We start from the raw sequence: 144179 nt of genomic DNA on the forward strand, positions 1-144179 counted from the left end.
TTTGGTGTTCTAGTTCACAGTTTCTGACTTACAAAATGACCTTTTTGTGTGGTTCAGCTTAATGTTACTCATGCCTGCACAAAGATATTTTGTGGTTCACAGCAACACAGAACATTTGTTAAAGACACAGATTCTGGCACCAGACATATTATTATTTACTAGTTTTGAAAACTTAAGTAAGCTTTAAATGCTTAACTCATCGAACTTCATTTTCCTCATAGGAAAATGGAAATAATAATAGGTTCTGCTTCATGGAGTTGTCCTGAGGATTTAAAGAAATAATCCTTATAAAGCACTTGATGTATTCGCCAGCACAGTAAGTATTCAATCACTGTTAGCTGCTACGATTTTTATTGCTGGGAGGTGGTATCACTCCCATCTCTGTGTTTTCTTACTTGCCAAACAATAAAATAGACCTGCTCCAACTAGAGAAAAAGCTCCCACTGTTCCTTCCAGCCCCCACACTACCATCACATCAACAGGGAAAGTGGAACATGTAAGCCATCAACAAATGTTCTTCAAAGAAAGCCATTAGGAATTTTAGTGTTTGATAGAGAAGTACAAAATGCCAACAGGAGAAAGAAAGACAGAAAGACAGAAAATGTGATGGGTGCAGGAGGAGAGGCAGCAGGTTTCCATGCTGGCTTTGTTTCACTTTGGGGCAGGGTTTTAGCATTTAGAGCTTTGCCTATTTATTCTGAGTGAGAGCCAAGAGGCAAGTGCCCTTGTGAAGAGTCCGTGCTGAGTTTCATGTTTGTGCAGGAAAAGTTCAAAGGGCAGAATGCAACCACAAGGACTGATGGACAAAGAGATAGACGTGCATGGATTCCTAACAGGGCAGCTGATGGTGCTGACGCTCTGGTAAAGACACACAGTTGATTTAGCACAAGCTGCTGGTCTCCCAAGCCAGAAGTTGAAGAAATAAATCATTGGTGTTATTAACTGTCTTCTGGTGGAGGGTTGCACTGCTGCCCTGGCTGTGCCTACAAAGCTAAGATCCTCTGATACTGATTTCACACTGAACCACCCCTACAGAGAAGCTGTGGGCTAAGAAGCCCTCCCTTGTCATTGTCAGAGGTCACCATGATCATCTGGTTAATCATTCCAACAACCGGAGGGCTTCATTTACAAGGGAGAGAATGAGACAAAAGAGTCAGACATATAGGTGTTGTACTCAGTTAGCCAGTAGATCCAAAGGGTTTGATCCAGAAGTGCCAACACAGGTAAGGGGTGGGATCAAATGTCTCCTTTAGCATTTAATATTTGCGAGACATGAGTCCATACCTCCAGCCCTCAGTTTCCCCTCCTGAGAAATGGTGTGAAAATCTACTGCATGCAGTTGGTTGTTGTGAGGTTAAGAGGAGATCGTGCAGGTCGGGTGACTTTCCTCCTTTCTGTAGAAAGTCAGTCCAGGAAAGAGCCAGCAATTCTGGCCCTGACAGGCACATGCAGCCCCACCCTGCCTATAAAAGCAGGTCCCCCTCCTTCCCTCCCTCTCTCCCTCACCCCATTCTCTCTTCCTGGCTTTTCCCCAGAAGGCCCCAGGGCTCCCAGGAAAACTGCCAAACCACAGGATGCTGAGATTGGCTGTGAGGCACCCTTTCCTTTTGCCCCCTTCATCTTCTGTACGGCAGTCATGTTTGGGGCTCCCTCCTGGGAGGGTAAGACCCCATGGCTGCCCAGTTTGCTATGCCAGCATTTGTAGGGGATTCATCTGAAACCAGCATCAACAGTCTGTGTTTATTTGGGGCCTGCAGAGGAGCCAAGGGTTATGAACAGAGCTGCATTCCAGGGCTCTCCATGATTCCCATCAGGCTATGTCAATCAGATCCTTTACCTGGAAGGAAGCTAGGTTTTCTGTTTCCAATTCCCCCCAAAGAAGACCACACACTAGTTGTTGTCTGAAAATCCACTTTTCACCCCTTGAAAATGCAACCCAACCCTGTGCCTTATCAAAGATGAGAGTTATTAGAGAGATGATGAGAAATGCTGTGTCTATGATTGCAAGGGATGAAAAGACTATACTGTTTAATATTTCAGCTCTTTATTGAAATCTAATACATACAGGGGAAAGCGTACAAATTATAAATGCACAGTTAGGAGTGGACAGCAGGACAAAATTCACACTAGCACTGGGCTCCAACCTTGTTAGCTATACTGTGAAGCTTCCTACTGGACAAGAATTGAGAATATACATTAGTAATCTTGCAGTGTATTGTCACAACCAAAAGTGGACAAGAGCTGGCTTGCACTGGCTCAGAAGAGCCCATTCCACATCACTTCTCATTGCAACATTCAGTGCCTCACACTGGTCTTTGAAATCAGTGCTGATGGAAGTATTTACACCACAGAAAGCAGTAAATGCTACAAACCAGAAGAGATGTTATTTATCAACAAACCACTGCTTGCCACTCTCTCAAAATCTGTCAATAAAATTTAAGCAACTTCTTGACTAACTCCAGGTTACTTAACTCTTATTATTTTTCTTAGAAAAAATAATCTATTTCCCATCCTCCTGCCTTCATGGTACCCAGTCTTTGCTATCTTCCTCTGGAAACCCTCATGAATTTGACAACTGCTACATTTCAGCCTTTTCTCCTCTTTTCTGCTTTATGCTAAATGACTGCTGTTCTTCCTTCGAGGGTGTTTAAGAGGTTCCCCAGAGAGAGATACAGAAAGTTCATGGGTAAATACCAGCATGGCCTGGACAGTAAGTTAAGTTCCAAGGCCTCCAACAGCTTCCATGGCCCCTTGGGGGTGGACATTTCCTGATATCCCTCTGCTGGCTTCCCCAACCCTACACCTTTTTCAATTCATTTCATTTCCAACCTGACTCGTAAGGGAAACACAATGACTAAAACCACTCACCCTAGCCAGGAACCATAGTAACCATTTGCATGAGTTATTTTATGACAGGAGGTTCTATTAAGGAACACGGAACTAATAAACCACCTTTAACGGGAAGAGTTTTGGAAAGGTCAAAAGGAGACGCCATGTGTCCTACAACCTCCCAGAATCCTTCTCTCTGGCATCCATCTTGGCTAATCAATGTATAAACCACCAGGAAGCACCCAGATCCCCCAGAGTCAGAACGATTGGCCAGAGACAACCTGGAAACTAATCTCATCACCATAAAACCCAAGACTGCAAGCCACATGGCAGAGCAGTTCTCCTGGTTTCCCTTACCCTCCTGGGTGCCCCTTGCAAATGAAGTCTTCTGCTTTGTCAGCATGTGTCACCTCAGACAATTAATTTCTGAGTGTTAGACAAGAGCCCACTCTCGGGCCCTGGATAAGATTCCCCTTCCTGCAACATGATCATGGATCTGGACATTTGAAAACCTATGACCTCCAGGTGGCAAGGTAAGAAGGACCAAAGGCTCAGCTCCTTCTCGTCGCTGTCTCTCAGCCCCTCCTTTGCTAAAGGACAGTGTGGGTCAAATGACGCCCTAGCCCCTTCTGATTTGGTCTCTTTGTACACCGTGCTCCTTTCCACAGGCTGGCTGCACAGGGAAGTCCATTTGTTCTTTTAACCTGAATAAAAGCGGGTGGGACAAAATACTGAAGCAATCTTTAAAGACCCTCCACATGACCTCTGTCTGAACAAATAATTAATCTCCAGAAAAATCAGCTCACTGATGGGTCCAGGCTGTGCCTCACAGTTTGGGGCCAGGAACAGAGCCTGTGGATTTACGAGGTGACGTCAGTTTGCAGCCCGGCTAGCTAGCGGGGCCTGAGCTGTGTTTTACACACTCCTCGATTGTTTTAAAGGGGCCTGCTCTTGAAGGAGTCTGAATCGCTCCCCGAGCTAAGCTTTATTAAAATGGCAAAGATGGAAGGGAGTGCTTTTCCAGATAAGTCAGCTCATTTAGGCTCTGCTCTCTCCCCTCTCCCCACTGTCTATTGGAAAGCACTCCCAGCAGGGAGGAGGAAACGAAGAACAGAAATGTGCACTTGCAGGTACACGCTTAATGCCTTAAACTCTTGCATTGTGTTAACAGCTCTTCATGGGTTGGGCTTTACAGAAATAGATGGATTCTCAATCTGACCAATTTAAATAATCCCTGAGAGAGAACTAAGGGGAAGATTTATGTTCTCAGTAACTAAAAGACACACCAGCTTTAGCCTGGAGGCTGGGTATCTGCACTCAGAGTATCACAGTGCAATTCTTTAAGAGGATCCAAATAAAACTAGGTTTAAAGGATGAATGAGGAGAGGAGGGTGGTATGGGGTAAAGGGGGAGTAAAAAGGTGAAAAGCCAGAGTGAAAGGAGAGAGGAGAAGATGTCAATAAGAGGGGGAAAGGCAAAGGTTTTTGTTTAAGGCTAGCATGAGAGCAGAAGTGTACAAATAGAAAATAAATTTCTACTTCATTTATTAAATGTCTGCTGCTGCTGCTAAGTCACTTCAGTCGTGTCCGACTCTGTGTGACCCCATAGACGGCAGCCACCAGGCTCGCCCGTCCCTGGGATTCTCCAGACAAGAATACTGGAGTGGGTTGCCATTTCTTTCTCCAATGCATGAAAGTGAAAAGTGAAAGTGAAGTCACTCAGTCCTGTCCGACTCTTAGCGATCCCATGGACTGCAGCCTACCAGGCTCCTCCATCCATGGGATTTTCCAGGCAAAGTACTGAAGTGGGGTGCCATTGCCTAATGTCTATAAATACATATACATATGATATACAAATACACATACACAATCTTTATGTATATATATTAGATGTATGTTTGTCTATTTCCAAGACTAAAGAAATATAAAGACAGGTTTACTTATATTTAGAATTGCAGAAGCAGGGTACTCAAAGCTGGTGCTCTGGGACAACCCAAAGGGATGAGGTAGGGAGAGGGTGGGAAGGGGAGTTCAGAATTGGGGGGACACCTGTACATCCATGGCTGATTCATGTCGATGGTCGATGTATGGTGAAAATCACCACAATATTGTAAAATAATTAGCCTCCAATTAAAATAAATAAATTAATTAAAAAAGTATTCCAGAAACATGCATTAATTATGAAGATGAGGAACCTCAGAGACCTGAAATACCTAATTTATGAGAACAAAATTAAAAACTTATTGTTGCAATTTAGTAAGGTATTTGAGAGATGGTGATGATGGAGGAATAATTTCAAAGAAAATGAGAGGGCCTACTAGAGAAATGAGAGAAAGGACCCATTTTAGGAGCACACAGGCCTGTGTATGTGTATGTTGGGGAAATCTCTATGGGGGCAGCAGTCAATCAGAGAATGGTGAAAGACAAATGATCTGGAGCCTTATACCTTGATCCCAACCACTATCCTATATTTATAATGGGACTTTAAAAGGCTGGTCAACCTAGTCAAAATGTAATGGGAAAAATAAGTGACTAAACCTAAGGAGCTCAGTTAGGCTAAATTGAATTAAATTCAATCATTTCTGGTTCTAATGTCCATCACTTTCTACTGTTTCACATTCCTGGGGTAGTTGCTATGTAGTCAAACAGAGCACGGGGGGATGGAAAAGGGTCTCTAGGGCTAGAACCCCAAAGTTTGTGAAGATAACTTGGGCTCAGTTTTGTCCTCTCAGTGATTGCAGGATGGATGCCCCTGCAATCCAGGGCCTGGGGCAGCTGCTTTGGCACCCCTCTGTGCTCTCTTAGGGCCCCTCTGGAGCCTCTGTCAAGGTCAAAGAAGACAACCTTCCAAGACAGAGAAGGACCAGCCTCTGTGAAGCCCTTAAAAGCAGAGGTCACAAGTGCCTCATTTGATACCAGTTACTCTGCACAGTGTCCAGCTCACATTGGACTGCAGGAAGCCATTTGCACAATTAAACATGTCTCCACCACATGGAATACTAAGCAAGGCCTGCATTCTAGAGGGTCATACTCCAAATGAAATTGGATTTCTACCTAGGGAGAGAACTAAAGACATCATTAATGAATGAATTATATATATTTTATCATAACAATATCAAATATCAGCACTGTTCAGAGACATGGAGAAAGTAACTTCATATAGACAAGCAATACTTTGCCATAGTGAGATGTGGAGAATGCATGGTGGCAGGCTAGATATAGATCTGTTAGAATAAACTGAAGTTAAGGAGTCAGGATCAGCTAGACTTTGAGAGGAAAACATATCTAATAGAAAGAACCCTGATAGGTAAAATCAGATTTCACTTACTCAGCCCTAAGACCACATCAATGCAGACTTGAGGTGATTTCTTTCAAACAGATTTCATAGAGTGTCTGGTTAGTTCTTGGCTCAGGTTCTGGAGTTTTCTTTTAAACAACACTCCTTCTACCCAGGTGTGGGGTTATAAGGGAGAACACAGTGGATGCCTTCAAGGAACTAGAGTCTAATGAGAAGACAGACACACAATGACTGCCCCAAAAAGTAACTCAATCAAATCAATGAACTATGTGTACAAAGGGTATATGGTAGAAGAAGTAAGTAATTCTGCATACCAGCTTTAGCAAAGGCTTTACAGAAGAGATGGTGCTTAAATCAAGACTTGATGGAATTTCACTTATAGGTTAGGTAGGAAAAGTACTTTCTCCTCATAGAGAAAGCTATGTTTGCAAAGACACATATGGCCAAGAGAGCCTGATACCCTGGGGTAATTGCAAATGTCAAACCTGAAATTAAGAGGCAAATGACACCATGGAGGCAAAGGTAAGGCAAAAGCTTGATCACAAATGGCCTTCATCCAAAGAGTACATTTGTATCCTGTAGGGTAGGGACTAAGGAGTCATTGGGAACTCTTCATCAGGATGATGACATGATGGGACTTGCATGTCGTAACAAGAACTCATTTTTTGAACAATGTCTGCTCTGTGGCTGCAAACATGAAGTAGTTTTGGGAAGTTTTCTCCAGTCGGGGCTTTCTCCAGTCATGCTTTCTGGCCTTGTAATAATGTCTTAGACACAACTTTCTGGTGGCCAGGTATTGATCATCTTCAATAAGAAATGATCCATTTTAGAGCTATAATCTCATATTCCATTTAAGGTTTCTTCTCTTCCTCTCATGTGGTTAGAGAATATCAGAGTGTGTGTGCAAGCATTCAGTCGTGTCCAGCTCTTTGCAGCCCCATGGACCCTGCCAGGCTCCTCTGTCCATGGGATTTCCCAGGCAAGAATATTGGAGTGGGTTGCTATTTCCTTCTCCAGGGGACCTTCCTGACCCAAGGATTGAACCCAAGTCTCTTGCATCTTCTGCATTGGCAGGCAGGTTCTTTACCAGCTGAGCCACCAGGAAAGCCCAGAGAGGGGATGCCCATTCTTTTATTTCTTTTCTCATTCCCATCCTAGAAGTTGGTAAGAAAGAATAGTCTGTCAGGCCCACCCATCCATCTCCCTCCTCAAGGCTCTAGTCCATGCAAGATGTTGGAAATGAAAGAGAAAAGAAATAAGGGTATCTGGCTGATAGTAGATACCTTCCATTGCTTGGATAAATGTTTTCCTGACCTTTCTGGTGGAAGGGGACTCCTATCAATTGCTTGACTTGGAGAGATTGGTCTTCAGCTAATTTTTTTTTTTCAAAAACATTTCTTCCCCCTGCCCCCACAGAGTGACCACTTATTGCTGCTGGGTGCTCAGGGGCACTGGCCACCCATCCTGAATGGATAGCCATAAAGGCAGCCAAACAGCACACACCTAGGTCCATTCTGTGGTATCCAGTGGACCCAAAGAAACCCCAGAGCATCATGGCAGCATGAAAAGAGGGAGTTCAGAGTCTCTCCATTTCTATACAGTTCTCTTTTTCTCTGCTGGGATGTTGGTGACAATCGGAAAGGAACGCATGCAGGGAGTTCAATAAGCTTATCAAGTGGGCTACCCAGGAAAACCTCTAATGAGGGTCTGGGGTTCCAGTCTCTACTTCTTGGGGCATCCAGAATTTCTAAGAGATACTCTTTCAGTTGGTCCCTCGCTTGGCTTAGGTAAAAGGAATATATTGCAGTCCCCCCTCAGCCTATGGGTCATCAAAGTGATCATTCTTTCCTCTACTGTCTCCCTGTCTTCTACTTATATGGATCTGGGGTCAGGCAGAGGAAAGGGAGTGATACTGATGAGTGGGCTAGTTGTGAGGCCACAGGAAAAATTCTTGTTTTGTGGTATCTATTTTGTAGACAATGTGGCAAATAGATGGAAGCAGGTTATGAATTTGCGTCCATAGTCCAGTTGACTGATGATAGGAACAAGAACTGGAAGGAAGAAAAAAAGGTAGGAGGTAGACATGAGTGACTGTAATGATTGAGGAATCTAGGAGGATAAGGAAAAGAGGTGTATCTAAGATATCATGCTTTCATTTCAGTAACAGATTTCATTAGAGCATTATTCAGAGTTGAGAAATCTGACACTGGGAGTGATAGGGTCAGGGTAGAAGAAGATTTGAGGGAGTTAAGAGATGTGAGTGAAGTTTGGGATGTGTTACGGTGGAGCTGCATGAGATAAAATCCAGGCAAAAGGCATTGTTTGATTAAAAATAAGGAATGAAAATAAAAGTGATGTAAGAAGGGAGAATAGTTGAGTATGACAGAAGACACCCACATCTTCACTGAAAACACAGAGAGAGCAGACAATCGATCCTATAGCAGAAGGACTGCATGTCATGGGAAGGAAAGAATGTCTTGACCCTAGGGTGCCAGAGGAGAGTTTTTTGGCAGAAGTGGGGTAAAAGACATTAAAACCAGAACTATAGGTACTGCTGGATCATAAAGTATGTAGAAAAAGGGCAACATACAATTAAAAGCAACAAAATGATTTGTGCATGCATTCTATCAGCAAACGTGTCAGGAGAAGGGAAGCACTAGAATTAGGAAGCTGTTTCTATATGGCGCAATGTAAATAACAGCTAGTGAAGATTTTATAGTTATCCAGTAATGATACTAAAAGGCAAGGCTCTTCTAGGAGCTTTGCAAATACCTGAGTTGCACTGTAGGTTAGTCTAACTAAATATATCATTTTTCAGAACCATATTCTTCAAAACTGAACACTCTCACCTGTTTCCTTGACCTGTACTCTGTGAGGAGTCCATGTTTAACAAAACAAAGGCCTTAGCGAACGACTTATTATCTTGAGAGCTGTTTATGCCTAGATTTACCATTGCCCCAAATAATTCCTTAGGAAGGACTCTTTTTGGATTTAAAACTGTGTCAGGAAGGGATGCCATCATAGAATACATGGCAAAACTGTCCAGGGATTTGAGTTCACCTTCCACATTTGCAGAATATTGTCACCTACCCCAGTAGAACCAATACTCATGTCCTGTCTTTGTAACAAGCCAGTTGTTTCTAGTCTTGCTGCCAACATGGCAGTGAAGTAGTCATTTAATAATCCCACAGCATAGTACCTGGCACCCCTGTAGATGAAGCAAGCTACAGAGGTCTGGTCTTCAAATTTTGTCTAGTATTATTAGGTCAGATCTTTGCGGCTTACTTCACCCACAAGAGTAGAGAGAATCTCTCTCCTTCCCGCCAGCCTCTGCCAAACACGTGGTCTGAGTCCTTGAGCATTTCAGTGAAGGAACTTGGTGGAGGGGCTCAGATAATGTGTTTATTCTTTCCCAGACACCCTGCTCCCATCTCCAGTTCCAAATGCATTTATCTCCCCCGTAGAGTGCTTATTGACAGAAAACTTGAGTGCTCAGGATGGTGCCAACTGAAGAGAGGCCTCTCCAAACAGAGCAGTCACGCTTCCCCTTGATCTCCCCAGGCTGAATCCGCAGCAGCAGCCGCGTTTCTGTCTCAACCTCAAGGATTAGCTCAGAGACCCCCCCACCCCTCCCATCAGCAATTGCTTTCTTGCATCATTGATTTTTCAGGGAGAAAATGCTTGCGGTAGAAGCATGAAATAGCACTGCTTAGCCTCAAGAAGAGGTTTGCAAGCTCACTCAAGCCAAAAAGTAATTTTGTCGGGCTTCTAAGAGAGTCTCAGCTCCACCTACGTTTGCAAACACTCTCTTACTATGCACTCTGTGTTTTTTTAAGTCTCTCTAATTATGACTATTCTTTCGTTAGGTTAAGAAGAAGATGAGTTTCCAGGTGTGCAACAAAGAAAGTCAATCAAAAATGCTATTGAAGGGAGAGGTAGAGCTTAGCACATGCTTTTGAGCCCAATGTCTGATTTCATGTAAGACTGTAGCCTGGTTTTTCTTGTGTCATTTCTACTCTAACCAGGGACTACTTAAAGGATCTGGTCTGGTTAAAGTCTGTCATCAGACTAAATTAGGTACGGTCTCCCTTCTACAGGAACAGCAGGAACAAATGACTTCCAGCTTCATGTTCTTCTGAACTCTGTCATCAAGCAGAACCCTCATTCATGCAAAAAATATATCAAGAATCAGCAACTATTAGTAAGGCACTGTGCAGAAGTCACAGAGTTACACAGAACAATACCTACTTCAAGGAGTTAAAGTCTAGAAAATAAGCCAAGGTTTTAATGTAGCCCTTTGTTCATTGATGAGACAGAGATCCAGATTCCATTCCAGTCCTGTCTCTTACTCAGGTTATCTTGAGAAAGTCACTTAACCTCTTTGTACCTCAGTTGTCTCATCTGCAAAATGTGGCTAATAATTGTCTGTATCTCAAAGGGTTTTTGTGAATATTAAAGGGAGCAATGTAAGTAAAGCCTGGCACTTAGTATTGCTTTGAGCTATTATTATCATGAGAGGGCTTCCCAGGTGGCATTAGTAGTAAAGAATCTGCCTGCCAATGCAGGAGGCTTAGGAGACCTGTGTTCGATTGCTGGGTCAGGAAGATCCCCTGGAGAAGGAAACAGCATACCACTCTATTACTCTTGCATGAAGAATCCATGGACAGAGGAGCCTGGCAGGCTGTAGCTCATGGGGTCACAAAGAGTCAGACACGACTGAGCATATGAGCATACAGCCCATCATAAGAGAACTGAAATAGGTACAACATATAGGAAAATACTGTGAGGATGAGACCTTGTTTATTCGGGGAGAGGAAAGTATGAAGAGTGGGAATATATTCCCAGTAAACACTAAATAACAGGCGATGAAGCCCTAAACTCTAGTGAACTGCACTCTACTCATTTGAAGAGAGAAGACTCCATCAATTTTAAGAGATATTGTAGTCAGAGAATCAACAAGGTTTTGACATACACTAGATGGAGTGGACAGTTGACAAGGAGTCAAACACATTTCCAAGTACTGAGCTTTGGCAGGTTGAGGAATGATGGGATCATTAACATCAACTGGGGAGTCAGAAAAATAAATGTTTGTGGAAGAATGGGATAAACTTGGTTTGGGGTCATGCTGAGCTTGAGGTACCTGTGGAATATCTTGGTGGGGATACCTAACCTACATTTAGAAATTATGTTCAAGGGAAAATGTGAATTTCAGAGATGTGAATTTGAAGGTCATCAGAAAAAAAAGACATAGTTGAGAATTCACATTAAGATATCCAGGCAAAAGGTGAATATAGAATCTTGGACTAGGTGTACATTTAGGTTCCAGAACAGAAAGGATAGCTATTATTTCTCAAGGGAGAGGGATAAGAGTCCCTTCCTAGAAAGATGATGCATCAATAAGCCAATTAATGGTGGATTGGTTCAACTCACCATTATTCATTGATTCTTTTTCCCTCCACTATCAAACTCCAATAATGATACTGATGTCTGGAATACATTAAATATTCAGTGTACATGACTTAGTCTAGAAGCTTTTAGTCAGAGTTGTTCTTCTCACTGTTTAACCATACCCGCTTGTGCTGACTCTGGATCTCTGAAAAGTACCTTCAAATTTTTGAATTATTAGGGACTTCCCTGGTGGTCCAGTGGTTAAGACTCCACCTTCCAATGCAGGGGATGCGGTTCATTCCCTGGTCTGGGGAGCTAAGATACCACATGCCTCCCGAAAAAAAACCAAAACATAGAAAAGAAACAGAAACAATATTGTAACAAACTCAATAGACTGAATTATTGCCGCTCCTGCTGAGTTTTCCATCTTTCCCTTTCTTTTTGGTCAATCCAGCCAAATTATTGCTCCTTGTTTGGTTTTAACACTATTTATATTATCAACACTTTACTGTTACTCAAGCCTACTTCCTGCCTTGCTCTGGCTCAAGAAGCCCCAGTATTTCCTTATTGCCTGGTCACTGTGTGTAATCTCTTTACCTTGACCTTCAAAATCTCCCTCAATACTGCTTATCCTCAGCTACCTGTGATTGATTTATATTTCTGACAAATATAACCCCTAATGCTTCTTGAACTCCATCTGCACGTCCACACTTCAATACCAGTGCTGTATCCCAAACTGAAATGTTACCCGTACTTTGTGAAGCAGCTGGGTTTTACATCCACATCTTAAAATCTATTTCTATTCTCTCTAATAGATATAAACTCTTCTGGGATCCAGTAGAGTGCAGTGGCCAAAAGCTTGGATTTCAAAGACCAACCATATGTTTCAAATTCCAGCTACACCATTTGCTGACTGGGTGACCATGAACAACTCACTTTCACTCTATATCTGTTCCTGATCTGAGAAAGCAGAAATATTAATCAGATATTAAATGAAAATGTTACACATTTAACCTGGTGCATGGGATCCTGTAAACATGCAGTAAGTTTGAGCTATTCTAGTAGATACTATTGGTTGCCCACCCACATTCCCTACTATGGTATTCATCCCTACCATCTTGGGGCTGTTTATGTAAAACATTTGTGACCCTGCATAGTCACAAGAGCACACTTAGCTCCCATATAGGACAGACCAGAAGTGTTGAGTCTTAATCCTTCAGGAAGCACTCCTCAACCAATGTCAGTTGTAGTATTAGTGGATGAATACTCCTTATTTGGAATAACTCTGAAGAATTTAGGTATTCTATACATGGACAACGGAGAATGCAATGGCACCCCACTCCAGTACTCCTGCGTGGAAAATCCCATGGATGGAGGAGCCTGGAAGGCTGCAGTCCATGGCGTCGCTGAGGGTTGGACATGACTGAGCAACTTCACTTTCACTTTTCACTTTCATGCATTGGAGAAGGAAATGGCAACCCACTCCAGTGTTCTTGCCTGGAGAATCCCAGGGATGGGGGAGCCTGGTGGGCTGCCGTCTATGGGGTCACACAGAGTTGGACACGACTGAAGCGACTTAGCAGCAGCAGCATGCATGGACGATATAGAATCTCTGTTGTCTTTCAGAGTTCCCAAGGAGGCTCTAATACCGGTTGCCCTTAATGGTAACTGGTTTAATATGTGCCTTTTATTATTTTCTTTTCTTTCCCTGATTTACTGCTCACTCTTCTACATGTGTAGAAAATAAATTAGTTGTACTTGAAATCTTTTTTCAGGATCAGCTTCAGGAGGAACCTAAAACCATGACAGCTCTTACCATTAGAGATGACTTCTGAAACCACCAATATACTTTGTTTGCCAGAAACAAAGACGCAGAAAACAGACTGTGGTTGCCAAGGGGGCTCTGGGGAAGTTGGAAGGGAGGGATGGATTGGGAGTTTGGGATTAGCATATGCAAACTATTATATATAGTATGGATACACAAGATCCTCCTGTATAGCACAGGGAACTATATTCAACATCCTGATATAAACCATAATAGAAAAACATATGAAAAAGAGTATATATATCTGAATCACTTTGCTGTATAATAGAAATTAACACAACATTATAAATCAACTTACCTGGTGGCTCAGACGGTTAAGCATCTGTCTACAATGTGGGAGACCTGGGTTTGATCCCTGGGTCAGGAAGTTCTCTGGAGAAGGAAATGGCAATCCACTCCAGTACTACTGCCTGGAAAATCCCATGGACAGAGGAGCCTAGTAGGCTATCCATGGGGTCGCAAAGAGTCGAACACGACTGAGCGATCTTCACCATACATCTATAAAATAAATTTATATATACACATGTATATATAGGGTTTTCCTGGTGGCTCAGCAGTAAAAAATCCACCTGCAGAGCAGGAGATGCAAGAGATATGGGTTCCATTCCTGGGTCCAGGAGAAACTATGGAGGAGGGCATGGCAACCCGCTCCAGTATTCTTGCCTGGAGAATCCCCATGGACAGAGGAACATGATGGGCTACAGCCCGTAGTGTTGCATAGAATTGGATATGACTGAAGTGACTGAGCAGGCATGCACACACACACACACACACACATATATTTCATTAGTCTTCTCATAATCAGAGTCTACCCTCATTAGACTCGAAATCCAAAAGAAAATTAAGATTAGAATGTAAGTTACTCTAAAACATTATGTCCCTTCACATAGAAGTTATTCAGTCTGTATTTGGAGAATAAAGGATAAAGGGAAATTAAAAAGGTACTTAATGAATATAAAAATAAGGTGAGAATGATTTAGTGGTCACTAGGAATACTTGCCAACTTTTGCAGTCTGATACACCCTTTCTCCTAAGGATGGATTTACCTAAGTACAGCTGCAGATGTACTATTCAAGTACACACTCCAGATCCCGTGAGGTTTTTGTCATTACCTCATTATCTTTTCTCCTGTCAACTTACTTGTGTAACCTTTTGTATTTTCCAAATATGGAAAATATTTTGTAGGGATTACATTTTAGGCAGGCTGCTTCCTGAAGACCTAAAGTTTCTCACTTTAATCTTATTAGCACATTCCTCAGATCTCATTGTGGAGTGGGTGACTTTTGAGAGATTTTTCTATAAATGGCTAATCCAACCATGGGGTGTGGTTTCTTGTACCAGTCAGGGAAATCTTTCTCCCCAAAGTCCTGACCCCTTCCCGAACTTTACCTCCTAATCTTGGGGTCTGCCTTATGTGGACAGAATCAGTGATTTGTGTCCACAATTGTAGAATCAATGAACTGTGAACCAGAGCCCTCAGATTATCACCAGGTGATGGTGGATTACCTGCAGGTGGCCACATAAAATCTGTGATTACTATTTGAGATTAGCTACAGCCTTTGTGCTACCAACAGAACCTTTCAAAGTGACCCTTCCACGATAGTGTTCCTCAATGTGTGATCTGTGGACCATATGTTAGATGGGGTTCTGGCATTGCATGAAATGCAGATTCTTGTTCCAGCTTAGGTAGACAGAGTCAGAAACTTGTGAAGGTGCTACAATTTACACTTTCAGCAAATTCCCTGGATGATGAACCTGTCCTAGTTTTCCCTGGACTGTCCTGATTCTCTTATATTCAGTAGGTTTCAAAGAGTCACATATCAGAACTCTTTCTGTTTGGGGATGCTTGGTCACCCTGTAGGCACATCTTATAAACACTGAATTTTTAGAACTATCTTACAGACTCTAAGTCATGCCACACTAACAGATCCCATTTTTACTTGGTGGAAGTCTCTGAGCCCTTGAGGTGACTTTAATGCAGTGTGACATTGTAGTAGGGGAGGTCCCACAGATGTGGATTTCGCTGAGAGCCTTCTGTGAGGGCCTGTGTATGGGAAGACCTAGTGTGTTTGTTTTGTTACTTTACTTTTTATTTCTGATTAACCTCAAGTGCAGGAAGTGGAACTTGGTCTCAAGTCTCTGCTGCACCATTTTCTTCTGTGTCTGAAAGGCCCCACCCTGGATTTATGTAGTTATCCATTCTCATTGTTCCTCCACTCTCCATGTCTACAAACCTCATGATGTGATTGTTATATACCCTTGAGTTTGTTTACATCCTTACGAAACACATGGCCTTGTTTCTTCTGTATTTTAATGTATACACTTTGCACTCTGCTGCACATTTCATTCTATCTCTGACCTTCATTGTTGAGTATTGTATTTAATGCTGTGTGATTTTTTAATGTCTTGCTTCTTGCAATAGGCACCCCCTAAGGTAACTAAAACCTCTTGGTTTTCATGCCCTTGGACAATCACCTCAGGGCTTCCCAGGTAGCTCAGTGGTAAAGAATCCGCCTGCTAACAGGAGACACATGTTCGATCCCTGGGTTTGGAAGATCTCCTGGAGGTGGAAATGGCAGCCCACTCCAGTATTCTTGCCTGAAAAATCCCATGGTCAGAGGAGCCTGGTGGGCTACAGTCCATGGTGTCGCAAAGAGTCAGACATGACTGAACGACTGAGCAAGCACACACAATCACCTTACCTTGAGTGTGAGCTGGATCTCAAGATGCTAGTAAGAAATCAAGATGTTCAGTTCAGTAGTGTGAGGAACTGACTCCTGTCAACAGCCTTGTGAGTGAGTTTGGAAGCAAATCTTCCCCAAGTCTGTTTACACCTTAAGATGACTTACCATGGGTCTGGATAACACTTGATTGGCACCTTGTGAGCCAAAGAAATCATGAGCCAAAGGAATCAGCTAGAACATGCCAGCTCCTGGCCCACAGAGATAGTAAATGTTTGTTGCTTTAAGATGCTAAATTTGGGGTAATTTGTTACACGGCAATAGATCACTGATCCACTTCTAATAATTGCATGGTATCCATAGTATGCGTCTATCACATGTGCTTATCTGTTCCCTGAACATGAACACCTGACTGAATCTAACTCCCACTACTGCAGACACCACTACAGTGAATACCGTGAGTAAGATCCCCCTCTGGACTTGTATAAGCATTTCTCTGGGGTGCACACACACAATGGAACTGCGGGGGAAGACCCAGAGACTAGAGAAGCACTTGAAATAGCATTCTCAGTTTCTTCAATTCTTAAATTGTTCTCATTACTTTTAAAAAACTTTTATCCCTAAGTATTTTGTTCTAAAAGTAGATAGTCCTTGGAGGAAATAAAGAGACCCTCTAATGGGCATTTTAGATGTAAGATGGTAGGTCAAGAAATAGTCAGGAGTGGTCTTTGGAACAATGTGGAACGCTGATGTCTTGTCTTGAAAAGATTCTTGGGTACGTTGCTTCTTTTGTGACCCAGGCTGACTGATTCATGCTGAGCTTTAAACATTAGGGGCTAGGTGAGGAAGCGGGAGGGCTTGTTCAAAGCTAAGTGGACACATCTATAATCATTAAAACAATGTTTCTCTGTTTGGATTTCGTAAATGGGCTTAAGTTCTTGGAAATGTGTGCAGAGACCCCATGGCCATGAGAAAATCTATCATTTTATTTCTTACAGTAGGCTGAAATATATTTGGAAGTCATTGGACTGTGGCTGTCCTACATCAAAAGGCATTTCATAACAAAACACCATCATGCCCCATTTATAGAAATGGCGTGCTGTGCTTGGCTGCTGTGGGCAAATAAAATATGTTCTTGTAACATAAACAGCCTCACCTTCCCTCTAAAGCTAAAGGGCCATAAAAGATTTATTTAAATAGGCTTTTGAAATATAGAGACATATAAAACCATGTTAAGTTTATATATATGCATATATTACCTATATAATATATATATGCATGGATAGATAGGTAACACATATGCGAGATACTCTCATAAATGATCTTTAAAATCTGATAGATAGTATTCAAGGACAGGATATCAGAGTCCAAAGGGACAATATAAATTTCCAATTTATGAATCTCATTTTATAAAAGAAAAAATGGAGACCCAGAAGAAGTGACATGTCCAAGGACTGTGGCATGCCAGGGTCAGTGTGGAAAATAGAATCTGAACCTCCAACTCCTGGGCAGTGTCATCCCAGACACTCACAATTGGCATAGATTTAAACTGTTTGCAAATGAAAATGAGTTATGTTCTTATCTCTCTTGGGTTTATTATGGTGGAATTTCAAACAGATGAACAGTGCTCAAGATAATAGAACCTGTGATGATTTTAACACACATTCACAAATTCTTGATTTTTCTTCCTTCAAGAGTTGGTGCTTACAAAAATAAACTCAAAAATGGATTAAAAACCTAAATGTAAGACCAGAAACTATAAAACTCTTAGAGGAAAACAGAGGCAGAACACTCTCTGACATAAATCACAGCAAGATCCTCTATGATCCACCTCCCAGAGTAACGGAAATAAAACAAAAAATAAACAAATGGGACTTAATTAAATGTAAAAGCTTTTGCACAATTAAGGAAACTATAAGCAGGGTGAAAAAAGCAGGCTCAGAATGGGAGAAAATAATAGCAAATGAAACAACTGACGAAGAATTAATTTCCAAAATACACAAGCAGCTCATGCAGCTCAATACCAGAAAAATGAAGAACCCAATCAAAAAGTGGGCCAAAGAACTAAACAGACATTTCTCCAAAGAAAACCTACAGATGGCCAATAAACACATGAAAAGATGCTCAACATCACTCATTATCAGAGCAATGCAAATCAAAACCACAATGAGGTATCATCTCACACTGGTCAGAATGGCCACCATCAAATTCTACAAACAATAACTTCTGGAAAGGGTGTGGTGAAATGGGAACACTTTTACACTGTTGGTGGGAATCCAAACTGGTACAGCCACTATGGAGAACAGTGTGAAGATTCTTTAAAAAACTGAAACTAGAACTGCCACATGACCCAGCAATCCCATTGCTGGGCACACACTGAGGAAACCAGAATTGAAAGAGACATGGCAACCCACTCCAGGACTCTTGCCTTGAAAATCCCATGGACAGAGGAGCTTGGTGCAGGCTACTATCCATGGGGTCGCAAAGAGTCAGGCACAACTGAGCAACTTCACTTATATATCCCCAATGTTCATTGCAGCACTGTTTACAGTAGCTAGGACACGGAAGCAACCTAGATGTCCATCAGCAGATGAATGGATAAGGAAGTTGTGGTACGTATACACAATGGAATATTACTCAGCTCTAAAAAAGAATGAATTTGAGTCGGTTCTAATGAAGTGGATGAAACTGGACCTTATTATACAGAGTGAAGTAAGTCAGAGAGAGAAATGCTAGTACAGTATATTAATGCATATATATGGAAGGTCGAAAAATGGTAGCAACGATCCTATAACAAGGCAGCAGAAGAGACACAGATGTAAAGAACAGACTTTTGGACTATGTGGGAGAAGACGAGGGTGGGATGATTTGAGACAATAACATTGAAACATGTATATTACCATATGTAAAATAGATGACCAGTGCAAGTTCAATGCAGGAAGCAGGGCACTCAAAGCCGGTACTCTGGGACAACCCAGAGGGATGGGATAGGGAGGGAGGTGGGAGGGGGTTTCAGGTTGTGGGGACACATGTGCACTCGTGTATGATTCATGTCAATGAATGGCAAAAGCCACCACAATATTGTGAAGAAATTATCCTCCAATTAAAATAAATAATTTAATTATTAAAAAAAAAGAGTTGGTGCTTAAATCTCCTTCTATCAAGTGTGAACGGGACTTAGCAATTCACTGTAAAGTTAGAATATGGGGGAAATAGCAGCATGTGGCTTCTGAGACTGGGTTAATAAAAGGCATTACAGCTTCTTCCTTGGTCTCTCTTGGTCACTTTCTCAGGGGGACAGCAGCTGACCCTTCACTTCTAAGTGGTAAGGAATCGAGGCCTCCAGCCCCTAGTTTGGCAACTGCAGGCCCAGCTGACGTCTTGACTGAAACTTTATAAAGGACACCAAGACCGAACCACCCAGCCAAGCCACTCTCAAATTCCTGACACACAGAAATTCAGATAAAAATTGCTTGTTTTAAGCCACTAAATTTTGGAGTGATTTGTTAAGCAGCGATAGATAACCAGTAGAGAGCATGAACCTGCCTCCCTGAACTCACCATTGTGAAAGTAGCTACTCAAAGAACCTATATGAAGAAAACTGTAAGACACTGATGAAAGGAATCAAAGATGCCACAAACACATGGAGAGATACACCACGTTTCTGGATTGGGAGAATCAATATTGTGAAAACAACTATACTATCCAAAGCAATCTACAAATTCAACACAATCCCTATCAAACTACCAATGATATTTTTCATAGAACTAGAACAACAAATTTCACAATTTGTATGGAAACATGAAAGATCCTGAATAGCCAAAGTAATCTTGAGAAAGAAAAATGGAGCTGGAGGAATCAACCTTCCTGACTTCAAATATTACAAAGCTACAGTCATCCAGACAGCTTGCTACTGGCACAAAAACAGAAATATAGACCACTAGAACAAGATAGAAAGCCCAGAGATAAACTCACATATCTATGGGCACCCTGTCTTTGACAAAGGAGGCAAGAATATATAATGGAGAAAAGACAGACTCTTCGATAAGTGATACTGGGAAAACCGCACAGCTACAATGCAAAAGAATGAAATTAGAACACTTCCTGACACATACACAATGATAAACTCAAAATGGATTAAAGACTTAAAAGCATGGTCAGAAACTATAAAGCTCTTAGAGGAAAACATAGGCAGAACACTCTCTGACATACATCACAGCAAGATCCTCTATGACCCACCTCCTAGCGTAATGGAAATAAAAACAAAAGTAAACAAATGGGACCTAATTAAACTTAAAAGCTTTTGCACAGCAAAGGAAACAATAAACAAGATTAAATACAACCCTCAGAATGGGAGAAATAATTGCAAATGAAACAACTGACAGAGGCTTAATCTCCACATTATATAAGCAGCTCATAAGCTCAATATTAGGAAAACAAACAGCCCAATCAAAAAAAAAACAATAAAGAGGCTGAAGACCTAAACAGACATTTTTCCAAAGAAGACATACAAATGGCAAATAAACACACCAAAAGATGCTTAGCATCACATTAAATTTTTAGAGAAATGCAAATCAAAACTACAACGAGGTATCACCTCACGCTAGTCAGAATGGTATCATAAAAAAATCTACAAACAATGAATGCAGGAGAGGATATGGAAAAAAAAAGAAATTTCCTACACTGTTGGTGATACAGCCATTATGGAGAACAGTATGGAGATTCCTTTAAAATCTAGGAATAAATCTATCATATGACCCAGCAACCCTATAATTGGGCATATACCCTGAGAAAACCATAATAGAAAAGATACATGTACCCCAATGTTCATAGGAGCATATTTAATAGCCAGGACATGAAGGGAACCTAGATCCCCATCAACAGATGAATCAATAAAGAAGATGTGTTATGTATATATACAATGGGATATTACTCAGCCACAAAAAGGAACACATATGAGTCTGTTCTAGTGAAATGGATGAACCTAGAGCCTATTATACAGGGTGATGTAAGTCAGAAAGAGAAAAACAAATATAGTATATTAACACATGGATACATGGAATCTTTAAAAAACTGATATTGATGAACCTATTTGCAAGGAACGAATCGAGATGCAGATGTAGAGAATGGGCTTGAGGACACAGTCGGGGAGGGAGAGAGTGGGATGAATGAAGAAAGTAGCATCAACGTATATACACTATCGAGTATAGGATGGACAGCTAGGGAGAAGTTGCTCAGGGAGTAGTAGCACAGGGAGTCCAGTCTGGCCCTCTTGATGACCTGAAGGGATGGGATGGAGGGAGGAGAGGGAGTCTAGGGAGGGAGGGGATGTATGTATAATTATGGCTGATTTGCATTGTTGTTTGACAGAAACCAGCACAACACTGTAAAATTTCTTTTTAATATTTAAATTTAAAAAGTAGAAAAAAAAGATAAAGCTAGCCTTTTGAAGAACATTCTTTATATCAAGGCATTGACACTTGAGATTCAACAGCAAGAAGAATAGAAGAGGGAGTGCTTCCTGGCTTACCGTGGCTGCCTGTGTCTGGTTTGCAGCCTGATAACCTGGGTCAATCAGGCAGAGCACCCTACGTGAGACTGACACTTTGGAACACGTGTCCCTTCTCAACGCTTGACTCAGGAGCCTTTGGGGAAACATAGATTTGGACCACGTTGAATCAGCATGAGACCTGAGCGCTAGTTCTAGCTCTACCCAGATCTGAATGTGTCACATTGTCAAAGTCCTTTTCTCTTTGTAGGTCTCAAATATGACCCCTTTAAATAAGGGACCAATTATAAAGCTTCCTCCTTGCTCTTTTGTAAATGCTAGTCAATGCACTAGTAAGAGACCTCAACTAACAGCTGGTCCATGTGTCTGGATCTGAATGCAGCTTGACTAGCCTCCAAGCTTCATGTTCTTCCTCTGGGGTTGCTTTGTCTTCTAACTTCCTCCATAAAACAAGGAGCTGAAGACATTGGACATAAGCGCATGACTAATGGACTATTTCCTCTGCTTCACCGGTATTTGTAGTCTGGTCTCTCTCTGTCTCCTTCCCTGCCTTCCCTTGGCTCTGTGTACTGAGTCCTCTCTACATGGGCTCATCTGTGACATGAAATACAGGAAATACAGCCAAGCAAATGCAGTTCATTTAGACACTCAACTATGGGTGATGGAAAGATGATATTATTCAAGAAAACTGAACCCGGAGTCAAATGCCAGTCTGGTCTTGGCCACACTGGCTGTGTAATCGTGGACAAGGAGCCTCATATACCTCAACCTTGGCTCCTTCTTCTTTAAGAAAAAATAAGTAATAATAACAATAATTACAATAGCCAATGATTATTGACCACATTCTCAGCACTAGATTACATAAGTTGTATGCATTGTCTTTAATGTAGCCCAACGAGGGTTAACCTAACATACCATCTGTGTGTTCTAGATGAGGAAACTAAGGCTCGAAGGTAGTCAGTGGTAGAGCCTGGATTCAAACCCAAGCCCTTAACTACCAAAGTCATAGTAATTCCAAATCTGTCTCAGCTTGAACTGAAACAACCCAGGTACTAGGATTCAGAATACGTGACAGGTGGAAGACTGATAGGGGTGAACCTTCCAGGTATTTATTTATTCCAGGAACCATAGAATGAGATTCACGTTACAGAACATGTGTTTGTTTCCAGGACACGGCCTAGTGATTCTAGAGAAAAAAGGAAGATTCTGTTTCCTTGATACTAGTAACTGTGATTTTTTTTTTTTTTAGAACCAGTAAAAGAGGAAAGTAAAAACAAAAGGGCTGGGGGATAGTAGCATGCTGGGCATCTGCAGAATTGATGCCAGTATCTTCAGGAGTAACTTGTAAGGTTGCCCTGCTGTAGACATCAATGACCTTGACGTTAGGCCCTGGCAGGATCTGAATGTCTTCGGCAGACATCAGTGACAGAGTTTCAGGAGCAATGGAAGTCGTTACCCTACATGATCCAGGGTGGAGACAGATGAAAGCACCAGATATCACATAGTGGCCCAGAGGACTGGCTTGCAGAGCACCAATATCCTCTCCTCCGAGGCTACTGATGAGATACCAACATAGAAACCCAGGAAGAAATCTGAGATGGAGCTTAAACTTTTACAGAACACAAGTGTAGTTTCCTGGAGAAGTTCTATGTTTACTCTTGGGATCTTATTTTTATCCTCAGGCTTGGGTGGTCTGAAAAATGTAGATTACTGATTAAAGGAAAGGATGTTACTCTACAATGCTCTATATGGATCCTTCCTCTTTGCCTTATGATTCCCAAAATCACAGCATATTAAACGTGATCGACAAAAGCACCAGGGCTGGCAGATGACCATACAGGCCCACTGATAAATTTTGAGATTTCACCTTCAGGAATAATTGGTGTTGAACTATGGTTATTTCTAAGTTCGTGGGTCCCAGGGCTACTTGGAGAGAAAAGTGAGTAATTTTTCTAACTGGCTATGGTTCTCTCTAGAGATCTGATCTGGGGCAAAGAGGTTTTTTTGTCCCACTGACTGCTGGAAGGTACTTCACTAGGTGGATGGGGTTTGCTGCTATCTTACTGAGGTGAGTGCCTGTAGGAAAGAGGGGTGGGGGGACTGTGGTGAGGACCACCTGCCTCCTACCGGAAAAAGGGGCTGGCTTCCTTGGGAGGCTTGATTTCTGCTGGGAAAGGGCTGGGTGAACCATCTAACCCCACCTTTTGCTTAAAAATGAAGAGCTTCTCCACCCGAAAGGAAGGAGAGGAGAGGAAAGGGGGGAAAGGGCTATGGGGCGTATTTCTCCCCTTCCCGCTCAGCAGAAAGAAAAGCTGCCTTCAATTAAGACAGGGAAGGAGATTCAAAACATCTGTCAGGAAAAGGGCTTATACTGCAGGGCCCTGTGAGGGTAGAGCAAGATGAAGAAAGGCCAATGGGTGGACAGTCGAGGCTTCAGGACAACTTGTGTACCTGGCCTGACACCACCACTTTTCCCCCATCACTTCTGCCTCGACTCCTTGTCAGGCTTTGGCTGCCTCCTGCCCAGGCTAAAGGCAGCAGTAGAAGTGCCCCAACCTGGGCAGCACAGACCACAATTTTCTAGGGGTCCATAGGCAATTTGCACAATAGCACAGACCACCCACAGAGAGGGTACACACAGTTCGCAACCTCTAGCATTCAGGCAGCTAATCAGCTTGGTTTTGCCTATGGAGAGCCTCCTCTTTAATCTCAAACTTGCCAAGCTGCCTTTCTCCCCCTTCTTTAAAACACTCCCAGGCTCCCACTTCCTCTAAGAAGCCGTCTTGGATTATCTCTGCAGAAGCATCATATGGTTTACCTGCCTCTCCACCCACCCCCACCCCGACCACAGATAAAATGTCAGTACTGTGAAGTTACTTTTCTTTGGCTATTGCCTGCATCGACTTTGGATGGCCTGTCTTTCTCAGCCCAGGCAGAGCTGCTGGCTGAGAGACATTGGGGGTTGCATATAGGGCTGTGGTTAATTCCCTGAACGTCAACCTCCAATCCCTAAGACCCCGGGTTTTGAGTCACAAGGCACCAAAGCCTGAAGGCTCCTTAAAGATTACCAACTGAGTAGGATTTACTACATTCCCCAAGAGGTCACTACCCAGGCAGGTTCTAATCAGGGTTCCCCTGGGGCATGGGTAGTACTGGATCTGGAAATGAGGCCAGGCAAGGTCTTTCCATTTTCTCAGTTACTGACAGAGCAGAGCTGTGAGCTGAGCCGGAGCTGGGCATCACTAGGAATTGTGCAACAGTGGGCCCAGCATCTGTTTTCCATCAGGATCTTTCACTGAAACGTGGCAGTGTCTTCTGGTTTTTCAGTTTGCATTGAGCATCCAGACCCTAAAGAGTCCTTTGTCTCATGGAGAGTGCATTTTCCATCCTGCTTCAACACACAGAGTCATGTGCCATGTCCCCAAGGAGCAGCCATTAAAAGCACACGCCAAAGCATCATCTCCGCTCTATAAGCAACTATGGCTTCCAAGGGTTACTGCCATCATGGCAGTAATCAGTTGATTATAACTTTTAAACCTCAGCTGGTTTGTGTATAGGAACATAAATTACTGTCAAGTTATAGCACCAGGGGCTTTCAAAGCTAAGAGGGATTTTAAACATTGAGATCAATTTTTGTTTGCCTCGTGAAAAAACCTAAGGCCCAGAGAAGTTACATAGTTTGACCAAGGTCATGTACCCAGTTAGGACATCTAACTTCTAGAATCTCCTGTGCAGTGACCTCTGACCCTATGCTGTTTCCACAATATTTAGGGGCAGAGTAGGATACTAATAAACTGTAGGTATGAAAAATAAACTAATGTAATGTTCAAAATAAACACCAAATATAAAACGATAAGAATTACCAGGTTTGTTGAAATAAAAATAGGTTTTTCTGCTTAGATATTTCATTTGCAAAATTAGAAATGAACTTTTCTATTTTCTGTCTATATTTCCTACTTAGCTGGTACCTGTAGCACACATCCAGTTCCACCGATAGAGTAGATAACCCATAACGATACATGCCATGTATTTTGAAGATGAGCTATTTAAATAATGCAAGTCCCACACTCATCTTCCTTTTGGTTCTTCTGTGAGTCTCTGTGGAGGAGGCAAAATCTCAGGAGTTGTTAAGAGCTGGAAATGGGGCACAGGACCAGGATCCCGTAGCTAAGTCAGGATATGGCAATATTATGGTAATAACATCTCCTGGTCACTAGACACCTTTGCCAGGCCATGGGCTTCTTGGGGGTCTGGAGAAGCACAGAAGCCTGCTTGGTGTGACTACTTCTTCTGCCTTGTTCTTGCATTGTTAGCCAGGAACACAACCCAATGAATGAAGGAGCAAAGAGCCCGGGAGACCAGGCTGATGAACACTTGGGAAGGGGACTAATTTTAGGTCTGGGGACTGGATGGGAATAAAGTTTTCTGGTGGGGTTTTTGGATGAGAGCCACTGAAGAGTCAAGGCTGAAAGCTTGAGTATCCAAGAATATGTGAGAGGCAGACTTTGCAGGTCCCCAGGAGTGGGCCTAAATGGGGGAATCGGTGGTAGACACAGATGTGTGAAAGTCTCCTGTGCGAAGCAGATGAGGTCTTTTCTGTCCAGGAAACTGATGTGTCGACTCCCTCCAGTCTCTTCCATTTCCAAAGCAACCCCTCCACACGGATGCTCTTAGTGGGTAAAGGGGCCTCTAACATAATAAACCCCAAGAACTGAGGAAGACAGACAGACAATAAAAACAAGCACAGCTGGGACTTGCTTGCTGGTCCAGCCATTAGGACTCTGCTTCCACTGCAGGGGGCACAGGGGTTCGATCCCTAGTGTGGAACTAACATCCCACAGGCTGTTGGCCAAAAAAAAAAACCGTAAGTGACTGACCATACCTTTCAGAACCAGAGGTTACTGCTCACCCCTCCAGAGCTAAAACTATCTGTAAAAATTTGAGATTTGGCCCATCTTTTGGCATATTGAAGTTGTGCTTTTTTTCCAAATAATTTTAATTTGGAACTTTTCTTGCTTAAAATTTCCAGAGACAACAAGAGAAGTTCAAAGTAATATCCAGAGCCTTTTGAAAGTTAGTCTCATGGTCAAGGTATGAGATGAACATGGGATTCTTTCATTCTCTTACTAGGAAGTTGCCATGGAGAGTTTTAGGCTCTTTTCCCCCTAATTTCTAAAGCCCACAGGCATGCTCCAATATGGGGCCAACCTGTGCTTTAGTAGCTTTGAAAAGAGCTGACAATGAAGAGATGAGATGGGAGAAACAAAGAAAATTTCTTCTTGAGAAAATAAGCACTCCCCCCACCCCGCCACCTCACTTCTTTTAAAATTTATGTGATTAAAGCTAATCAGATTGGCTTTATTTCCAGGCCTGGAGAACCACATATTACCTGAAATCTGGACTCTGAGTAATGTCATTTGTGGAATGCTGAGCTGAGCCTGAGAAGTTAGAACCAAGGTCCACTTGGAGAAGGGGTATACAGCATGTGGGGGGAAAAGAGAGGAAAAAACAAGTGTTAAGACACTCTTCTTAGGGTGGTAAATATTTAGGCTAATTGCAGGTAGATTAAGTAGCTGGGAAATTTCTAGTCTAGTCACTTTCTGAGAAGCAGGGGATGAAACTCTGCAGTCATTGCATTGACCTGACCATTCTGCACAGACATCCAGGATTCAGAGAGCCTGCTTGAGCTCACCTCTCACTGACCTCCTGATCCAAGCCAGCTCCCCAGAGCCCAGCTCCCCAGAGCCACATCTGGGGCCCAGCTGAGCTCTGATGCTGGAAGGGTTTATTACATCCCTCCTCCCCTAGTTGCCAGAGGTGTCAGGGGATAGATGCTCACCAAGGCAATGGAGGGACCCTCCTGTTCTTGGGTCACCCACTGAGATGAGGAACATATGGAGAGTGAGATTGAGAGATCCTTGGGCCAGCGAGCTTTGCCAAAAGGGTCCTGCTTATCTATTTCTTTAGGATTTAAGGGGCCATTCTGACACCACTACCCAGTGACCCCACTGGAAGTAGGTCCAATGAGAGCAGTGACCTTTTTTGTCTTGTTCCACTGCCTAGCACAATCATGGCACAAGTGGGAATTCAACACGTATTTGCTAAATGAATATAATGGAGGAACAGTGCCCCGTGGGGCCCAATCTTCCCAGCAATGCTTTGGACTCTGGATCCATCAGCCTTCCTTCTTCTGCCTCCCACCTCCCTTAACTTAATCTAAGCCTCCTTCTTCATGGCACTTGGAAGGGCATGTCTAAGACTGAACGCATGGGACTGTGCTCATTCCCAGGTGAATGAGTATACTCAGGGTGACTTAAAAAACAAAATTGTCTTTTCTCATAGCTCTGGAGATGGGAAGTATAGGATAAAGATGCCAGCAGAGTTGAGTTCTGGTGAAAACTCTCTCCTTGACTTGTAGATGGCCACATTTTTCACTGTGTACTCACATGGCCTTTCTTCTGTGAACATGCAGAGATGGACTGACGGACAGACACACAGAGTTAATGACATGCTGCTGCTGCTGCTGCTAAGTCACTTCAGTCGTGTCTGACTCTGTGAGACCCCATAGATGGCAGCCCACCAGGTTCTCCAGTCCCTGGGATTCTCCAGGCAAGAACATTGGAGTGGGTTGCCATTTTCTTCTCCAATGCATGAAAGTGAAAAGTGAAAGTGAAGTCGCTCAGTCATGTCCAACTCTTTGCAACCCCATGGACTGCAGCCTACCAGCCTCCTCCATCCATGGGATTTTCCAGGCAAGAGTACTGGAGTGGGCTGCCATTGCCTTCTCCAGAGTTAATGACATACATACACACAAAAGGTAATTTGGTAGAAATTTGGTGTCTCTTGCTTTTCTTATAAGGACACTTGTCCTATAAGATCAGAGAGTCCCACCTAAAGACCTCATTTAACCTTAATTACCTACTTGAAAGACCTATATCAAATACAGTCATGTTGGGGATGAGAGCTTCAGCCAATTTAGAATGGATCTGGGAGGAAAACAATTTAGTTTATAACAGCAGACAAGAGAAGCGCTGTTCTGAGCCCCATACTTTGGAGGCACCACTCTAAGCCCTCCTCTGGTTCCACCTCTCCCCAGACTTTGATGAAGAATCTCCAAGATCATGGAATCATGCCCACCCAGAGCTGTTGCTCCACCTTCTAGACCAAGCTCTAGGGGCACAGGACCTCAGGATTCCCTTCCCAAAGGAATAGCATACCTCTAACTCAGTGGTTAGCCAAGGGGAAGCTACTTCTAGGAGCAGGAACAGAGCTTGAAACTGTGAACTTGGGTGTCTACTGGAAAGGTGCCTGAGCAGAAAACAGAAAGGTAGTAATTCAGTGACCAGGGACTAGGGCTGCAGGCCAGTTCACTACAAGCCACAGTGCTGTTGCAAGGTCCTCTGAAGAGTCTGAAAGTTCTATTTGAACTTGATTTTCCAATGTTAGTCAGAAAATGTCAGAAAACTCATTCAACAAAAGGAATATTTATGCATATAGAATAAAAATATTCATGCATGTCTAAAATAACAAACAAAAGAGGCTCATGAAGCTTTCTCAGTGCCTCTCAGAGCTCTAGCTTAAGGGTTGGGCAAGGTTTGGGGTGTTTTCTTTACCTACACCCAAATCCCTGTTTCCATTTGGCACTCTGGTAGCATCACTTCCTGGGGTCAGGAGTGTGAGGAAGCTTCAAAACAGGTGCGGCCCAGTCTTTGATTGTGTTGTTTGGATTTTGTTTTATTTTTTTGACATTGAGTTGCATGAGCTCTTTCTATATTTTGGATGTTCACTCCTCTTCCATCACACTATTCACAAATATTTTCTTCCATTCTATAGGGTGTCTTTTTGCATTGTTGATAGTTCCTTTGCTTTGCAAAAGTTTAGTCCCCATTTGTTTATTTTTGCTTTTATTTCTTATGCCTTCAGCAGCTGAGCAAAGAAAATATTGCTGCAATTTATATCAAAGAGTGTTCTGCCTATGTTTTCTTCAAGGAGTTTCATGGTTTCCAGTCTTACGTTTAAGTCTTTAATCCATTTTGGTTTTGTTTATATATATAGTTTTATGATATTAGAGAATGTTCTAATGTCATTATTTCCTTGTAGCTGTCCAATTTTCCCAGTACCACTTATTGAAGAGGCTGTATTTTCTCCATCGTATATTCTTGCCAATTCCCAAGAAGGGTAGTATGAAAGAATGTTCTAACCATCAGACAATTGCACTCATCTCCCATGCTAGTAAGGTCATACTTAAAAAAAAATCTTGCTTGCTAGGCTTCAGCATTATGCAAACCAATAACTTCCAGATGTCCAACCTGGGGTGAGAAAAGTAAGAAGAACCAGAAATCAAGTTGCCAACATTCACTGGATCATAGAGAAAGCAGGGGAGTTCCAGAAAAACTACCTCTGTTTCATTGACAACACTAAAGCCTTTAACTGTGTGGATCATAACAAACTGTGGAAAGCTCTTAAAGAGATGGGAATAGCAGACCATCCTACCTGTCTCCTAAGAAACCTGTGTACGGGTCAAGAAGCAACAATTAGAACCCCGTATGGAACAACTGATTGGTTGAAGCCTGAGAAAAGAGTACAACATGACTGTCTGCTGTTCCTTTTTGTTTAACCTATACACTGAGCACATCATGAGAAAGCTGGATTCAAGACAGGTGGGAGAAACATCAACAACTTCAGATATGCAGATGATACCACTCTAATGGAAGAAAGGGAAGAGGGACTAAAGAGCCTCTTGCTGAGGGTGAAAGAGGAGAGTGAAAGAGCCGGCTTAAAACTGAATATTAAAAAACTAAGATCATGGCATCCAGCCCCATTTCTTCATGGCAAATAGAAAGAGAAAAGGTGGAAGTAGTGACAGATTTCTTCTTTTGGGGCTTGAAAACCACTGCAGACTGTCACTGAAGCCATGAAATCAGAAGATGATTGCTTCTTGGCAGGAAAGCTATGACAAACCTAGACAGGGTGCTGAAAAGCAGAGACATTACTTTGCCACAAAGTTCCATATAGTCAAGGCTATGGTCTTCCCAGCGGTCATGTACGGTTGTGAGAGCTGGACTGTAAAGAAAGTAAAGTGCCAAAGAGTTGATGCCTTCTAACTGTGGTGCTGGAGAAGACTCCTGAAAGTCCCTTGGACAGCAAGGAGATAAAACCAGTCAATCTTAAGGGAAATCAACCCTGAATACTCGTCGGAAGGACTGATGCTAAAGCTGAAGCTCCAGTATTTTGGTCATCAAATGTGAACAGCCAACTTATTGAAAAAGTCCCTGATGCTGGGTAAGATTGATGACAGAAGGAGAAGAGGATGTCAGAGGATGAGATGTCTGGATGGCATCACCAATGCAATGGACATGAACTTCGGCAAACTTTAGGAGATGGTGAGTGACAGGGAGGCCTGGACTGCTGCAGTCCATGGGGTCGCAAAGAGTCGGACATCTGGGTGACTGAACAACAACAACAACAACATATTCTTGCCTCCTTTGTTGTAGAATAATTAGTTTTAAGTGTGTGGGTTTATTTCTGGGTTCTCTATTCTATTCTTTTGGTCTGTGTGTCTGTTTTGGGCCAATATCATGCTATTTTGATTTCTGAAGTCAGGAAGCATGACACTTTCAGTTTTATTCTTTTTTCTCAAGATTGTGTTAGCAATAGGAGTCTTTTGTGGTCCCATATAAATTTTAGGGTTTTGGAAGGCAACGTATCTGCATAAATTATTTGGAATTCTTTTGCACAGGAGATGTGTCACTTTCTCTCAACTTATTTATTTAGTCATTTATTTATAGCAGTATGAACCCACTGATATTTATATTATATGTTGTGTGATAATTTGTATTAGTCTGCTCAGGCTGCCATAATAAAATGCCATAAACTGCATAGCTTAAGCAACAGAAATTTATTTTTTCACAGCTCTGAAGGCTGGAAGTTCAAGATCAAACTTGGTTGATTTGGTTTCTGATGAGAGGTCACTTCTTGGCTCAGTTCAGTTCAGTTCAGTCACTCAGTCGTGTCCAACTCTTTGCAACACCATGAATTGCAGCATGCCAGGCCTCCCTGTCCATCACCAACTCCCAGAGTTCACTCAAACTCATGTGCATCGAGTCAGTGATGCCATCCACCCATCTCATCCTTTGTTGTCCCCTTCTCCTCCTGCCCCCAATCCCTCCCAGCATCAGAGTCTTTTCCAATGAGTCAACTATTCACATGAGGTGGCCAAAGTACTGGAGTTTCAGCTTTAGCATCATCCCTTCCAAAGAAATCCCAGGGCTGATCTCCTTCAGAATGGAATGGTTGGATCTCCTTGAAGTCCAAGGGACTCTCAAGAGTCTTCTCCAACATCACAGTTCAAAAGCATCAATTCTTCAGCGCTCAGCTTTCTTCACAGTCCAACTCTCACATCCATACATGACCACTGGAAAAACCATAGCCTTGACTAGATGGACCTTTGTTGGCAAAGTAATATCTCTGCTTTTGAATACGCTATCTAGGTTGGTCATAACTTTCCTTCCAAGGAGTAAGCGTCTTTTAATTTCATGGCTGCAATCACCATCTGCAGTGATTTTGGAGCCCCAAAAAAATAAAGTCTGACATTGTTTTGACTGTTTCCCCATCTATTTCCCATGAAGTGATGGGACCAGATGCCATGATCTTAGTTTTCTGAATGTTGAGTTTAAAGCCAACTTTTTCACTCTCCACTTTCACTTTCATCAAGAGGCTTTTTAGTTCCTCTTCACTTTCTGCCATAAGGGGGTGTCATCTGCATATCTGAGGTTATTGAGATTTCTCCTGGCAATCTTGATTCCAGCTTGTGCTTCCTCCAGCCCAGCGTTTCTCATGATGTACTCTGCATAGAAGTTAAATAAGCAGGGTGACAATATACAGCCTTGATGTACTCCTTTTCCTATTTGGAACCAGTCTGTTGTTCCATGTCCAGTTCTAACTGTTGCTTCCTGACTTGCATATAGGTTTCTCAAGAGGCAGGTCAGGTGGTCTGGTATTCCCATCTCTTTCAGAATTTTCCACAGTTTATTGGCTGCTACTGCTACTGCTAAATCACTTCAGTTGTGTCCAACTCTGTGCGACCCCACAGACGGCAGCCCACCAAGCTCCTCCATCCCTGGGATTCTCCAGGCAAGAACACTGGAGTGGGTTGCCATTTCCTTCTCCAATGCATGAAAGTGAAAAGTGAAAGTGAAGTCGCTCAGTCGTGTCTGACTCTTCGTGACCCCATGGACTGCAGCCTACCAGGCTCCTCCATCCATGGGATTTTCCAGGCAAGAGTACTGGAGTGGGCTAGTAGACATCTAATTTCTCACTGGGTCCTCATGACAGAGAGAGAGTGAACTATCTCATGTCTCTTCTTATAAGGTCACTAATCCTATTAGATCAGGGCCCTACTCTTATGACCTCATTAACCATAGTCACTCCCTAAAGACCCTATTTCCAAAGTTATATTAGGGGTTAGATCTCTACCACATGAGTTTGGAAGGGACACAATTCGGGCAGAGACATAATCTGATACTATCTTATTTTGTTAAACATATTGTTTCAGTTTTAGCCACTGAGAGCTCTTTCATTGGTTCCTGTGTCTCTCTGATATCATTCCATTACAGTGGATTTTTCTGAGCACTTCTTTACTTTGCATTTTACTTTTCTATTTAATAATCCATTTTATAAATCATCCCCATTAAAACATTTCTCATTTAATTTATAGCTGCAGAGAATGCTATTGAACAGTCATTTGGCTAAATAGTCACTTATTAAGAAACATATAGGTCATCTTCAGTCATTTGCTATTTCAAGTAATACAACAATGAGTAGCATGATATGTATGTTGGCATGCTGTCAGATAAATTCCTGAATGATAAATCGCTGGGTCAGAAGGATGCGTGCTTATACTTTTGATAGCTATTGCCAATTGCTCTTCAAGGAAGTGGTGCCAGTGTATATTTCTAAAAGTAGCAGATGGGAGTGCTCCAAAATCACTACCAACAGTGCCAATACCCATGAAATTAAAAGACACTTGCTCCTGGGAAGGAAAGCTATGACAAACCTAAACAGCTTATTAAAAAGCAGAGACATCACTTTGTTGACAAAAGTCCCTATAGTCAAAGCTATAATTTTACCTTATAGCCCATTTGGTAAAGAATCCACCTGCAGTGCAGGAGATCCCAGTTTGATTCCTGGGTTGAGAAAATCCACTGATTCACTCTGGTCACTCACTGCAACTTCAGGGAGGATGAAACTATTCTGTGTTCTGATGTACCTTAGCAAGTTCACTCCACCTGAAGCCTTCTGTGAATGCCTCTCAGTGAGCTCACATCCATTCGCCAACTGAGGGAGAAGGATGTCTACTTACCATCATAATCTCAGGACAGCAGGGCTGGATGGCATCACAGTCATCATTTGGTCAAGACTCTTTATTTTATAGGGACAGGAATGATGTGTGAAAGATCGTACAGTTGGTTGTGGCAAAGCCTTAGCCAGACATTTTTATCAGGAGCGCTCGGCACTATGCCTGCCTTCACTTGGAAGCCAGCATCTCCCTTCAGTAAAAGCCTCTGAATTTCACTGAAACAAGTGACCTACTGATCTAAAAGAGTTACACCCACCCAACAGGGATTGTTTTCCCTCCTTGAAAGAAATTATTAATCTTACAAGAGACCTGGAGTCAGAACCTTTCTGCTGTGTGACTTGGGAATGTCACAGAATACATGACGTTGGAGCGTCAATAAAAATCAAAGAGCTGCATTCTGCCTTTTCTACAGAGTAGGCAACAATGTCAAGTAAGTTAACACAAGTAGACTGAAAAATGTGACCAGTAATGGCAACGATAGCAATGTCTTTTATTTACAACTTCTATTTGTTTTTCTGAAACAATCACTTCTTAGCAGTGCTAGAAATCAAGCAGTGGACAACTTTGCTTTTTCTGGTTTTACTTCCCCATTCTTGGGTGACCATAAATCACAAATGACAACTTTCTTATCTCGCCTTTTCATACCTGCCTTCTGCCTACCTGCTTTCTCCCTACTGTTTCTCTCTTCAGCATCTTTTCCCTATTGTGACCTTGTGCTTCCCCTCCCTGGACTCAGTATCCTTATTTGTATAATGAAGGGACTGCACTGATGAGTTCCTTTCAGATCCTGAGATTCCATGATGCCCTTCCTATTTCTGTATTATTTCTCTCATGGCCAATAATGCAAGAATTGTAGTCATAATGAGTTGGGAGCCAGAAAATTTCCTCCTTGCAGAGGAGACCTCATAATCCACACTCTTTCTCACCTCCCAGCCCTATCCCCGAGTTGAGTCTGAACCTCTGCAAGATCCAGCAGGTAAAGCATTCATGCCTGGTCTGAGAGGAACCTCTAATCGTTGATAAAGACTGCCTGATGTCCTTTTCTTTGGGCCAATACCCATGCCTTACCAGCTTTTATGTAGAGTGTCATCCCACTATATTAACACAAGGTAGCTATCTATGGGGTCGCACAGAATCGGACACGACTGAAGCAACTTAGCAGCAGCAGCAGTAGCAGAACACTTTGACTCAGCACCCTTTCTTTTATCTATTTGCCCAAGCCTCCCAGGATTTCCATTCTTCCTCTTCCCTGTACAGCCAGATTGGCCTGAAGTAGCCCTGACTCCCTCCTTCCTTATTCAAGACATGGTTCCATCCAGATGGAATTCAAAAGAAGAATGATCAAATTCACACAGAGTTGTTAGTTACTTACTTATGATTTCCAGGGATGCTTGTGTATCTATCTAAAAATAGAATACTTCGATTAAAAGGATGAATGGACAAGCCGTTGCCCAAAGGTCAAACTCAACTCGCACCTATTTATGTATAGCCCTCAAGCAAAGCATGGTGTTTACATTTTTAAATGGTCAAAAAAGAGAATAATATGTGACAGAGACCATAAATGGCATGGGAAGCCTGAAATGTTTATTATCTGGCCCTTAATAGAAAAAAAATGTTCTGGCCTCTGAGTTAAAGCAGAGATCTCTCATGGAAGAAATTCAACCAAGAGACTAGATTAAATGCAAGAGCAGGGGTTTATCAGCTACTCAAGGGGCAATGCTAAACTCAGACGGACGAATGAACAGAGAGCAAAACCAGGAGGAAAAGTTGTGGCAGTTGGCAAGCTCATCAAGTGGCAGCCAGAGTGTCTCAGATTGAAGAATTGAAGACAAGTGTAGTGATGCGTGGGCACATGAGGGGCAGAGAAGGTGGGTCCTGGAACAGTTGCCAAACTCACTCTTTGGTATATCCCATTTCCTTTAGGAGCCCAAGAGCTAAAAATCCTGTGAGAAACAAAGGTAGAAGTAACTGGAATATGCAACAGTGAATAAAACCATGTCAAACTGACAAATCTGAGAACATGATTGCTAGTTCTCTCTTTACCTTGACATGATCTTCCCTGGTGACTCAGATGGTAAAGAATCTGCCTGCAATGCAGGAGAGCAGGGTTCGACCCCCGGATTGGGATGATTCCCTGGAGAAGGAAATAGCAATCCATTCCAGTATTCTTGCCTGGAAAATTTCATGGATGGAGGAGCCTGGCAGGCTACAGTCCACAGGATTGCAAAGAGTCAGACATGACTGAGCAACTAACACTACCTTGACACACTGGTAAAAAGATTAGAGAGTTTGATTGACATGTTCAAATAAACAGGTATTTTTCTATAAAATATTAAATACTAGTGAAATTGGTACCTGTTATAGCTTGGAATTACAGTAAAGAGATTAAAATTATAACATGAAAAGAGAAGCAATGGAAATATATGCACTACCATATGTAAAATATATAGCCAATGGGAATTTGCTGTATGACTCAGGGAACTCAAACCAGGGCTCTATAACAACCTAAAGGGATAGGAAGGGGTGGGAGGGAGGTTCAAGAAGAAGGAAATATATGTATATCTATGGCTGATTCATGTTGATGTATGGCAGAAACCAACACAATATTGGAAAGCAATTATCCTTCAGTTGAAAATAAATAAATTTTAAAAATTATAACATGAGTAAGAACCTTTTCCTGGAGAGGACTGTGAAGGTGAGAATGATTTTCTGGAGTAAATGGAGCTTCTCTTTCTAGAGAGCGCCTCATGGAAGACTGTTGTAGCCAGGAGTGAGGACTTTCTGGCACCTGTGACTCCAGTGTGGCATTTCTGCCCTCATGAAACCCCAACATGGAGTGCTGGCAAGCACGCATCTGCCAAGCAGCATTGCCTGGCATTTCCACTACGTGCTCACATGCATTTTTGTTTCTCAGGGAAGACTTATGGGTGGGGTGCTCTAGTCTGGGAGACAGTGGGTGGTGAAAGTTTCCAGGAGGACAGAGACAGCTCAATTGGCTCAGCTGGGTAGAGCATGGTGTTAATGAGGCCAGGTCATATCCTGGTCCCCCACCACACCCAGCCAGCAGTCTCCACTCTGGGGTCACATATTGCACTCTTCACCAGAAAAGGAGGTGCCAAGAAAGTAAGTGGGGATAACTCCCTGCAAAACCACAGCATCTGCTTTATCATCTCTCATTCATTTGAGGCATGACCATATAGTGGCACTGTATCAGTTAGCTTGGGCTGCATAACAAACCATCTCAAACGTTAATGGGTTACAATTGCAACAACATGGATGGACCTAGAGATTGTCATATTGAGTGAAGTAAGTCATTAAAAGAGAAAAATATATTATGGTGTCCCTTATATGTGAAATTTAGAAAGAAATTATACAAATTAACTTACTTACAAAACAGAGACTCATAGAATTATGGTTGCCAAGGGGACAGGAAGTTAGGGAGTTTGAGATGGACGTGTACACACTGCTATTTAAAATGGGTAACAAACAAGGACCTACTGTATAGCACGTGGAACTCTGCTCAATGTTATATAGCAGCCTGGATGGGAGAGGAGTTTGGGGGAGAATGGATACATGTGTATGTATGGCTGAGTCCCTTAGCTGTTCACCTGAAACTAACACAGCATTGTTAATTGCCTATATCCCAATAAAAAAATAAAGTTTTTTTTAAAGTTAAAAAAAAAAAAAAAAAAAAACTTCAATGGCTTAAATCAATAACTTTTTTTTTTAAACTCACAATTCTCTGGGTCAGCTGAGCTGTTCTTCTGGTCTAGGCCAGCCTACCAATCTTTCTTGGGCTTACTTGTGCATCTACCATCAGCTGGGGAGTCATATGGGGGCAAGATGATCTAGGATGGCCATGCTCTCATGGTCTGGCAGTTACTGAGCTTCCAGTCAGGGCAATGGGGTCCACGGGACCATGTGTCTCTCATCCTCCAGCAGACTAGCCCAAGTTGCTTCACATGGCTTCGACAGCAAAGGACAAATCCCCAGGCAACTCATTTTAATAGTAACCAAAATATTGACTTAGATTTATTCTAAAAAACACAAGTGGCAACAGTATTACTGCATTTTTAGTAAATGGTGGTTATTTTTAATGCATAAGGAAATATTTTAAGTACTCTCCATACATTATCTCATTTACTCCTCCAAGGTAGGCAGTAAAGGATCTTGTCCAAATTCACTCTGCTATGAAGTGGCAGAGCCAGTCAACGTTCAAGCTCAACATTTAAACCACCGTAACACAGTCACAGCTCAGACACTTGCAGAGTTGCATGTGTCTCCCAACAATGTCACCACTGTTCAAAACTCCCCTGGCATCCCTTTCCTCTGGTCAAATCCAGAGGGAAATCTCAACAACACTGAGACAGCTGGACAGAATAGGCATTGCTTCCCGTGGCTGAACAGAAATTGGATTTGGCTCAGATGTGCCAGATGACTAAGATGAGCGATCAGGCTGTATAATTTCAGATGACAATTGAAGAGTACAAGAAAGAAAAAAGATTCAGTTGTGTTAATGGTGGTGTGTACCACCTAATATTTTTAGAGTTGAAATTGGATTCTTTTTTAGCAGTGCCAATTCTGCTTAATCTTCCTAAGGCATTGAGAAAACTCCCTCCTCCTTCCATGTTTCTGCTTTCTCCTCTGTATAAGAGACTTAGACTATATCGTTTCTAAAATCTTTTCTGTCCTAGAAATCTGTGATTCTACTGTGTATATCATCCCTCAGAAGAGACCATTTTAACTACAAATAATAATAATGATGTAGATCTCTCACCTTCAAAATAAAGATATGTCTTTGCCACTACCCTTCAGAACTTGGAAGAGACTGAAAAGATGCTATTTAGTGATAACCAGATTTTTTTGGAAACAACGGTTTTGAAGGGAATATTGACATCACATTCATACCAGGAATTAAGGCTTGAATGCTGCAAGTCTTGTTCTCAACCCTCCATGCACTATAAATTTTATCATTTACCCATTGACTTTCCTGAGCCGGAAAGAGACTGGGTAAAAAGACTCTATGATATCCTTTTAATTCCCATGCAGATGTCGGAGGCTTCTTTTTCCTTTGGTCAAATCTGATTTGTATTTCTCCTCGGCTAATACCCCCAGAGCACTCCAGCCTGCTTTCTGCCTGAATGTTACATAAACAAAAGCATGTACTGGTGCAAGGGTGAGCAGAAGTGGGGAGTCAGCAGGGACTGAGACGTTGAGGACAGGATGCGCCATTCCACTTCCCAGACCTTGTTCTTGCCCTCCTGCAAAGCCTTAGGAAGGCCCCATGGGGGGAGTTTGAACTAATTCCCACTCAAGCCTGCTGGTTCCAGCTACTCAAACTTTTACTAAATAGCTCTGCGCAGCTGTATCTAGTTATGCGTCTGTTTATGTTACTGGCGTACACTTGTGTATGCTGAGTGTGTGTGCCTTGTCTCTTTGGGTACTCAGCTATCCAAGGCCCACAGCAAATCCACTTGGGATCATTGGAATCCCAAATGGAGAGAATCACAAAACAGCATGATGTTCAAATTCAGGAAGCATTTACAAAGGTGGTATTTCATAAAGCATTCTCTCTGTCATTCATAAATACGAGGGGAGTTAGAACTGAAGAACAGGGATGCAAAGACTTGTACATATCATCAGGGTCCAAAAGAATAAATTTTTCTCCTAGAGTGAAATTAGAATGTAGTCTTTTTGAAACAGGTATTTTTTTGTTTCTGTTTCCTCAATGATTAATTTCAAATTCAAATTTCAAACATCATCCCCAGCTTTACCCATTGATTTTTTTCATTCATTCATTCAGCAGACACTTATGAAGTCTCTCATGTGCACTGAACCACTCAAAGCTCTGTAGGAGATACAAAGGTGTGTTTTGCTCCCCGTGAGTGGAACAGTTCCAAGCCAATGGCCTTGGCTAGGTTCCTGAGGGCTTTTTCTGCTTGTCTTCAACTTTAGAGACCAGTCTAAACATGGGTGAAATCATGGTGTCCCTGTCTCAAGAAGAGGAGGGACCCTATTCCACACCCAACACATCATCCTAAGCGGTAAGCTTTTAACATAGTCTTATTAATCAGTGAGACAAATTCCTGTCTAGGTTTATATAACCAATTCTACAAAATTCAGATATTTCTCTTTTCATGAGTCAGTCACCAAATCCAGTTGAGGACCTACTGATGACTTTAAAAGGGCTTATTATCTAGGTACTTTCACCCCATTCTTCCTGCCATAGTTGCCAAATGGTGATTTTCTAATTTCATCCCTTCTACATTTGTTAGATGACTTTCTAACACAAGGATAACCTTTCCCTTCTGTTCATTCAGTATTCAGTGGTCTCATGTTTTATTCAAGAGGCTACAATCCTTGAGTATCATATTCTGATGTCCAAACTGTCCCAGAGTTTCCCAGTGGAAGCTCCTACAAGCTGACTTCTGTACCCTTTTGACATTTCTTCATCATTCTTTAAGCACCTTCTTATTTTATGAAGTAAAAAGATATGCTCGACTCATCTTCTACTTTCCTTCTAGTCATGGAATCACCATTTCATCAAAGACCCGTAATTTCTTTTAACTGTTTAGAAACTAATATCTAGAAGCCAAGTGTGCTCATTGTTTCCAAGGCTCATTGGTTTAGGACCTCCAAGAGAACAGAGCTAGGAAATAGACTTATGTACACACACACACACACACACCTACAACTGCACACATCTACAGCCACACATATCTCTAAACTTGGTGATCTCTCTCTCTTTCTCTATGAAATATATGCCATGAATTCAGATTCAAAGTTCCAATTTTAATCCAAAACCACTGAATTCGCTGTATCTTCTCTTCTTTACCATGTTTATGGCTCTCTTTTCTGCAAATAAGAACACTGATTCCCTTTATCTGTAATATATTTACTTATTTGTTCATCACTAGAATTCACACAGGGTTGTCTCAGAATTGCTAACCCATGCCTGTGATGAGCAAGTCTCATTCTAATAGCACAATAATTGTTTAAATTTTTTTTATTGTTTGGCCTGAGGACATAGAGTAAAAGAATGTTTGAGTTAGTTCTTTGTTCAGCATCAGGTTAAAGCATGAGCCTTTTTCCTCTCCTTGATATCCCTTTGGGACATTTTCCTGAAGCTTTGTCTTGAGTATCTTCAAAATAAGCTCAAGTCTCATTTCTGCTTTTCTGGTACTCGAAAATACCAAGTAAATATCCAATGCATGTTTGCTTGCTTCTCCTTCCCTTGAAGTTTATCCAACAAATAGATTGTAAAAATATTCACATTCCCACAAACACACTTGCAAGCTTATACAAAGAATGTTATCTCCTAGGACTATCTATATTCCCCTGATTTCTCTACATACATATTTAGACAACAAAATCTTTCTTCTCTTCCAGAAAAATCCTAATTCCTCTTCACTATGAAAGCATTGCAATACCTTTCTCCTTCTCCTTACACGTATAGCATAGGTTCACAAATGCCATGCCCACAGATTTGTTTCATACTTATCAAGTTCTCACATTCTCTGTCTTCCATATTTTAAAATATTTATTTAATTGAATTTATGAGCCAGAAATTGAGAAATATGTGGAGTTAAGGGAAGGAAAGAAAGAAAAAAAAAAATAGCCCATTCATTCAACTTTTCCCAGCTGCCATTCCTGAGTTGGGATATTTGGCTGAGGTCTCAGGTAATGCCTAGCAATAAAACTTCCATAGCATGCCAAATTTAGATCCAGCATGAAAAGAAAACAAAATTCCTCCTACAAGATAAACTGTTCAATTTGGAAATGGGATTTTTCTTACGGTGCCACGGTAAACCTTCATAGTGGCAGTTTCCACAAGAGTGAGGATCAGCTCACCTCTCGGGGAGATTCTAAATGGGGCTGTGTAGAAGATTTTTAAAAGCATTCATTTCCCTGAATGGAGACCTGTTTCACTTGGGGGCTCTGTTTTCTCCTGTTTTTGGACTGAATCCACTTTGCCATACCCCTTTTAAAGGAAGAAACGTTGTGGAATGGAGGCAGAGAGGCCAATTCTAGGTGCAACCAATCTTGCACAATGAGTCCTATTTGCTGTTTGGAATCCATCTTTTTCCAAGTTGGCTTACACACAGTCCATCTCCTTTTGCAGGTTTCCCCTCTGGACTAGCCTGCCAAGCATCTGGGTGCACACCTTCTTGATATATATAAAGTCCAAGACGTGACAAGTGAAAATGTAGAACGAACCTTCTCAGACGGACATGAGTGTTGTATAGTTTCATATACAGTCTGCATCTATTGTTGTATCTGTACCTATGTACATAGGTATGCATATATACACACACATAACCATTCTCTATTATCTACCTTTCCATCTATCTATCTAAGGAAACCCTTAGTCATAGTTTCACAGGGAACTGATCCATCTGTGCTGTAGAATTCTTCAAATGGCACGGACTACTTACATCTCATTTATTTATGCACAAACCAATGTTCTCTGAAACCGTATCTTCCTTACTAGTTGGAATTCCAGGCTTATTCCAGGATTCCTTTGACCTATTATCCCAGAGAATGACCTATGACTGAGAATTAATCTGGCCAATTTCCTACAAGCAAAGAAGAGCCAGATGGTCTCTTTAAGACCCAACCATGAAGCTAGAGGGCTGAGTGGCAAGTAATGAGGAAACCTGCCACAAAATGATAGTGAACCTGAAACAAAAGCCAGAAGTCCCTCTCATGGCCTTTGTGCAAGAAGAAAGACAATGCCTCTCTGCTCTTCACTTCACTGTTTGAGCCCCGAATGTAGCAGTGTTTATAACTGTAACATTTCCTTGCCTAGTCCAAGTTCACTAGACACACATGCCCATTTGGATCTGAAAGTTCTAGTTCAAGGGCACCTGGTGTCTGTTTCACCTACTTTCTTCTGGCAGTTTAGACTAGATGGTGCAGTGTCTAGCTCCTAAGTCCAGACTCACCCTTCCCTGGGACCAGTTTCTTCTCAGGAGTCTCACTCTCTTCTCCTGTGATGCATCCTCAGCAGAGGAATTTCCAGTCCATTACACATGAGGTGGAGCAACAATCATGCCCCCTCCCCATTCCTTTGTGCACCCATGGCTGCATGGACACCAGGGGAAGGCAGATCATCCAAATCCACTTGCAAGGAGCACTTGGACACCACAAGTGAAGGAGTTCGGGAGAGGGTCTCTGCCCACCGCATTTTTGCTATAGACCCTAAGGTCAGCCAAAATACCTTGCTGCATGATATTTGATGTTATATAACCCTGGTGGTTCAGATGGTAAAGAATCTGCCGGCAATGTGGGAGACCTGGGTTCAATCCCTGGGTTGGGAAGATCCCCTAGAGCAGGGAATAGCTTCCCACTCCAGTATCCTTGCCTGAAGAATTCCATGGATAGAGAAGCCTAGCAGGCTACAGTCCATGGGATCACAGAGTCAGACACGACTGAGTGACTTTCACTTTCACTTTCTTTCTTTCAGCCATCACCTTAGTTTGGGGTGCTATAACAAACTAGTATAAACTTAGCAGCTTAAAAAACAGACGTCTATTTCTCAGTTCTGGGAGGCTTGAGAAATCAGAGATCAAGGAGCCAGCAGATCCAATGTATGGTGGTGAAGGCACTCTTCCTGGTTTGCAGATGGCCTTCTTTTCCTATATCCTCACATGATGGACAGCAGAGACAGAAGCAAGCTCTCTGTGTCTCTTCTGGTAAGGATACTAATCCCATCATGAGTGCTTCACTCTCATGACCTAACCACCACCCAAAGGTGCCTTCTCCAAATACCATTATCATGTTGCAGATTAAGGGTTCAATAAACAAATTTGAGAGGGATACATTCTGTCCACAGCAACCATTTGTAAATAGCTCTACAGAAAGTAGCTGTGAAGGAGAGAGATATGCAAAAATTTACACTTTGTTCATCTAACACAAAATTTATCTTCTATAATATCATGAAGCTCTCTCAATCTGCTTTATTTATGTCCTGCCCAAACACCACAATATGAATTAGTTGAAATTATTTTCTGTTTGAAAAAAAATATGTATCTCAGACTGCTAATTTATTATCTTGTGGTTATTTTGATAATTCCCATAATGCTGGCAAAATGACCACTATTATTCTCATTACAGTCAGTATTAGCAGTGGCAGTACTATCAACAATAATAGCTAATATCTTTTTAATAGCATGACATTATCAGTCTCATAGGACAGTCCTGCAAGAGTGGATAATTGTGGGAGTAACATGAATAGCTTGAGATGGTAATGCATTTTTAAAGGGACCATGGAGCCAAGAGGTGGCTTATTTAACTTCTCACAGCCAACAAATTGCTCTACTCATTTTTATTAAATCAGAGAGCTAAAAATCTCCCTGAAGCCAGCTATATCCAGGTCACTTAAGCAGAGAGAGACCTTTGCGAGAAAGCTCCAAGGAAAGGTTGAGACAAAACTTTATAGCTGTTAGCAGCTGGGAGCAACTCGAGGAAGGAGGCATTTTGAAGCCTTGCTAACTGGATGAGATGGTTGAATGGCATCACTGACTCAATGGAGGTGAGTTTGAGTAAACTCCAGGGTGATGGACAGGGAGGCCTGGCGTGCTGCAGTCCATGGGGTCACAAACCGTCAGATATGACTGAGCAACTGAACTGAACTGAACTGATAGGAAAAGCTCAGCCTCTGTGCACCAGTGCTGAAATGACTGTCAAAGAGAGAGTTTTGGGTGAAGTGGAAAAGAATGGTTTAATTACTTTTCTAGGCAAAAGGGGACACAGTGGACTCCTACCCTCTAAAAATGTGTGTCCCAAAGAGGGAGGATTTAATGAAGAGTTTTGTAGCAATGGTTCAAGGGTTCAGTTCAGTTCAGTCACTTAGTCATGTCCGACTCTTTGTGACCCCATGGACTGCAGTACACCAGGCATCCCTGTCCATCACCAACTCCCAGAGTTTACTAAAACTCATGTCCATTGAGTCGGTGATGCTATCCAACCATCTCATCCTCTATCATTCCCTTCTCCTCCTGCCTTCAATCTTTCCCGTCATCAGGGTCTTTTCCAATGAGTCAGTTGTTCACATCAAAAGTATTAGAGTTTCAGCTTTAGCACCAGTCCTTCCAATGAATATTCAGGACTGATTTCCTTTAGGATGCACTGGTTGGATCTCCTTGCAGTCCAAGGGACTCTCAAGGGTCTTCTCCAACACCACAGTTCAAAAACATCAATTCTTCGGTGCTCAGCTTTCTTTATAGTCCAACTCTTACATCCATACATGACTACTGGAAAAACCATAGCTTTGACTGGACAGACCTTAGTTGGCAAAGTAATATCTTTGCCTTTTAATATGCTGTCTAGGTTCAAGGGTGGGGTTGCTGAAAAGATTAGAGTGAGTGAAAGGCCTCTTCTAATCTGGTCTCAGGTAATCTTGATGAGCTTCTCTGGTGTCCTTAATGTATCCACAGTTGGTCTTTCTCTTATTTGAAAAAAACATCTATTTCTGCTTTATTGACTATGCCAAAGCCTTTGACTGTGTGGATCACAATAAACTGTGGAAAATTCTGAAAGAGATGGGAATACCAGACCACCTGACCTGCCTCTTGAGAAATTTGTATGCAGGTCAGGAAGCAACAATTAGAACTGGACATGGAACAACAGACTGGTTCCAAATAGGAAAAGGAGTATGTCAAGGCTGTATATTGTCACCTTGTTTATTTAACTTATATGCAGAGTACATCATGAGAAACGCTGGGCTGGAAGAAACACAAGCTGGAATCAAGATTGCTGGGAGAAATATTAATAACCTCAGATATGCAGATGACACCACCCTTATGGCAGAAAGTGAAGAGGAACTCAAAAGCCTCTTGATGAAAGTGAAAGTGGAGAGTGAAAAAGTTGGCTTAAAGCTCAACATTCAGAAAACGAAGATCATGGCATCCGGTCCCATCACTTCATGGGAAATAGATGGGGAAACAGTTGAAACAGTGTCAGACTTTATTTTTGGGGGCTCGAAAATCACTGCTGATGGTGACTGCAGCTATGAAATTAAAAGACGCTTACTCCTTGGAAGGAAAGTTATGACCAACCTAGATAGCATATTCAAAAGCAGAGACATTACTTTGCCAACAAAGGTCCATCTAGTCAAGGCTATGGTTTTTCCAGTGGTCATGTATGGATTGTGAGGGTTGGACTGTGAAGAAAGCTGAGTGCTGAAGAATTGATGCTTTTGAACTGTGGTGTTGGAGAAGACTCTTGAGAGTTCCTTGGACTGCAAGAAGATCCAACCAGTCCATTCTGAAGGAGATCAGCCCTGGGGTTTCTTTGGAAGGGATGATGCTAAAGCTGAAACTCCAGTACTTTGGCCACCTCATGCAAAGAGTTGACTCATTGGAAAAGACTCTGATGCTGGGAGGGATTGGGGGCAAGAGGAGAAGGGGACGAGAGAGGATGAGATGGCTGGATGGCATCACTGACTCGATGGATGTGAGTCTCAGTGAACTCCGGGAGTTGGTGATAGACAGGGAGGCCTGACATGCTGTGATTCATGGGGTCGCAAAGAGTCGGACACGACTGAGCGACTGATCTTGTCTGATCTGATCTGACAGAGCTTTAGGACATAGTTCTGTAAATCCCTTGAAATGGAACCAGGACTCTGACCCAAGGCAGCACTATTGTCTCCTGGCTGCCTGTCCCTTATCTTTTCATTCTTTCCCTTCCCAGATGAGCAATGGGAAATCTGTTGAATCTGCCCTTTGGAACTCAGGGAAGGTCAAGGAGACTGGAATCAGGAAACCAGGAACTGAAAGGCTTCTGTGCCCAGGAACTCCATAGGATTCTGCTTGGTTTCATAGCTTTGCAGAGGCCATTACTATATAGAAGGTCTTAAAGCTTCCCCCATCTACTTTAAAGCCAAAAAAGGCTCCCATACAGGAAAGACGCTGGAATACAATTCTATGCAAATATCCCAGACAGCCAAGTACTGCAGCCCTCTCCTTTAAAGGTGAAAGTCATTGCTACCTGGAGAAAGGTTGGAGGAGGATAATCCTCAGCGAATTCCCTCTGCCTCTCCCCTTGCAAAACAATTTGCTTTATTTTGTTTTAGAAAAATTAACCACATGAACAGATTTATCCTCCTTGGAAGTAATTTTTTAATAATCATTAGCACTCAAGCAGACCCCTTGAGGGGGGTCTCATACTGTCTGTTTGCCCCTACATCCTCTCCCCCAATCCTCCACAAATTTAAGGAGTGCTATCCCCGAGAACTCAATTTTATCCATTTTGCTGTATTTCTAGTGCGTTTAGCACCTGGTAAAGACTAGGACTGTAAGCAGCTGTTCCATAAGCTTGCTTCTTTATCTTTCTTCACATTTATACAGACATCAAATTGTATTAGAATTATAAATGGATGGGGGAGGGAGGAGGAGAGTGAAGATAACTTAAGTAATCAATCTGGTTCTCTCCTGCCCTTAGGCCGTGTTGACACAGCTTAGCTCTTGCCTACTCTTCCCAGACAAGCTTATCTTCTGCAGGCTGAACTTCATTAATCTTCCTGAAAGGCAAATGCGGTCAGGGCAATGTTAACACTTAACTTTCCTAAGAGAAGAAAGATACTGTGAGCTCTAGAAGACAGGACTCAGGGCTGCACTGGCCGCTCAGATGGGCTTCAACAAGACAGATTTCACATGGAAACAGAGAGGATGCAGGGAAGTGGGCTTTGCAAACTTGAACACCAGCATCAAACTAAGCCAAACAAAACCAAGTGGAAACCAGAAATAAATCAAGACAAAAAAATAGCCGATGAGGAGGACAACCAAATAAATACCTGGGCTAATTTTGAGGCTACTTAGCCAGAATTATCTTCAGGGTTAAAAGTAGGCAAAGCAATTATTCATTGTTCTTTTAATTTTAGTAAGTGACTGGTGTTGTGCAAATAGTCTACACAATAATAGTAGATAACTTAAGAGAAAGAAGTATTATGGAACATATATGTTTGGACATCAAGACACCAAAAGCACTTCACTTGGACCTTATTGCATCCTCCACCTTCCTAAGATCAGCACACTTCTCACACAGTCAGTGGGATGATCTTCCCAATCCTATCCAGGGCCTGTTTCAAGTTCCTTCCTGACTCCATGTTGTCTCTGGGATAAAGGAGACATGCATGCTCTCTGTGTGTCTCTTTGTGCTGACCTCCTTCCCTCATTCCTTTTCTTCAATAATAAATTATTTTATAGACTCCTCTCATCATATGTAATGATGAGAACTCTTAATGGTGCCCACCTGCCAGCGACACTTAAAGACAGAGGGTAATTTACAATGTATTTGGAATTTGAAGCAAGATCTAGCTCTCTCTTGTGCCCCAGTATCACGGTATCAATCTGATTCAAATTGACTTTGGAGTGCATATTCTCAATCAGTCAGTTCATTCTCTTAGTCATGTTTGACTCTTTGCAACCCCATGGACTGCAGTACACCAGGCTTCTCTGTCCATTATCAACTCCTGGAGCTTGCTCAAACTCATGTCCTTTGAGTCGGTGATGCCATCCAACCATCTCATCCTCTGTCATCCCATTCTCCTCCTGCCTTCAATCTTTCCCAGCACCAGGGTCTTTTCCAATGAGTCAGTTCTTCGCATCAGGTGGCCAAAGTATTGGAGCTTCAGCTTCAGCTTCAGCATCAGTCCCTCCAATAAACTCTGGTTTGTCTGAGGAGGGCTTACAAATAGCTGAGAAAAGAACAGTGAAATGCAATATTCTCAGTAGGGCTTTGTTAGAAGAGCTGTGGGGACAGTTAGATGCCATTACATTGACTTGGATTGGGTGATTTTTCTTGAGGCCTCCCTGTACCCCTCACAATCATCCAGAGTCTCCAGTATGTATAGTCCCCCATCCTCACGCTCCGTGCATTATGCCTCTTAGTCTGCACTTATGGTGTGGCTCCAGAAGGTTTTTCTCCATGAGCAATCCCACAAGGTGACTTTGAAGAGCCACCTCTATGAGATGGCTGTGTTGACAACTCACAGAGTTCCCCTCTGAGGACTGAGTCAGAGCCTATAAAGGTTCCAGCTCAAGAAGGGGAACAAGTACAAAGCTCAGTTCAAACTCTCCAACCATGGCCACTGTGACATTGGTTACAGCAGAGAGATCTGCCCCATTGCTGGGCAATTACTCAGGTAGGCCAACCTCTGCCTTCTTGACCTTGTAAGTACCTTATAACCACTGTCTCCATAACCTATAGATAATTTGTGTGAAAGGCTTGCCTTTTTCTATATATAGCCCAGATGTTGCTAGGTCCTCCAGCCAATGGGCTCCAAGAAGTAGATGGAGACATATAAAGAAGATGTCTCTTTTTCTAGCCAAATGATTGCCTGGGCATTCAGAGAAAGAAACTCTTGTCACCTCTTAAAACCTTCTTTCCAACCCTTAGTACCTCTCGTCTTAGAGTAAAGCAGTGATTTATCTAATTGATGAGGGCCTGATTGCCAGCAGACCACACTGCCTGTGCTATTAGGTAAGGTGACTTTGCTTTGAAAACAAGAAACCATTTCATGCTTCAGTACTTTCTTGTTCTATGGTGGACTTGCCTTACCCTGGCAGTATCTGCACATTAAGTAGCTAAGTGATAGTCTTTGCTCTCTTTTTTCTTGCTTCCTCACCAGTGCTTGGGGAGGAAAGTTGGAAAAGTATGTCCCATTGAAAGGCAATTAGTTCATTTCAAAAGGTGAGAAGAAGAATCCCAGTTTTGGCTTCCCATTTAATCTGCATCCCCAAGGCAGTTTCCCAGGAAGCCTTATCATCTGGATAACAGCATTGATGTTTTGATCCCATTTGACTCAAAACTTTGTATTTATATTTGATGAGTCAGAGTCCTGTAGGGAATAAGGACACCAGGTACCTTCAACCTAAGTCTCACCAACGATATTAGTAGTATTGCATGGACTTCTTAAACCTATTAACCTCAGACACTTCTCAGAGCCTCCCCTAGTAGCTTCCTTGAAGCAAGTCTCACTAGCACTCAGGAACAAATCCTTTCCTGTTCCATTCTCCTTGAGACAAAGTAATGCCCAGCACTTCCCCATTTCTGCTGTTGTGGGTACCTTGGTAAGAATGCTGCTCCTCTGGTCCTGTGCTAGGCCACTGTGGTGCTCTCTCCTTCTACTTGCTGTTGGGTCTTGTGCAGAAATGGAAGGCTTGTTCTCATGTTTATTTTGCAGTGGATTTTGACATCTATCCAGTATCTTCAGTTTTGGCTGAGACTTTTTTCAGTATCTGGGTCAGTCCTCATCTCATAGATCCTCAGGATTAGAGTTCAATTCGTTCTAGAGTTTTACCTTTATTTTTCATTCCTCTTTCAATGTCGTTTTTAAAAGCCCCATTCAAATAGAGCCCCAGTTGCACGATTAGTCCCAAGTCTCTACTTCAGTTCACCAGGTCTATCTTGGCTCCAGATTCAACAAATGTGGATTTGGTGACTATATTAAACAGGGTTAGGCAAACCAGAAACCATAATGCCCATAGCAGTAAATTCTAACAGGAATAAAAAAGGATAGGGAGAATTGTAGAAAAATAAAAATTGTAGAACTCTTCTTGATCATTCAAAGGGGAGATTCATCTAGTCATTCCCTCCTAGAGTTATTAGGATAAACAGAAAACTGTACCATTTGAACATCAGTAAAAACTCACTGGAATCCCAGAGATGTGGATATATCACAAACATATTCAAGGAAATTTACATTCATTTAACTGATGTATTTATTTTTATTATTATTATTATTTTACTTTACAATATTGTATTTGTTTTGCCATACATCAACATGCATCTGCCACGGGTGTACTCGTGTTCCCCATCCCGAACTCCCCTCCCACCTCCCTCCCCATACCATCCCTCTGGGTCATCCCAGTGCACCAGCCCCAAGCTTCCTGTATCCTGCATCGAACCTGGACTGGCGATTCATTTCTTATATGATATTATACATGTTTTAATGCCATTCTCCCAAATCATCCCCCCCTCCCTCTCCCACAGAGTCCAAAAGACTGTTCTATACATCTGTGTCTCTTTTGCTGTCTCGCATACAACTGATGTATTTATATGTTATCTCATGCTCAAAAAGAATGAAGTGGTTTACGGCACAATACTCAGTTAAAGAAAAACTAAATAGGAACAAAGAAAAATGGAGTGAGAAATAGAAGATCTAGACCATGGCAAGGGAGAAAACAGATATACAGACCACAAAAGCTAGCCTAAGTATGACGAAAGAGTTCAAGTTTTCTCCTGTTTCTTGGCATCACAAAGTGTAGGTGACATAATTCTTATTAACTGAACAAAATAAAAAGCCCCAAAGTGGCCATTCTTTCAGATAAGCAAACTTGAACCAAACATAGAATTTAGAATCTCCTTTGTCAGCCAAGCTTTTATTAGATGTAGAATAGCAGACAGTTCAAGGTTGCTCTTGTTAATGAGAACTGAATAGCGGGTATTTGCAGAAGTGTTTTAGAGCATATCCATATGTTCCAAATCTTGATGGAAAGGTTGAGTACATCTTTTGCCCGGCATCTGCCATTTCCTCAATAAGCACTTTGGAACAGATTCCAACATACAAAGGGGCTCAGTTGGTTTCTCAAAGCACTCCATTATGAAACTTTGCCAAGATTATTTAACACTAAAAAAATATTCCAACCAGTTTTCAACCTGTTAAAAAGTAATAATAATTGAGGCTTTAATACTGTTCCTATGGAGTGACTGATTTGGGATTCCTGACTCCTAGGAAATCTATCAGGTCCTCTTTCTTAATTAAATAACTCATCCTTCAATTTGGAGAAAGTTGATAGAAGCTAACGGAAAAAAACCATCACTGTGATAATTTTGGTTTTGAACTTGATTTTCTGTACCAAGGGCTAGCTAGATCCAACTGTTAAGATCATCTTTGATTTTTGACAATGTAACCATACTTTCAGTATATAGAATCATAATTTGCCTTCTATTCTTTATTGTTTTAGCACATGCATCTTGTTCATATAAAGATGATTTCATCTAGTACAATTATAGGCTAAAAATAAGAAGAAACAGAACTGAATCTAGCTTAGAGGCCTCAAAAGTATTCTATAATCTGTCAGATAGTTTTAACCAACACTTACATTACAGTGCTGTTAAGATACTGAGATGCAGATTCAATATGAAAAACACCATATAAAGGTTTAAATTACGTAGTTTGTCCCACTAATAGTGTTTGTTATAAGATAAATATATTAAAAAGTTCGAAAGAATTGTAAATAGTCATATTATTTTAGTGCGATTTTCCTGCAAGTTATTAGAAATAAAAACCTCAATTTATCTTACAATTTACTTTAGCTATCGAATAGGTATTTAGTTTCAAAAGAAAAGTGAAGTGAAGAGAAAGCCACACAGTGCAACTCTTTGTGTCCAACTCTTTGTAATCCCATGGAATGTAGCCCACCAGGATCATCTGTCCATGGAATTCTCCAGTCAAGAATACTGGAGTGGGTTGCCATTTCCTTCTCCAGGGGATCTTCCTGACCCAGGGATAGAATCTGTGTCTCCCTCATTGCAGGCAGATTCTTTCCCATCTGAGCCATCAGGGAAACCCAAAAGAAAACTGGCATTAAATATTGATTGAATGCCTATAAAAACAATGCATCTATAATTTTGAGAGAGTGGGAAATTAGTTAATAAAATAAGCAGATTCAGTTTTGAGTTTATTCATACATTATTGTACCCACATTTAGTTATAACAAAATAGACTGATAATGACTAGAGTCAACCGATGAGAACATGGCTCATAAAATTATGGTTTCATCTTTTGGGCAGGAAGTCACACAGTAGGTCATTGTTTCTACTGCCACAGATAGACAAAGCCACACAAATTATGAGAAAAAGTCAAGATTTTAAAGGATCAGAGAAATGTGGAAGCAATGATGACTGTATCAACTACAATGCACAGAAAGAAAGCCATTTCAAGGTCAGCTAATGAAATCAGTAAACTTCCTGCCCCCCCCGCCCCCACCACTGGAGACATTTGAAAAATTTAGTTGTGGCATGAGAACTGCCTATCCAAAACAGCAGGAATCTACAGAAGGAAAGAGAAACAAGCAGACTTTTGGCAGTCACATGGACTCATAGTTACCTGTTGGAAAACTTAGAAAGTTTCAAAGGCATTGCCCCATGAAACATTTAGTGCATTGTGAGTCTATTAGGAAGCCTAGAGAACTGGGCAGAAAACTTTGTAAAGAAAAAAGCAAAATCTAGGAACTTCCTTGGTGGTCCAGTAGCTAAGAATCTGTCTTTCAGAGCAGGGAATGTAGGTTCTATCCTGGTCACAGAATTAAGATCCCATGTGCCATGGGGCAACTAAGCTCAAGTACCACAACTACTGAGCACTTGTGCTCTAGAACCCCATACATCACAACTGCAGAGAAGCCTGCATGCCCCAGTGAAGAGCCTGAGTGCATGCCCCCGTGAAGAGCCTGAGTGCATGCCCCCGTGAAGAGCCTGAGTGCATGCCCCAGTGAAGAGCCGGAGCGCCACAACTAAAACCCGTGCAGCCGAATAAAGAAATGCTCTTAAACAAGAAAGAAAGAAAAGAAAAATCTCACATGGGGTGAAGGAAACAGACGCATGGGGGTAGAGGTCTTCCTCAAGATTTGTTTGCCAGAAACAAACCCAAGATAATTCAGATATTTGAGTTGGGATTTAAGGGCTTTAAAATAAGGACAATTAATATTTTCATGATAATTGAGGAAAAGATGCACAGAAGAGATGAAAGTTTGCATAAATTCCACAGGTAGCTTGAATCTGTTTTTTTTTTTTTTTTAAACAGCAAATAAACATTCCCAAATTTAAAAATATAAATGTTAAAAATTAAGAATTCAACAATTATGCTTAATGACAGTTAAAATGTTTTTGATCCAAGAGTTTTGCTGAGGAAACAAAATGTAAAAACTGCAGAAGGAAGGTGGAATATGATAAAAGATTTAACAAATGTATGATTGGTATTGCAGGAATAAAGAGAGAAAATGGCCCCAAAGCAATATTAGAAGAAATAATGGCTTAGAATTTTCAAAAACTGATGAAGGACATATGGATATAAAAAACTCAGTGAAACCCAGGCAAGAAAAATACAAAACAAAGCATATTCAGGAACATGATAGTCTAACTACTAAAAGTCAAAAGCAGAGAAAACCTTAATAGTATCAAGAGAGAAAAAGACATGTACCTTCAGGAGAACAACAGTAAGAATGACAACTGACTTCTCAATAGAAAGGATGAAAGCCAGGAAATAATGTATTGATGAAACAAGAGACAGAGTTAAAGTACTGAAAGAATGTAAGTAGCAAACATAATTTTATACTCAGTGAAAATACTCTTTGGTTAAACTGAAACAAAAATATTTTTCAGAAATTAAAAAGCAGCAGAATTTGTTATTAGCAAGTGTGTACTGTAAAAAACATCAAAAAAGAAGAATCATCTTTGATGAAAACATGGAAATTCAGAAAAAATAAGGAACACTGGAAAAGATAAATATGTGGACAAATATAAATTAATATTGATTCTTCAAAAAAGTTTCAATATTTTATTGATTTAAAAATAGATGTGAAAATAAAATTAATGTCAAAATAATGCTTTGCAAAAGGAAGCAATAAAATTAAAAGATTCTAGCAATGATAAGGAAGTGGTAAAAATAATAGTTTGTTTTGACCAGAATAAATCAAGACTGCATTGTAATCTCTAGGATAATGACTAAAAAATAGTAAAAGAATATATTCACAAAACAAAAAATGGAATAATAAAAATAATGTTTATATTTTTTATTAAATATAAACTTTTATTGCTTTATATTATTATTCTAATATAAGATAAAGTGAAAGTAAAAGTCACTCAGCCATGTCCAACTCTTTGTGACCCCATGGACTATAGTTCATGGAATTCTCCAGGCTGGAGTACTGGAGTGGGTAGCCTTTCCCTTCTTTAGGGGATCAATATAAGGTAAGAAAGGATTTTAAAAAGAAACAGTAAACAAGTAAGTCAAAGAACAAATAATTGAAAGGAAAACCTAAACTCAATTATATTAGTAATTACAATAAAAATAGGCTGTTGTCTCCAACTAAAGGAATAAAATTGTCAGGTTGGATAACCATATGGATTCTCAAGTTCTTTATTTTTCTTTTTAACCACAAGAACTAGAAGCAAACATGTTACTGGATTCCAACTTTGGAGGGTCTAGGTTCTATCACATTTGATGTAGCTGATCTAGGATAACAAATTTGGGAGGCGAAATATATCTACCAAACCCAGGAAAATGACAAGGATCTGAACCAGGTTTAATAAATGTTTAAAAGTTCTCAGAATGCCTGACTGTATCTAGTTGTTTACATTTCTTTGAAACTTAATCTAAGGTATTATTATTTTACACATAGAGGAATCAATCAGGAATTCTAAATGTTTAGGTTAATTGAGCTATTTTCTGTGAAATTAAACTACTACAAGCATGTTCATCAAGGGAAGGTATGCTTATGCAAACTCAAAAAAATTGAAAAACTGCACTGAGAGAAGAATTTCCTGTCTCCCTTTGTGTGTAGGAAGACTCAAGAGTTCCCTTGAAGGAGACAACCATCACTCGCAATGCTTTATCTACCACTTTTTTGACCAGTTTCCTGGGTCAGATCCAGCTCTGTCAAGGGATAAGAACTGGATTGTCCTCCAAAGGGAGCCAGAAGGAAGGAACTAAGTTGAGAAGGAGGCTGAACTAACACTTCTTACTGATTCGAAAGGGTATTACAATCCTAGTTTTCCAGGAAAGAGCTTCTCCTGCAGTGACAAAGAGGCCACACACATATTCCTCTAGCTGACTTGGAAGCTGTCCAGGCCATAGCCTGGTCCCACAGGAGCTACAGCCATGCTGCACAGAGAGTAAGGACATGCCTTTCTGGCTCAGGTCAGTAACCTTTGCATCCAGGACTAAACTCCCTCGAGATATTCTTTTAACTATGAGTTTAGACAGAAGATGGGAGAAATGAGGCTACAAATATTGTTGGGCATTAAATTCAAAGGAAAGCTCAGTTGGTGTCTGAAAGAAAAGTGAACTTTGTTATGTCTCAGTTCAGTTCAGTTGCTCAGCCATGTCCAACTCTTTGACTCCATGGACTGCAGCACGCCAGGCATCCCTGTCCATCACCAATTCCCAGAGCTTGCTCAAACTCTTGTCCATTGAGTAGGTGATGCCATCCAATCATTTCAACCTCTGTCATCCCCTTCTCCTGCCTTCAATCTTTCCCAGCATCAGGGTCTTTTCCAATGAGTCAGTTCTTCCCATCAGGTGGCCAAAGTATTGGAGCTTCGGCATCAGTCCTTCCAATGAATATTCAGGACTGATTTCCTTTAGGATTGACTGATTGTATCTCCTTGCAGTTCAAGGGACTCTCAAGAGTCTTCTCTAACATCATAGTTCAAAACCATTAGTTCTTTAGCGCTCATAACACAATGAATGTTATGTCTCATTCATGCCTCAAAGTTGTCGCTGCTGTTTAGTTGCTAAGTTGTGTCTGACTCTTTTGTGACTCCATGATGGAATTCCAGCGGAGCTATTTAAAATCCTAAAAGATGATGCTGTTGAAGTGCTGCACTCACTATGTCAGCAAATTTGGAAAACTGAGCAGTGACCAAAGGACTTGAAAATGTCAGTTTTTGTTTCAATCCCAAAGAAATGCAATGCCAAAAGATGTTCAAACTACTGCACATTGTGCTCATTCACATGCTAGCAACATAATGCTCAAAACCCTTCAAGCTAGCCTTCAATAGTACATGAACTGAGAACTCAGATGTACAAGCTCGATTTAGAAAAGGCAGAGGAAATAGAGATCAAATTGTCAACAGCCATTGGATCATAGAAAAAGCAAAGGAATTCCAGAAAAATATCTACTTCTGCTTTATTGACAACCTTTGACTGTGTGGATCACAACAAACTATGGAAAATTCTTCAAGAGATGGGAATACCAGACCACCTGACCTGCCTCCTGAGAAATCTATATGCAGGTCAAGAACCAACAGTTAGAACTGGGCGTGGAACAATAGACTGGTTCCAAATTGGGAAAGGAGTACATCAAAGCTGTATACTGTCACACTGCTTATTTAACTTATATGCAGAGTACATCAAGTGAAATGTTGGGCTGGATGACTCACAAGCTGAAATAAAGATTGCTGGGAGAAATAGCAACAGCTTCAGATATGCAGGTGTAACACTCTTTTGGCAGAAAGGGAAAGGGAAGAGGAAATAAAGAGTCTCTTGATGAAAATGAAAGAGAGGAGTGAGAAAGCTGGCTTAAAACTCAACATTCAAAAGTCTAAGATCATGGCTTCTGATCCCATCACTTCATGGCAAATATATAGGGAAAAAGTGAAAACTATGACAGATATTCAGAGAAGGCAATGGCACCCCTCTCCAGTACTCTTGCCTGGAGAATCCCATGAATGGAGGAGCCTGGTAGGCTGCAGTCCATGGGGTCGTGAAGAGTCGGACGTGACTGAGTGATTTCACTTTCACTTTCATGCATTGGAGAAGGAAATGGCAACCCACTCCAGTATTCTTACCTGGAGAATCCCAGGGACGGGGGAGCCTGGTGGGCTGCCATCTATGGGGTCGCACAGATTTGGACACGACTGAAGTGACTTAGCAGCAGCAGCAGCATGACAGATATTACTTTCTTGGGCTCTAAGAAAGTGACTTCAGCCATGAGATTAAAAGATGCTTGCTTCTTGGAAGGAAAGCTATGACAAACCCAGACAGCATATTAAAGAGCAGAGATATTACTTTGCTGACAAAGGTCCATCTAGCCAAAGCTCTTGTTTTTCCAGTAGTCATGTATGGATGTGAGAGTGGGACCATAAAAAAGGCTGAGCACTGAAGAGTTAATGCCTTTGAATTATGGTGTTGGAGAAGATTCTTGAGAGTCCCTTGGACTGAAAGGAGATCAAACCAGACAATCTTAAAGGAAATCAATCCTAACTATTCTTTGGAAGGACTGTTGCTGAAGCTGAAACTCCATCAACCACCTGATGAGAAGGGCTGATTCATTGGGAAAGGCCCTGATGCTGTGAAAGTTTGAGAGCAGGAGAAGAAGGGGCAACAGAGGATAAGATGGTTGAATGGCATCACCGACTCAATGGACATGAATTTGAACAAACCCAGGAAGATAGTGAAGGACAGGGATGCCTGGCATGCTACAGTCCATGGGGTCACAAAGAGTCAGGCATGACTTAGCAACTGAACAACAGCATGGAATGTAGCCTACCAGACTCCTCTGTCCTTGGGATTTCCCAGTCAAGACTACTAGAGTGGGTTGCCATTTCCTTCTCTAAGGGATATTCCCAACCCAGGGATTGAACCCACATCTCCTGCATTGACAGGCAGATTCTGTACAACTGAGCCATCAGGGAAACAAATGAGAAATGCGTAGAAAATAAGAAGGGAGTCCAACCCTTCTAAGCGTGTTCAGTATCTTGATGAATATGGGTCAAAGGAATTAGAGCCACGAGAAGAGCATTTCCTTTCCCTGTGGCAGATCCTCAATGCTAGAACTCCAGGAAAAATCACAAAGGATCTGTTTTTCTGAGCTTGGCAGGTGTGGCTCCTTATATGGAAATGATTGTGTCAGTAAGACTGGATTATTCTGGTTAATTGTCTGTGTGGATTATCTGAAATCTGAGCATTGCCTCACAAGTAAATTATTTTATTGTATGCTAATTTCTTGAAAATCAGTAATCCTTCTCACATAAAAACCATATGGTTTCACTTTGATTTGGTTATTCAGGGAACATACCAATATCTTGCAATGCCTCACAGATGTCAACGTGAACAATAGTTATCTACAGGACCAAGGGGAAAATACAGTTAGTTCGGCTTTCAAACTCTTCATATTAATTAACTTTGCATGTGTGGGATAATCATAGTTTTTTCAAACATTACTGACTATTCATATCTGCCAAGTTCTTTTATCTATATTGTTTATTTTAAACCTCACTTTAAACTTTTTGGGTAGATTTTGCTATTCCTGTTTTACCAAGGAAGTAACTGAAGCTATGAAGGTTTATACTATCTGTTTAAGACCACACAGAAATTAATAAGAATTTGAACCAGAGCTTCTGATTCCAAGCCCAATGTTCTTTCTACCACTCCTCTTGTTTGTCCACAATCCTTGTATTTTCATTTCTGATAACCACAAATAACACAAATAACAGTAGCAATAATCCAAAAAGTGGTACTTTTACATATCTTTGCAGTCTCTGCCAGATGATTTCATTCCATGAATGGGTTCTCTGGAAATTCTTGGAAAATGAAACCTGAAATTCCAAAATGGGTTTATCATCACTGTAATGAGTTTATGCTACAAAATAATAATAATGAAGATGAAATAGAATAGGGACGGGCCTTGAATTTAGACCTCTGCCTTGGAATTTTCTTAGTTCTTCTTAAATTTCAAGGATCAGTAATTTATTTTTGGAGCAAGGCCAGGAAGCAAGCAAATGTGTTTTGGCCTATGGGAGAGTATGGGTGTTTATGATCATGTCATTTCATTCCTCTATGTATGTGAGTATGAGTCTCTGCAGAGTCACCAAGATCGTCAGTTTAGCTCCATATGCCCAGGGGCTGATTGCAATGATGGTTAAGGCAGAAGGCCACTGGAAAAACAAACTGGAACTGCTGAAGGAAAGATGGCTCAAGGGTCAGCTTTTCCTGTAAAGTAGCAAGTGGATTTAGCATTCGTGAAAATTTCCAGTGCTGGTTGGAGTCCAGAGGGACCTAGGGTGTTCATTCAGCTCTCTGCCGCTTCCTGGCTCTGGCTAGGATACATATTGCCCTCTGACTCTAGCCTGGCACAGCACTGCACCATGTTGAGGTCTGTGCCCTCTGTCCTTATTTGCTCCGCTCAAAGATGCCCCTTCTGTGCTACTCCAACACTGCCTGCCAACCCTGATGCCAGGAAACATAAGCACCAGACAGCTTGGGTTCAAAGAGACTGGTAAACAGAGTCCAGAGAAAGAGCCCAGGTTCTCAGGGGCAGAGAGGAGGGCAAGTGCGTGAGAGAGGATGCATGCAACATATGGGAGCCCTTCACAGGTTCCACTCCCTCCTTCCTACCACCTCCCTAGGACCCACACCACCAACACAAACACACATTTCTATGTTTTCCCAACTCTGTCTAATCACACAGCTCAAAGGGTTCTCATGAACCACTTAATCCTGGTTGAAAACAGATTTGAAACTGGTTTAAAGCCTAGGTTTCAGTCTTGACCCTCCTATCCAATAGTTGTGTGGTTCTGGGAAAAAAATGTTAACCTCCCTGATCCGTAGTTTTATTTTCTCATATATAAAATGAGTATAATGTGCATCAATCAGAGTTCAGTGAGAAAGAGAGAGTGACTGTAAGCACTATGGAAATAAGGAGGGGGAGATTATTAAGGATTAGAGCCTGCACAAATAGAGAAGGAGCCAAGGTATGAAGGAGGGTGTTGGGTGGTTAGAGATTAGGCTACTAAGTGATCTGCCTGAATCAGTGGTGAACATGGACACATCAGAGCTTGCAGGAGAGTCTGAAAAACCAAATGCACACAGCAGAAGAAGTGGGAGCACTAGGGAAGGCTTGAGGAGGGGGCTATGAAGCCACTGTCTGGAGGGCCCCAGCTAAGTGCTTGGTGGTAGCCAAGACCACTGTTGTCCTCAGGACCAAGAGTAGAGAAGACAAGACTGACAAATAGAGAACAAGCCAGGCTTCTCTATGTCCATCCATAACTGTGTCTGGCAAATGACAAACTCTTAGGGGAATGGCTTTTGTTTAATTCTGTCTTCCTGAATCTTCTTCTTTTGGCTAACTCTAAACTGGTACCATATAAGAAACAGAATCATGGAAACTTAGTGTCCAGCCTTGGAAAAATTGAATAATATCTTGTAGTCTTTCCTCCTTCTCTGACTGCAAATTTGTTTTGGTTACTGGCTCTCTTACTCTCAGACCTTGAGCTTTCAGGGGAGCTCACTCTACCACTATCCCTATACCCCATCCCAGCCCCTGGGGACTGGCACAAGACTCAAGCCTAGCCAACAAAACATCATACACCTATGGCCATAGACTGGCTCAGGGATGGACTCAAGACCCAAGGACAGCTAGTGAAAGTCTGTTCTGAAAATTTGTCAGAGCCATTGGAGGAAACAATCCCTCTCTTCCATAGGACATAAGTCTCAAGTGACTAGTGGTCAACAAGCCACTAAGAGGGAGCTGTCTGAGAACAGAGCTAATCCAGGGAAATCTGGACCTAGACAAGGAAAGTGAGGCTAAGTCCTACTGACATCTTTTAAATCACATGTATATGGAAATCAAGAAATGGCTGGATTCAAAGCCCCCAAAATTGGTATGTAAATAGATTGACTAAGGTCCCATCATTTGTGATTGAAAGTGCCCAGATTAATACAATAGAGTTAATTGGGGATCAAATAAACAGGAGCATGTCACATAGTAGTGTTCAATAAGTATCAGCTGTTAATATTGTTATAATTGCTATAATTACATAGATTTCTTCTGTTTCTTCCCTCTCTTCCCTCTCTCTTCTGTGTTTATGCAAATTTCTGTCTGAAGACATTAAGCCATACAAAACAACCTCCGAAAGTCCCTTTCTGTCTGTTAGGGTCAGCAGCCATGATCGACAGACAAAAAAAAAAAAAAACTAAGCTAAAGTTAGTGCTTTTACAAAGAAACAGGAAAAGAGCTCGGGTAGGAAACTTATCTCATCCTCCAGTATTCTGCATCCTGTCATCCTTTCCATGACAACATCTTCCTGACCCTGAAGATGCTTCTTCAAGACTCTCTCCTTTTCACTATCTCACTACTTGCTCCACGAGGAGTACAAGGCAGGAAGATGAGCTAACTCAAACCTCAAAAGGGATTAGATTTCTTTGAAAAGAACCCTATTAAGGCTCCACTGCCCTTAGGGCACTCTGTGTAAGGATGAGAGAGGACTCAGGAGAAGCATTCACAGGTTGAAAGATTGGTAAAGATTGGCTTTTCCTTACAATTTCTATTGGAATTGGAATTAGCAACACTGGAAAGGAATGATTTAGTAACAACTGATCCCTGGCTTTTCAAAATATGAGAAATGAAGATGCAGCCAAGAGTAGCCACCTAGTTAACTCAGTCAGAGCATATTTATAAAGTCCATAGTGTGCTGTGCTCCTTGGAAGGAAAGCTATGACAAACCTAGACACTATGTTAAAAAGCAGAGACATCACTTTGTCAGCAAAAGTCCATATAGTCAAAGTTATGGTTTTCCCAGCAGTCATGTAGATATGAGAGCTGGACCATAAAGAAGGCAGAATGCCAAAGAACAATGCTTTCAAATTGTGATGCCGATGAAGACTCTTGAGAGTCCCTTGGACTGCAAGGAGATCAAACCAGTCAATCATAAAGGAAATCAACCTGGAATATTCATTGGAAGGACTTCTGCTGAAGTTCCAAGTTCCAATACTTTGGCCATTTGATGTGAAGAGCCACTTCATTAGAAAAGACCCTGGGAAAGATTGAAAGCAAAAGGGGAAGGAGGTGGCAGAGGAAGAGATGGTTAGACAGTATCACCAACTCAATGGACATAAATTTGAGCAAATTCTGAGAGATTTGAGCAAATTCTGGGAAATAGTGGAGTCCAGAGGGCGCTGGAGTGCTGCAGTCCAAGGAGTCACAAAGAGTCAGACATGACTTAGCAACTGAAGGATAACAATAACATAGTGTGCCCAGAATATAGTAGCTCTTCTCGATCTCCATTGGATTTTAACAGGGAAATGGTTCAGGATACAATGTGGGCTTCAGAGTAATCATTTGCAAAGAATTCTAGATAGTGTGCAGTTTAACAGCATTAGATAGATAATGAAGTTCACCCAAATACCTTCTCCGGAAAATGGTAGCCACTCAAATACAGTGACTTCAAAGCACGGGGGTGATGCCTTTCAGAATCTAGTCCAGTACAAGAATACCAATTTTTTCAAGGCGAATAATCACTTTTTATGAATCCAGGCATGTGAAGAAGTCATAGTTATTAACACAAGGCAAATATAGGAAACATAGAGCGCTCACTTCTTCTGCTTTCTAGCTGAACGTCAAGATTCCCTCATTCTGTTTTTATCTCCACTCCTAGTTCCAACTATTTTAGACCTTCCTCTAAACGGATCTCATAAGTGACATTTGTTTTATGTTTACAGAAGATGTTCAAGCTAGGGCTGATGTAGGTTTAGTACTAATTTTAAGCTGTGTTCACCCGAGGATTACCTGGGTACTGCACTTCCAAAAGTCTATTTCCACTAAGTCTCCTGACAATGAATGAACTTATCAAAATGAATGGGTTGGGAATAAGAAGTTGGGCCAAATAACCAAGTCCTGAAATTTCAGGGGAGAAAGGATGTTAAGTGCAGCATGGTTTTTAAGGGCAGAACTTGCAACTCTTAGCAGGAGCAGGAGTGGTGCCCAGCTAAGGGACCAGCTGGAGAAGCAGTGAGAGTACCCAGTGGATCCTCTGTGGGAGTTGATCAGACTTGTTCAAGAGTACAGATGAAATTATCTGCCAGCAGCTATAGTTTCAGGGTGGTAGTAAAAGGCAGTGAACTTGGGGTCACTACAGTTGTACATCCTGAAGGATGACATCTAGAGAAACACTGCTTACATATATATTGGGCAACATCTATATTGCTACAGATCCTATCTATTTCAGCTCATATTCCCTCGTGGCTATGGTGACCAGTTCCCTGAAGACTTTATCAAGTGTCAGTCATGAATCACCTGCTACCACCTCACCTCTTTGCTTCACACCCTGAAGCTTAATTGATGCCACAGCTTGGGATGCCTGTGGCAGTCCCTCAGAATTTCTCATGCACAGCCCTAAAGATCCAAAAGTTTACACTGAGAGGGTGGGGATAACTCTTGAAAATGGGAAGCGAAAGCTGATAGCTGTTTTTTTGTCCTTCCAGGGGAACAGTTCTAAAATGCATTTTATAGGACTTCTGAGACAGCTGAAGTACTTAGTCACCCCTAGTGCTTACCGGGAGAAGGCAATGGCACCCTACTCCAGTACTCTTGCCTGGAAAATTCCATGGATGGAGGAGCCTGGTCGGCTGCAGTCCATGGGGTCACTAAGAGTCAGGCACGACTGAGTGGCTTCACTTTCACTTTTCACTTTCATGCATTGGAGAAGGAAATGGCAACCCACTCCAGTGTTCTTGCCTGGAGAATCCCAGGGACGGTGGAGCCTGGTGGACTGCTGTCTATGGGGTCGCACAGAGTCGGACACGACTGAAGTGACTTAGCAGCAGCAGCAGCAGCATTGCTTACCAACCCAATGATGTATTTTGGATGCCCTGTCCCTCCTGCCAGGTAACTTCTCCTGTCCCTCATGCCTGTACCTAAGGATCAGCTTTCTGAATAAACCACCACACTTCTGCCTTATCTCTGATTCTGCTTTTGGGAAAGCTCACAATAAGAATTTGACTTCTGAAGTTAAGCACTGTTTTCATTCTACAAAACTCTTTAAAACTGGGTTTTGAAGAAATATTTCCATAGGTAAACACTTTTGGTGTTCTTCTCCGTTTCCTACCATTTCCTTTGAACTTTGTCTGAACTCCATCATCCAGAGTCCCATGATAACTAATACCCTCAGAGAAGTATTTTCATCATGTTTTAAATGGTTCACCAGATTGTATCATCAACTGGGAAACAAGGGAATGCATTTGCAGGCCAAGAAAAGAATATTAGCTAATATGTGTCACGGCATTTGATGCCTGGGATAGGGAAAAATATTTGCAAGCGACAAAAGAGAATTAACACATACAGCTCCTCCCTGGTATTTAGATTTGGGACTAGAGTGTCTCTCTCCTTGCAGGTCCTCCTCCTTTCAGATAAAAAATCTGAAGACTGGGTCAGTTAAGTGAAGAGCTCAGTTATTCAGCTCCCTAAACCTAGTGCTTATTTTTTGAGGAGATACAAAATGCCATAGAGTATGGATGAAGCCATAGGCTCATTCTTAGTATCTCTGTTGATGCTAATGAGGTTGATAAAAACAAGAGTCAAGCAAAAGAGGATAGACTTATCAGCTGACACAATGTGAGATTTCGAAATCTAAGCTGCTACTAAAGCAAGAATCTGTCAGATGTTTATTTCTAATTTAAAAAATCCCCACCTCATTCAGTGAAAGAAGTCAGCTTACCAGCTAGTAGAATACTGTTACAGATGAACTGAGTTCCTGAACTCAGATCCCTCTTGCCTTCACCCACCCCTCTTCCTCCAGTCGGTTCCTCCCTTGCTTTTTGGTGACCCACTCAGTACACACCTTGCTTTTGGTCCCTCTACATCACTCCTGGCTTTACTGCCTGGACCCTTTTCTTGACACACGGCCTCTCAGGGCTGCTATCCCAGTAACAGGTTCCATTCTGATTGTCTCAGTTTCCAGACTTCACCCCTCCCTGGCTCCAACCCTGGATGACCAGAGAGGACAAACTCTCCCTAGAATATCCCTAACAGTGGCCACTGAGCCTACACCGGAGCTTCTGGGGCAGGGAAGCATGCTACCTCATGAGACAGCTGTGTGCTCTGTTAGAAATCTTTATTTAGAAGTTGTTTCTACCATTGTGTGAGAATCTGCATCACTGTAAGTTCTGAGCATCAATCCTGGTTCAGCCTTAGAAAGCAATTCAGCCTGCTCCATCTGAAAGTTCTTGATAGTTGAAGGCATTTCTGAGATACATCCTCATTCTTCACCTCTCAAGACTAATGCTGGGACTTCCCTGGTGGTCCAGCTGTTAAGAATCCACCTTGCAGTGCAGGGGACACTGGTTCAATTCCTAGTCAGAGAACTAAGATCCCACATGCCACAGGGCAACTAGGCCCACACGCTGCAACTAGAGAAACCTGTGAGCCACAACTACTGAACCTGCAGAGAAAGCCCATGCACTGCAACCACTGAACCTGTTCACCGTAACTAGAGAAACCCATGAACTGCAACTGGAGAAGCCCAAGTACCACAACGAAGACCCAGCACAGTCAAAAAAGAGAGAGAGAGAGACTAATATAAATATCATATCCCTGAGTCCTTCAACATTCCACATACGATAAAGGTTCTAAGCCCCACACTGCCCTAGTCACATGCTATGAATTCTGTCTCCATCTGCCCTCCTATGGTACTGAATTCTACCCTCCAGATGACTAGTTTAGTCACCATCAGATTATTGCTTTTAGTTCACATTGAATTTGTGCTTTAAATAATCTCATAGATCTTTATTTCATGAACCAAATCAGAATTAGATCTCTTGCCTTAAATAATTTTTGGAACAATATGAGCAATAAGGAATGAAATATACAAATAAATACAAATAAATATATATCTGGTGCTCAATATTTTTAGTCCCAGTTTGAACCAGACATATCTCTTGCTATACACTTTATTGAGAACACTTTATATGTTTGGATTATTAATATTATGATGTCATATTTCACAGGTCCCCACAGTGTCAAGGCCAGTCTCTTCATCACAAAGACCCCTGAACATTTCATATTTCTGAAAATCTTAATTCTGAAAATAGAAAATCAGGATTGTTTTAGGCTCCTGACTCTAATTAAAATCCTGATTTTTATGGAAAAGAATGGGGACAATTCATTCAAAACAATTTTTTATGATAAAAGGGGAAAAGTTGTTAATTTATTCAGAGTTTTAATGATAAAAACTACATTTTGTTTGAAAAATGATGGCTGTTTCCTTTTTTCTTTCCTTATTTTTTAATTTTAGCATGGCCAAGTCTACCACAAATGATGTAAAAGACTTCTATAAAAACTAATTTCTCACACTCACCTTGGAAAATTGCCTTTTCTTACAAAATTGTGAAATGGATTGAACAGTAGCATTAAGGAGCATTTACCAGGGAAAGGCACAGAATGAGGCTTGATGTTGATGGTTAAAGGAGTCTGTACTTAATCTCATGAAATATGCATCTTATTAGAGGTGACACATATAAACGGTATAAGAAACTTCAGCAGCCCAGATTTGATCATGACGAGCTATGTGAGAGCATTTGGAGAGGAAATGCAAATTCGCAGTGTTCCAATGAATGTTAGGAGAAAGGAAGGAGGTCATATAGAATAGATGACATCTAACTGAAATCTAAGACTAGGTAGAATTTAAATAGGAAACATTATGTGCGTATGGGGTCACAATATACCTTCCCATGGAGGAGGCCTTCTGAGAGCCCTGCACAGCGCTCCCGTTTCTGACCATCCCTTGTTAAGCAGCATGTCAATTTGACTTCATTCAGTTGAGAGGAAGACTAACAACAGAACCAGATCAAGCCTAAGGAGAGAGGGTTGTACTAATGCCCACCTCCCCAGTTTCTATAGTGAGGTCCAAGTCATACAAGACTCCCATTTAATTCTTCATGCACGTGGACTGTGAATTAATGCAAAAATCCAGGAAATCAAGATTTCAGGCCCCAAACTGAAATACAAAAGAGCATAGCCATAGGAGGAAAGAGTTCTAGACAAAGTAAATCTACCTGGACATATGGTAATTCCTCAGTTCTGTCCCATCTTCCCATAAAGGTAAAGATGTGTGTTCTTTTTCTTAGGATAGCCCAGAAGGTCTTCTCCTTGAATGAAATTTAAACACATGTGGATGTAGTTGTAAATGATTTGCATGGGAGCTTTTGTTTCCAGTTGAAAAGGAAAGAAGGATGTCTCTGTAAGAACCAGATGATAACGGAGAAGAAGAGATAATGCCTAGCACTCTATGTGGCCTCATGGACCATGGCTAGTCAGGTCAGAGGCAAGTCCAATGAAGCTGTTACCATAAGGGTCTCAGTAAACGCAGTTTTATGGAAATGTGTGATGGATAAGTGGGAAATGTGTCAGTGTCCTACCTTGGCCAAGACCATAGCTCTACTCTTGACTGACAATTTAGGGTAATGATTGCCTTGGAATAGACTTTGGCATTAACAGGTCATCCTTAGTGATGGAGACATATGGATTCCTTATTACTCAGCCATTAAAAAGAATGCATTTGAATCATGTTCTAATGAGGTGGATGAAACTAGAGCCTATGAAATAAGCCAGAAAGAGAAACAATAATACAGTATACTAACGCATATATATGGAATTTAGAAAGATGGTAATGATAACCCTGTATGCGAGACAGCAAAAGAGACACAGATATATAGAATAGTCTTCTGGACTCTGTGGGAGAGGGCAAGGGAGGGATAATAAGGGGGAATAGCATTGAAACATGTAAATTATCACATGTGAAATGAATCGCCAGTCCAGGTTCAATGCATGATACAGGGTGCTTGGGGCTGGTGCACTGGGATGACCCAGAGGGATGGGATGGGGAGGGGGGTTTAGGATGGGGAACACATGTACACCCATGGCAGATTCATGTCAATGTATGACAAAACCAATACAATATTGTAAAGTAAAATAAATAAATAAAACTGGAAAAAAAAATATGATTCCTCCAAGTGGCTTTGGAAATTGAAGACAATGATCAGGGGAGAAGAGCAGGAGAGAGAAAGTGACAGAAGTTAAGTAGTGACTTGCAGTTGACAGATTGGTGAACAAGAGTGAATTACAGTTCAGTTCAGTTCAGTCACTCAGTCATGTCTGACTCTTTGCGACCCCATGGACTGCAGCACGCCAGACTTCCCTGCCCATCACCTGGGGGGTTAGAAGTTGTGTATGAACAGGCAGGAGGAAAAGCAGAAGGTCTGTATTATTACTGGTTGTGTCATGCGTCCCTTTTACAGTCTTGAAAAAAATTGGAATTTTCAATATTTTCTTTGGGCCCCAGCCAATTCTCTCTTCAAAAAGACCAGATTTGATCAACACCATGGGTATTAAAGTAATATGATGATACCAAGGTTGACCATTGAGAGCCAACAAATCCCACTCACACTTATATTTCCAGCACACTAAAAGTCATGAATCTTGTGATGTACTTGATAAGCTCTGCATAGTTTGGACAGCAGGAGTGAAGCAATAAGAATTGGCTCTAAAATATCCTGTCAAGAGAATAGTGTCATCCTTGTAGGTGGCCAACTGAGTCCCTATAATAAGATTTGCACTGATGTTGAGTTTCCACTGAGGTATCCAGCCATCCTGATGTTTAGAGACCTAGAGGGATAATGTTTCCTTCATGTGCAAAGCATACTGAGCTCTTTTTCCACATAAATTCATTTGGACCTTGATCAAAATTAAGCTCCAGAATCTGAATCACTTGAGCAGGCAGTGGTGCCAATGGCAATACGCTGGAAAGATGAGGTATATTTTCAGGGGTGAGAATTGAAGGTGGTGGAAATATCTGTTAGGTCCCTGAACAGTCCAGACTGTAGAGGAGAAACATCTGGGAGGGAAGGGGGGACAGCCTCTTCCTCTTTAAGCAAAGTCAGAGCAGAGCTCCAGGAACATGTATATGGAGAGTCGACTGAAACAGGAGTGCTGGAAAGCACTAAGAAACCTACAAAGGCAGCCATCTGCCAACCTAAAAGTAAAAGTCCTCTGTTTAGCACCCAGCAGGAAGGCATGGAGGAGGGCAGGCAACCCCTCTGGTATTCTTGCCTGAGAATCCCCCATAGATAGAGGAGCCTGGTGGGCTACTGTTGTGGGGTCACAAAGAGTCATACATGACTGAGTGACTAAGCACTGAGACAGCCAACTAGACTGATTTCAGTGACAAAGGACCGTAAATGTACCACCTAACAAAGTGAGTCAGGATCCACAAGACATTCACAAGATTCCCCGTGTTAGTTTCTTCAGTCATGTCCGATTCTTTGCAACCCCATTAATTGTGGCCTGCCAGACTCCTCTGCCACGGGATTATCCTGGCAAGAATATTGGAGTGAATTGTCATTTCCTCCAGGAAGATACGAGGATATCTTCCCATCCCAGGGATCAAACCCAGGTCTCCTGCATTGGCAGGGAGATTCTTATTCTAGAGTTGTTTGTTTGATTGGTTTGATTTGTTTAAGGAGAAGCAAAAAAAAGAAGAAAGAAGAAGTGTGGCTCAAGCTGTGCTAGTTTACAGATGGTTCTAAAAAAGTAGGAATACTTAGAAGTCCAAATCAAAACCATAAAGCAAGTTTCATTCCTGGGGTTGGGTCTGCCAGCAATTGAACTGTCTTGAGTGTCTGTGTGTTTTCCAGTAGTAAGACCTGTGATATTCCAGGCTAGAGTCAGTATGCAATGGAGGAAGACAACAGAAAGAGAACAGAGAAGACAGGGAGATACAAAATCAGCTACAGCCTAGGGACCAGCCTTCATCCATCTTTGCATCTATGGTGCCCAGTGTACCACCCAGCACATCCCTGGGTGGTACACTAGTGTAACACCCTCCTAGTGTACTCACAGCAGAGGAACTGTGTGAGCTTTTCAACATCAGTGGGCTCTCAAGAATTTGAGGCAGTGTTAGTACAAAAAAAATGAAAAGAATTTTTGTGCTCTTTGTAGGTGGGGAGCTCTATTTTTCTTACTCACCTGTATCTGACAATGAAGAACAACAGAAACAAACTCGTTTATTGAGTTTCTCTGCATGGAGTAGGTAGATTCCCAAGAAGGTATCTGACATATGTTTGCTAGCAGAATGAATAAATGAATGAACAAATCAAAGAATGAGTGAATTTTGTTCATCTTCTCCTATATAGTCTTACAGCTACTAGAGTGAAAAAAACACTAGATTTGCAATCAGAACCAGTGTTTCTCCTTTATTTATCCCTCCCACAATTATTAACTGAGCTCTGGCTGACTCTGCTTCTATTACCATGACATGGTAGGATGCTGGAGCTAAAGTGCAAACAAGACAAAGTTCTTTATTTGTGAGGAGGAAGGAAAACACAGCATCATCATTTTCATAAATCACTAACACTAGTCCAGAGAGCACAGAGCTATGTGGAATTGGATAGGTAGGTACTCTTTTGTAAAGAAAGGTTAGGAAAGAATTCCTAAAGATGTGACATTTGAACAGAAATCAGCATAATGAGAAGAAGCAAAGTAAAGGTCTTGGATAAGAGTACTTTATGCAGAAAATACAGGAAGTGCAAAGTCCCCAAGATAGGAAGGAACCCAAGGTAGAAAAACAGAAGACTGTCTCATGTGCCTGGGGCATGCCAAGGAGGGGAGCAGAATAAGACATAAGGTCAAAGTGGTAGGTATGGGCTTCTGCACAGAGTCAGACATGACTGAAGCGATTTAGCAGCAGCAGCAGCAGCAGGCATCAAAATAATAGCTAACAGTGTCACAGGAGAAGGCAATGGCACCCCACTCCAGTACTCTTGCCTGGAAAATCCCATGGCCGGAGGAGCCTGGTAGGCTACAGTCCATGGGGTCGCTAAGAGTCGGACACGACTGAGTGACTTCACTTTCACTTTTAACTTTCATGCATTGGAGAAGGAAATGGCAACTCACTCCAGTGTTCTTGCCTGGAGAATCCCAGGGATAGGGGAGCCTGGTGGGCTGCCATCTATGGGGTCGCACAGAGTCGGACGCGGCTGAAGCGACTTAGCAGCAGCAGCAGCAGCAACAGTGTCACAAGTTTAGAATGTGTCCATCACTGTTTAGACCATCTTATTTGAACCTCACAATAATCCCAATAAAACAGATAGGTGATAACTGAAATATTTAACAACAAGTACATCATAACCATCAACCAATAAAATAATGCCAAGCATTAACCACCATGCTGGCCACCTAGTTCAGACTACCATGGCTACTTTTAATAGATAAGGAAACTGAGCTCAGAGATGCGATAATTACCTCAAAATTATACAACTGGCCATTTTAACCCAAAATATATATTGAAATGGGTAAGTAACCTACCTTTGATAAATGCTACTTATAAGATTCAAGGAATTCTTATATAATGGGAAAATAGGTAATCTGGAGATTACTATTCATGCTGTGGAAAAAAGACCACTGTGCCAGGATTGTAAAATCATAGAACTGTGCCTGGTACTGACACTAACCAGCGTTCAGACTTTGAGTAAACTACTTTACCTCTCTCATTCTCAGAAAACCTCTGGCTAGGACAGTGAAAGTGTTGAAAGTGTTAGTTGCCCAGTCGTGTCTGACTCTTTGCAACCCCATGAATTGGAGCCCACCAGGCTCTGTCCATGGAATTCTCCAGGCAAGAATACTGGAGGGGATAGCCATTCCCTTCACCAGGAGATCTTCCCCATCCAGGGATCAAACACAGGCCCTCTGCACCGGAGGCAGATTCTTTAATTTTATTTCACAAAAGATAATTGGAAATGTTTGGTTGTCATGACTGTTGGTGTAGGGGGTGTTACAGGCATCTAGTGGCATTCCTAGAGGTTAGGCATGCTGTTAAACATCCTACAATACAGAGGACAGCCCCACAGCAAGGAGGTATTACTACTAAGGTAAAGAAACCCTTTCTGGAGCCCAGAGAGGTAACAGACACTTTTGAGGCATGTCAGGTGTGGCATCAGGGAGCAATGGAGGCTGTAACAAATTGTAAAGTACATATACTAAAGACATTTAATATAAAAATATGTATAAACCTATGTAGACTAAAGAGAAGATACATGCAGGTCAATTTCAACCTGCTTTTGACCTAACTGCAGCCCTGGTTACAATGTTCTTTCACAGATAAAGATGAAGGAGTCTTTTAGTCATCCAGAAGTCTGTGTGTGTGTGTGTGTGTGTGTGTGTGTGTGTGTGTCTGTGTGCATGTGCACACACATACATGTGTGTATACTCACAAATAGACACACAGATACATATTCATATACATGCATTGGAAAAAAGATTTATTTTTTAAGTTTATTTATTTTTGACTGTGCTGAGTCTTCGTTGCTATGTGGACTTCTCATTGCTGTGACTTCTTTTGTTGTGGAGCATGGGTTCTAGGGCATACGGGCTTTTGTATTTGTGGCACATAGGCTCAGTAGCTGCAGCTGGCAGTTCTCGAGAGCACAGACTCAATACTTATGGCACAGGGGTTTAGTTGCTCTGAATGTGGGATCTTCTCCAACCAGGGATCAAACCAGTGTCTCCTGCATTGGCAGGCAGATTCTTTACCACTGAGCCACCAGTTCAGTTCAGTCAGTTCAGTTGCTCAGTCGTGTCTGACTCTTTGAGATCCCAAGAATTGCAGCACACCAGGCCTCCCTGTCCATCACCAACTCCTGGAGTTCACTCAAACTCACGTCCATCGAGGTGGTGATGCCATCCAGCCATCTCATCCTCTGGCGTCCCCTTCTCCTCCTGCCCCTAATCCCTCCCAGCATCAGAGTCTTTTCCAATGAGTCAACTCTTCGCATGAGGTGGCCAAAGTACTGGAATTTCAGCTTTAGCATCACTCCTTCCAAAGAACACCCAGGACTGATCTCCTTTAGAATGGACTGGTTGGATCTCCTTGCAGTCCAAGGGACTCTCAAGAGTCTTCTCCAACACTACAGTTCAAAAGCATCAATTCTTCAGCGATCAGCTTTCTTCACAGTCCAACTCTCACATCCATACATGACCACTGGAAAAACCATAGCCACCAGGGAAGACCCCAAAATATTTTTGAGTGTTTTCCAAAGGGTGACCCTTCATCCCTTTTAGAGCAGAATCTCAGTTCTTTTGCTTCTTTAACTTGTCAATACTTTCTCCCTCCATCAATTTCAGCCCCCTTCCTCTTGTTCTGGCTTTAGCAAAAGTAAAGCCCAAATGCTCCACTCCACCCACAAGAGAAACTTCTGATTTCAGTTTTGATCCCTTCTTGTTGCTTAAAGCCACCAAGAAGGAGGCTCCCTAGCTTGCATTACTGCTGTAGCCTTCAGAGACAGAGAGCCTGGAAAAGACAGGTTGGCCCCACGTTTACGACGTGCCCATGGAGTTATTTACAGTTTGTTTATCCACTCAATGTGGAGCATTTGTGGCCTATGACTTTCAGCTCCAGGGTGCATTAATAGATCTGGGGAAGAATTGGTAGTGTTAAACTATACAGTTGCACTGGGCTTTTCAGCCTCCCCCTGAAAAGCAAACCCAGCATTAATTCCCAGACACTCAGGCATAATAGGATTTCTAGAAAGATCCCAATTACCCCACTGGCCAACATGGTGGGAGAAAACTTACAACAGGTGAGAAGCAGATGGAATTAGAATGAAGTTCTCTGCTCATCAGGCTCAGAGATGGAAACAAGCATGGCCAGAGTAAAGGTACAGATGTAGAATGTAAGACATCATCATGATTTCTGAGACGGGCAAACTAAATGTGAATGAGGCATCAAGGTAAAGTCTCCCAGGTACACAATGTTGGAGGGATCTGAGCTGCACCAAGGTAGTGTATTTCTGCATTGATGTGAATGTATGAATGGATAAATGAATGAACAAGTGAATGAAAGAAACCTTCCCTCTGTGAACTTGGCACTTCAGTTTAACTACTTGTTTAATACCTCTATTTCCTAACATCTTGTTTGATGTTCTATAGGTACAGAGGCTAACCCATAGACTCCCTATTGTCTGTAGTTTATCAGGGTAGATCCAGGTTTTGTAGAACTGGTCAAAGCTATGGTTTTCCAGTAGTCATGTATGGATGTGACAGTTGGACCATAAAGAAGGCTGAGTGTCGAAGAATTGTTGCTTTTGAACTGTGGTGTCAGAGAAGACTCTTGAGAGTCCCTTGGACTGCAAGATCAAACCAGTCAATCCTAGAGGAAATCAATCCTGAAAATTCATTGGAAGGACTGATGCTAAAGCTGAAGCTCCAATACTTTGGCCACCTGATATGAAGAACTGACTCATTAGAAAAAACCCTGATGCTGGGAAAGATTGAAGGCAGGAGGAGAAGGGGACGACAGAGGATGAGATGTTTGGATGGCATCACCGACTTGATGGACATGAGTATGAGCAAGCTCTGAGAGATGGTGAAGGACAGGGGAGCCTGACGTGCTACAGTCCATGGGATCACAAAGAGTCAGACATGACTGAGTGATTGAACAACAGAACAACAGCTTTTGCAGTCTATATTGTTGTTATTTGTTTAGTTGCTCAGTCATGTCTGACTCTTTTGTGACCCCATAGACTGTAGCCCGCCAGGATCCTCTGTCCATAGGATTTCCCAAGCAAGAATACTGGAGTGGGTTGCCATTTCCTTCTCCAGAGGATCTTCCTCACTCAGGGATTGAACCCACATCCCTGCACTGCAGGAAGATTCTTTACTGCTGAGCCACTGGGGAAAACCTGTAGTCTATGAAGCCCTCTTGAATAAAATGAACCCAAAATTATAAATGCAAAATTTCTAGATACTCTCTCAGGGCCTTGGAAAAGGCAGGTGTTAGTAAAGGCTCCTGAAACTTAAGTTCATTGGCTTTTTGGTAAATCTAACCCTGCCATTTAGAATGTTTCTCCAGGTATTAGGGTCTTGAGACAACAGGCTGGATCCAGACCTGTTCTCCTCTCTTACCTACCAACTCATGACATCACGTGGATAAGGCTTCATTCCTACTAATCTCCCAAGATGGAAGCCTTCCTCTGCCACAAGGAGCACCCACTCAGCATCCTGGATTACTTCTTCCATTCATTCATCTGTCCACATTTACATACAAAACATTGAATTGCACTCTCTATGAGTTAAGCATGTGTTGTGTTGTAGGAATAGGAAAAGAAGAAAATACATAAATATATCCATTTTCTATTGCTGCATAACAAATTCCTACAAATCTAGCAGCTTAAAACACACAATTCTTGTATCACAGTTTTTGTGGGTCAGGAGTTCAAGCACATCTTACCTGGGTCCTCTGCTCAGGCTGCCACCAGACAAGGTATAGGCAGGGCTACTTTCTCATCTGAACCTAAACTGGCGTAGAACCTACTTCAAGCCCCATCAGGTTGTTGGAAGGATTCATTTTTTTTGTATGAGTGAAGGTCTCAGCTCTGGATCCTCTGACGCTTGATCCTCTTGATTCCCACATTTCCCTATCACATGGCACTCTCCAGAAGCAGTTTACAACATGACTGTTTCCTTCCTCAAGGACAGAAGGGGAATTTCTCTGTATAGTTGTCTCAGACAGATTCTTACATAATGAAACATAATCACAAGGGTGACATTCCATTACTTCATCATTTAACATAACCTAATGATGGGAGAGCTATCTCATCACCTTTACTGTATTCTATGGGTTAGAAACAAGTCATGGGCCCTTTCCACACTCAGTGGAATTATTCACAGATTGTGGATCCCTGGGGTCACCTTACAATGTGTCTTCCTCTCTCCACTTTGAAATCTCAGTGAAAGTGAAAGTTGCTCAGTCGTGTCTGACTCTTTGCAACCCAGGCCAGAATACTGGAATGAGTAGCCTTTCCCTTCTCCAGGGTATCTTCCCAAACCAGGGACTGAACCCAGGTCTCCCACATTGCAGGCAGATTCTTTACCAGTTGAGCCACAAGGGAAGCCCAAGGGGCTTGAAATCTCAAGGGGCTCTCATTTCAATAATTTAGATTACTGGAGGCCACTCTTATTCTAAATATTTGGAAAATTCTTCTGATTAGTTATATTATAAATTAAATCTAATCTGTTAATAATTTAATAAAAGAAGAGCAATGCTCCCACATGGTATGAGTTAGGACTCTGCAATTCCAACTGTCAAGAATATAGCTTATTGCATGTATATGTAGATATGCAGATACATCTACCTGTCAGATGCAAGAAAAAGCATATCTTTAAGTGTTAATGCATAGTAATACAATGAACTCATACACCTCCATTCCAATTTAAGAGATAGACCATTACCAACTTCATTCTATCTACCAGTGTACTTCTTCCTATCTCATCCAAGAGGCAATGACTCTTTCACATTCAGTTGTTATAATTTCCTTGATAATTTCCTTTTGATAATTTCATCATGGGTGAATTTAACAACAAAAAAAAACCCCACAAAACAAACTAAGACAACAAAACTTGTGCATTTTTGTTAAATTCTGAACTTTACAGAAATGACAATATATTTCTGCAACTCACTTTTTCCACAGAGTGTTATATTTTTGAGATTGATCTTTGCTGCTTCATGTAGCTGTAGGTCGATCATTTCCACTCAATATATTTTGTTGTGCTGTGCAATGATGGTGCAAATAAATATTCACTTTTATCCCTATACATTAAGTTTTCTCCAGTTTTTACAATCATGAATAGTGCTACTGTGAACACTGTTTCATGTCTTCTAGTATACTTATGTGATAATTTTGTTAGAATATCACCTAAAATTAAAATTACTTGATCTTAGAGACTGCAAATATTCAACTTTACAAAGAATGACAATGATCTTACAAAGTAGTTGTATTAAGGTAGATTCAATTTATAAGTGCCCTTTAATCTACTTAATCCCACCAACACCTGGTGTTTCAAGACTTCTTAATATCACCAATTGAGAAACTTCAAATGGTATTTCATATTGACCTTAGTTTACATTTTCTTAGATATTAATAAGACCAATAATTTTATATGCTTATTTGCCATTTTTAATTTCTTCTGTGAAATGCTGGCTCAAATAATTTGCCTGTTTTCTTTTGTTTACATTTTTCTTACTTATTTGTAGAAGTTCTTCACATATTCCACGGATAAATGTGTGTGAATTCATATGTCAATAAAATATGTTCTCATAATATGTGACTTGTTTTTCACTTTCTTTATAATATCCTTTAATAAATATAAAGTTTTATTATAGTCAAATATATCGATCACTTTTTTATGCTTAGGTTTTTTTGTATCCTATTTAAGAAATCTTTTCCTAGTTCAAAGAATGGGAAAAACAAAGATATTTTCCTTTATATTTTCAGTTTTTTAAGTGAAAAAAGATATGAATGAATGAAGAGACTAAATATCATGAGGCTATCATTATTTTCATCTTTAGTGATTTATAAGTTCAGTATAGTTCCCATTTTTAAAAGTTTTAAATGATTATTTAGATACATTGCAAGTTTATTTTAAAATTTATATGGAAGAACACAGAACTATGATTAACTAAGACACTCCAAAATGAAATCACACAATAATTGAATTTACCCTACCATACATCTCTATGCTTATTTTTGTACCAATATAATAATAGGTATCTATACTCAAATATATATGATACATATGTATATAATATATTTACATTCTTATATATAGACTATAAATAAAATCTATCCATTTATATAAGTATGTATCATATATACTTAAAATTATATATACTTTAAGAATATACTTGTACCATTATACAAAGATATTTATGTAACATATAATTACATAGATCCATATATACATAAGTATATATGTCATGTACATATATAAACCTATATTTAAATCTATGGAACATGTATTGGATTTCATCAAATGGTTTTTTGGCATCTATTGAGATAATTATATGTATATTTCTTAGGCTCAGTTCATGTGGTCAATTACATTTATAGATTTCTGATGTGCAACCACTTGTTTTGCAGAATAAAGTTAATTTTAATGTATCATAATTTTACATACCATTCAATTTATTTTGTTGATGTTTTGTTTAAACAATTCTACATCCGTGTTTCTGAGATTAACCTGTAATTTTTCTTTTTCTTCCTATTCTTGTCTGGTTTTGAAATCAAGAATATATTGACCTCATCTTGGAAGGAAAGTTATGACCAACCTAGATAGCATATTCAAAAGCAGAGACATTACTTTGCTAACAAAGGTCCATCTAGTCAAGGATATGTTTTTTCCAGTAGTCATGTATGGATGCGAGAGTTGGACTGTGAAGAAAGCTGAGTGCCGAAGAATTGATGTTTTTGAACTGTGGTGCTGGACAAGACTCTTGAGAGTCCCTTGGACTGCAAGGAGATCCAAGCTATCCATTCTGAAGGAGATCAGCCCTGGGATTTCTTTGGAAGGAATGATGCTAAAGCTGAAGCTCCAGTACTTTGGCCACCTCTTGCGAAGAGTTGACTCATTGGAAAAGACTCTGATGCTGGGAGGGATTAGGGGCAGGAGGAGAAGGAGACAACAAAGGATGAGATGGCTGGATGGCATCACTGACTCGATGGACGTGAGTTTGAGTGAACTCCAGGAGTTGGTGATGGACAGGGAGGCCTGGTGTGCTGCAATTCATGGGGTCACAAAGAGTCGGACACAACTGAGCAACTGAACTGAACTGATGTATAAAATAACTAATGAAAACATACTGTATAGCACAGAGAACTCTGCTCAGTGGTCTGTCATGACAAAGAAGGGATATATGTATGTTTAGCTGATTCACCCTGCTATACAATGGAAAATAACATGACACTGTAAAGCAACTAAACTCTAATAGTATTGAAAAAAAAAAAAAGAGGGAGTTATATTGACCTCATACTGAATTGAAGAAAACTAGGACTGACATTCAGTAAGTACACATCAGCATGCCTGTATCTTATGTTTATGACTGGCATTGAAATATGATTATTTAGAGCATACTATACTCATTGTCAATGATTTTAAATTATGCCTTGCAAAACCAGCCTATAAGATAATTTGGGTTTGCTGTTTTCTTCACAGGATTATTACTAACCACAGATTGAATTTTATTAATTTTTATAGAACCCCTGAAGCTTCCTATTCCTTATGAGTCAATTTTGACATTTTTTTGAAAAATTTATTTCATTTAAGTTTACAAATGTATTGCCACAACAGGCTTCATGCTATTATCTTATTTTATATACCTCTGTTATGTGTATACTTATGTTCACTTTTTTATTTCCAGCATTTTTACTTTCTTTCTCAGTCAGTCTTGGCATAGTCATTTCTCTGAAACCATTAATAAAAGCTTTGTTTGTTGGTCTGTTTCATTTACTTATTTCATTTTTCATTTCATTAATTTCTATTCTTATCTTTATTATTTCCTTTCTTCTACTTCCTGTGATTTATTCTGTTTTCTTTTTTTAATGTCTTCATTTAATTACTAGCTCATTAATTTTAAGCTACTGAAGTTACTAAAAGTAACTTTCCATCTTCTTGGTAATATAATTATGCTTGGCTATAATGTCCCTTTGTAGTTCACTTTTCACTAGATGTTAATGATTGTAAATGTAATTTCATTCTCATTTACTTGTAAGGATTTTCTAAATGTGAGCATTACTTCTTTTTGACCCATAATATTTTGAGCTTATAAAATTAACAAATATACAGATGTATTTGAATTTATCTTTTGTTAATGACTCCTATCTTAACTTCACTCTGATCAGAGAACATGTCCTATAAATATCCATATAATAGACATCTGCTGAGATTTCTTATATATCCTAGAATATCCTCAGTTTTTATAAATGTTTCAAATGTGCATCAAATGAATGTATATTGCTACTTTCAGGAAATGTCTTCTATGTTTTTAAGTCAAGCTTCTTGATTCAATATTCTATATTTTAATATAGTAACATCACCTTTACTAATATTATTTTACTTCTTGACCTATTAGTAGCTGAGAAACGTGTGTTTAAAATCACTTGTAAAGACAATAACCTTGTACTTTTACCCTGAATATGTATCTTATTTTATTTCTTTTAAGCATAGCTAATTAGGTGTTTGGGCTTCCCCAGTGGCTCAGTGGTACAGAATCCATCTGCAATACAGAACCCACAGGAAATGTGGGTTTGATCCCTGGGTTGGGAAGATCCCCTGGAGGAGGACATGGCAACCACTTCAGCATTCTTGCCTGGAGAATTCCACGGACAGACGAGCCTGGTGGGCTACAGTCCGTAGGATCGCAGAGTCAGACACAACTGTAGCGACTTACCATGCACACATGCACGCAACTAGGTATTTACAAGTTTATAATTATTATTCAACAATTCTTATGGAATTAAATCTTCCATTATCATGCAGTAACTTTTATTTAAAAAGCCTTTTTATTTGCAGAATGTAAATATAATATGGTGTGATTTATATAAATTTTAAAAGCTCAAAGATATGTTTATGAATATTATGAAAGAGGTTACTTAAATGAGATTTTCTTCTGTTGATTCAATCATGGCTATGTTCCTCAAGCTGAAAATATCCATCCATTCTGAAAAGGTTATATATATGACAAATCATCTCTAAGTCTGTGGCTAGTCTTTATTCTACTTTTTAATGGTACCTTTTGCAGATCTAATGTACAGCATGGTAAAACCAATTAACAAGACTACAATATACTTGAAATTTGCTAAAAGGATAGCAACACAACAAATCTTCTCAACACATATACACACACACAAACTCACTTATATACACACAAAATGGTAACCATATAGAGGTAATGAATAGGTTATTTAGATGAATTGTAGTAATCCTATATATATATATATCTTAAATATACACAACTGCTATATGTTAAAGGTATTTCAATGAAGTTGTTTTAAAAAATACATATACATACAAAAAGAAAGATTGATAAATTCAATAATATTTTAAATGATTGTTTCTCAAAATATAATAATACTTTTTTTTTTTTTTTTTTTTTAGTTTTTAGATGTTTATCAAAGGATTTTAGTAGTTTTTCTGCCATGTCTTTTTCCATTCCTTCATTTGCACTCTTTCATTTCCAGGCATTTCATTTTCTTATATTTCAGAGAGTTTCTTTAAAGAGTATCATTAAATATTTTTTAAACTTCAATAAGTAGACTCTTTGTCTTTTAAAGGTTAGGTTATTCTAGTCAGATTATTGGAATTATTAGAATGTATTGTTTCTACCATCTTCATTTTACTACTTTCTTGTTCACTTTTTTATATTTTTACTTGTTTCCTTCACCCTCTTACCACATCTTCATTCTGTCTTCCTGTCTTTTAATACATTTTCTCACGCTCCTTGTCTCTTTCCATTGCAAATTCTGGGTAATTTGTCCATACGTATCTTCTAGCTCTATAATAATCTCAGTTTGTGCTTCATATGTTGTGTTCCCATACACTGAGCATTCAACTTTAATGATTTTACTTTTTAAATTTATGTGTTTTTTTTTTTTTTTGGTGCAATGTGGTTATTTTTTGAGATAAGAGAAGAAATCAAAATAAAGTACAATTTACTGAAGGCTGACTGAGACCACAAATAATCACAAAAATGAGGAATTAAATCAATATTTGTATTCATTAAAGGACTAACTCTATTTTTATAATACTTTTTCCTTGCAAATTTTGGCTGAAGACTTATTGATTGCATCTTCCTATGGTGGCAGTTTTGTAAATCATTTTCCATAGAGAGAATTAAAAATGTTAGTTCTTCTACCAGAATAGATTGAATTTTTTATTAGTAGTTTAGAAATGATAGTTTTATTTGTCATTTTATGTTCTATTTTTATCTTTTCCAATCTTCCCAGTTATCTTTATCATCTCTTCTTATTTGTTTATTCTGTTTGAGATGTCCATAAAGAAAACTGGATTTTTGCATGAGGGATGGAGGATGTAATTTGGTTCTGAAATGGGACATATTCATACTATTTCCTTTTCTTTCAAGTACTTTAGATGCTTTCTGGATTTTCACCACTCCACGGTTTTGTATAATCCAAACATAATGTAAGGCATGACTCTCTGGAACTATTATTAGCACTAATAATAATCCTTTGGCCTTCCCAGGTGGTGATAGTGGTAAAGAATTTGTCTCCCAGTGCAGCAAATGCAAGAGACATGGGTTTGATCCCTGGGTAGGGAGGACCCCTGGAGAAGGAAATGAAACCCAATCCAGTATTCTTGCCTGGAAAATTCCATGGACAGAGGATCCTGGTGTACTATACAGACCATGGATCACAAAGAGTCAAATGTGACTGAGCACATACTGTGCTAATAATAATCTTTTAATAAAAATAAAGTGCTAGAGTTCATCCCATTCATCTTCCTCCTTGATATAGAGTCAGTCTTGTTAGCCAGCTACCAGATAAGTGGGGGCTTCCCCAGTGGCTCAGCAGTAAAGAATCCACCTGCAGTACAAGAGATGTAGGTTCAACCCTGGATCGGGAAGATCTCCCTGGAGAAGGGTATGGCAACCCACTCCAGCATTCTTGCCTGGAGAATCCCATGGACAGAGGAGCCTTGTGGGTTACAGTCCACAGGGTCACAAAAGTCAGACACAACTGAAGCAGCTGAGCACACCAGACAAGTGGAATATTCTCTTAATGTCAATCATCTACAAAATTCTTGTTTAATTTGCCTATAATTGTCCTTGGGCAAGCCTAAGCCCAAAGACAGATTGATGGGCCCCTGTTCTTCACACCAACCAATTAGGCACAGTTCAAATTACTGCCCTACACCGTAGCTCAGATCTTATCCAGAAGCACAAGCGAAATGCCACACAGCCCCACTCAGTGACAAGACCATTGTCCCAGGGGTTTAACTTAGAAGTGATTGTTGCAAACTGAAAAAGTTGTTTGTTTCCGCCCCCCCCCAAAATATCACCATGTTGACTCTGTTACTAAACTGATATCCTAATCTGGACTTGTAGAAAATCATCATCAGAAGAGAATGTGAATGTACTGCTAATGATGGGAATGGGAGAAGGAATTCTTTCCTCCACAGTCTACATTTCTCCTCAGCCCTTAAGAAAGCATTTTCTATATGTGATCTCATTTAATATTTACAACATCCCTATGAAATAGATACTGTTAGTACTTTACTTCTATCTTATGGGTGCGGCATTTAAAGCCAAAAAATGTTCAATTACTGGCCCAGGGTCACATAATTGGAAAGTTGCAGAGTTGGGGTAAAGACAGCTGCTTTCTTGTTTTATATTGTCTATATTTACAACAGTTCTGAGAGATGGGTCTTGGTCTCATTGTCCAGTGAGGAAACCAAAGCACAGAGAAACTGGGTAACTTGTGCAATATCACACAGCTAACTATATGGCTGAGCAGAGAAGGACACCAGAGCAGCCTGAGTAAAGAAATGCTGCTCTTAACCACAGACTGTGCTCCTATGTCTTCATCTGCCAATAAAACTAGAAGATGTGGTAAGAGTGTTGTTTGCTTCTCACGTTATCTTTTGTTCTATATAACCATCCAGTACTCATAAATTTCTGTTGCTGTCCAGTCCTCTACCTGAGGCTTGTATTTATATTAATATATACTTTCAGAGAATAAAGTTAGTACAGAGTGAGAAGAAACAAATAGTGGTATAGTCTGGAAATTAAATCAGATGGATAGAGATGTTTATTAGCATCAAAATTCAGGAGAACTTCCTTTTGATGTATAGTTGAGACTTCTTGTGTGTTCCTTTATGTGTTACGGGCTTCCCTGGTGGCTCAGACGGTAAAGCATCTGTCTACAAGGTGGGAGACCTGGGTTCGAGCCCTGGGTTGGGAAGATCCCCTGGAGAAGGAAATGGCAATCCACTCCAGTACTATTGCCTGGAAAATCCCATGGACAGAGGAGCCTGGTAGGCTACAGTCTATGGGGTCGCAAACAGTCAGACACAATTTAGCGACTTCACTTTCACTTTCACTTTATGTGTCAAAGAGGGAAGTGTCCATTCTCTATTACTTAGAACAGGCTTTCTCAACTCTAGCACTACTGACATTTTGGACCAGGTAATTCTTTGTTGTCTAGGGACATCATCTGCATTGTAAGATATTGACCAGCATCTCTAGGCTCCACTGACTATATGCTAATAGCATCCTTCCCACTCCAGTTGTGAGAATCAAAAACATCTCCAGGAATTCCCTGGCAGTCCAGTGGCTAGGACTCAGTGCTTTCACTTCCACGGCCTGGGTTCAATCCCTGGGCAGGGAACTAAGATCCCACAAGCCAGATGGTGTGGCCAAAAAAAAAAAAAAAAAAAGAAATTCCAACCATTACCAAATGTCCCATGGGGAACAAAATCAAATCACCTCTAGTCAAGAATTACTAATTTAGAGAATCTCAGAGAACAAACCTAAAATAATTCCTCTGCCTCTAAAATTAGACACTGCTTGCACTGAGTTGGTTAGATTGAACAGGAGGCCTCAAGAAGGGATCTTGGCTGGATTGAGAGATTACCCTGAGCCAGAGCTGAGTCACAGCCCAGTGTACCCATGCCCTTTTCTTAGAAAGGAGAAGGAGATGAAGGAACAGAGGGGACCGCCAGAGACCACAGGTGTATTCTGAAGATTCAACTTCAGAGAAGTTAGAGTGGGTTGGAACAAATGTTTAGTAATATAAGGGGGTGGGAATGTGACACCTCTTATTTACTGAAATATCATATACTTATATCATTTAATCCTCATGGTAACCTGGTAAAGGATATACAGTTCATCATTTCTGTTTTACAGGTTAGGAAAGGAATGTGAAAGGTGCTGAAAGACTAGCCTAAGGTTAGAAAGTGAGGGAGCTGGAAGTGATGACAGAGCTGTCTGATTCAAATGTCTATATTCTTTTCAATGTACCCCAAGCCTATAAAGAGAACTCTCCAGAGATGACGTGGAACTTTTAACATTACACTATCCTTTCATTCATTCATTCATTTAACAAAATATGTGCACATCTACTCTGTGAAGATATTTTGGTATCCACCAAGGATGGATACCAAATAAACAAATAAACAAAATCTGATCCCAACCTCACAGATCTTATAATAGTGGGAGAAATACATATTTAAAACATTTCAGTGCACCATGCTAAATACACTGAAGAAGAAATGTGTGCAGATGTCACTGTAAAAACATAGAAGAAGGAACCCTAATGCAGCCTTGAGAGTGTGATGGGAAGAGTCTTGGGGAGGTCTTCATAAAAGAGAAGGCATTAGAGGTGGGTCCAGGGATGTTTGGAGTTGAGATTTGTCCAAGGAAATGGCAGAAATCTCATAATTTACCGCTAAAAATCAACTTCTACAAATTTCAGTTTGGATCTAATGACAGAAAAGAGCAATAAAATTTTGAGTTAAAAGGATGACAGTGTGTTGGGCTGAAGTGTCACTTCTATAGGGAAGTAGAAGGAGTGACTGCCATTTGTATTACCCAGGGTTCTTCCAAAAATAGAACCAATGAGGGAAAAGAGAGAGAGCTAGAGAGGGAAGATTTTAAGGAATTGCTCACAGAATAATCAGTTCAGTTCAGTTCAGTCGCTCAGTCGTGTCTGACTCTTTGCGACCCCATGAATCGCACCATGCCAGGCCTCCCTGTCCATCAACAACTCCCGGAGTTCACTCAAACTCATGTCCATCAAGTTAGTGATGCCATCCAGCCATCTCATCCTCTGTCGTCCCTTTCTCCTCCTGCGCTCAATCTTTCCCAGCACCACGGTCTTTGCTAATGAGTCAGCTCTTCACATGAGGTGGCCAAAGTATTGGAGTTTCAGCTTCAGCATCAGTCCTTCCAATGAACACCCAGGACTGGTCTCCTTTAGGATGGACTGGCTGGATCTCCTTGCAGTCTAAGGGACTCTCAAGAGTCTTCTCCAGCACCACAGTTCAAAAGCATCAATTCTTCAGTGCTCAGCTTTCTTCACCGTCCAACTCTCACATCCATACATGACCCCTGGAAAAACCATAGCCTTGAGTAGATGGACTTTTGTTGGCAAAGTAACATCTCTGCTTTGGAATATGCTATCTAAGTTGGTCATAACTTTCCTTCCAAGGAGTAAGCGTCTTTTAATTTCATGGCTGCAATCACCATCTGCAGTGATTTTGGAGCCCAAAATATAAAGTCTGACACTGTTTACACTGTTTCCCCATCTATTTCCCATGAAGTGATGGGACCAGATGCCATGATCTTCGTTTTCTGAATGTTGAGCTGTAAGCCAACTTTTTAACTCTCCTCTTTCACTTTCATCAAGAGGCTTTTTAGTTCCTCTTCACTTTTTGCCATAAGGGTGGTGTCATCTGCATATCTGAGGTTATTGATATTTCTCCCTGCAATCTTGATTCCAGCTTGTGCTTCTTCCAGCCCAACGTTTCTCATGATGTGCTCTGCATAGAAGTTAAATAAGCAGGGTGATAATATACAACCTTGACGTACCTTTTCCTATTTGGAACCAGTCTGTTGTTCCATGTCCAGTTCTAACTGTTGCTTCCTGACCTGCATATAGGTTTCTTACGAGGCAGGTCAGGTAGTCTGATATTTCCATCTCTTTCAGAATTTTCCACAGTTTATTGTGATCCACAGAGTCAAAGGCTTTGGCATAGTCAATAAAGCAGAAATAGATGTTTTTCTGGAACTCTCTTGCTTTTTCCATGATCCAGCAGATGTTGGCAATTTGATCTCCGGTTCCTCTGCCTTTTCTAAAACCAGCTTGAACATCAGGAAGTTCACGGTTTACGTATTGCTGAAGCCTGGCTTGGAGAATTTTGAGCATTACTTTGCTAGCATGTGAGATGAGTGCAATTGTGCAGTAGTTTGAGCATTCTTTGGCATTGCCTTTCTTTGGGATTGGAATGAAAACTGACCTTTTCCAGTCCTGTGGCCACTGCTGAGTTTTCCAAATTTGCTGGCATATTGAGTGCAGCACTTCCACAGCATCATCTTTCAGGATTTGAAATAGCTCAACTGAAATTCCATCACCTCCACTAATATTAGTGGTTGACAAATACAAAATCTGTAATGGGAGAGGAATTTCAGCAGGCTGGAAATTCAAGTAAAATTTGATGTTGCCATCTTAAGTCTGAATTCCCCATAAGACTCAGCAGATAAGGAAACTCAAGAAGAGTTTCTACTTTACAGTCTTGAGGTAGAATTTGCTCTTCTTTGGGAAACCTCAATTTCTATTCTTAAAGGTTTTTCTTCAACTGATTGAATGAGACCCACCCACATTATGGAATGTAATCTGCTTTACTCAAAAGTCCATTGATATAAATGTTAGTCACATCTATCCACATCTAAACTGATGACCAAGCAACTAAGTAATGGCCTAGTCAAGCTCACAGATTGAGTTAACCAGCCTACCACTGAATTTAGTAGCATGCTTTAGTATAGTCTTATAGTCATAAATCCTGGTAAGCCTTAGCCCTAAATCAGATCCCTAAAGGAGATGGAAGAATTCTTAAGGTTTTGGTGATTCAATAATCATTGTAGTTTCCTTTGTTGTGCAGAAGCTTTTAAGTTTAATTAGGTCCCATTTGTTTATTTTTGCTTTTATTTCCAATATTCTGGGAGGTGGGTCATAGAGGATCCTGCTGTGATTTATGTCAGAGAGTGTTTTGCCTATGTTCTCCTCTAGCAGTTTTATAGTTTCTTGTCTTTTGTTTAGATCTTTAATCCATTTTGAGTTTGTTTTTGTGTATGATATTAGTAAGTGTTCAAGTTTCATTCTTTTACAAGTGGTTGACCAGTTTTCCCAGCACCACTTGTTAAAGAGGTTGTCTTTAATCCATTGTATATTCTTGCCTCCTTTGTCAAAGATAAGGTGTCCATATGTGTGTGGATTTATCTCTGGGCCTTCTATTTTGTTCCACTGATCTATATTTCTGTCTTTGTGCCAGTACCATACTGTCTTGATGACTGTGGCTTTACAGTACAGCCTGAAGTCAGGCAGGTTGATTCCTCCAGTTCCATTCTTCTTTCTCAAGATTGCTTTGGCTATTCAAGGGTTTTTGTATTTCCATACAAATTGTGAAATTATTTGTTCTAGCTCTGTGAAAAATACCGTTGGTAGCTTGATAAGGACTGCATTGAATCAATAGATTGCTTTGGGTAGTATACTCATTTTCACTATATTGATTCTTCCGATCCATGAACATGGTATATTTCTCCATCTTTTAGTGTCCTCTTTGATTTCTTTCACCAGTGTTTTATAGTTTTCTATATATAGGTCTTTAGTTTCTTTAGGTAGATATATTCCTAAGTATTTTATTCTTTTCATTGCAATGGTGAATGGAATTGTTTCCTTAATTTCTCTTTCTATTTTCTCATTATTAGTGTATAGGAATGCAAGGGATTTCTGTGTGTGGATTTTATATGCTGCAACTTTACTATATTCATTGATTAGCTCTAATAATTTTCTGGTGGAGTCTTTAGGGTTTTCTATGTAGAGAAACTATAAGCAAGGTGAAAAGACAGCCTTCAGAATGGGAGAAATTAATAGAAAATGAAGCAACTGACAAACAACTAATCTCAAAAATATACAAGCAACTCCTGCAGCTCAATTCCAGAAAAATAAACGACTCAATCAAAAAATGGGCCAAAGAACTAAATAGACATTTCTCCAAAGAAGACATACAGATGGCTAACAAACACATGAAAAGATGCTCAACATCACTCATTATCAGAGAAATGCAAATCACAACCACCATGAGGTACCATTTCACACCAGTCAGAATGGCTGCAATCCAAAAGTCTACAAGCAATAAATGCTGGAGAGGATGTGGAGAAAAGGGAACCCCCTTACACTGTTGGTGGGAATGCAAACTAGTACAGCCCCTATGGACAACAGTGTGGAGATTCCTTAAAAAACTGGAAATAGAACTGCCTTATGACCCAGCAATCCCACTGCTGGGCATACACACCGAGGAAACCAGAATTGAAAGAGACACGTGTACCCCAATGTTCATTGCAGCACTGTTTATAATAGCCAGGACATGGAAGCAACCTAGATGTCCATCAGCAGATGAATGGATAAGAAAGCAGTGGTACATATACACAATGGAGTATTACTCAGCCATTAAAAAGAATACATTTGAATCAGTTCTAATGAAGTGGATGAAACTGGAGCCGAGTATACAGAGAGAAGTAAGCCAAAAAGAAAAACACCAATACAGTATACTAACACATATATATGGAATTTAGAAAGATGGTAACGATGACCCTGTATGCAAGACAGCAAAAGAGACACAGATGTATAAAACAGTCTTTTGGACTCTGTGGGAGAGGGTGAGGGTGGGATGATTTGGGAGAATGGCATTGAAACATGTATAATATCATATATGAAATGAATCACCAGTCCAAGTTCGATGCATGATACTGGTTGCTTGGGGCTGGTGCACTAAGACGACCCAGAGGGATGGTACAGGGAGGGAGGAGAGAGGGAGGTTCAGAATGGGGAACTTGTGTATACCTTTGGTGGATTCATGTTGATGTATGGCAAAACCAATCCAATACTGTAAAGTAATTAACCTCCAATTAAAATAAATAAATTTATAGTTAAAAAATAATCATTGTAAATATACAAAAGAGCTTGCTTTTTAATGAACCTTATGTGAATTTTTTCATAAAATGACAAATTATATAGTGATACTTTAGTTTGAGGAAACAGTCGTGTGTTTCTAAGTCAAATACTAAAAAGTCTTGACTTGAGTTGTGTGTATGCATGAACTTGTGTTTATTCATTCTTATTTCTTAACTGACAAAAAGATAAAGTTATTTCATTCAGATCTAAGACACCAGTATATAGCATGTATGTGTATTTACATGCACATAATGTCCATGATCAGAATTTGTTGATTACATCAGGACTATCATTCTACTTTTGAACAGTGAAACTGTCCAAGAAAAAAGCCTGAATGAAGAAGTCTGTAAGATTATCACCCTGGAGTTCACTGTCACCTTTTGATCTTTTCATTAAAAAATGCATTTATAAAGAACATATCAGATTCTTAGCCAGAAGTCTTTAATTTAGTAGCCAGTTAATTTATTGCAGAATCCACATACTTTGAAAGGCAACGCATACAAAGAACTCTCTGACAAATCTAAAATGAATCAGTCAGTAGGAAAAAATTTCCCCCCCAAAGTTCACAGAAAAGAGTGTCAGAAGTCTATGAGAAATGGCCGGCATATCCAAACTAAGCTTGATTACAAAAGCAAGAATTTCACTCTGGTTCTGTAAAACGATGGGGGTGAGGGGCTGGAAAGAACATGATAAATTATTCAGGTTTAAGAGACAGTGATAAAAATGTAAATGTAACCCTGTCACTGAATCTTTGCACCAGCTGAATAAATTCAGACTAGAAGCTGAATCAGCATCTTGCCTCTGATGAAAACCAATTGAAAGCACAAAGACGGAAAGAAAAAAAACCTCAGAAGCTCTTTGGAAATGACAGATAAATTGATTAAGCATAACTGCAACCCTAAGATGAAACAGTTTTACTGATATTTACGGCAGACCAGAGGGTTCTTCCAGCTCACTTCAAATGGAAACACTTGTAATCAAAGAATCAGGTCTTGCTTAAGCCCCAAAGTGATTATTACTTCATTAATTATGGTCATGTCTGCTCTTTCATTGTGAGCACATCTAATCTTTTCCCAAGAGCAGTACATTAGCCTCATTTCATCTTTAATCAGTAGATCCCTTCCCAAGGATGTTCTCTGCAGTGTGCATCCAACAACTCTATATACCAAGCTGACTGCCAACATCAGTCCTGTGCTTGGCCTAACATTATAGCTTAGGATGTAAAATATAGGAAAATCTCCCCACTTGGCAATGGAATAAAAACAAATTTTTTTCATATCTATTTTCAAACAGATCAAGAGATAGGGTATAAATGCGAATGAATGTATTTTTCTTGTACAGCTCAGTGATTAAAAGCATGGGTTTAGAATCCAGGCTGTCTGGGTTCAAAGACAGGCCCGCCACTCAGAAAAGCCAGCTGCTCAACTTTCCTCAGCCTTTCTTATCTCTAACACAGAGATAATTACAGGGTTTGTTGTGAGGATTAAATGAGTTAAAACATGTAAAGGGCTTAGGACGTGTCTGGTGCATAGTAAGTGCTCAATAAATGTTAGTTCTTATTAATATTGTGCTTACATTAAACATATGCCACCCACTTAGGGGTTAGACAAATGGTTTGTGTGCTTAATAGAAAAATCACCAGCCAGTCCACTGAGCTGCTCATATGCGTCTGTTTAACAGTACAATCCTGTCTGCCCATTTTTATGCATGGATAGAATTACATGGATAATGACTGATGTCCATATTTACTCCCAATTTGTCTATAAGCCCTTAAGAGATATTTTAATGTCATGGTGTAGTGAAAATTATAAAATTCTGTTGATATATCCCCTGCACATAAATATGGGAATTCTCTGTACTTTTTGCTCAATTTTGCTGTGAACCTAAAAGCACTCTAAAAAAATAAAAGTCTACCTAAAATTTTAAAATTCTATCAATATCAGATAATAAAACTGATTAATGAGCCTCTCACAAATATCCACTGGGAAGTACCCATGTGCCCAGAACCACGCCAACCATGATAAGACAAAAAAAGAACCAGAAAACAATCTAAAGCCTACTAGACATTGACAATTGTTTAGGGAGAAAAAGGTTTATCTGGAACTACTAAAAGATTAAGCTATTATGTGAATTGTGTAATTACAGACAATTAGACAATAAGCTAACATATCATAATATGCTATTTGTGGGTTGAGAACTTTCTGCAAAGGAAAATGAAGGGTGATGAATCTGGACTTGGGACCCATGTGTTGGGAGTGGTGGATGTGCATAAACATTCTAACTCTATCCTCCCACCATCAAGTAAAATTTCCTGGGCTCTACATCCTTGCTCATCCTTCTTTTTCAAGGAACTATTAACTAGATTGAAAGGGGGAAAAATCTCTTTCCATGGCAAAATGGTGTTCTGCAGGAATGTTGACAGCTTCTTACCCACTTCATCTTTGCATGTGGCTCAGTTAGTGTCCTCCATGGTTAGGAAGGATAAGGGCTTCCCTCATGGCTCAGATGATAAAGAAACTGCCTGCAGTGCAGGAAGCCCGGGTTCAATCCCTGGGTCAGGAAGATCCACTGGAGAAGGAAATGGCTATCCACTCCAGGATTCTTGTCTGGAGAATTGCATGGACACAGAGGGAGTCTGGCAGGATACAGTCCATGGGGTCACAAAGAGACAGGCACAACTGAGTGACTAACACTGTCGCCATAAGCAGCAGGCTGCATTGTCACCAAGCCTGCAACCACCCTGATTGCATTCTGTAGTCCATCGTGTGCTAACGCCCATTCCTCTCCTCCATGACTCATGTTTCTCCCCGGCTGTCCCCAAAGCCAGCAGAGGAAGGTAAATGTTACCCTTAAACTATATTACATGGCATCAGTGGGGAGCGGACATGACCCATTTGCACACCATCGTTTCCTGTAACCAGGATTTGGTTCCTGGCCCTGCCCTCCACAGTCACACCAGAGGTCACAGAACAGGCCTGGCTTGTAGCCTATGTACCTATATATCTGGAGGAAGGATCCCATTTAGGCCTGGGCATGTTAGCTTTTTTTTTAAACCAATTTATTGATAAGTCAGTAACATAAGTAGTTCGGGAAATTCATAAAAAGTCTTCCTCCTTGCCACTGCTCAGTAGCGTGGTCTACTCCCCTTCTATCAAAAAGCTGGTCTTCTTTGTCCAAACATTTCTGCTCCAGAAAGACAATCTGCCTGGGCTAATTCGTCAACTGTGGTTTTTAGTCACTGGGAGAGATGGGCTGGACTTACTTCCTTTGTGTGAAATTCCTGGCTGAGTGACTTCACCTTTGAATGAACTAGGTCATAAATTGTACCAAAGTTGCTTTGTTTTGTTTTCCTGATATTGCACATCCATTCTGAGCTCAAGCCACTGTGCTAGGTGCTGGGTAAGGATTTAAAAAAATAAGTTGTGTATAATTCTTGCCCTCATGTTGATGAGAATTTAGTGTTACTATAGGATTAGTAGGAAGTGCAGACAAGTATATCATTATTTTAATATAAGGCAGAAATCCCGGTAGATAACTCAGGAGAAGTTTTGAAATCCGCAGGCAAAGATAACAGCGTAAGCAAGAGCACAGATGCAGAAGAGGTCAGAGGTATTTACGGGCCAATGAGCAGAAGTGGATGGAGGTCATGGTCACTAAAAAGATGGTCACTTCACAGATGTAAAGAACAGACCTTTGGACTCTGTGGGAGAAGGCGAGGGTGGGATGATTTGAGAGAACAGAATTGAAACATGTATATTATCATATGTGAAATAGATCGCCAGTCCAGGTTTGATGCATGAGACAGGGTGCTCAGAGCTGGTGCACTGGGATGACGCTGAGGGATGGGATGGGGAAGGAGGTGAGAGGGAGGGTCAGGATGGGGAACACATGTACATCCATGGCCGATTCATGTGAATGTATGGCAAAAACCACCACAGTATTGTAAAGAAATTCGTCTCCAATTAAAATAAATTAAAAAAAAAAAAAAAAAGATGGTCACTTCACTCTTAGGTGAAGCAGAGAATTTCAGAGAACAACTGTCAACTGTCCCTCTCTTAGGGCTTTAAATCTTGCCCTCTTGAATACCACACTCAATTTGGGGCCCACTTCACATAAGTTTCTTGAAATTCAAAATGCATAATAAAGCCTTGAAAAATTGTCCCAGATACTAAGCCCTTGTGGTTTCTTAAAATCAGAGAATCATTACTTAGAAAGGAGAGATGCATGCGCTATTCACTCTGCCCATCAGTCTCTGAAAAGTAGCATAATAAAATTACTGGGCAGATGAGAGTCACACGAAACAGCCAATATATTTTTTTCTATTTCACTAATGTTAAAAACTGGAAAACTATATCATTACTGAAACTATCAATCATTAGAATGGGCTCCTTTGGGAACCATGGAGCACTGAATAGTATAAACAGAGGCCAAATAATTTTGTCAGGAATTCTTTGAAAGGGACCCTCTGCTAAGTGGGAGATTGGCTCCACTTGTGTTTCTAAATCCAAATCCCGCTGTGGTCCAGAAAAGCTATTAATAGTCCATAACATGGATGACAGGAATGCAGAGCAGGAGACAGGAAGGGAAAGAAAGAGAAGAGGATCAGAGTAAGGAAGACAGGGAGGATGCAAGAAGGAGGAAGGGATTGCTCTTGCAACACATGAGCCGGTATTTAGAAACTACTAAATGAGAGTAACTCTAAATTCTAGTACTATGACTATATCAAGTGAGCTCTTCGGTTTTGTGACAAAAGTATGTAAATTGTCACTTTGGTCATGAATTGGATGAGAGAACAGATCATACTACCTGGTGAGGAGAGGGTTAAGAGTCAGGTTTAGGATGAGCGCACATCACCAGGGACCTCCAACTACTGAGAAGAGGTGGTCCTCACAAGGGCCCTGGGTTGCGACAGCTGGTGTCTTGGCCCAGCACTCTGCATCATAGTGAGGGCTTGGGACCATGTTGAGTGCAGAAAGATCTGGAAAGATTCTAGCTCTTCACCACCAAGCTGGGTGATGTTTCACTTTGTAACAAAAACCAAACCAGTCAGATTAAAACTACCAGCCTGTTGAATGAGATAATTTATGTGACAGTGCCTTGAAGTAAATAAAAATCACTGTGCCTTCATAAGGTATCATTATGCAAATCAAGGTATAATATGAGGTTCCTGATACCAGTGGTTTGCTACCCTCCAGGATCTCTGTCATCTTTAAACATACGCTCCCTTGCATGTGGATTTATCAGGGTAGATGTACACTGAGAATGAAGGATTTCTCAGACCCTCTAATATTGAGGCAAGTGCTGCGTGGTCAGCAGAAACTAGAAGCAGATCAGAGGGTAAAAACAAGAGATTTTGAATTATGCCTTAGAGAATTTGGAGCTGTTCTGGGCCATTCACCAAAATGGAAGAGGTAGCTATGTTGTAAATTCTGCAGTTGATAGTTTCATGTCTTTCTCTGCAAGCTTAACATAGTACATAGCACAGAGAAGGTGATCAGGAAATATTATATCTACATCTACATTATATGCATCATTCAATATGAATGAGGTTGTGCTATGATAACAGTCCTGCCCCCAACCACACACACACATATCAGTAGCCTAAAACAACAAAGATTATTTCTCAATCATGCTACACCTCCCTTGTCGTTTAGCCATAGGTTCTGTCCCATATCAGCCTCTCTGCAGGATTCAGTCCAGTGAACCAACCACCATCTGGGACATTGCTGGTCACTATGGCAGAGGGAAAGAGAGCTCTGAATGGTTTCATATCAGCACTCAAATGCTTTAACATGAAAATGACATATCGCTTGTATTCACAACTCACTGGACACCTGTAGTCACATGGTACCCTGAGTAGGATGGAGGGTTAGAGCAGTGATTCTCAACCATGAGTGATTTTGCAACTCTTTGGCAATGTCTGGAGACATTTTCAATTGTCATAACTTGCAAGATGTGGAGGAGAGGTGGGAGGGTAATACTGGCATCTAGTGGGTAAAGGACAGGAATGCTACTGACATCTTACAATGAACAAGACTGTCTTCCTCAACAAAAATGAACCTGGTCCAAAGTGTCTATAGTGATGAGTTTAAGAAACCCTGGGTTAGAGAAAGACAAATCATATCAATTTTGGGGGGAGAGATAAACAGGGATATGTCAGAAAGGACATGCTGAAAACTACAGTTGTGGTTAGGGGATGAAGTGGAATTTTGGTAAGAGGTAGAAAGCAGAGTGTAGTAGAGACAGCAGCCTAAACATAGCAGGTGAAGGAGTATAGCAGAAATTTGCAGAAAAGTAAAAGCCCACACATAGGAAGAAATATCAATACAAATTGGAAAGGTAAGTTAAAGTTAAATCTTGGGAGACCTGGAAAGCTGAGAATTTAAGTGCAAAGGACCGGGGCAAAGCAAAACAGTGAATAATCTCAGAGCATTTGTCTTGGAGCTGCCAATCCATCTCACCAAGAGTCATGCATTCATACATAAATTGATTCCCTTTTGATTCAAGCATTCAGTATCAATGTGATCTGTCTGTTGCCTTAGTCCTACCTCATCATTTGAAGGAGGGAAAACTAGGGTTCATGGGATGAAGTCTCTTGCCCATGGTCACTGGCAAGTTAGTGACTGAGCTGGAACCATAATCTAATCTTAGCATGAGATCCAGTCTTTATCCTCATTAAAATCACAGTCTAACTTTGTGTACATACCCAAGTGCCCAGGATATCAAAAGCACAGCCAGCCTTTTCTCTCTTGCTATCCTTAATTTATCTTCTTATATAAAAAAGATTGTTGATACATTTTCTTTATTACTTTCCTCAGTCTTACTTAGGACCCAAAATGTGCAAGGCCAAATGTTCGTGTACAAACCTAATAGAATTTTCCTACCTAAAAAATGTGTTGTTGAAAAAAGAAGGTAGGAATAAATGGAAAGGTGTTATTTGCCCTTTGGAAGCATTTTCAGAGGATTGTTATGGGGTCAGACAGATATTTCTCATTTCCAGTATCACAATGTGGACTCACGTTTAATGAAGAATTGAGATTTGGCTAAGAAAGCAAGTGATGTGTGTGCTAAGGCACTTCATTCATGTCCCACTCTTTGCAAACCTATGGACTTTAGTCTGCCAGGCTCCTCTGTCCATGGGATTCTCCAGGCAAGAATACTGGAGTGGGATGCCATGCCCTCCTCCTCCAGGGAAAAAACCAAGTAACCTAATCTTCAAAACAATTCCAGGGATGGATCCAGTTGAAACAGCTTGTGCACAGAACCAAACTTCTTTGACCCAGAGAACATTTCACAACCCAAGAGCTCAATTCTGGAATTTTTGTATTTCTTCCTCTCAACTGGACGAGGAAATTGCATTCCCAAGACCATGCTGCTGCAACATAAAGGTTATTTATTTTCAAACAAAAGAATTAGGAAATGTGAACTTTAAGGCTTTAATACTAGCATTAACTCATCTGCTGGAGACAGATGGTATTTAGTATTTTCAATGAAGAGGCTGTTAAATGTGAAAACTTAATACATTTGGGATGAGTCATCAGGGTGAGTTAATTTGCTAAAATCTTAGCTATCACATTTCCTGATTAGATTTTTTCTCTTTTTGGTCTTTCAGTCTGGCATTGTGACCCTAACAATTTTCCATTTAACACAACGGAAATACTTTGTATTCTCCTCTATTTGTAGTCTTACCTGGGGTTATTCGGGGGTATTGTCCCTGGGCTTAGTTTGAAATGATGATGAAACAATTTACAACAAAGGCTTTAATAGGAAAGTCTAATCTAAGATGAGATGTCAGGTCAATTTGATGGCATAATATATTTACTTGATATTTCTTTTCACTTCTTTCCACCCCTGCTCATTTCCGTCTAGTGGTTATCTGAGCCCCACTTAGAAGCTTTAGACTGGGGAGATAGGATTTTGGTTTTCTTTTTTTATTAATGTGTCCCTTTAGTGTGACGGATTTCTTATAAACTTTATTAAATAAACATCCTCACCTTCATTTGATGTATTCAGTAGATTTTTCTTAAATGTCTCATATATATGCATCCCTTTTGTAATTTCCATGACATTTGGAAAATTGTGAAGTTTCAGGATGTTACCAGGAAAAAAAATGTTATTATGAGACATCCACAGACAATAATTAGCTCCAGAAAGTGAAAGTGAAGTCGCTCAGTTGTGTCTGATTCTTTGCGACCCCATGGACTGTCGCCTACAAGGCTCCTCAGTCCATGGAATTTTCCAGGCAAGAGTACTGGAGTTGGTTGCCATTTCCTTCTCCAAGTTAGCTCCAGACTGTAGTACAAAACATTTTTCATTTTTTCTCAATGAGTTACCTATCAGTCCATAGAGCCCTCATCCAGGGACATCCTGAAATTCCATCTTTTTGGGGCACCTTTTCATCTTCCTTTTCCTAAGGACCCCTCAGTCTTTTCAGTGACTATCCATCCCTTGGCTTCACCCCAGGAATGTGGCTGGTCAGATCTTTTGGGGAATATGCTCCTGAACCAACAAACATTACTCTGGCTACTATTTGTTGGAATGTAGAGGTGATCCTGAATCTTATCTCTTCCACTTTACTTTGGAACAAAGTGAGACTTAGATGCAGAAGACAGGTGTTGGGAGAAAAATATCAGCTTGATGGATAATAAAACTACCTTGGAAAATATGGCCTGGATCCATGGTCACAAATGAGCTTCTCAACAGTTCTCAATTCTCAGATCTAGACCTCAGGAGCCATTCTCAATGGAGTGTGAGGGTCTACAGAGAAAAGGCTTTTACCCAGACTCATTCTCTCACACCCATTAGGTCCCAAATGTGAGGAAAGAAAGTCTGTCCTCTGGAAAGCCTCTAGCAGTTAGTCACACCCGGCCTTTGACCCTCATGAGCTCACTAGGAAAGAAAGAGCAAAGACGGAACCATGAAAAAGAAAACTCAGAGAGACTGAGCCACATGTTTCTAAGTCCTAAAACCCAATTACACAATCACTTAGGACTAGGGTGGAGAAGGAGAGGAGAGTTCTTCCCTGCTTTTCCTCTCTGAGTAGTGTAGTGGAAATGTTCTCCCCTTTTTGAAAGCATGAAGAGTGGGGAATGTCTCCTCTAACACTCTCAAGGTTTTGTTTTCTTAAACCATTGTTGTTGTTTAGTCACTAAGTCTTTTGCGACCCTATGGACTGTAGCCCGACAGGCTCCGCTGTCCACTGGGATTTCCCAGCAAGAGTACTGAAGTGGGTTGCCATTTCCTTCTCCAGAGGATCTTCCCAACCCAGGGATTGAACCCATGCTTCCTCCATTTCAGGCGGATTCTTTACCACTGAGCCACCAGGGAAGCCCTTTGGGTTGTAATTAAACTCATGATCCCTCAGGTTCTCTTGTGGTGGTCCTACTTCCACTTTGGTGAGGTCTCTCTTCTCTCATGTCTTCTCTCAGTGTTCCCTCTTCTGGGAAAACTCCCGGGGTCACAACAGAGAACTTAACATTTGCTCTAGTAGGCTCTGAAATAAGTTAAAAACCCTAGGCTGGAAATCCATTGCCTATCCTTTATCCCATCTCAAGTTGTCACTAGTCATGATATGCCCAATATACTTCATCAGAAGTTATATAGAAAGTACAAGTAACAGCAATACAACCCAAAATATGGTGTCAGCAGAATATGAATGACTCAAACTTGAATTTGAACTGTCTCCCAGTATTAAACTCCTGGTGAGCAATTAAAGTCCAAAATTCAAATCCTCCTTTACTTTATAATCCAAAAAAATTAAAGACCAACATTCTTAAATTAAAGACTACAGAAATTAAAATCTAAATAATATCTTCTCCATTTGTGAAAAAAAAAATTGTTGCTTAGACTCACATGGCAGGATTCTCAGATGCTCCTTAATAGAGTATTCCTTCAGTATCTACAACTTCTCACTGAAAAGCAGGTGGTTTCTTCAAGGTCTTGGATTATTTAGCCAATTCTTTTTTTTTTTCTTAATTCATTTATTTTCAATTGAAGGATAATTACAATATTGTGCTGGTTTCTGCCATATGTCAACATGCATCAGCCATAGATAAACATGTGTCCGCTCCCTCTTGAGCCTCCCTTCCACCTCCCACTCCATCCCACTCCATCCCACCCCTCTAGGTTGTCACAGAGCCTGGGTTTGAGTTCCCTGAGTCTTACAGCAAATTCCCACTTAATTAGCCAATTCTTAAATATCCCACTTTTAAACATGTTAAGAAGAATTAATAGAAGTGGAATTATCATAGCATATACCAAAGGACCTACATACAAAACTGTTTCTAGAGCAGGTAGGCAAACAGATACATACTTACGTGCATACATACATACATACATTTCCCAGGTGGAGAAAGCAATGGCACCCCACTCCAGTACTCTTGCCTGGAAAATCCCATGGACGGAGGAGCCTGGTGGGCTACAGTCCATGGGGTTGCTAAGAGTCGGACACGACTGAATGACTTCACTTTCACTTTTCACTTTCATGCATTGGAGAAGGAAATGGCAACCCACTCCAGTGTTCTTGCCTGGAGAATCCCAGGGATGGGGGAGCCTGGTGGGCTGCCGTCTATGGGGTCGCACAGAGTCGGACACAACTGAAGTGACTTAGCAGCAGCAGCAGCATTTCCCAGGACCCATTTAAGACAATCAAGAAGGATATTACTCCTTCCAAAGACCATAATAGCAATAGAGGAAGGTCAGAGGTTTAATAGCCAGAAAGGTTTGGCTCATTTTAAAATAATTTCTAACTTCTCACTCCCCTTCCTCTGTAAGAGAAGCTAGATAGATAACTACTTGATTTTCTCAGTCATCTTCCAGCCTGGATTATCTACATGATGCTCATCTGGCTGACATGGTACAAATGAATGTCTGAGTAAATAAAGCCTCAAGTAAAACTTTTTGGCCCTTCGCCTTCTTCAAGCCTAAAGCACAGATATGATATTGGGAGATGCAACAGCCATCCTGCAGCCAGGAAGGCAGAAACCATGTGCTAAACATGGAGGAGCTGAAACAGAGAAAGAGCCTGGGTTCAAGATGGACCTCAGATCCGTGGTATGCCTACTTCTAGATCTCTTGCTATGCCTACCTCTGGATTTCTTTCTATGTGAGAAAAGTAAATATATCTTTAAACAACTTAGGATTTCTGTGATTTTGTGAGTAAACACACTTATGAATGATTAAAAGGAAAAAGAAAATCCTAGTTCCAGTTTTGCAAGCATGCAAGTTAATCTACAATGGTTGCTCATAAGAGTTAGGAGAAATAACTTATCAGTAGATGATTTCCATCGTTCTTGGGAGAAATATCCACCAATGCATCCTGTTAGAAATTATACTGATTGCATCACAGCCAGTGGACCTCACTTGAAGTATCTCTGTTTCACAGTAGAACCTCTTAATTCCCATTTTTTTGACCTCCATGCTCCAGTGCCCAACCTCTCACTACTCCCATGCTGCTGCTAAGTCGTTTCAGTCATGTCCAACGTTGTGCGAACCCATAGACGGCGGCCCACCAGGCTCCTCCATCCCTGGAATTCTCCAGGCAAGAACACTGGAGTGGGATTCCATTTCCTTCTCCTCACAACTCCCATGCTGAACAATTAAAACTATTCTTAGGTTAATCAACCTTGCTTCTAATGAGAAAATTTGATAAACTTCTATGTTAACACCTACTAACTCTTGCCAAAGACCACCTTCAGGAAGGAGGAAAGTCGGGGTGGAAATGAGAAGATAGGGTAAAAATTGATTATCTCAAGTGTAAGGTATTATGTGTGGCCTTTGGCTCCTCCATAATATTTACCAGGTGTATATCTTAAAGGACTCAATGGCTAGTAGGCTAAACACAATATACTCACTTATAAGGGTTACATGTCTTTGGATATGACAAGAAATGCCCCCCAAAATATGGCATCTTATGAGGCTCAGAGGACAGAAATAACTCCCACTGTGGAAGTTTGGATAGGCACCAAGGAAGCAGTATTTGAATATTATACCCAACTTTTCTATTCCAGCTCAGAAACTGAAGGAGGAAGAAGAGCAAAAATGAAGTATCCTTACAAAGGGAACTGCAAGAGCAAAACAGAGAGTCAAAGAAGAGCCATGCACATCTTGAAAACTTTGATGTGTTCAGAAATGCTTATGCTGGAGTATGAAGGCAGCTCAGATAAAATTAATTTAAAGGTAGTTTAGGCCAAATAATGAGTCTTGAACACCAGGCTTAGGTGCTCCAACTGTTTTTCAGGTGATATAAATCCATGGACAGTGGCAAGAGATAGAGCAAGTGAATGTCAAGATGGTCGATCTAAAGGCAATATATAAAATACAGGTGATGACACTAGTCCCATAAATGGGCAAGGAACAGAAATTGGGAGATATAATTCCCAAGACCTTATGACTAATTGAATATGCTGAGCCAAGGAGAAAGAAAGTCACTCATGACAGAGGTTTCTGGATGGGTTGCCAGGGAAGATGGGGAGGTCTTTAATTGAAATAGTCATACCAGGAGAAGAAAAGCTAATTTCTTTCATTTCTAATCAGCACAGTGACGTCAAGGCAAAAATGTCAAGCACACCGTCAAAAATGATGAACCAGAGCTTAGGAGAAAGGATAGAACTAAAATTAGAGATTTAAGTGTTCTCCCCACATAGGATGTGGTGGAAATCATGATAATGAATGAATTTGCCAAGGGAAGGAATACAGAGAGAGAGGACTGTGAACCATAAACTTGGGGGTAATTTTCAGAATCATGTATGAATGCTGATATCATCAAAATTCAAAGTGGGAGAGACTTTCTAAACTGAAAACAAAGTCTCTGAGGTATGGAGTGAGTGTAATTTGCCTCTTGTTTTTGCCAATCTTTATAACTTATATAAATAATGAAAGCAATAAATGCTACTTTTAAAGAATAGCATTAGTAGTAGTGCAACATATTATAATGGAGGCAAATTAGTAACCTCAATGACTTTAATGAGTTTAAAAATTAAAAAATTATATTTAATTTACCTTTTTACTATGTTTAATATTTGTTTGATAACTCATTTAGCACTTCTCAATAAATATTTATGGAGCACCTATTAAGTGCTAGGCAGTGTTCTAGATGTTTGGGATCTATCAGTGGACAGACCGTGGAAGATCCTGATCCTTTGGTTGCTTTCATCCTTCTTTCATTGTTAGAATGCAAAGTTACTTGGACATTTTAAGGCATCTTATACACCCAATGTCTGCAACTGGTGGAAGAATCATAGCACCATGATCTTCAAGTCAGGTCAGTTTAATTACCAAGCTTCCAGCTCCTCCTTTGCAGTATGCAAATAATCGTGCCCTCTCTTCAGGATCAGGAGTACAAATGGCATATAGAAAGTCTTTCTTATGTGCCTCAGAAGTTCACCATGAACAGTGAGTATCAGTTGATAAGTTGAATAAAAGAATAGAAATTCTGCATTCTAGATTTGGACTCTGGTTTCAAAATTCACAGTATTTTCTTAGACTCCAGTTTTATTAGCTAGAGATAGATAGGTAGGTAGATAGAGAGAAGGAAGAGGGAATTTGACTTGAGCCTTCATAAAATTTCCAAGTCCCCAAATATAATAATTAAATGACTGTGTACCCAGAAACCATGGATATTCTTATATAATCAGGAAGTTACTCTGAAGTCATGTTTTCTTTTAGTATTTCTTAAATGCTTTAGCATTTATTTTCATTTAACCATACCACTTTAAATGCTTTACAAAGGATTGGTATTGAGGATATTTTCTGTGCTGTTCCTTATGCAAAGTGCTTTTCTTGCATCAGCTCATTTTACACTCCTAATTGCCCTTGAATTGGACATAAATAGCATCCCTATTTTACAGAAAAAATAAAACAAAAATTTATTTTTGTTTTTTTAGAAGATTATAGGAGTTGAGAAACTTCCCCAGAATCATATAGCTAGAAGTAGTGCAAGTGGGATCCAAAGTTTGGCAATCTAGCTTCAGGTCCACATCTAAGACCTGAACACATATCTTAGTTCACTTGTGGCTCCTTTTCCTACTCATACCCTCAAAACACCATGGTCCATTCTAGAGATGTTCAGGGGCACCACATGAGAGCAGCAATGTATGGTTTCTCCAACTCTGCACCCTACCCATTTATGGGGTGATCATCCACCTTGTCTAAGACTGGGAGATAAAGGGCCATAGTCTTTCCTAGTACATCTGTCCCCAGTACTGAATTTTTCTAAAGGATATGAAAGTCTTCATTTCACTCTACTGTTGACAAAAGGAGTGATGAGTTGGTTATGGATGAGGTGTTTCTCCTGCAGTTCTATTCTCGCTGGGATGATTTACTGAATGTCTACTTAATAGTTTGTGAAGCTAAGGGGAGTTAAAGAGTTGGGGTTGGGAGTGAGATGGGTGAAATGGATGAGGGGACAGAAGGCAAGATTTATATTCAGACAGGACAGTGACTTTAGCCTGCTTCACAATGGAGGTTATTCATCACAGCCACCAGGGCCTCAGGGAAATGAAGTGTTTGAATTTGTAACATATTCCATCAGCCTGTTTGCTGGTGAAGCTTAAGGCAACACAGGAGAAACTGATCAAGTGGCTTCTGACCTGCTTCTAGCTTCTGACCTCAAACACAAGGTTCTCCTTTCTTTATGGGCTTCTAATCTCATGTCTCTGTGTGTTTCCCCTTCACCTTTTCATGGTTGGTAAAATGATGAACTTCTTTCAGTTTAACATTCGTAACCCAAGGAATGGTGGCTGTCCTGACAGAATACTCAGTCTTGAAATAAAGGCAGCAGATAAATCTAATTCAGAAGGAAGACAGCATACTTACAGAGACTTTATTCTTCATTCATACCAGCATCCTGAGCAGCAGCAAAAGAGAATATGTATCTTCAACCAGTATTTCTGGAGCATGTATTTTGTCTCAGAAACTAGAGACATAGCATTGAAAAAGTCACTTAATGTTCCTTCCCTCACAGAGTTTAGGGTCTGATAGGAGTGAGAAGCATTAACACCACCTTGGCATAGAGCTAAGGGGTATGATAAGTAAGGGGATATATGGGACTCCAGAAAAGGAAGGTGCATTTGTCTCCACTCAGTAGGATGACTACATAGTCATCCTTGGAAAAATCCATCTTTTTAGGACCTTTGTCCCAGGAAACTGCTACCTTATAATGAGACTTTATATTTCTGATCACCAGAACAGTCTTTTAAATCAGTTGAAACTACAGCCTTTGGTTATAAACAAGATGATGTCTCTCTCTTAAATTTCAGAGACCCAAATACTCACTTTGAATTTGTTAGAGTATGATTGGCTTTAACAGTATAATATTTGAGAATGTTTGTGGTTATTTGTAAATGAGGAGTTAGCTCATGAACCCTAACTGCACTGGAAGAGTTCAGCAAATGAGAAGGGCCTTTGCTGCTGTCAAGGAGAAGTAGCCCTCATTGTTCAGGTATTTGCTATTATTACTGACAGAATTTGACTGGAAAAAATAAAGTCATGAGTCTAGTTAAAGCTATGTTTTTTCCAGTAGTCAGGTATGGATGTGAGAGTTGGACTATAAAGAAAGCTGAGCACTGAAGAATTGATGCTTTTGGGCTGTGGTGTTGGAGAAGACTCTTGAGAGTCCCTTGGACTGCAAGGAGATCCAACCAGTCCATCCTAAAGGAAATCAGTCCTGAATGTTCACTGGAAGGACTGATGCTGAAGCTGAAACTTCAATACTTTGGCCACCTGATGGGAAGAACTGACTCATTTGAAAAGCCCTGATGCTGGGAAAGATTGAAGGTGGGAGGAGAAGGGGAGGACAGAGGTTGGATGGCATCACCGACTCAATAGACATGAGTTTGAGCAAGCCATGGGAGTTGGTGATGGACAGGGAAACCTGGTGTGCTGCAGTCCATGGGGTTGCAAAGAGTTGGACATGACTGAGTGACAAAACTGACTGACTGACTGACAGAACTTGTTGGTGAACCTGCTGAACTTCTAACCAGAAAGGTGAACCTGAAACCCTATGAGGACCTACAGGTACTTAGGGTATCATATGCTCTTCCCTCAGAGTAGGTGCATTCTGCCTAGAGGTCTAAATTTCCTTTCCCATTGGCTAAATATTTCCCATCTGTCTTCACTAGGTCCGCCAGAGCTGAGAGATGGCAACAAAGCTTGGTTTTATTTTGGTTAGACCTGGTGAGTTTGACCCCTCTGAAGAAAAGACACTCAGGTAGAGGAAAAGAAAAAAAAAGAAAAAAGAAACTGCTATTATTTCTACTTCTGGAACTAGGAAATTCCTCTTTCTCTGGAGTTAAAGAGTGAGAATCCAGGCAGGCTTCCTATACAAAGGCAAGGTCAACTGAAGGATGGAAATTGCCTGGGGAAGATGCAGGATTTGTGAAGGAACATCTGGTATGAAGACTCAGCTCTCTGAAGCAAGGATACCACAGCACATGTAAGGTACTAAAGAGTGGTGAGGCAGAGGGAGGCAGGCTAATGTTGTGTGGCTTATAGAAACTAAAGAATTTAGAGTTGATCCTGAGGTCAAGGGGAAGCCAGTGAAGAGTGTGAAACAGAAGAAAGGTATGTTTGATTCCCTTTTGAGAAATACTCTGACCATAGCATGGAGAAGGAATTTAGAAGGGGACAGACTAGAGGTAGATTAGAGACTAACTTGACAGATGTGGCCATTGCCCAGGGAAAAAGAACAGGAACCTGAACTGGGGTGGTGATGGCAAGGATACAGGAAAGCAGACACATTCAGTTGATGTTGAAGCCAGAATGACCTTGATCGATTTCAAGTGGATAGTGAAGGAGAGAGAGAAGTCAAGGATACTTACTGGGTGCCTACTGGCTTGAGTACCTAGAGTGATGATAGAATCATTCACTATGTGCTATAGACTGAATGTCTGTGTCCCCCCTCCAAATTCATATGTTGAACCCCTGACTCCCAATATGATGGCATTTGAAGGTGGGATGTTGGGAGGTAATTAGGTTTAGATGAGGTCATTGTGGGCTTAGAGTCCTTATAAGAAGAGGATGAGACACCTGTGCTTCCTCTCCCCACCAGGTGAAGACACAGTGATAAGACGGATGTCTGCAAACCAGGAAGTGGGCTCTCACCAGACATCAGATTTGCCAACAACTTGATTGTGGACTTTTTAGCCTCCAGAGCTGTGAGAGACTAATGTCTTTTGTTTAAGCCACCCAGTCAAGGGTATTCTATTATAGCAGCCTGAACCGACTAAGACTTCCTATGACAGGGAAGAGAAGGTAGAATAACTCTGATTTCAGATAGGAGCAGGTGTGAGGGCTTCCAGATGTCCAAATGGTTGAGTAGATACCAGAAGTCAGATGAGAAGTCTAGGCTAAAAGATACAGTTCTGCACCATATCCTTACAGGAGGAATGTGCAGTTGTAGCATGTATGGGGAAGGTGATGGGGAAGGGCGAGAAGAGAAGAGGTTTGAGGATACCAGTATTTAAAGGAGCAGAAACAGCTTTGCCCACCATGTTCACAATCACTAAGGTCCAGAGTCAGGAAGAAACCAAAGGTCACTGAGCCACAGGCAGGTAACTCGGGCACATAATTCTGCCCATAAGATCTTTAGCTTCTAGCCTAATGACAATGGTACCATACGGAATTGACATCTATGAAAAGGTCTGAGTTAGACCTGAGGTGTCCTTATACATCCTATGGATTTAAAATGCCCTGCTGCTATGAATTACTACCCTGATAACAATGTTCATTGTGATTCAAGCTACTACTGTTCTCCCCCATTTTAGAGTAGAGAAGTTATATTCAGAGAAGTTACTTGGTTTGTCCCGGTGACAATCATTCTGGATCTTTTAATTTAAGCTTAATGCCCTGACCCTGTCCTTGTAAGTTACTATTATTTCTGCTATATATTTATGTTAGTTTATTGTTTTCCGAACCTGTGGGTCCCCTCCATTAGAATCCATAATTTAAAAAAAGAAGAAGAAAAAAAAAAAATTCAACTGAAGACATGGAAAAACACAGCATAAGAAAAATTCTCAGAACCATTTCTGAGACCTAAGACGCCCTCCTCTTGCCACCCTGGCCTCTCAGCTGCTGCTGAGTCCTGGAGAAAATGGGGAGTCTGAAACGCAAGCTGTGTTTGTCCCTGCTTCTGCCCCGTGTTTTCTTTTTCTTTTTCTTTTTTTTTTTTTTGCCCTGTGTTTTCTATTTCTGTTTCACACCATCACGGATAATGAAAGTCGACTGGCTGCTTGGGTTTCCTTTCTCTCTGCCACTGTCATTTCCATTTGCTGTGTCTCATGCCTTTTTAGCACAAACTTGTTGTGTTTGGGCTCTAATTTGCCAGGCAGCGATAAATTCCAAGAAAAACCTATTCTTATTGAATTATTTTCAGAATGTTATGCAAACATGTCTAAATTATGTGGCAGCCAATTCCGTTCTAAGATCTGGTTTTGACTTCATGTTAATTCAAGTAGGGAAGAAAGAAAGAAAGAAACAAAAACCCAAAATGCTGAAATGCCATCTTTCATTCCTCAGGGGATTCCTTTTTTTTTAAGTCTACTGCTTTGATACAAGAGTTTCAGTTCCCTGTCAGAACTCTGGGTAATGAAGGCCATGTTCTAGTCCTGAGTACTCCTCATGGAAGAGTACCCATGGAAGCTTCCCACTTCCGTTCTGTAGGAGAAGAAACACTGAAACATGTTGAAAGCTCATCACTGAATGTAGAGTGAGGCTATGATTCCCTTTTTTTTTTTTTTTTTTGGAAAGAATCAAACAGGACTTCTTCCAGTGAGTTAAGATATTAAATCCAAGCTGTGTTGTCCCTGGGAGTTAAAAAAAAAAAAAAAAAGTGGTAATGGATATTTTCCACCCCTGTGTTCTCCATCACCTACTCCAAGAATCAAGCTCTAATTCCAGTAGAGACAACATATCTCTGATCTTGGGGATGAGTCTGCCCTTTTACATTTTCACATCTTCTAGAATCCATATTTTTTTAATGGAATGTTCAATTTCCCAAGTGATTGTCCTAGAACCACTGATGACTGGGGCACTTTTCTGAAACTGTAGCCTGAATGGGAGAGTGAACCATCTTGGTGTAAAGTATGGAGTCCTGAGAGCATCATCTGAGCTCCAGCTTCAGCCCAAGCCTGAGCCTGATCTACCCCTTGGACCCTGTAAATACACCAGTAAAAGTAAGAATCTCAACTACTGTGTGTTTCAAGTTTCAGTATCTTCATCACAAAAGTGCACAGGTGAGTATACTGAACTTTTATAGTATATTATTACATGGATCTCTGAAATCCCAAAAGACTTGTCCATCATGTTCTTGTTCAATATGCCATTAAGTGTACAAGTGGATGACTATATAAAACAGAAATAGTGAAGAAGAGAGATTCAAATTCCTGGATTAAAACTTTTATTGGAAAAAAAAAAAAAACTTCTATTGCAGGGGCCCCCATTGCCAAAGATTCCAATCAAAACTCCACAGCCCGACTCTACCAGCTATTCAACTGCATTTTCAGCCTTTTCTCTTGACATCCCTCCAGTTTGCCATCCCCTGACCATACTAAGCCCTGCACTTTTCCCCACTCATCCACAGTACTCCCCTTCTACATCCCTGCAATCATCATCTCCTTTCTGTGGGATGCCTTCTCCACTCATCCCCATCCCACATCTCCATCCCCATCCCACCCACCTGCAAAGTATCACTCAAGATTCACCTTCTCCAAAAGTTATTCCTGAACTTCCTGTTCCCAGCCCCACTTCTAAGGAACAACTCCTTCTCTGAATCCCCAAAGCACTTAATTTGGACCTACTTATACACACACACACACACATACATACACAATGGAATATTACTCAGCCATAAAAAAAAATGAAACAATGCCATTTGCACCAACATGGATGGAGCTGGAGATTACCATATTAAGTGAAGTAACTCAGAGAAAGAGAAATATCATACCATTTATATATTAAATATAAAAAATTATACAAATGAACTTATTTACAAAACTAATAGACTCACAGACATTTAAAACAAACCTATGGTTACCAAAAGAGACAGCAGTGGGGGAGTAAACTAGGACTTTGGGATTAACATATACTCATTTCTATATATAAAATATATACAAATATACCACTCAGACCCTGAACCGACACAGCCAATATACAGGGTTGGGAAGGGAAATTTGCTCTTACATTATGACTTTTGATCTCATGCCAATGACTCGTTAATACAACAAAGGGCTGTAGGATGCATCAGAGCACAGTTTGATCAAGGAATATTGTCTTTCTTATCCCAGTAGAATAGTGTGCACAATGAGGCAGAATATAGAAAACAATTAGTTCAGACTCTTTACTTGGAAGATAAGGTAGCAAGGCACCAGGGAGGATTCCAATCAAAACTCACAGCCTGGCTTTACAAGCTGCCCATCTGCATTTTCAGCCTCTTCTCTTGACATCCCTCCAGTTTTCCATATGCTGGCCATACAGAGCCCCACACTTTTCCCCAAATAGTGAAATCAACTGAAGTGACTTCCCTTAGTTTTCTGAATGTAAGGCCAGCAGGCACCCATTGCTTTGAGGAAGGAGTGTAAAGAGAATTGGATACTTTTCACAATATGTACAGCTGAGAAAGGCAAATTCACCAAGGGCTAAGTGTTTCCTGGGAGAGAGACCTTATTATAACATATTATGGACTGAATGTTTGTACTCACCACAAATTCATATGTTTAAATCCTTATCCCCAATGTGATGGTATTAGGAAGTGGGGTTTGGGGAGGGTAATTAGATTGTGAGGGTTTGTCCATCATAAATATAGTTAATGCCTTCAGAAGAAGAGACATAAGAGAGCTTACTAACTCATAAGGATACAATGAGAAGACAATTGTCTGCAAACCAGGAAGAGAGCCCTCATCAGACACTGGGGCTGCCAGTGCCTTGATCTTGAACTTAGCCTCCAGAACTACAAAATACTGTCTGTAGTTTAAGCCATTCAGACATGATGTTCTGTTATAAAATGGCCTGAACAGAATAATACAGAACATTAGGGAGACTGGGATGGTCCCAACTGAGATCTTCTAGGATGAAAGGAGATCATAGCCCCAAAGGACAGAATTCACCCTGAATGCACTGGAAGCCCTTCTGCCAACACCTCTCCCAATACACCACCACAGTGACCTCATTACCTCAAATACAGCCTTTCTCACATTGTGGATCATTGTGGCTAGAACCTGGGTGCTCATGTGTAGCCTTGAAATCACTGGCCGATGTTCATATCTAGGCCCATGAGAGCATGGCCATAGCTCTATTAGTCTGTAGCAGGGCAGCTTTTAACAAAAACATTCATGGAAGGAGCTGAAACAACATGCATTCATAATTGAACAGACTGTACACACAAGTGCTCTCTCAGACCTCTATCTGGAAACAGGTTTGTGCACTTTGGACTATGTCCCTGGAGTTCTTGGACCTCGAGAGAAGTCTTCCTGCTAATGAGGACTCCACCAGTTAATTTCAAATTAAAAGGTGACCACATTCTTCAGGTGATGAAGTCGTTCTTCCTGGTCATTCCAGGACCCGCTAAGCCATCTCCAAGAAGTACACTCTGTTGACCACAGCCTTTCTAGAATACCAGGTGTAGCTATGGCTTGTTGGAAAGTGTGACCCATGAAGAGAAAAACAAAACAGGAGATGGGCAGAGGATAGGAGATGAGTAATTGCACCTGTCAGAAAATGAGGATAATGGTTGAGGATACATGCACGGAAGCTCTGAGATCTATGGAGAAAAACACCAGTGCAAACATGAAGAATTGTTTTGCCCTCAATCTCCCCTGGAGAAGGAAGACTTGATTGCTTGGGTCTAGTGGCCTGTATCACCTTCCAGCCAACACTATTAAAAGTGCCTGCTCACGCTTGGTGGTTAGTGCAGGCATTTCACAACCCCTGACCTGCTGACTATCCCGTAGATACAGGCAGCTCTAATTTTGAAAAATGCTATTTTTAAAACAACCAAATTGTTCCACATTGCCCCCACTGCAGCCCAGAGGAAAGAGCTGGTTGCTTCACCAAGACTTTGGCACCAAACGGCTTCACTGTGGATGTCTTTTTTTCTGCTGGCATACCATACTGATTAACATTTATTGTTCCAGTTGAAGTGAGTCACTCAGAAAGGATGGGAAGGGTAGAAGAGGGGAGTTTGCTTTTTTTTTTTTTCTTCTTTCTACTTCAATGTTTGTTCTGAAAGATCCAGATGAATACAGAAGTGAAGCAAAGGAATTTAAAGTGTGGAACATGTAATAAAGGACATCAAGTGAAAAAGCTATTATGGGCTCCATGTTTATCTTCAGCTCAGTGACTTGCAGAAGAGCATGCACTTGGCTAGTAAGCTTGGAGGATGTGACTGCTCCCTGCCAGTTAGAGCCTTGACCAGAACTCTCAAAAACACAACTGACCTCATCCAGCCCCATCTACCCTAAATAACAAGGCTAGGAAACCCTCCTCTCAACAAACTCACATATACATACACACACACCTTCCAGATGTATATATTGGAAACTCAAAAGCCCTTTCTAGGTGGAGAAGTCATATACGACCAAGAAAGAAACTAAGAGAAAGAAAATGTATAATCAATAAACTTCAGACTGTACCAAAGACAAAATAAATATTTGTTATAGAACAGCTTTGACTTACTGGGCATTAGTGCAAAGGTTTACTCTTTCTGAGTCACTTTTCCAAGGCTCAGACTAATACATTCCCTCTGAATGTGTTCCCCTAGCTCTCAGATCACCCCCCTAACTGTTTGTCAAGCACCTCAGGCTACTTTGTTGGTAAAGTAGGCCTGGAAGAAGCAACTCAGGCTACTTGGGGAGTATTTATAGACTATTTAGAGAGACTCCATCCAAACCCATGATCACTACTTTCATTCCAAATAGAAAAGAGCCATCATCCACCCTTTTTTCTCAATCATATTATCTTAACGAAAGGAACAAAGGTTTGGCAATGAAGGAAATGTACAGCTTTGCTGACTTTGTGCATTCAATAGAAATCAAATGGCCATAAACTCATGGAGAAACAGTTAGGCAGGGAGTCAAGAGACTAAAGCACACAGCATTCTGTCCAGAATATGCTACATTTGACATCCATTGGCAAATGAGTGACTGAACTTGGGTATGAATTCCAGACACCAACCAACCAAAAATGACTCCTATTTTCTGGAACTCAGAGATGACCTAGTGAAACTCTCTCTAGGTTCCAGGGGGGGTCTAATCTAGAAAATGGAATGCCTATTTTTGCCAAATCCATATTACTGGCAGATGATTCTGCAGCAACTCATTACCCAAACAGTAACTCCTCTGAACTCCCTCCACCTCTCAGCCCCATAGGTGCAACATGCCACATAATGACTGATGGTAAATCAAATTCATCACCTCTTTAGGAGTTTTGTGTAGAGGCAATGACTGATTGTATCCCTAAAGTATAGAGAAGACACTTTTTATCCTCAAACAAGAAACCAAAGAATGTTAACATAATTTGGTCTGCCCCAGTATTTGATACCTCCACTATAGTTATTGCTCTTACCAAATCCACGTTTATTCATTCTCCATCTCTCTCTCTCTGGCTCTTTCTCTTGCTTTCTGTCTCAAACTCAAATAACTGGAAGGTTTCCCAATCATGTGAACACCAATCAATCTTGGCAAGACTTAGATAAATGACAAAATATAGGTAACACTTGGTCATTCAGAAGGTTGAGCCTAGATAACTTCAGTCCTACATTGTCTCAAGATGCTTCTCCTAACGATACATTCTACCTGTTCTTCCCTGGGTTCCAGACCTACTTAAAAACTAGCGAGCAACAGACAAAGAAGTCTCAAGATGCATTTTAGCTCCACTCTCCTCCTTTTAGGGATGAAGCAGCTGATATTCAGAAAGGTTAAAGAGACCTCTCAGGTCTGGAAGATAACCTGGAGTAGAAAATAGCACTCCACTCCAGTATTCTTGCCTGGAAAATTCCATGGACTGAAGAGCCTGGCGGGCTACAGTCCATGGGGTTGCAAAAAGTCCCCGACTGAGCAACTAAGCACACACAAAATGACCTGTCAAAGTCGCAATGCCAGCATAGCCCAGCCAGGTCTCCCAAACCACCTCCTGTATCTTTTCTACCACTGCCAAGATTTGCCCAGTCATCCCAGTTTCTGCAGGACCTGGGGCTTCTATTTCCACCTGGAACTATTTTAGCAACAGTCTTTGCTAGTAACCAACTCAGGCTTCCCTGAAATGAAAACTCAGAAGGTGCTTAAGCAGGCAAAATGGCCAAGGGATCCACAGAGGAATAAAGGGCCCAAGAAGGAGGCCATAATGATCCAACTGTTCCCCTAAAAGACCAGGACACACTGGGTATTTTGCTTTGTTTTGCTTCTTTCTGGGTTAAACTTCTCCCTCATTTGTGTCCCAACTTAGCATTGTGTGGGAAAGAGAAGGTCAAGGATCTGGGAAGGCAGAGAAGATATTTTATTGGCCAGAAATTGGCAAGGCCTCATGTTCCCGCTTCATCAGTATGCCTGACCTGTTGGTTGGCTATGGGTCTTCACCTTCTGGCTCCTCTCGGGCCCTGTAAATTCCTGCTCTTTAATTTTTACAGAGAAGTTTACAGGCTGCAAAGAGGGGGAAGCTGGGGATCTGTTGTCAGGGGCTGTGTTGAGCAATGAACCATCTTCTCTGTGTTCTTTTTCTTCCTTGCCCTCTGTGAGTCTTGTAAATGAGCTTTTAGACCCTCTGGGAAGGATGGAAAAGGGCTTTTTGAGGGCAAGGCATGAAAAAGCAGAAGGGTCATGAAGAGGCCTTCAGGAAAGTCTGAGACATTGGCCTGTCTCTAATCAAACTGGTTATGTGGGAAGGAGGAGAACACTTAGCAGATCATCTTCACAGCCCACTGTGAACCGAGAAGGGAAGGGGAATGTGTGACCTGATGATTTAAGCCAGAACTTCTCAACATGTTTGACAGCTCACATTTTGAAAGGAGTGCTTTGGGAGGAATGTGGTAGAATCTAAAGAAGCAGAAGCTAGAGCATTCTCAGTGTCTCTAGAGTTACTCCCCAGGGTATCCTACTCCACCATTAACAAACCCCATTGAGGCCAGATAACCACTTAGGCATGATAAGTGAAAGAGACCAACAAAGATATAACAAAGAACTGAGGCTGAACTTGAGAAAACTGTTGTGTGCAGGCCAGTTAAGTAAGGGGCAGTATAAGTTGCCAGAATTTTATCAATAGAGCAAAGTTTGGGAAAAGGACTAGGGGTTTTCTGAGTGTCTTTGCCTTTTTAATGATTGAGAACCTAAATAAGAAGAGAGGGTCAGAACAACTGAGGAGTGGTCATTGTCATCATCATTATTATCTTACCTTTTACTGAACATTTATTAAAAGCTTATTGGATGCCACTTATCTTATAAGTGCTTTACATACTGTATCATACATCATCTCTCCCAAGATAGGGCATGATTACCTGCCTCTTACAGGCCAGGAGAATGGAAAGGATCTCTCCTGCATACCCTGCAAGGGTTTGGCAAAGAGAAGAAACCTCAACCTCTTCCAGGGTTCAACCTCAGTCTCTACAAGGGAAAAAGCAGATGCTCAGAGGATTTCAGCTCCTATTCAGGCTTTCTGATTTTCTCTTCTTCCTAAAGAATAAACCAGTTCATGTTAAAGTATGGAAGCTCCAAAGGGAAAGAAAAGAGAAACATGACTTTTAGAAAAAAAATTAGATCTCTGATTCCACAGTGAATTTGGGAAGATCCGATGATGATGTTTTAAACCCTGCCTTGTGCTTCCTTACTGAGATGACTCTGTTAGGCTTGAGAAGACTTCCAGAAAAAGCCCCAGCCAATTCATGGAATCTCCCCTACCTTTACTCCACCTTCTTGTGGCCCTGACTCCTTGGAAAAGTTTCATGCATGGAACTGGAGAGAATGTAAACTGTCTGTGGGTGGTAGAGTGGCAGGGAGGTGGTCTCGGGTTTACATGTGTAGAGACTGCTAACAACAGCTGTCCACTTAGACTAACAGGACTTGGAGGTGGTGGTATCTCTTCTCTCTGCATGCTAAGTCATTTCAGTCATGTCTGACTCTGTGCAACCCTATGGACTGCAGCCCACCAGGCCCCTCTGTCCACAAGATTCTCCAGGCAAGAATTATTGGAGTGGAGGCCATGTCCTCCTTCAGGAGATCTTCCCAACCCAGGAATCAAACCCACATCTTTTATGTCTTCTGCATTGGCAGGTGGGTTCTTTACTAGTGCCACTTGGGAAGCCCATCTCTTCTCTCTTCTCTCCCTTGATTTCTGTTACTAAAGCCCCTTGAGTTTTTCTAGTAGATATCCAATACCAGAGATGGGCTGATTATGTTTTATTGCCTGAGCAAAGTGAAGAGGGAAGAAAAAAATATATGACCATAGAAGCAAACTGGAAGAACTGGAACTGGAAAAATTCTACTAGGGAAACATAAAATATGATTAAAGCAATTTAGATTCTTCTGGGAAAAGTTGTGTGTGAGGGAGTGGATGGTGATTCTAATAAACAGCACAATCTTGGAGTCTCTAAAAGAACAGGAAACCAGTCTCTTTCCCAGGACAGGGGCAATACATTTAGAGAAATAACACCCTGGGATTGTCATAGGTAGCCCTGATACAGACAGAGCAAGGAAAAGTGCCAGAACCTGTGTACTCTGAAATCAATTTACAAATCCCTTGGATTACCAGGAATTTTATTTGCCTTTAGAATGGACCAGCCTTATACACCATAAACATTTCATTCAGGCATTAAGCTCTGGGCCCTGCTTCTCATTTCCTCAGTACTACTCCTGCTGAGAGCTTGCCTTCTATTCACTTTCTTTGGCTCAGCCTAATACAGTTAGTCCTTTTCATTACAGGGGCCTGGAATGCAAGTGTAGGAAGTCAAGACACACCTGGAGTAACAGGCAACTTTGGCCTTAGAGTACGGAATGAAGCAAGGCAAAGGCTAATAGAGGTCTGCCAAGAGAATGCACTGGTCATAGCAAACACTCTCTTCCAACAACACAAGAGAAGACTCAACACATGGACATCACATGGTCAACACCGAAATCAGATTGATTATATTCTTTGCAGCCAAAAATGGAGAAGCTCTATACAGTCAGAAAAAACAAGACCAGGAGCTGACTGTGGCCCAGATCATGAGCTCCTTACTGCCAAATTCAGACTGAAATTGAAGAATGTGGGGAAAACCATTAGACCATTCAGGTATGACCTAAATCAAATCCCTTGTGATTACACAGTGGAAGTGAGAAATAGATTTAAGGGACTAGATATGATAGAGTGCCTGATGAACTATGGACTGAGGTTTGGGACATTGTACAGGAGACAGGGATCAAGACCATCGCCATGGAAAAGAAATGCAAAAAAGCAAAATGGCTGTCTAGATAGGCCTTACAAATAGCTGTGAAAAGAAGAGAGGCAAAAAGCAAAGGAGGAAAGGAAAGATATAAGCATCTGAATGTAGAGTTCCAAAGAATAGCAAGGAGAGATAAGAAAGCCTTCCTCAGCGATCAATGCAAAGAAATAGAGGAAAACAACAGAATGGAAAAGACTAGAGATCTCTTCAAGAAAATTAGAGATACCAAGGGAACATTTCATGCAAAGATGGGCTCGATAAAGGACAGAAATGGTATGGACCTAACAGAAATAGAAGATATTAAGAAGAAGTGGCAAGAATACACAGAAGAACTGTACAAAAAAGAGCTTCATGACACAGATAACCACGTTGGTGTGATCACTGACCTAGAGCCAGACATCCTGGAATGTGAAGTCAAGTGGGCCTTAGAAAGCATCACTACGAACAAAGCTAGTGGAGGTGATGGAATTCCACTTGAGCTATTTCAAATCCTGAAAGATGATGCTGTGAAAGTGCTGCACTCAGTATGCCAGCAAATTTGGAAAACTCAGCAGTGGCCACAGGACTGGAAAAGGTCAGTTTTCATTCCAATCCCAAAGAAAGGCAATGCCAAAGAATGCTCAAACTACTGCACAATTGCACTCATCTCACATGCTAGCAAAGTAATGCTCAAAATTCTCCAAGCCAGGCTTCAGCAATACGTGAACCATGAATTTCCAGATGTTCAAGCTGGTTTTAGAAAAGGCAGAGGAACCAGAGATCAAATTGCCAACATCCACTGGATCATCGAAAAAGCAAGAGAGTTCCAGAAAAACATCTATTTCTGCTTTATTGACTATGCCAAAGCCTTTGACTGTGTGGATCACAATAAACTGTGGAAAATTCTGAAAGAGATGGAAATACCAGACCACCTGGCCTGCCTCTTGAGAAACCTAAATGCAGGTCAGAAAGCAACAGTTAGAACTGGACATGGAACGACAGACTGGTTCTAAATAGGAAAAGGAGTATGTCAAGGCTGCATATTGTCACTCTGCTTATTTAACTTAAGGAACTTCCCATGAGAAATGCTGGGATAGAGGAAGCACAAGCTGGAATCAAGATTGCTGTGAGAAATATCAATAACCTCAGATATGCAGATGACACCACCCTTATGGCAGAAAGTGAAGAGGAACTAAAAAGTCTCTTGATGAAGGTGAAAGAGGAGAGTGAAAAAGTTGGCTTAAAGTTCAACATTCAGAAAACGAAGATCATGGCATCTGGCCCCATCACTCCATGGGAAATAGATGGGGAAACAGTGGAAACAGTGTCAGACTTTATTTTGGGGGGCTCCAAAATCACTGCAGATGGTGATTGCAGCCATGAAATTAAAAGACGCTTACTCCTTGGAAGGAAAGTTATGACCAACCTAGATAGCATATTGAAAAGCCAAGATATTACTTTGCCAACAAAGGTCCATCTAGTCAAGGCTATGGTTTTTCCAGTGGTCATGTATGGATGTGAGGGTTGGACTGTGAAGAAAGCTGAGCACTGAAGAATTGATGCTTTTGAACTGTGGTGTTGGAGAAGACTCTTGAGAGTCCCTTGGACTGCAAGGAGATCCACCCAGTCCATTCTGAAGGAGATCACTCCTGGATGTTCATTGGAAGGACTGATGCTAAAGCTCCAGTACTTTGGCCACCTCATGCGAAGAGTTGACTCATTGGAAAAGACTCTGATGTTGGGAGGAATTGGGGGCAGGAGAAGGGGACGACAGAGGATGAGATGGCTGGATGGCATCACCGACTCGATGGACGTGAGTCTGAGTGAACTCCGGGAGTTGGTGATGGACAGGGAGGCCTGGCGTGCTGTGATTCATGGGGTCACAAAGAGTCGGACACGACTGAGCGACTGAGCTGAACTGAACTGAGAATACAGTTAAACTACAATCTCCGGTTTCCTAAGGCTGCCAATGTCTTTGGTGCATACGTGCATGCTAAGTGGTTTCAGTCGCGTCTCCTTGCAGCCCTATGGACTGTAGCCCACCAGGCTCCTCTGTCCATGGGATTCTCCAGGCAAGAGTACTAGAGTGTGTTGCCATGCCCTCCTCCAGGGGATCTTCCCAATCCAGGGACTGAACCCACATCTCTTATGTCTTCTGCATTGTCAGGCAGGTTCTTTACCGCGAGCGCCACCTGAGAATGTCTTTTCATATACCACTTATTCTCTAATTTCTCCTCAGGTTTAAATACAGATAATCTTGTATTTCCAGTAGAATAATGACTCCCCAAAGATGCTCACATCCCCCCAAACCTGTGAACATGTTACCTTACATTTTAAAAGGGACTTTGCCAACATGATTCAATTAAAGACCTTGAGATGGTAAGATTATTTGGGTAGTCCAGGTGTGTCCAACATAATCACCACAGTCTCTAAAAGACGGGAGAGAAAGGCAGAAGAGACAGAGAAAAAGACATGACAATGGAAGCCAAGGTCAGGCATCATTTCCTTGGAGGACCCTATTGTGTCTTCCTTTTTGAGATCAAATCTTTTCAGTACAGTCTCCCTTTGTATTGTACACTTCACCTTCACTGCAGTCACTATCACAGCTGTGGATGAGGCTGCATGACTGTTTGATTAATGTCTGTGTCTTTTGCTAGCACACATGAAGACAGGGGCTATGCCAGATTTTGCTTCCTTCTGAAGTCCGAGCCCACAGCAGGCACTCCATAAATATTTATTGAATAAATGAGCAAATTGAAAAGGTGAAGAGGATCTAAATCTCCTATGGTTCTGAGTATTCTTTAGTGTGGGTGGAAACACAGCAGTCCTTGAGGTCTCCCACCGATTTGCTCTTTGCTTTCTGTTTTCCTATCTTGCTCCAACCAGAACATTTATCTTTACATATGGTCTTAATACATTTCTGCTGAGAGAACAGCAGTATCTGTAATTCCAATCAAAGGCTCAGGGAGTGTGGAGGGATGGGAAGTTTCCTTCTTCTGTGTTATGATTTGTATTCAGATTATTCTGATTTTAACTCTTGACTTGATTGCCCCGCCAGTGCACAATGATCTCTGTTGTTAGATTGGAGATCTCCTGCTGCTTTCCTCTCCTCTGAATGTGAAAGATCATCCACTTAGTCCAAGACCCAGGTCCCAAGCCTGGTTTGGCAATACCCCAGGGGCATCCCATTTTCAAATTGCCAGAACAAATCTTGCTGAAATTCTCTTCAACCTTGGTTTTCTCCTGCATGTATTTTTAAAGGAAGTTGTAAAGAGATTACAGAAAACAAATAAACAGTTATAAACCTGAAAAAAAACAGATACACTCATCTCAGACCATTATTGCAGTAAAACTCTGAAATAAAGCCTTTTTCCAGCACTCTTTTATTCCTTGACAGTTGATTGCTTCTGTCTATAGGGCACAGCAAGAACATCCTCACATTTGGCCCTCACAACGTGCCTGGGAGGGAGACAAAGCAGGTGTTACGAATCTGTTCAAGCATAGAAGTCACAGAGTAATTGCTCACTGTTTGTTTACATGGGCGTTTCATCTTTGTTTTCTGGTGTCTATGTTGCCTAATATTTAATGGTCTAGGGTAAGTTAATTTTTGAAGGAGAAACTGAGTGCCTGGCTTCTTTCTAATAGTATTTTTGATCGACTTGCCCAGCATTTCCCAGTTAGTAAATGAAGGGCTTTGAACTTGAAATCTGGATTCAGTACCTTTCCTCTCTGCAGGTTAGAAACACATTCCTTCTAAGCGATGAGGGATAGCTAGGACATGAGTTTAAACTGCTTCATACTTGAAGAGTTCTGTGTGGACCGTGGACATATGGTAGAGAGCTTCCGTCTCTCAAAGCAGAGAAAAGTAAGCACATTTGTTTTCTACATCTGTGTCTCCATTTCTGCTTTGCAAATAGGATCCTTTATACCAGTTTTCTAGATTTCACATATATGTGTTAATATATATACGGTATTTGTTTTTCTCTTTTTGACTTACTTCCGTCTGTATGACAGTCTCTAGGGCCTTCCATATCTCTGCAAATGACCCAACTGTCTTCCTTTTTAAGGGTGAGTGATACTCCATTGTATATATGTACCACATCTTCTTTATCCAGTTCTCTGTTCATGAGCATCTAGGTTGCTTCCACATCCTGCAAATGTATAGATACCAAGGCGGAAAGGCGAGGTAGAAGGAACTGGGAGACTGGGATTGATGCATATACATTATTGAGGTATAGAAGAGATTACTAATGAGATTATACTGTACAGCACAGAGAACTCTACTTAATGCACTGTGATGATCTGAATGGGAAGGAAGTCCAAAAGGGAAAGAATATATGTGTGTGTGTGTGGCTAATTCATTTTGCTGTACAGTAGAAACGAACACAACATTATAAAGCAACTACAGTAAAAATCAATTTTAAAAATGTAAGCACAGAAGCCAGAAATTATTCCATTTATTCAGTCAAGTCTCGGAAGAAATGAGCTAGACAACAGATACAAATAAAGGAACAGAGATACTTGGAATCTTCTCCTCACCCCAACTGTAGCCCTGAAAACCAGAGTAAACCCCTCAAATCAAGCAAGTAGAGCACACCCCTGACATGGTGTTCAGTCAACTCAGAGGATTTTATAGCCATCAGGATGTTTAAAGAAGCGAAAGACCTGGAGGACATGTATTTCTGGCTCATTAAAGAAAGTTTATTTTAAAATATTTAACATTTCTTTATTAAACGAGAACAGGCAGGATATAAGCTCTATAAACTTTCCGAGGAGAGAACATTGCTTGCATTCCAAATGGAGAAAGTATTGCCTTGTGTGAGAACCAAGCCTTTAGCCTATTTCACTTTACAGGTGGCTGCGTGTGAAATATTTTTCTTACAAGATCGTAATGCATAATAAGCTTTTGAAAATTAAAATTGTAGCTGGATTTTTCTTGCTGCTTCATTACTATACCAGTTAGGGAGGAGGTTTGTGGTTAATTCTCAGAGCAGGTTTACCCAAAGCATACTTTGGATTATAGGTGCCCCTCAAATTCTCTGGTGGCTCAGAAGGTAAAGAATCTGCCTACAATGCTGAGACTCAGGTTTGATTCCTGGGTCAGGAAGATCCCCTGGAGAAGGGAATGGCTAACCACTCCAATATTCTTGCCTGGATAATTCCATGGGCAGAGGAGCCTGGCAGGCAACACTCCATGGGTTGCAAAGAGTCAGACATGACTGAGCAACTAACCCTCAAATTATACTACATGGAATGTCAGCTGGGCTCACTCTGTCCTTAGGAAATAAACTTCCTTCTCAGATTTTTAGGGACCAGAGTACAAGTACCAATGGACTAAGCCTTTTCTTTTTCATTCCAAGCTCCATCCAACACCAGGAGGGGCTCACATGTATGAATATGAAGATCCTAAGGTCCAGCAACCAACTTCCATCCACATCCTTGCAAACCAAACTCCTTGGATCAGAAATGTACACACTGGTATGGTGATCTACTCTCCAGAGGGACCTGAACAAGAAGACCGTGTGGACCTAAGAAGCCAGCTTGGGACCTGTAGGATCAGGGATTCCACATGCCATGGAGCCAGAAGGAAATGGGTTTCAGATGGGCAGATTCTCAACCCTGCAAACTCCTCACACCACAGGGAGGGGTACCACTGGAGGAGAGCTGGAAAGGAGGACTCTGAAGTGCAGAGCCAAGAAGTGGGACCCCGGCTGCCTCTATCTAGGCTAGTGCTACTTAGATTTAGGAAAATTTGACTGCAATTTCTCCAAAGCCCAAAGCTTCCTGCATAATATCTGTTATTTTCTCCAGGTTTGTGTATTCACAGTTCCATGCTCTGGCTAATCTCCAGGCAAGTACTACTTCTGTTTCACCTCACACCAACCCAAACTTGAAATGCCATCGCTTGACACATTTTTAGGAAAAAATATTCTCATACCAAACATCTTATTTTTAGTCAGTTCTACTGAAGACTTGGGTGTTGAACCATTCTGTTTTTATCTCTGCTTCCTCCTTCTTCCAAGGAGAAAATGAATTATCTTCTGATGATCAGAAAAAAGAGTTGAGAGGGTGTGTGTATGAGATTGTAATACATGTGTGTCTCTACACAAACACACATGTAATCAAAGTTCAATAGAAGAGAAACACACACATGGGTTTCAGCCAAGATACATAAAAGGCAGAATAATTGAAGGTCTGCAGGACACAGAGGGTCTCCTAGTCTGCTGATGCCTCTGTCCTAAGTCCTGGTTAGAGTTGAGGTTGAAATTCCCTTGGACATCATAAAATATTTCTGATGAGAAACACCATCATCCAATCACTACCTTCATTTGTGCTATCTGGAATTTCCATTTTTGGCAAAAAATACTGCTTTGTTTTTCACTTATTTTCAAATGGGAAAACTGAAGTTTAGAGACATTGTGGCTTGCCTGAGGCAAGCATCTACTAAGTGTTGGGCCACAAATAGAACAGCATAAGGGACTATAGTTCCCATGTTCTTTTCCACCCAAAGCCACAAGTTCATTAGGGTACGCAGGTAGATTGTATCATTGTTTAGTTCATATCTAGTGCCTCCCCTACCCACTTTATGGGTGATACATTCCTCATTTAGACACTGCTCTGAGAAGCTGGAGAAACATGGAGTAGACAAAATCAACATATAGCTGGCAGCAAGCCCAGCCCAGCCCAGTTTAGATCAGATGAACTCCAGACAACTTGAAGACACATGAATAAGAAATAAAAGAGAAAAACAAGTATCATATGTTAACATATGGAATCTGGAGAAATGGTCCTGAAGAACTTATTTGTAGGATACGGACAGAGGTGCAGATGTAGAGAACAGAGCTGTGGACACAGCGAAGAAAGGAGAGGATGGGACAAATTGAGAGAATAGCATTGACATACATACACCCTCATGTGTGAAATACAGAGCTAGTGGGAAGCAGCTGTGTACCACATGGAGCCCAGCTTGGTGCTTGGTGATGACCTAGAGGGGCAGGATGTGGTGGGACAGTGAGAGGCAGGTTCAAGAGGAAGGGGACATGTGTGTGTGGATATATATATAGTTATTGTACAGCAGAAACTAACACAGCTTTGTAAAGCAATTATATTCCAATAAAAAGGAAAGCATACTAAGTTAAAAAGTAAAATAAAACCAAAAGAAAAGGAAGGGAAAAAAATCTTACTTTTGTAGACCATGAATCCTTGGGGTGGTTTGTCACACAGAATATATACGTACATAAATACACACACACACACACACACACACACACACGTATATTTCTGTGTAAGATAAAGATATAGATACAGGTATCTTATACAGGAACATAATCTGTCACCCTCCAAGGTATTGCAAGTAACAATTTTACCAAATGTTCCTCCACTGAATAAGTGAGTCACCAAGAAGTTTCCTTGCTGGGTAACACTTAGCCTGAAAGCCAACGGCACACGTTGTAGGTTTGCTGTTGTGCCCCAGGTCTGGTACCAAGATTTTTATTAGTTGGCATTAGTCGTTTATGTTGCAGCAGTAAACTACCCAAAAAAATCTCAGTAGCTTACAGCAGCAAAGTCTTACTTCTCACTGATTCACACTGGCTGCGGCTCTCTTCAATGGATCTTCTTCATCTCGAGATACAGGCTGAAGAAGCAGCCCCTCTCTAGAACATATTATTCTTACAAAAGAAGAAGCTCAACAGCAGCTGGTGATGCCTTTTAAGGCTTCTGCTCAAATGTAGCCCACATTTCTGCTCACATTCCGTGTGGCAAATGCAAGTCACATGGTCAAAATTAATCTGTGGGGTAGGTATGTGTAATCCTCTCAAATAGGTGGAGAGTAACTAATTGAAAACGGCACTGCAATACACACAGGACAACAAGCACTTCATCATCCTTCCAGAAGCAGCTCAAAATGTTAGCTTCTCATTATTGCTCTGTGGGGACATCTCCCTGTCCTTTCTGTCCTACAGCAGATCTTGCCACATTGAGACATGTGGAAAAATACCTTCAGGATAATGTACTGTCTCCCTTACTACTTAATGAACCCTTTGAGGGCAGGGAATATTCTTTATTCTATTTTCCCAGTACTTAGCACAGAACTTGAAACTTCATTTATTGATACATTAATGCTTTTAAAACTTATATAATAATGCTGCTGCTACTGCTGCTAAGTCGCTTCAGTCGTGTCCGACTCTGTGCAACCCCATAGACGGCAGCCCACTAGGCTCCTCTGTCCCTGGGATTCTCCAGGCAAGAATACTGGAGTGGGTTGCCATTTCCTTCTCCAATGCATGAAAGTGAAAAGTGAAAGTGAAGTCACTCAGTCGGGTCCAACTCAGCGACCCCATGGACTGCAGCCTTCCAGGCTCCTCCACCCATGGGATTTTCCAGGCAAGAGTACTGGAGTGGGATGCCATTGCATGGAACCAATTATGAGAGTCCAAAGATGTTAGAAGGAAGTTATATAGGAAGAGAGGGAACAAGACTAGAAACTGAGTTTTGCACTTTTAAAGTAGATATCTAGACCTAGATCCAGATACAGATACAGATATAGGTTTAGGCATAAAATACATATACAAAGGGAATTATAAAGTAGACCACTGAATTTATAAACCTAAAATTTGGAAGACGTGAAGGGTGGACATACAAATTGGCAGTCAGTCATCAGCACATGTGTGCATGTGTGCTAAGTCACATGGACTGTACCATGCCAGGCTCTTCTGTCCATGAGATTCTCCAGGCAAAAATACTGGAGCAGGTTGCCATGCCCTCCTCCAGTGGATCTTCCTGACCTGGGGATCAAACCCGCATCTCTTATGTCTCCTACGTTTGCAGATGGGTTCTTTATCACTAGTGCCTCCTGGGAAGTCCCCCACCAGCACATGGATGATATTTAAAGCTTCGAGACGTGATGATGCCTCCTAGGAAGAAAATGGAGAAAGAAAAGATGTCTATCATGTTTCCCATTTCTTACTTCAGTTCCTAACCTGCCTGAAGTCAGAACTTCAGTTGTTGCCTTGAACAAGCTGATTGGTATCCCCTGCATGAGTCTCCTCTACTTAATAAGCCAATCTTGAGTGACTGTAGGTATCTCACTGAAATGGCAGTATATACAGTCTCAAAGCTCTGATTTCATTGTACCCTTAGGTTTACCTCTGCATCAGGCTGGACTGTTTTTTAGGACCATCAAAGGGCATTCCCTCTCACCTTTGACCTTGACCTTGATTCCAGCCACATGTGTCATTCCCACATATGTCTGTAACTTCCTTCCCTCCTCTTCCCCCATTTATCATATTGGTAAAAGGTCAAACGTGCTGAATATGTAATGCGTCAGGAACGATCATGTATACTTTGCATATGATATCTCATTCCATCCTCACCATAACTGGTGAGACAGACATTGACCCAATTTATTGATGTCATAACTGAAGATCAGAGAGGTTAGGTAGAGTGACTTAAGTCACAGATAGTGAGGAGCAGGACTCTTGAATTGGCATCTCAGTGATGAGTCCTCATCTCTATATGAGCCACTGAGCTGTCTCAAAAGCAAGAAACCTTTGGAAGCTGATACCCGTACTTTGAAGATAAAGAAACGTACGTGGTAGGTAGATAGATAGATAGATATTCAGATACATAGATACACAGATAGACACATAGATACATGGATAGCATATAGATTGATGAGACAGAGATATGTAGAGATATTTGGAATTTTAAAAAACTCAGTAGATAGTTCCCTACTTTCTTAAACAGGAGATGATGAACAACATAATTTAAACTTTCCTTCATACATGTATTTTATGCTCATTCTGTGCTCAACCTTGTGTCAAAAGCAGTTTTTATTTCACAGTGCCTTTTTGTCCTCTAAAACTCCCTGTTGCTGGGGGAAGATTGAAGACAGGAGGAGAAGGATATGACAGAGGATGAGAGAGTTGGATGGCCTCAGTGGCTGGATGGACATGAGTTTGAGCAATTTCGGGAGTTGGTGATAGAAAGGGAAGCCTGAAATGCTGCAGTCCATGGGGTTACAAAGACTCAGACACGACTGAGCGACTGGACTGAACTGAAAACTGTCAAGTGTCTATAATCCAGTTGAAGAGGAATTCAAAAGTTCTAAGTATTCCCATATACAGACATAAAGAAAGATCATATTAAGAGAAATAGATACATTTTTTAAGTGTTGAAGGCTCTCTAATTTGCAAGACATTTTCCCATGCATTATTTCATTTGACCCTCACAATAATGATCACTATTTTACAGGTGAAGAAGCTGAGGCATGGAAAATTTCAATTGTTGATGATTACCCAAATACAGGCTTAAACTGAGGAATGAAACCCAGGGTCTCGTCCAATGCTCTCACTAATACTGGGATGCTAACTGAGCACTCTCTCAAGTGTTTTGAAATAAAAACACTGCTTTTGACACAATGCTGAGCACAGAATGAGCATAAAATACATATATGAAGGAAAGTTTAAATTATGTTGTTCATCATCTCCTATTTAAGAAAGTAGGGAGCTATGTACTGAGCTTTTTAAAATTCCAACTCAGCACATGTATTACAAAAGTCTCTTCTATTCTTAAAGACCACCAGGGAAAGAGATCCTACTCCTTCCTTCCAGCACCCAGGACTCAGCGCCTTAGGAGATGTTGAGTCTTGGTATTTGTTTCTGTTAAGCTGGGCTGTTGGATTTGGCTGGGTGATGCCTGAGGGAGAGGGTGGCAGGCGAGAGAATGTGTCTGCTTTGCAGCTCTTGCCAGCCTTGGAGAGCTAGCATTTTCTAAAAGAATGCTGGCTTCTCAGAAACACTATTGATAATAAGGTTGCTCATTTTTAAAATAATGTAACCAGATATTCTATGAAAACAGACCTGGTTCCAGGAGGGCCGCTGTGGGATTGGGGTTTAAGGTTTGAGGTGGTTGTTTAAGATGAGCTTTCAGCCGGCCTGCAGACCTGCCATTGGGACTGAAACAAGCTTGCTCAATCAGACCATTGTGGTAATGGAGAAAACTCGGACTCCTCAGAGCCTCAACATGGCACATCCCAAGGTGGACTTTTCACCTCTGGGGACGCTGGTGAAAATGAAGTGTGTGCGTGCGTGTGCCTGCGTGCATGTGTTTCAAATCAGAGGAAACCAGCTCAGGGATCCCCTCTAGCCTCAGTCAGACCTGGAGAATAATGCAAATACATTTGGACTGAAGAAGAAAACCTGAGGCCAACAGGAAATAGGGTGGTGCAGAGCAACTTGCCAGCCTTGGCAAGGATGCAATTTTCCAGGAGGCAGAGTTTTGATTTGTGTTTCTACCCCAGGCAGGGCAGGGGGCTCCACAGAGTAATAAATGAAGACTCACACATGACGGACAAACCTCTATCTCTACTTAGAGAGCCACAGATTCAGAACTGAGTGGGTCATCAGTAGGTCATCCAGCCCAACTCCCTACCTCCTAGACCACTTCTTTCCATTATACCTTTCACATTGTATCTATTTTCTTAATATCGAATGAGACAGGAAATGAATGCTTACTACATTTAACTATATGCAAGGTGTTTCACTTCATTCATGAAGAGAACAACACAGTCTGACGATAGCTAATATTTATGGAAAGCCTACTAGGTGCTGGCTTGGGTCTAAGTGTTGGACACACACTAACTTATGTTTAATTCTCGCAGAGTCCTGAGTGGTAGGCTGTGGCAAGTCTCCTCAGTTTATAGATAAGACAGAGGCACAGAGAAGGACTATTGGTTAGTAAGTAGAGGAATTCCAGAGGCCTCCACTTAACCCAAAGACAAGCCTCCAAGCTGGATCCAAACCAGGTTCTCCATCCCCAACCTAGACACCTGGCCTCTCATTGAGGTCATGCTGGAAAGGTTTCTTCCTCTTCTTCTTCCATCTTCTGTCCCCTCCATGGAGCAGAGCCAAAGACGACCATGCACTCTAGGGCTTGTCAGAGTCTCCGAAGACCACTATCTCTTAACATTCCATTACCAAGGACTTTAAAAACTTGCCAATCCTTAAAAGTTCACCAACCTAACAAGTTAGTTGACATCCGGTGGTAACAATGTTGGTTGTATCTCTGAAAATTAAGATGTGTTGTATCCAACAGTTCTATTTGGTCTCGGTTCTGTTTTACATTGGTGTTTATTACTCTGCAGAGTCTAATTTAATGAGTTATTTCTGTAGGAGCTATGAATGTTAACTGTAAAACGTAGACCCAGTTCTTGAGATGATGATGTGTTAGAGCTAAGGAAAAAAAGATCTTCCCACAATGCAGTCTCAATCATAGTAACCTCTAGCTTACAGTGTACCTAGGTTTTCCTTTTAACCTTTGGAGATTTTGTTTCTTACTATCTTGCTACTCTCTGCCCCCTTGCCCTGGAGATTCCAAGAACAGAATCTCAGTAACACAAATCTTTCTGAGGAGACTGAACACCCCTCTCTGAACACACTGTCTTAGACCTCCCACTCCAACCCCTCTACCCTGCTAATCTTGAAAACCTCATCACCTCCTCCAGAATCCTTTCCCCAGAGGATGTCTTGGAGGTCAGGTACACTTCATGAAGGCTCCCACCATATCTTGAGCTACAACCCACATCACAGCACTCATCTCTTCAGATTGCTGTTGCCAGAATCCTCTAGCCATGTGAGTTCCTTGAGGCAAAATCCTCTAGCCATGTGAGTTCCTTGAGGCAAGGACTATGTTCCTTTTACTTTGTATTCTCAGAGTCTGACATTGTTCCTGGTATATAGCAGATACTCAAAAAGTACTTGGTGAGTGAATGAGTCACTTTTATAAATCCACTAGCTTAAATGTGTTTTAAGGCTTTGAATGGGCTAAGGTTTGTAGGCCAGACACCATAGGTCAAATATGACATTCACAATGAGACAGAAGGAGGGGCTCCATTAAACTAATTGGGATTAACATCTGAAGACTATTCTTCACTTTCATTTTAGTTTTTTTGTATTAGGCAGATTTGTATTGGGATCATGTTTCGAAGTATCATGGTATAATGTTCAGCACCATAAAGAACACAACTAATTTTAAGCATTTAGAAGGCAGAAATTCAAACTGACTGTAGGTCACTGCAAGTGCAGGCATGTAGAATGTACATCGACACAATGCAAACACTGAGCTTTTATGTAAATGAACTATATCTGTAGCTATTATATAGATATAGATAGGTATGTGTTATGTGTTAAGTTGCTTCAGTCATGTCTGATTCTTTGCAACCGTGTCGACTGTAGCCCACCAGGCTCCTCTGTCCATGGGATTCTCTGGGCAAGAATACTGGAGTGGGTTGCATGCCCTCCTCCAGGGGATCTTCCCCACCCAGAGATCAAACCCAAGTCTTTTATGTCTCCTGCATTGGCAGGCAGGTTCTTTACCACTGGTGCCACCAGATTCTTTATCATCTGAGCCACCAGGGAAGCCTTATATAGATAGGTAGGTAGATACAGTTTGTTGTTAAATAAAATACAGAAGAAAGCCTTGAACTTAGTTTTTTTTTTTTTTTTTACCCCTCCCCCCGAACTTAGTTTTAACATTGGAAACAGTGACAATAATTAGCAAACTCATGAATCAGAGCCATGTTTATATAATTCCTGACAATTATAATCATGTATTTGTTTGAACTGAGCTCTCATAGTTTTATTACACTTACTGCCCCCCTCCAGAGTGTGGATTTAGATTTCAAAGGCTTTTGTTAGCTTTTGGAGACTCCTCTGGTCTAGCTATTATTTTTGTTCCTTTGATTCCTTACTGACTATTCTGTATTTTTACCCTTTCATGTGTAGAGTTAGTGCATCCATGCAGAGGGGGACCAAGAGAACTGAATCTGGACAGAAAAGGACAGGAAGTTATCACATCATTCTCTTTGGAAGCAGAAAATTAGCAGTAGAAAGGGATTGTGTGTGTTTGTGGTGTATGTGTGTGTGTGTGTCTTTGTGTATGTGTGTGTGTGTGTGTGTGTGTGTAGAAGAGAGAAAATAACCCAGGAGCAAGAAGCCCATTACCTCCCTCCCTCTGCCTCTCTGGCCTTGGAAATTCTGTCTAAAATACAGCTGGCAGTCACTTCTTATACACTGAGCCCCATGACCTTGGCTGGTATCCAAGTCTAAACTGCTTCTATGGCATCCAAATAGCTAATTTGGTGTTGGGGAAGATGGGGAAGGCAGGTAGGAATTAAGGACTGTGAAGGAAAAGAACTGCAAAAGTTAAATTTCCTGCCAGGTGGCTTCCAAATCATCCAGCAGCTTTATTCAAGACTTTGAAGTCTTGGGCCAACAGTTCCAGATCTGTAATATTTACCCTGCAGTCTCCAAAAACAAACGTTGACTGTGTTCCTTGAAGTCAATCTCACCAGCATTTCAGGGTGACAGATGGGAGAGGCTGGAAAAGAATTATTGGATGAACTGGAAACTCCTCAGACTCTTCAGTAGGCTTTTATTATGCCTCAGTCTCTCTCTGTCTTTCTCCTTCCCTCTCACTAACCTTGCTCTATTTCCACTATGAATTCCTGCCCCCTAACCTAGTCACCTGTTGCATTATTCATCAAATGTGTCAAGAACTTATCCTGAAATGGCAATAACTAACTAAAGTCTAGATCCCTCTAGTTGAATTCTGCCACTTATACCCATGAACTAAACAATTAATTACAGCCAATTCTGTACAGGAGGCAGGATGTCTATCCAGCTAATAGCTTATCTAGGAACTTACCCTTGTAGAGGGGAAAAGGGTGATGGGTGTATACAAAATTCTGGAGCTAAAACATACTCAGGAGGCAAAGGCTATCCCAATCCAGCCTAGATGGATGCTTCTCACTTACCTTTCGCCTTTGCCCCTCCAAATCCTACTCATCTTTTAAGATTCTCTTAAGTGTCACCACCACCACACTCTCTCAACAAATATATATTGAGAATCTACCATGTGTCAGGCACTGTTCCAGGCCTGAATGAAAGAAAATTCTCTCTCTGTTAGAATTCATGTTCTGCTGGTAGGGATAAATAATAAATGCATAAATAGTGCTGTAGTGAACACTGGGGTACATGTGCCTTTTTCAATTCTGGCTTTCTCGGGGCATATGCCCAGTAGTGGGATTGCTGGATCATATGGTATTTTTATTCTTAGTGTTTTAAGAAATCTCCATACTGTTCTCGTACTGGTTGTATCAGTTTGCATTCCTACCAACAGTGCAAGAGGGTTTTCTTTCTCCATATGTAAAATAGGTTGCCAGTGGAAATCTGATTTATAATTCAGGGAACCCAAAGCTGATGTTGTGTGACAACTTGGAGGAATAGAGTGGGGAGGGAGGTGAGAGGTGGAGTTCAGGAGGGAGGGAACACATGTTCGTCTATGGCTGATGCTTGTTGATGTTTGGCAAAAACTGTAACGATCTTGTAAAGTAGTTATCCTCCAATTAAAATAAATAAATAATTTAAAAAAAACACAAATAAAATGTCAGATGGTGATCTGCTCTGTGATTAAAAATCAAGCAAGATGAACAGGATAGAGGTAGGGAGGAGGAGGGACATTGTTTGCTGTGTAGGCAGACACCTGAAAAGGGATGAAGGAATAAAGAAGAGGTTGTATGAGAGAAGAGCCTTCCAGCAGAGGAAATTGTTGGAGCAAAGGCCCTGTGGGAGAAGAAGAGACAGCAACAAGGCCAATTGGCTGAGCCATGTGGGAGAGAGGGAGGAGATGAGAGAGACAGACAGCAAGAAGCAGGCTCGCAGAGGGCCTGGGGAGGCCATTGCTCAAACTCTGGGTGAGATGAGAACCACTGGAGAATTTTTAGCAAACAAGTGATGTGATCTGACGCCTGTCAGATTTTAAGCTTTTCTGTTGAGAATAGACTATTTTAGGGGAAGAGCTGAAGCCCCAGAGTCCTTTTCATTCATCCAGAAAAGAAAATGGTGGCTTAGGCCAGGGTGACAATGCTAGAGACTGAATTCTGAATGTGATTAGAAGGTAGAGCCAACTGATGTAACTGCCGATAGGTTTGGATGTGAAGAATAGGAGAAAAAGCGATGTTAAGGCTAACTTCTCAGTTTCTGGCGTGAACAACTAGAAAGAGAGACTTGCTCTTCCTCTGGGCTCCCATGAACTTTTATTCCTTCACTATTGTAAAACTCTAATAACAATTGTGTGTGTGTATCTCTCCCACTAGGTGCTCTGTCTCTTAACTTTCAGGTCATAATATGCTGAAACTCTAATGAAAGTTATGGGGTTTTGCCCATGAGGGGAAAAACGTACATACAGAAATCCATACTAACTTTTGTATTTAATTTCAAAAGGTTTATTTATCTCCTGAAGCTTATCCAGTTGTCTCTGGGTGGTTCATGGATCCAAGATTTAAAAATCCAGGGACTGGGTTTATTTATTCTTTTGATAAATTATTACTGAGCACCTGGGACTCTAAAGACATTGAGGATCGGATGGTGACCAAATAAGACAGTATCCCTTTTCATGGAGATCACAGTGTGATGTGGGAAATAAGCAAGATGCTGCTGCTGCTGCTGCTGCTAAGTCGCTTCAGTCATGTCCAACAGTATAAGCAAATAAGCAGGTATATCATTATAACTTGTGAAAGAAACCAATATGAGGAAAGGACAAGGAAAGGTTATACAATCTACTATTATAGGGTGTAGCAGGTCAAGTTCTGATTAGGAAACAGGAGTCATCCAGGTGTCATAAACAGAGGGGATTTAATACAAGGAGTTGTACACACGATGGAAAGAAGAGGACAATGAAAGCCATTAGATATTAGCAAAACAAGAAATCCACTACCATCTGCAGGACCGAAGAAACCAGAGGAAGAGGTGGTACTATCAGAGCCCAGAAGCTGGAATCACACAAGAGGTGTTTCCTCGTGGGAATTAGGAATTGAAGTGAGGGTTTGTCTGTCAGTGATGCCAACCAAGACAGAGCACAAGAGAGAAAAGCACCCTGGCTTCTACCACACCCCAGGGTTCTACTAGTGTCTCCCCTTGGCCAAATCTGGCCCCAGTTAGTTCTCTCGGTTTGGAGTGGAATAGGAAAAGAACAGGAATGGATTGATTGGATGAGAGAGCCATCAGGAAAATGACTGACATCTGTTTAGAAAGAGCAGTTAAGTAGACTACCTGGAGAAGCCAAAATTTAAGTTGAAACAAGCTAAATCAGAAGATGACTACCAAGGAATGAGAGCATTCCCAGCAAAGGAACTGCAATGGAAAGTTTCTGAAGTGAAAAGAACTCTGCCTCTTTGTGGGTGATGGGGCCTAAGGCCAATCTGGCTAGCCATAGCTATAGCATTCTCTAAACAATCAGAATAGAGGGCTAGCCATATGGCTCCTCTTCTACAACCATGTGCCAGGTGGCATATTGCAATGGAAGCAAGCCTCAAACCAAATTCCACCAGATGCCCAAACATTTCTTACTGAGAACACTAAAAGATAGCTGTACAAAGTGCTATCTCCTTTGGGGCAACTCACAAATACCTTGTCTGAAATATGCACCCTTAGATAGAGTCACCAGTATTCTGACAGCAAGAATTTGCTATTGGGGTCCTCCACTAAGTGGGGGCATACAAACCAAATGGAGTTCTAGAAAAAGGAGGTCATTTAGAAAGTGTTGGTTACTGGGCCTGCTAGATTCTCATACTTCAAGCAAAGTTGGAGGTGCTAGACCACCTTCCATCCAATCGCATATCTTAAACACCACTCATTTAATCACTGAAGAGTTGTTTGAAGAATTTCTTACACTAATTAATATATCCTCTAATGCAGACTTAGAAATTGATATATAAAGCACTTGTTGAGGCCATTTCTAGAGCATGGCGTTTTTTTTAGGGTGATTTAAATATTACCTAGCTTCACAGGTGGCTCAGTGTTAAAGAATCTGCCTGCAATGCAGGAAATGGTGGTTCAGTCCCTGGGTCAGGAAGATTACCTGGAGAAGGAAATGGCAACCCATTCCAGTATTATTGCTTGGGAAATCCCATGGACAGAGGAGCCTGGTGGGCTACCCTTCTTTGGGTTGCAAAGAGTTGGACACAGCTTAGCAACTGACAACTGCCCTTTGGAATGTAGATAGAAGCTAAGCTGCACTGTCAGCTATCATGTGCATCACACAGTTTATATGAAAGGCTAATTACAGACAATGAAACAGATGGGATGAAAGGCATCCAGTGTGGCTCAAGTCTTGCTAGCAAATCGGGGAGCAGATTGAGATGAGGCTGCTGGAGTGGGAAAGGGCTAAACCTCATAAGCCACCTTAAAGGGTTTGCATTTATTTCACACTGCACGGAAGGGTTTTAAAACAGGGAGGTAACTTAATCTGGTTTGGTTTTTAAGAGCTCATGTTGGCTGCTTTGTGAAGAATGGATCATAGAGAAGGGAGAGTGGAACCAGAATATTCTAGGGGTTTAGATAGAAGTAACAGCATCCACCTAGCTCGATGGCAGTACAGATGGAGAGAAGATAGAAACATTTTGAAGATAGAAACACAAGAATGATGACTAGATGAGAGTCTGGAATGGGGCAAGAGAGAATTTGGAATCAAGAATGATTCTGAGTTTTAGCTAATACACCAGATTCTAGAGTGATATATTTTACTAAAGATGGAAGAAACTAAGAGGAAAAGATATAGAAACAGAGTGGGGGAAAAGAAGGTAAAAGAAAGGTTCCATTGTATATTTAAAAGCAAGGAGCATGAGCTGGTCTTATTTATTTGTATATACACCAGGATGACCTTGGTGGGTGCTTAGTACCTGCCTGAGGAATTGAAAAGAACAGATACGCTACTATTATTGTCATTTATCTCAGGTTTCACCTCTCACTCCGCCTCCCCCACTCCTGCTCCCTCTTCTCCTCTTCCTCCTCCTTCTTCTCCTCTCTCCTGCCTCTGCGCCTCTCTCTCTGTCTCTTTCTCTCTCTCTCTCATTCTAAATGGTGGCCCAAATAAACACAAAATGAATCAATAACATCATACACTTCAGATATGAATAAAGATTCTTTAAGTCATGAGGACTTGGGCTTGAGTTGGCAGTGATATCAAAAAGGAATTGAAATAAGCTCAAGGATCATGTTTGGAGTCTGGATAAAAGATGTAGCCTACAAATTCCTCTGTCTCTGAGATGGCCTTCCATTGCACCTGAAGTTTCCACCTGCTCTTTGCAACTCTGATAGAGGACATCGGTGTGAATATTCCTATCCCTGTTGGTAGCTGTGATGATGGTTTCCTCCTCTGTAATATGAAGGGGTTGGATAATCCCAAAGACTTAAAAGACTCCTTTCAGATCCATCATATCTTCTGTTATTTGCAATATAGCAATACAACAGTAACCAGCCATGGAGACATCTCTGATAAGTCTTCATGAAATAAACTGAATAGAAGTTTGATTAAAATATTTTACAACAAAGAAAGGAACTATATGTCAACAGTTTTTACATCAATTGTGTGTTGAAAAGATATGTTAAATGTACTGAGTTAAATAAAAAATATGATTAAAAGTTCTATTCAGTTCTATTCAGTTTAAAAATATGATTCAAATTAATTTTACCTAATAAACTGAACCAGACTTTGCTGTAAAAATGACAGAAGTTGAGGAGAGACAGAAAGGATCTTTATTTATGTATCATTTCTACAAAGGAACCTGGAGAAGGAAATGGAAACCCACTCCAGTGTTCTTGCCTGGAGAATTCCATGAACAGAGGAGCTTGGTAGGCTTCAGTCCATGGAGTCGCAGAGTCAGACACAACTGAGTGACTATCAATCACTCACTCTACAAAATAAGAAACTCTTATTCTTGTGTATATTAGGAAAAAAATATTACTCGCTTTTCTGTATTTCTGTATATTTCAACAAATAGAGAATAGTACTCCATGGTATACTTAATTCTAAAACATAGTTTAAGAGTTTTCAAGAAAGAAAAACTTACTGAAAGCCTCAAAAATAAATTAATAGAGTAAAAAAAAAAAAAAAGCTATGTCTCATAACAGCAGATTTCCCAGAGCTGTCCACCATATTAAATTATATCTAAGACTCTTTGCCAAGGAAATAGATACAGTCCGTTACCAGAAAGAAAAAATTTTACCCTGAGAAGATTATGTATATTCATGCAGTTCAGAACATCTCAGAAAATATGTTATCATATTCCTTCACTAAATCACTAATCTATCCACTGTTAAAATTGAGTCCAATTTTGCACCAGGCCTCCTAATAGCTAATGCAAAACTAACAAAGAATAAGCTACTAAATATTCATTATGACATAGAAGGAGGCATATCATTTTGGAAAGGACAGTAAGTATTTCCTTTAAATGGTGGTGAGGCTGTGAGAAGCAGTCAGTAACTGCTTGCTTCGGCTGGCTGTGACATTTTGTGTGGCTGTACTTCTCACCAAAGTCAAGGGCATCCTGTTTAAACACAATTCAGTGAAGGGTTAGGGCAAAACAGACCTTGAGTGGTGCCACTGAACCCAAGGAATAAAGCAAAAGATCGAGAATGTCTGATACAGAGGCTATGATCCACATGTAACTTGAAATGTGACTGGTCTGAACTGAAATGGTCTGTAAGCCTAAAATACACACTAGCTTCTGAAGCCTTTATACAACAACAAAAAAAGAACTATATCTCAACAGTTTTTACATCAATTGTGTGTTGAAAAGATATGTTGAATGTACTGAGTTAAATAAAAAATATGATTAAAATTAATTTTACCTAATTATTTTACTTTTTAGAAAATATGGCCACTAGAAATTTTAAAATCCTAAAAGTGGCTCACATTTGTGTCTTGCATTGCATTAATATTATCATTAGAAAGTGCCAAGCTGGAGGAATGATCTTGCCACTTCACCTTGGCTGTGTTGCTTCTTCTCCTCACTCATCTTTCTCCTTATCTGTACACTGAGAAATCCGGATACCCATTTCCAAGGGCTAAGTGGGCTAGCTTGTATAAAGTGTCTAACATGATGCCTGACATGTTGTAGGAATACACAGTGTTTTGCTTCCCTACTTTCCAGCCCCAAAACTTACTTTGGGGGCTGAAAGTGGGAAAACGACATATTCTGGTTTCTAAGGTAATCCTGTTAAACCATCTACCTAGAAGCCTCCTTGCCCGAGGTCTGGGACTATTTTTCTCTGCCTTGAGGAAGAGCAGTACTCTGTGATTTCAGTGCCTCAAGACAGATAACTCTGGCCCCTGTGGAACAGCCAGGGTGATGACAGAGAGGGCCTGTTTATAGAAGAGAGGGGTCGAACACTACTCAAGGACTTTGTTTAAAATTCTTCTTGTAACCACACAGCTCTCTGTTTGGGTTTGCTGCTCTCATTAAATAAATATCTGGAGAGTCTTCAGGGATCATCTCAGATATGTGTGACCAGGGTTTTTAAGATAATGAACCACACTCTTGAGTCAAACTCAGTGGATTCCCAATTTGGCTCTTGTGAGTCACTGAAGGATGGTCAAGAGGGGTCAGCGAGAGTTGCAGTGAAGTTCTTCACCACCAGACCAAGAGAAAACGACCCTTGTAAAGTTCTACCCAAAGTCCCTGCCAACCAGCTCCTCACATAAATTCTTACAGACAGTGTTTAGGTCAGTGAGAAGGCACAGGGAGGAGGAGAAGGACCAAGACGTTATGATCTGAAAGGATCGAATTGGAGGAACAAGAGCATCTTGTTAACTTGAAGTTGGCCTGAGACTCAGACTCAGCTTCATGGCTTGAGTGAACATGTGCCAATTATTTACGATTAGCACAGGAACAATAAATTGATGTATTTTTTAAATAATTTGAAATGCTGGTGATGCAGGAATATTTGGTGATCTAGATTTGACCCTTAGTAAATCTAAGTCACTTTTAACTCGAACATTCCTGAAGGGAGATAGAGGAAATAGGGGGAAATAGTGGAGGTAAAAGGAGTTTTTTAATTAATAAACTTTACTTTTCAGAATAGTTTTAAGTTTATAAAAAAATTGAACAAGAAGTACAGTGTTCCCCTAAATTCCCACCCTCCCTCTATTTTTAACACCTTTGCACTAGTGTGGTACATTTAATAATATTAATGCATTATTTTCAACTAAAGTCCATAACTTAAATTAGGGCTCACTGCATGTTGTAATGATTCTATGGGTTTTGATAAATGCACAATGTCGTGTTCCACCAATTTATACATAATATTCACAGTCCAAAAAATTCCCTGTGTCCCACGTATTCATCCTTCTCCTCTTATCCTACTCCAAAGCCACCAGTCTTTTTTTTTTTTTTTTAAACTATTTCTACAGTTTCTAGAATGTCATATAGTTGGAATCATATAGTTTGTAGACTTTTCAGACTGGCTTCCTTCACCTAAGTTCTTAATGGTTCCTCCAGGAGGAGTCTTTAAAACATCAAGAACATTGTGCCTTTCAAGAGAGATTAGGGGCATGAGAATAAACAAAAGGAAAATTTTAGGAAAATTTTGTGCTATTGTTTTTGGCTTCTAATATCTGAGAGACATACAGGACAAACTAACTCTGGAAGAGAAGGTTCCAGGATAAAAGGAGTAACCTTGGCATGAGGTGAAGGGTATGAGCACAAATAAACTCTGTACACACCATGGGAAGATACAGCTGTGAGGCAGAGGGAGCTTGAGTCTATTCGCAAGGAATATAACTCAGTAGTCCAACAGGAGGGAAGATACAATTTCTCCTGGGGGCAGGAATATGACACAACACCATCTAGAGCTATTATTCTATTATGCTGTTTTTTTCTTGTCTAGTTTAATTCAATTTCCAATCATTGACTCAAAGGATAACTTGACCCTACCACGAGTCAAACTGATTATTTTTCTAGGCAATTTTTTTGGTCTGTTACTGTCTTTTTCTAGAACCACATATTCCAGCTCATTTCATTTGTGGATCCTCGCTGTAACATAGAGGGATCTGCCTTCAATATATCTTAAAGACACAAACCTGAAATAATAGTAACATCTTCTTAAGCAAAATTTAATTTGGGGTTTTTCATGTCAGAGAATCTTTAACAGGCCAATGTTGATAGAAGGCATGGGTGAAGGAGACCTTTGGACTGGAGATTAGTGCGACCTGTGAATAGGAAGAGCTGCGGACATCTGTCCTACCACCAAACAGCTATCCATCCTTGAAGACGCAGTCCTCAGGAGAGAGCCATCAGTTGACCACAAGCTATCAACTATTCTGAATTTTCAGATCACTCTATATAGGTTACATATATAGGTTACATGCATAGGTTACATGGAGGATACAGGAATCTTACCCCACTGGTAATGCCACCCATGCCCTTAGCCTCTACTGCAGTCTTTGATGGTTATTCCAGGAGAAAAGCTCATACTCCAAAGTGTCTTTGCTTAAGTGAACCAGTGATGCGCACTCAGATCTCCTCTGAACAACATGTTCAGGTAGCCATGGCCTGAAGGGAGAAAAATTTCCAGTCTTCAACCCTTTAGGGTAGTGTCAAATCTGGAGGATGAGGCAGGACTAAATATCATCAGTGAAACAAAATATCCTGGCAATGAGAAAATAGAATTTACCAGAGTTTACCTCAGGAAGAGTACTGTAAGTATTGTAAATATTTAGAAGGCATATTAAAGCACCTAGGAGCAAGGAGATAAGACTCTTCTTCCTCTGAGGGTTAGGCTTAAGTAACCTTAGATACTTGCTAAACAAGGAAGATGAATCCATTTAACTGAAGGTCTTCCACTTGTTGAGTGAAGTATGCAAGTTTGGGGCCAGAGCAGAATTATCATGGACAACAGAGAGGGGTTGAGTGTCCCCACCTGGGGTCCCTCTTCTCCAATTCTCCCCTACCCTCACATCACTCAGCCTTCTCTTTAAATAACTGTGAGCAAGCATTTGAAGGAGTACCAGGTTATTAACTCACTCAGAGGACCTAATCAATTGGTTTATTTTCCCAGGATTCCTTAATGTTTCTGTGTGGCACTGGGTAAAGTCAAAAGACGACATTAAGGTCCATCACCCTAAAAGACAGTGCCCTCCAATGCAAGCAGCAACCTGAAGTCAAAAGGTGGCTTCTTCTAGCTCCTTCATTTGGAACTTTTCTTTTTCTGTCTGCCATATGTGCCTGTCTACACTCTGCCCAGATCCAGCTCAAATGCATTTCCTCCAACAGGCCTTCAGTTCAGTTCAGTCACTCAGTCATGTCCGACTCTTTGTGACCCCATGAATTGCAGCATGCCAGGCCTCCCTGTCCATCACCAACTCCCGGAGTTCACTCAGACTCACGTCCATCGAGTCAGTGATACCATCCAGCCATCTCATCCTCTGTCATCCCCTTCTCCTCCTGCCCCCAATCCCTCTCAGCATCAGTCTTTTCCAATGAGTCAACTCTTCCCATGAGGTGGCCAAAGTACTGGAATTAGCTTCATCATCAGTCCTTCCAAAGAACACCCAGGACTGATCTCCTTTAGAATGGACTGGTTGGATCTCCTTGCAGTCCAAGGGACTCTCAAGAGTCTTCTCCAACACCACAGTTCAAAAGCATCAATTCTTCAGCACTCAGCTTTCTTCACAGTCCAACTCTCGCATCCATACATGACCACTGGAAAAACCATAGCCTTGACTAGACAGACCTTTGTTGGCAAAGTAATGTCTCTGCTTTTCAATATGCTATCTAGGTTGGTCATAAATTTCCTTCCAAGGAGTAAGTGTCTTTTAATTTCACGGCTGCAGTCACCATCTGCAGTGATTTTGGAGCCCCAAAAAATAAAATCTGACACTGTTTCCACTGTTTCCCCATCTATTTACCATGAAGTGATGCCTTATCTAGAATTAATTCATCCTTTCTTTGTAAACTGATAATTACTTGTTTGTAGAAACAAAAGAGGGGCTTCCTAGGTGGCACATTGGTAAAGAATCCACCTGCCAATGTAAGAGATACAGGAGATGTGGGTTGGACTCCTGGGTTGGGAAGCTCCTCTGGAGTAGGAAATGGCTACTTGCTACAGTATTTTTGCCTGGAAAATTTCAAGGACAGAGGAGCCTGGAAAGCTAAATCCACTGGGTCACAAAGAGTTGGATACAACTAAGCAACTGAGCATGCACGCAAAAGCAAAAGAAGCATTATGAGACTTTAGAATAAGATACAGTGCAGTTTCTCTCACTAGAATGTAAGTTCATCAATTCAACAATATCTTCTTTTTTTATCTTTATGTAGGACTCATTCTAGGCACCAAAGGCCACACACAAAATGTACTAAATAAACATCTGTGTACTATTATCTCTGTTGATTCAGGGGTTACCTAGATTGCATTCCATCCTCCAAATTCATTCTTTAGGAGCAAAACCACAGTCCACTGCTCTATGATCCATATCAGACTCCAAAAAGCCACTTTGTGATATGAGGAGTTCCAGAGAGACTGTTCTGGTTGAATACCTACCACCACACCAGACAGTGGAAGTCTGGCTAGCATTCATCTTTCTTCTGGTAATAGCACTCTGGTTTGCCTTTGGGAACACTCCTACTCACTCTTAATCAAAGTGGTTCAGAGGTCGTTAACTCCACATCCCAGTTGTAGAGGTAGAAACATGACCCAGATCTAGATAGCATTTCATCCCTTTGTTTACTTCCCAGTTGACCACAAGACCCAAGCCAGGTCAATGAGATGCATCCCTAGGACTTTTGCTAGAACCCTTGGGACAAGGGGCTCTTCTTCCGTTGTTCTTGGGCTCTGAGATGTGAGTCTAGAGTTTCCAGCTGTCATTCCATCATCTCATGGCTAGATTCTTCCAGACATTAATGTCAACAGGAAGCGGAGGAGAAAGCTGACGCAGGATGTCAGGTAGAGATAAACTATAGGAAGCAATATGGGATAAACTCATATTAAATATTTTCTTTTCTGTCTCTAAAATCAAATTTAACTAGATGTCTTATATTTTTATTTGCTAAATATGACAACTCAAGCAGCAGGAAGCCTGTGTGTTGGTGACCACTTTTGAACCTCTGCATTACTCTACATCTCTGGACTCAGCTGTGTGAAACATCACCTTCCTATTTTTGTTTAAATTAGTTCAAGCTGGATTGCAACATAAAACTTGCTCACTAATGTAGAAGTTCTGCCATCTTAAAGATGCATAGGTGTCCTTTTCAAGAAGAAAACATTCTTAGGGAAGAGTCATAGGCCAGAGAGATTAACAACAGGACAAAGAACTTCTGCCAGCTGTTTAGGACATGAAAGGTACTCAGATTAGGTAATACTTTATGCCTGGCGGGACTAGAAAATAAGTCAGTGACAGGGCCACGTGGTCTAGGACTAATAAGCTGCATGGACTGGGATCAAAAGTGTGTTACCTTCACCAGTGCAATCAGCTCAGAGCATTCCTGATTGCACCCCAAGAACACCTCTCCTCCAAAGACTGTATGCCTACCTTAACTTCTGGGCTATTTACAGGGAACGAGGGCAGACTCAGATCTCCAGCATGAGCCCCAAGTGATGGAAAGAAGCCAACATGTTCTTGCATTTTGAGGGGGTGAGGGAAGAAAGAGAAGGGAGGAAGAAGAAAGATTCTTTTCAAAACAGCCTGTTGCTTGCCACTCCCACCTAGGGAAGGACAAACTGAGGGCAGTCTGGGTGGGACAGCAAACAGAACAGTGTCTCTCTGGCACCTGGAAGCAAGCAATCTGATCCGAGGGCCCCAGAGACGGAACTTGAGGACAGAGCTTGTGGGGGTGGGGGGTGGGGGGGAGGGCAATGAGTTGGGCAGATTCCAAAGCCTTCCCCGCCCTGCCCTGTCTCCAGGCGCCAGCGCGTCAAGTCACTGCAAACAAACAGCATGGGGAAGACTGCCAGGAGAAATGACAAGGGTGTTTGTGAGTTGAGGAGGTTTCCACCAATCAGGCTGGGCA

The sequence above is a fragment of the Bos indicus x Bos taurus genome, chromosome 2 (genome assembly GCF_003369695.1).
Source record: "Bos indicus x Bos taurus breed Angus x Brahman F1 hybrid chromosome 2, Bos_hybrid_MaternalHap_v2.0, whole genome shotgun sequence".
NCBI lineage: Eukaryota > Metazoa > Chordata > Mammalia > Artiodactyla > Bovidae > Bos > Bos indicus x Bos taurus.